This window comes from Aythya marila (assembly GCF_965140915.1).
Source record: "Aythya marila genome assembly, chromosome: 1".
NCBI classification, from domain to species: Eukaryota; Metazoa; Chordata; class Aves; order Anseriformes; family Anatidae; genus Aythya; species Aythya marila.
This window is the reverse complement of record NC_139042.1, coordinates 127,412,487-127,556,665: the sequence shown is the minus strand read 5'-3', so window position 1 is coordinate 127,556,665 and position 144,179 is coordinate 127,412,487. Positions and strand designations below refer to the sequence as shown.

Genomic DNA, 144,179 nt, shown 5'->3' with positions numbered 1-144,179 from the left:
GAGTACCAAGTTGACCACAGCAAAAAATTTTTATCTCATAGTTCTTTCTGGACAAGACTTTTGTTTATGGATTTTACTGTTAGAGGTGGGCTCAGGCACAGTATCTGGAGGGAAAAGATCCAGAATCAGTACAACCACAGTCTGAGACTGTTCAGATCTCAGACTACTACACAGTTTACCTCTTAATCACAGACTTTTACTAAGTTTCCTAAGAACTACAACTATTACAATTGCATATTTTATCAGTGTGTAGAGGTTCATACAGCTCCTCTGGTTTGGGATTGCTGGTCTTGGAGGAAACCTGACAATGGTAAAAAGCACAATTTAAAACAAAAATGAAAGAACTGACACTTGCTGGCCTACCCTGGCCTATAAGATCCTTGCACATTTACTATCCTTTCACTTCCTTGCATCCCCACTATTTAAAGGTGGTAGAAACAGAGAACATTCATGCAAAATATTTTCCAATCAGATTTGGTATCTCAGGCTGCCACAACAGATTTCATGATCAATAGCTCTGTTACTACCACTCCCTCCAAACCTGCCTGCTTTTATATCATAAATGAGGAGAGACCCAAGAACTCCCAAGCCCTGTAATACCAGGGCACGACACACATCTGAGAGAGGTTTCAGCATCATAATACCACCCCCTTTACAGACAATGGAGACATACCCCAAAGTCCCAGGGTCTGTAGCTAACTAAGGATGGAACAACAGCTGTCCACAGCCTGGCTGAGGGCTAAGTAAACCTGTCAAGGTGTTCCCAAGAACCATGACCATGATAGGCAAATATATTTGTTGTTCTTGTTGCTCTACAGGTCTAAGTGATCACAGTGGCTGCACATGGAAACAGCTTCCTGAGGTTCTGCTGCTGTCTTGCCTCTCCCTGCCCCCCAGATGACTTCTGTTTACTCAATAAAAAACAGCATTTTTAAATCAGTCATGAACCTCCCCACCAAGTCGCCAACTGACCATGCAAAACCTGGGAGCTGTAATCATCAAAGTGCTGCTGTTAAGGCAGGGTAGCACATGTTCAGTTTTTAATGACACCAACTACATGCAAAGAGCCATGGAAACCCTCCCGGGTTATCCACATGCCAACCATGACAGCAAGTGCCTGCTGTCCTTCAGCAGATGGGCAGTCCAGCAACCACTCTGCTGTGGTTCTGAACCTGGCCCTGGAAGTAATTTTCTGGATGTGAAGTACCAGACAGGCTTTGGTCTGTTTGTATTTTAGCACTGTTGTGGTGGCAGTTTGCTGCCTCCAGGAACCACAACACTATAGACAATTAATTCAGTCTTCAGCTTTGAGAGAGAGAGGCAGCCGAACACAAGCAGACCCAAGTGCTGCAGGCCTGCTTTGTGTTACCTCCTTGTCAAGTCTTGAATTGCCTACACTAACCCTGGGATATACAAATGACCAGTTGGTCAAACATTTCAGGATTTTCTGCAGAAGGCGCTGTTTACCCTGTGCCAACCCAAGCAATGATGAAGAACACAAGGAAAGCTCCTGCAAGCATGGAGCCAGGTAGGGGCCCAGGCAGGAGAAGTCCTCCAACATGCTACCTCCCCAACCCCACTGCCACTTAGCTGCTTTCAGCCTGTGGCTGGCTGCTGGTGGCAGGGAAGACACCTTGCCAGAAAGGATGGTAGCCTGACCACCCTGAGATGTTATAGCCCTCTGGTCTTCTCTGCCACAAGACTGGGGCCACTGCAGATAACCTCTTTGAGGCCATACTGAGGTGGTTAAAGGTTGTAGTTTCACAGCCCACAGAGACTTCTTATTTAAAAAAAAAAAAAAAAAAAAAAAAAAAAAAAAAAAAAAGTTAAAAAGTTCCTGTGTTACTCCACCTCAGGAAAACTGGCAGAAAAGTCTCACCTCAGAGGCAGAGGAAGCCCTTAATCACATCCAACCTGCCTGCCAAGGGCTGCTGTGCTTCAGAAACTTGCCGACTTAAGGATCTCTCTGTGCTTTTATCCCTGTTGTACTACTACAGTGGTGTTATTATTTGCATTACAGTGGTGTTTAGAGATCTCAGCTGAGGCATAATTCTCATAGCACTAGACACAACACACTCGCACTGTTCCAGACTGCCCCTTCTCAAACACATCATCATCTAAATGGACGCAGCAGACAAAAACAGGCAGAATAAAACACCCATGAATCCATTTTATATGTGGAAAACTGATTTCTATTTGTGTCAAGGCCACTCTACATTACTGATAGCATCACAGCAAATAAGGGTCATCCCTGCTTTTTACTGGAGTAAGCAGAGCATAAACAATAATATCCAGAGAAACTGAAGAATTTCTCTCAGGTCACACAAGAACTCTATTGCAGAGCCAGGACTTCAAGCATTCAGGATGTGTTTCTGAAAGCAGCATGTTGTTAAGTACCGATGCACTGTGCAAGGGAATATGAATATATATAAATATATATACACTCCTCTTTCTTTTGATTATCAGTGTCTATAACAGGAATACCCCAAATCAGATTGTAGTCATATTTTCTTGGGATACCGTACAAACACCAGGAAGCAACGTTCTAATTTCTTCTCTGCATAAGTCTTTCTGCAAAGAATGAATTGGTTTCTGCACTGGTACAAAATGTCATTGAATGTTTTGTTTTTATTTAAAAAAAGTATTTATATTGTATTTGTGGAACATGATTTATTGACACAACAAATAACTCATACCTTAGCTATGCTGAGGCAATTCATACATCACTTCATTAACAAAAGCAGTAAGCGAGATCAGAATCTATGCTAAATCATCAAATGTGCAGCAAGGGTCAAATTTTACCTTGTTTTACAGTTTAGTGTTTTATAGGCTTGATACACCAATCACATTTCTGTGAAGATGTCCTAGATTTATGTCGATGTGAAAGTTAAGAAGATAAATTCAGGATTCAGAGTGGAAGCACACGTTTTGGAGGACAGGAGATGGGAGGGCAAGGTTTATACTTAGTACTTCTTCAGATTAAAGAACAAGCTGAGCCAAGGCAATATGCCTTCCAAGTTTGATTTTTACTCATAACACCTTTTCTGAATGGAAGATCAATAATACATGAAGGTATGGTCTTCACTATAGAGGAAGTGAAGACCACACTTTCAAGTGTGATCCTTCCACGTAGAAACCTGCATTTTTGTGCAGGAAAATTAACAAAACACTGCTGTGAAGACTGAATCGCCAAAATACTTTTCTCCTTCTGCTATGTATGGGGTCCAGCCTTTAATTACATTCTATTTCTTGACCACTACAATAGAACGTAAAAATCCCTGTCCCCACTGAACTAAAATAGATTTGTCACCTTTCAACTGAGCTGCAATTTCAAAGATTTTCTTTCCTACTAGTGAGTAGTGATTCCTACTAGTTATTCACTCCTGAAAGATGCAGTATTACTCTTTAGGTATAGTATTTTTCCCATGGTGCCCATACTGATTTCATGACCACTTGTGACAGAGATGAGACAGTCTCCCTGCCCTCCTCGAGACCTGTGTGCCATGAGCTCTGGAGCTCAGCTGACCTCCTACTGAATGAACCTGGGTTGGGGCGAGGGAGGTGGTGGGAAACTAGTGCAGCTGAAACAGCTGAACAGCTTCTTTCTGGGTAAGGTCCCTGCACTGCCTTGGTGCCTGACAAGGGAAACTCCACAACTGGCACAAGAGAGTTGGCGAGGTGATGCAAGGGGGAGCAGGAGTGCTCTGTTAGGTAGCAGCCGGCTGTTTGATCAGCTCAAAGCATACCACACTCTCAGGTACACTAGCTTAGCCTTTTTTCCAGTGGGGATAGTGATTTTTAATATTTTTCCAGCTGTGGATTTCCCAGAGGAGTGGTGAACCTCATCCACAAATGCAAATCAATGTCAAGCAAGCATTAGCCTGCGCTGGTTCCCCGGTATTAATCTAGCAGTGCTGCAGGTTGATGTTGGTAGAGCAAAATGGCAAACAGTATCTATCATATGCCTTCAGATCAAAAACTGTCTCTTCTTCAGCATGAGAAGGTTGCCAGTAGGCAGAAAGCAAGCACATCCATGTCCTGTGACCTCCCAGAAACCCTATAAGAGACTGGATATGCACAGCAGCATAACACAGCCCTTGGACAGCGCTCCACTTAACTCAGGCAACTCTTCTTATTTCATCAAAGTAAACATTTCACCCCTGGGAGCTGTGAAATATCATTCAAACTTGGTGAGCGAGTTTAAGAGCACAGTTTCAGACTTCAATTTCCTCATCATTGGTTAGACCAGATGATCATGGAGGTTTTTTCCAACCCTTATGATTCTATCTCTGGACACAAAGCCTTATCTCAGCATACTTGAGTTTGCTATTGGAGAAACAACCAGACAGCAAGATCATCAAACCCAAGGCTCTCTGAAGTGCTTGAAATGCATTCAGCCAGGTGGAATTAGGTCATGTGGGAAACATCTTAGGCACATTAGGTCTGTATCTAGTCTGACTGTGCTGCACAGATACCTCAATTTACTAAAAAACAGCAGAAGTATAGAGAAAGTTTAGTATAAAATTTGCAAACTTATTTTCCACAGAAATCTGTGAGCATCCATGATTTTTTAAGGTGATTAAAGAGACAACTCCAAGAGAACAGGGAGAAGTACAGCTCTATTTATAGCACTACTACAGTCTCTCTCATGGAAAAGGTCTCATTTATGTATTATTTGACTGAAGGTCCATTGGTGGCATGGCACATGAAAGGCCAATGTATGCTACATTTTGTACCAGAATCTACAGAGTAATGAAACAGTGTATCAGCCTAGATATATTTGTGAGTGGTCTTGGAAAACAAAACAGTACAAAGCAATTGGCCACATTCTCAGGTACAATAAAATCACACTGCTGCCAGTTAGGTCTTGGCTGGTACAATCATCCAGCCACAGGAAGGCAGGGTAAAAGTTCCGTGTTTGGCTCTAACTCATTTCCCAGAGTTCAGCAATGCAGCCACAAGGTTGTATTTACATAGGCACCCATTTAATCAAATGTAACATTACCTGATAAAGGGCTAAAAACAAACAAACAAACAAACACACTAAGTAATGACTAAGTAATGACCCACTGTTCAAAGTCTTAAACAACTCTCTCTATGCTTAGAATAAATATTACAGATTTCTTCCAAGGTTTGGAGATGTCTTTGCAAACTCATGGTTTTGGAGAGAAGTGGAACTGTAGTTTGGCATTCAGAGAAAGCATATATGCAGAGATGCAAACATCTGCACGCCGGAAAAATGAAATAATTTAGAACTTGAAAAGAGCAGAGCTAGGGAATTCCAACATCAGAAAAATATCATAATTGTCCTCCTGCCTGCAGACAGATTCATCAAATGCAACAGTAAAAATATTGCACAAAAAGAAAACTTAATTTTGTCACTCTGTATCAAAACAAAACTAAAAAAAAAAATCAGTATCCCTTGATGGATATGTTTTGACTTGGTGTGTTGAGCTCATCTTTTGTGTTTCTTTTTAAGTTACATCAACATCTATCAGCACTTTTCAGTGGTGCTAGGGTGCTGCCTCTGGGTTCTCTTGCCACACAGGGTTGTGCAGTTCAATGTGGAGCCTCTGTTGATCAAAGTATCTGGAACCACTTTAAAAAATTAAACTATTCAAATTAAGGCTCACCTGAAACAGAGCACTGATGGAAAACTTCAGATCTTTGTGAAAATCTCAGTAAGATTTAATTTTTCCCTTGGAATAAAAGAAATACTTTGTGGTCACTGAATTGTTATCAATTATGCAATGCAAGGAGCTCCGCTGAAGCACCACCACACATGGAGAAAGCTCAGTACAAAATGCCAGACATACAATAATCTAGCTTTGTTTCTCACTTATCTCTACCAGATGGTTTTATATCACATCACTGACCATGATTTGCAAAACACTGAAAATTTAGCTTTTTTTAATTATTTTTTTAAATTATTATTAAGATTTTTTGCTGAACTAGATACCTGTTAAAGTTCATTCCCTCTTTCCATGCAGTCTTTCCTTTTCCTCATCATTTGCAGGCTGGCAGATTTTACAGTTCTAGTGGACCCTTTTGATTCAAGCATTTATGTCTCATCCTTCCTCACATTGCAGTGGCTTTTTTCCTAAGAAACCTTATTAAAGGAAGGGTCTTTCTTAGACTGTTTACAGTCTAAGTCTGAGGTACTGAGGGCTTTATCAAGATAGTTTTAGCTATAACAATGTAAATAACATACTATTAGCCTATCTTTCTCTGATCACTGGGTCATTTCAGACAGTGAGAGACAAAAATGTCCAAAAGTGACATGTAATTTTGTTCACACTCCTTTTGACTGCTCAGTGTTCATGCCTACCCTTCTGAAAGTGCCTTTTGAAAATCAGACCAAGGATGACAGTGTGTGAAAGCACTCCAAATCACTGGTTACTTGTCTGGGAAGTCTTTCCTCTGGTGATGCATCCAGTAACACACCCTTCCAGGCAGCAGTCCTTCCCAGAAGGGCTTATAGCCGTGTGCAGTGCAGGATGGCCACAAGAATCCTTCATCCTGTAAGTCTAGCTTTTATCCAAAATACAGTACAGAAACAACTGGGGGGTGGAAGAGGGAGGTGGGTGTGCATCATTAGACATCTCCAGGGTAACAGAATTGTGAGAAATAGGCAACAAGAGGTTTAAAATACTTTTGCCAGCCATATTTGATTAATTATTTGGATGTATAACATAATTAGTGTGTGAAGGGAATACAAGACATACGATGTGTTCAGATTTTATTAAAATATTTGACAATGTGTCCCATGAAACCATTAGTGGAGAAATTAGTCCAAATTGGCTTGGAAAAAAGTATTAACACGTGGGCTGCAAACTGGCTAGAAGACCGGAAGCAAGGGGTAATGATAAACAGCAGTGAATCAAACTGGAAGTAGTGTGAGTTTTCTTTACTTGGTGTTAGAAACAGTTGGTGGTAGGAACAGTTGGTGCTAGTACTAGTGTTATTAAACCCGTATTCATGATGTGATCAAGGATGAATGAATGATTTGTACTGAAATTAAGTTTGCAGGTAATCATAATTTGGAAAGAAATAAAGCAAGGTATTAAAAAAAAAAAGAGAGAGAGAGAGAGAGAGAATCAGAGGACTCAAGGAGTTTCTGCTGGAGCCTGGAATATAAGGGGGTAGGAGAATAATCAGTGGAGATCTGGACTAGGGTTGTGATATTGGGGAGCATAACAGTCTGAAACTAGCAAATTAAAAATGGACCTGATGCCAGGAATGCCTAGCTTTCATTCAGGCTTCATGCCAGCAGAATTCCTAAGCAGGTGCTCAACTTTAGGCATGTAAATAGTTATTGAGTCACTGAGAATGAAACTAAGCCAGCTAAAATCTTTGCTGAACTGAGACCAGACTGTCAGCACACTGAAGACTGAGCCTTCTTCCATTTTTTCCCCATGACACATCTTTCATCTGCTTGATACATGTTTAGGCTATGGGGCTCCATGGGTACTGGGGACTATTTCTTTCAGAGGTATAACCAGCAGCTGTGGACTGTGCTCTCACAAAAGGATTTTGAAAGTCCAAACTTCAGCTCAGCTTCAGGCAGAAAGAACAGTGGAAGTTCCACACCTCTCTGAGGATGAAAATTTCATCAGCAATGATAAATTGTTTCAGGACTACACATGGGATTTTGGTTTGTGCTCAACTTTCATTTGACAGCAAAATCACACACATTCAATATAAAGTCTAATTGAAAGAGTTGTTTCAAAGTAGAAAAAAAAAAAAAAGAAAAAGAAAAAGAAAAAAAAGACTATTTTATTTAAAACAAACAAAAAGGTTAAACTGCATCTTCCCAAATTTTCCTTTAAATTATTTCAGATAAACAGAAATCAGTTTATAAAATAACTCACATTTTACAGGAATGGTATTTTCTAATGAAAACTTTTATCCTTATATTCAATATTTGTATCTCTCATTGCATATACTGAAAGGTTATTACTGATTATCTGCATATCTTGTACAATACATTTTTTAATTATTTTTTAATTATTCTCACCAACACTTCACATGCTACCCAGTGCATACTATTCCTACTGCTGTCTAGTCCCTAGGACTGGCCAACAACCTTTCCCTTCCCACTTCACCAGAAACTTCACCTCAACTCTGCTTCGTTCTGAAAACTTTATAGCCTTTGTCATGTCACTTTCATCAAAACATTTCTGTTGGTCAACTCTTTTGAGGAAAATAAAATAAAATAAAATAAAATAAAATAAAATAAAATAAAATAAAATAAAATAAAAGAACCTTAGATTACAAAAGAATTTTCATCTTCAGAGAGAAACAGAATAAAACAAAAACTTGAAAGTAAGGCTTCAGTGTTCAAAATCAAGAGGAATTAAATGTACTACTGCTTTTAAGCTCATGCATTTTGAGGGACCTTTTCACATGGTACGTTAAGGTTGATTCTGGCAGCATAGTAACTATCACTCCAGGATGCCATCTAAAAACTTACTACATTGCTACGTTACTACTTTACCCTCAGTAACTAACACCGTATAGTGTTTTGGTATCTCCTGGGCTTTTTACTATAGGATGGTGGAGGAAATTCTGGGCTTTGCTTGTCTTCCTGAATCCATCCACACCATTTTGTCTTCACTAGAATTCTGCTATAGGATTTCTGAAGATCACAAGTGGTTAAGACACTGGCTACATCCAAAACAATGTGCCTTCAGGGGCACAGACACTATTTTTGTTACTAATGTTTTAGAACCAACCAGAAGGAAGACAATTTCCAAATCCCTAGCAAGGCTTCCTCAGATAACTGAAATTGTGTTTGTACATCTCCCATCCAAACAACAACCAAGACCTACCTTGCTGGACTCCCCAGCCGTGCAAGAAGGTACAGGTCAAAGGCATGAGGATGATCATTCAGTTACATTTTGAGAAAACTGCAAACTGTTAAAAGCTTCCTGGAAGGTTAAAAAGTACATGATGTGTCCAAGCTCCCAAGACAGCTTTGAAAATTTTCACTCATGGCCACTGCCCACATTCTAAGCATGCTGCAAGAGGACAAGCAAACATTGCAGAATAAGATGTGCCCTTCCTCGATTCCTTTTGTCCAGGAGCAATAAAGATTTAATAAATAAATAAATAAATAAAAATAGCTTTCCCCCCTTCTTCTCTAAGCCACAAGGAGTTTAAAACACTAAGAGGGAAAAAGAAACCAGCAGCTAGTTCAGGAAGGCACAGCAGCAACCTATGCAACAGAACCTCCCTGGGATCTTTGTTGGTAGCCACCTCTCCTTCCGAGAGAGTAAATAAGCAGGGCAATTCTCAGTTCAAGTTCAAGACCAGCTTAGTTTTCCCTTTCCACCCTGCCATACTGCATCTCCAGTTTGGTGACAGAAGATAGAACAAGCCCAGAACACTGGCTCATTACCTCTGGGCGGAGGTAGCCATGCTCACTGGGAGCACACAGCTGGGCCCTGGCCCAAGATAACCCAACCCCAGCCCAGAGCTGCGGGGTTCCCGGCCCTGAGACTGCCGGCTGGGAACGCACCCCCACCTGCTGCCTTTGCCCTCTCCTGTCCCCAGCAGAAGGCCTCATCTCCACCTGGTATCCTGAAGTCCCCACTGCAGCTCTGCACCAAACTCCAGCTGGAATGGTGCCACTGTTCAAAGAAACATCCCTCCACTGCTCAGAAGAGAACATGAGCAAAGAAGTCTAGACAACCTCTTGAAAGCTCTTTGTTCTCCACACCAAGGCAATTTTGTGTTGATGTTGATCCAAACTGTCATCAGAAGACTTCTGTGTAGACGGTTTATGCAAATGAAGCTCTACCACCAACTATCCCTCCCTCAGCCACCAACAGGTGGGAGCAGAGAGCTCCCTCCCCAAAGCCCCTGCCAGTCCCCCACTGCCTCACCACCTCCCCCTGGTTCCTGCCCACCTCCCAGATGGGTACCTTCATGTCAACTCAGGTACCAGCAGGTGCAGACTAGCTACTAAAAGGCTCACAATGGATCCAGATTGTGATCAGTAAGTGGGAAATTGGTGCCATGGCTCTACTAAGGCAAATATGGAAAAAGCTTTATCGGAAACATTACACAATTAAGCACCCCAGGAGTGGCTAAGCCTGAGCAGGATGGTATAGAGTCTTGAGGGGCCACATCAGGACACTTCTTCTTGTGCACTAAGCAAGTTTAAATGCAATCTACTCTTCCCATTTTCTTCTGTTTATTTCTCCCCAGTGAAGATGAAGCCTTAGAAACTTACGAAGAGGAGATGATGACTAACAGGAAGAACTCCCAGAGGGAGATAATTGTGCCTTCACAAGCGTAGTAGTTCATAGATGTTACCATCTCCATGAGAGTTTGCAAGAAAATTGAATCATCCTTTGTTTGCACCAGCTGATAAGCTCTGTGCTTCCATGAAAAATGTTTTTTTTTTTTCCTTTCCCTGATCAGCCACAGCTTGAACAAAGATATGGGTCACCATGCAGGGCTCTTCAGTGTACCAAAACCTCCAGCATTCCTGGGCTGTGGCTATACTGACATTCTCTGAACATAAGCAGTCTTCTGACTGTCAGAGCCTTTGGAAGTTGTTTGATGGAGACCCAATTTTCAGGATCATCAGGTAAATAAAATTATCTGTTGGTGCAGGAGCTGACCATCCTGGTAAAGTCCTTGATCTGTCCCCCTATTCTATAATACACTGTTCCCATGGCTTTGCTTTGGACTTTTCCTGCAGGTTTTTCTTATGGAGTATTGAACAACCTTCTGAGCTGCGGTGGGGTCATTGAGAACAAATAAATGATGATGTCTTTTGAGCTCAGCACTTCAGTTCAGTGGCTTGGGGTTTGCAGAGGACTTGCCCTGGTGATGCAGGTGATCCCTTCCAATCCTGTGCTACTTTAGAGTAATTTTCTTGCCTGCTTATGAAGTACTGTGCTCATTAATAAGGCTTTATATATTACAGTACTTTCTTGGTACAAATTATTTTCACAACAGTCACTCTGTAAGCAATCCCACACAACATATTTTGTTTTCTTTGAGTGTGTAGCTAAAAACATTTTATGATGTTTGGGTGGTCTCTAATACTGTGTTCCTTCACCTCAGCTTCTTGGTTTGCTCAGATTGCTGCCAGATTTCTTAATTCCCCCTCATGCCCACTGAGATGATGCAGAATCTCTGGGCCAGTACCATGCTGCAGCCTGTCAAAAATGTGATGGAAGATGGCCTTGAATCCTTTCTTGACTTAAACTGCAGCTGTCATTTTCCATCAGTGCCCACTGTTTTAGCTTAGCTCCTTTTGGCACAGTATCCTGTGCAGAGTTTAAGCTGTGCTTTTCACTGCACGTCTCCACTTTTTTTTTTTTTTTTTTTTTTTTTAAACAGAACTGACACTTTTAACTCTCTCCCACCTCCAGCCCCCCTAAAAACACATTCAGCTTCCTCTTGACTGTCCCTCTGACTTTTCTTCACGGGTTCTGTTCCCTTTCTACTTAAGTCTCCAGGCAATTGTCTACCATCATGCACATTGCCACATCCATGCTTTCATCACAATAGCCTCCTACATTAAGCCATCATTATTAGGAATAGAAAACAAAATGATACAGAAGAACATCTTCCTAGGCTTTCAGTGTCAGATGACCAGTATCTGCAATATGTTAGGGATAGCAGAAACTTTTCCCCAGCATGAGATACCACTCTTAGGATGACACTTCAGCACTGGCTAGGGAGCGCTGTCCCAAGTGGGGCTGGAAACCACAGCCCAGGCTCCCATTATGGTACTGGACACACATGCAGCATTACAATGAGAGGCAGCAGGTGGGTCTGAACTGAAGGGCAGTGAGCCCAGGGAAGAAATTAGATGGTACCATTCAGCATGCTGAGCAGCAATCACAGGACACCAGATGCATTGCCACTGCCAAGTTTCTGTAGGGGTTGAGGAAGAGAGAAGCAGCATGGAAAGGTCTGAAGTACAGTAAAAAGGTTCTGCTATGCTTCATAGGGAGCGCTTTCCTTGTATAAGGAACAAAGGAGGATAAAACATATACTGTTGGAAAATGTCCATGGTGGACTAGCTATGTCCCATATTCCACAAACCCCTTTACCCTTCTTTTCCTCATCCCTTTCAGTTATGTGTCTTCATCTCATCAATAAAAATAGGGGAAAAAACTCTTCCAGAGCAGAAATTGCCTCTCTGGGTTTTTATTGGTCTACATGAGAGCTAACTCAGTCACAGTATTTCAGGTTTTTGTTTTTTTTTTCAGTCAACCACAAGATAAATGTCTCTCAAGTCTGACTTTTCTCCACAAGGCCATAATGCTCACAAACCTATACCAACAGAGCAATGCGCCTTGGCAGGCTGACATCTGCCCAAGGCTGGCTTCACTGGCTTAAGCTGTTAAAATCATGTAATAACTTCACTCTGATCTTCTGTAATCACTTCGTATAACAGGCAAATGCCATGGACACCTTAACATTATTTTTTCCTTGCAGTTCTCCTGTTCCTACGGAAGCAGAATACATGTGTAAAATGACCAACCTTCTCTAACAGAAGGTATAGCAGAACCTGGGTCTTCTTGCTGGCATATGGACACGAGTACATGGGTGTCTGACTCACAGGAGTGCCCACTGCCTGAACTGCTGCACGAACACAAGTCAGTGGAATGATCTTTTCCCCAGCAACCTTGCAATATCACATATAAGAGACAGAAGAAGAAAGGTAGGACAACAATAGGGTATGGCTAAGCCAGTTCAGACCAAGGACATGCCGATCCCCATACCTTGTCTACAGCTATGCCCAGTTTTCTTTTTTTTTTTTTTTTTTCTTCCTTTTTCTCCTCCAGCATCAAGCCTGGGTTTGGCGCTCCCCCCCACCTCCCACCCACTATGCTCATCCCAGAGCCCACGCTGGCAGTGTCCCAAGCAGCTGTGACACGGGGCTGTCTCACTGAGGCTGAGCAGAGCCGGGCATAACCCTGCTACTCTCCCTTGTCCATCTGTCTGCATGTTCCTCCCCCCATCCTGAGCCCACACTGTGTCTCCCCTAAACACACAAATGTCCATGTTGGCAAAGCCCCTTGGCAGAGGGGGCAAAGGGTGGGCAGCTCTGTGCCAAACCTGTTGTTGTACACCCTGGCCTTCCCCTTTCCTCCACAGAAAATCCTCCTGCACTCCAGTCAGGGTGAGCACTCCACATGGTACCCCTTCCCAGGGCACCAGGATGTCTTTGTCCTTGCGTCCACTTGTATAGAAGTGGACAGTGGATGGTGCCAGCTGGATGAGTCAGTCACTACTGTGTTTTGCTTTGTTTTTCCCCATGTGTGGAAGAATTACTTCAAGAATGGAAAAAAGTTCAGGAAACGGGGTGGAGGGAGGCGGGGGGAGACACCAAAAAACAAATAACGCTGATGTCCCCAGGGTCCACAGGCAAAAGCCAAAGCCCGGTGGCTGTAAGGAAACACAAGAGAGATGCGAGAACAGGACAAGTGTACGTGATACTTCCCCATGTACACTCCTGTTACTATCCCACTCGGGACACAATGGCAGTCAGTGTGCCCGGCTGAGCCCGCTGTCCTACGCCTGCCAAACAGCTGGCAAATTTCACTGAATCGAGCCTCATAACATGCCTGAGATGGACATATCTAGAGATAGTTGTATCTGCTTTCCCTGCAGACAGAGGGAAGCTCTGTGATTTGCACATGTCAGAGCTGGAACCACCCGGGAAACCCTGACCCGCTCTTGAGCTCTGAATGCTGAGAACAGGGCTCCCATTAGAAGGGAACACGCAAGTTAAACGGCAGATAGAAATGTAAGCATCAGGCTGTGAGATAGCATTTCCCTTTCTGTCACATGAAAGATTAGTTCATTATAGAACATCCTCTCTCAGCCCTGTAGGGAAAAGCTTGGAGGTTCACAGATAAAACAGATTGAGTTATGTCTTCCTTTGCTTTAAGTGAAGTACAAGTACAAGGATTTTTATTGTCTGCAATGTTAGCAACATTGCATCGTCCAAAAGACCTTGTTCATTTATCAGCTTTTTTAAAATCTTTTGTTCACTAGCCTGATCGTGTGTGAACACAGAAAAAATTCAGTTCTATCTAGTATCAGCCTGCAGCTGTTCAGTGACAGAAGGATTCAAAAGCTACGGATATGAACATGGGAAAATCCACCCAAAGCAGAAGGAAGACACAGTAAGCAACAGCTGCATGACAAGAATATGCTGTTTCTGTAGTGTGAGAAAAAAAAAAAAAAAAAGTTACAGTTACAATAAGCATAAGAAAGTTGTCAGCAAACATTATAATTGTGATTCAGTTTAGAAGGGAAACAAAATTATTTCTCCTTCTAACTTTCTCTAGGTATCTGATGCTCCTCTGGACATATGTTCTGATTCCCAGCAGGGTTTGGAAAGTCTGCGCCAGGAGCTGGGTCCTTTGAACCATCTTCTAGGAACTGGAGTCAGCAGATTTCAATCTGTCCCTGACTTTCACAGGAAAAAGTACAAAATGAGCAAGAAATCCCACAGTCCCCCAAACCTGGTAAATCCTTTCAAAACCTGCTCTGTTTTTACTGTGAATATTTATAATACTACTGTGTTTGGGTCTCAGCACTTTGGACGTGTGTTTTTCATGCTTCCTTAAACCAAACTGAGTCACTGTTTTAAAGAGCAAACTTCTACGAATATTCTCAGAGTAGGTGCCTTACTTCAGGTACTTCATCCTGAGACCCCACAGCTAGAACTAGAGAATAACATGTTGGCCTTCCCAGCTCTCCAGGAGTTTCAGCTTATATTTCTGCATGCACTCCACATTTGTGGGGCCCTGCTGCTTTATAATTTACCACCTCAGAGATGCAAAAGAGAATATATAGAGCTAAAAAAAAGCAATGGAAAAATCCCATACATACTTCCCTGTCTCTGGTTCTTCACCATCCTTTGTCTCACTTGAGTTCCTTTCCAGGTCCTCTCAGGAAAGGCCTTCTCTCACACTTACACAATGTGTCTCTACATGAAATTGAAGTCCTTCTCTTGCAGCTCCTATTCTCAGGTTCTGGCTCATTAGAAAGGACACACTTTTTGCAGAAGTATGTTTCTCTTTTCCTTCCTTTTTTTTTTTTTTTTTTTTTTTTTCTCCTTCGTTTTCAATCTTTCTTTGTAAAAGGATTCTTAGCCCTGCTCCTAAGGGGATGCTTTTCCCTCAGTCCTTGCCTTTCAGAGGAGCTGGGTAGCACTGACTTTCTCCAGAGCAGAGCAATTCCTTTGTTCTCCGAAGGTAACGAGCCCATTCAGGTGCTAACAGTAAAAGAAGACAACAACATCGCCCCAGGAGCTAACTCCCTGTTCAAACTGCTACTGCCATGTCACCATGAAGTGAAAGCCCAGGTGAGGGTTTCCACACACAGAGAAGTGAGACAGTAGCACAGCAGGGGGTATATGTTTGCAAATGCAGGGGTGAGGAAAGCGTATATAGCACACAACCAGGAATAGAGTCAAGGGAGAAGACTGTGGAGGAGACCTGGAGGTTGCACTTTGCTCTCCTTCCTTGAAACGTGTGCTAGTGATTTTCTTAGTTAATAAGGCAGTTTAGTTACATTTACCAATAAAACCCACATTCTCTGCCCTACATCCTTACCTATGTATTATGGAGTTACGTCAATGGACAGCGAGCACTTATCATTGTTTCTTGCTGTTCTTTGAATACTCATGAAAATTTAAGGACAGAAGTTTCAGCCGGGCAAACAGTGACTGGAAAACAGGAAAAGGGTTTTCTTCCCTGAGAGTGGTGCAGCATTGGCGCAGGTTGCCTGAAGAGGCTGTGGGATCTCCATCTCTGGACATTTTCAAAACTTGGCTGCACAAGACCCAGAGCAACCTCATGTAGTTTGGAAGGTGGCCCTGCTGAGAGCAGTGGATTGAACTAGATGACTTCCATAGGTCCCTTCCAACTAAAGACATGTTAGTCTGTGTCTAATGTTTGTTTCTCTCAGAGTTGTATATATTTATGCACAGTTAGAGAGATGAAGTACAGATGAAGAGTATCAAATCATACATATGGAGTTGTGTCTGACCCTGAACATGAACTTCCAGGATCAGGGAAAACAACTCAGTGCAGAGAAGAGAGGAGATTCCTTCTGATGGCTGTTGGGAAGAGGTGGCCCACAAATAACCACTCGCCATTGCCTGGCTACTGCCAAAATATTTTGTCCTCGTGGAGCATTGGAGGTGCTTTGGGAGCCCTCCAGGAACAGCAGCAGTGGATTTCATGGAGACCTGTGAGACCTTGCTTTCCACTTCACCAGGAGGGCAGCAACCAGTTCAGGTGTTTTCTTGTCTCAGTCCCTGCCCAAGAGACCTTCCTACCCATATCAGCCATAGTTTTGCTCAGACTGAACAGGAACATCTTCAGACTTTGGCTGTATCTGACAAAGTAGGCATGACTTTGACCATATCTAGCAAGGCACCCTGGTCAGACAAAAACTACCTGCGTGAAAATGGCAGGGGCTTACACCTGAAAAGGTTGTGGGTAGAGCTTGAAAGATGTTCATTGTTTCATTGCACAAAGACAAGTGGCTAATCTTTGAAGTCTTCTGTCACTGTTAACTCGTGCAAAGCTTCAATAATGGCAACAGCTCCTCAGGAGCAGGGGTACCAAGTGATGTTAAGGAACTCACAGGTGATAAGGGTTTCATACCACCTAGAGATTCTCACTCCTTAAGAAAACTGTCTTCAGTAGCCATGCAGCACCTGGCAAGTGACTGAAGACTCCAGCTGTAATTGCTTCTGTGAAAAAAGGGCATAGCCTTTTAAAACACTTTCATGTCGTGGCTAATGTTAAAGTGTACATTTTTTCTTTTGTAGCACACTGGTGCCAAGGTACTCCATAAACTCCAGAAACAGTCATAAAATGTTGCATTCCCAAAAGAGGAGGTGAGGAAAAAGAAGCAAGTAATAGCATTGCATTCTGACAGTCATTAATATTATATGCAACATAATAGTTTAGGTTAGCATATTTTTAATGGACTAATTTTCTTAGGTGTGGAAGTAATTGACAAAGATCAGAGTGGTAAAATATCTGAACTATTTATCTGTGAGAATAGGTTTTAATTCAGGAGTTTTGCGATAGGAAATGACTAAGTAAAAATGTTTCCATCAGTAAATACTATTTATTTAAACTGTTTTATTTTGGTTTACTTTATTTTTTTTTCCTTTCTTTTAAATGTACCTGTCAGCCAAGTAAACTCTTCATTATATTCACACTTGACCATGGTCAGAAGACCAAAGTCAACAGTTCTAGTGAGTGTCTTCTTGTCCCTGGAACAATGCAAAGGGAATATCCAAAATACTGTATCAATGATTATTTAAACCAGAATAGTTGTGAAACTAGTACTTCCTTACAGATAATTGATGATGTTTTTACAGAGGATATAAGCCATGACCCGAGGAAAAAAAATAAAAAACACAACCTAGCTTTTCTTCCATTTAAAAAATCCACTTCTTTTGACAACTCAGATGTTCTCTGTATATCTGAACAAAATGAGATGCCCAATAACATTACCCCATAACAAGCTGTCCCTTAACACAGTCGTTCACGTGGTTTCTAAAACAAAATCTCATACTGATGTAGCTCGCTATAAAGTATCTTACTATTTGCCAGAAAATACATACCTTGTTCATTTCAAAAAAATATTCAACATGTAACAGGATGATTCTCTTACTGGAGATTAACAAAAACATTATATTTGCCTTTTAAATATAGCTGCTTGTGGAAATAACTTTCATGATTATTTACCAGCTCACGGCAACATGAGGACAACCAAGGCATGAAGTATCCTTCCCAACTCCCCATAAAAGCCACAGTTTTCTCTGAAGGTTTTCCTTCCTCTCTTGTTCCCAGTTTGTGATAACCTGGACATACTATACACTTAACATTAAATATAAAATCTTTGCTTCAGTGTAGACAGAAAGAGAACAAAAGGGAATTTAAACCCCATGTTTGTCTTGATAAGAGTAAAACCATATATATTGGATCAAGACTTTGAGACCACAGAGAGAAGTCAGATCATTACTTTTGAAGGAAGGTGTGTGACAGCAAGATGCTTCAATGTCAAAGATCAGCTGAAGGTTTGGGGACTGAGTCTTTTATTAATCTCTCATTATAGTCTGGGAAGAAAATAAGATTGAGCATTTAATGTTGAAATCATCTTTGAACTGAGAACAACCCAGAGGGCAGAGAAATCACACAATGGAATGCGAGAAGTTAATAACAGCAAAGTAAATTTCAAGTAGAATACTGCAAAATAATTCAAAAGCAGAGCAAAGAAAAAAAAAAAAAAGGATTCTGTTGCCATGAGTCCCCTTCGTACTACTGGTAATGACAAAAGAAATATCAATGGTCCATACCTGTAACTCATCAGAACAGTTCTTGCTCTTTCACATTTCTCCTTCAAAAGCCAACTTTTCCACTTAACAAAAAAAAAAAAAAAAAAAAGATTTTATGTAAGGTTCTGCATACCAGGGGCCCAATCTGTTAAAAATGTCAAGAGCTCTCTGTTCCAATTGATTTCCTGGCGTGTGGGAGGCACCTGTTATATGTTCCTTCTCCCTGTAAACGAATGGCAGCCTTATCACTGAGTTCACCAAGGAAAGGATCAAGTCTTCAGCACTCACTGGAAAGTACATGGCACCAGGAGAGTTAAGTAATGCAAAAATTTCCCCGTGTCCTGTATAGCAAGAAAAATCATAATCCTAGACCTCCAGCTGCAGCAAAAACTTCTCATCAGTTTCAGTTCCCTTGCTTCAGGAACAACTGCAAGATTTTGCCCTAATTCTGCATGTACCTGTGCTACTAGAGGTTATAGATTCTACATAGATTCACAGATCCAAGAAGTTTAAGGCCAGGACACATCATGGGGATTGCATATCAGATTTGTGCGTGTGCGTGACACTGGTCAGAGAACAGCATCACATAGTAACTCCTCCTTCCATTCTGGCTGCAATTTGTTGTAGTATATACTTTTCAGGCTTTAACCTCACCTAACCTGAAAGACGCAGCCCTAAATGAAATATAGATGGATTAATTAAACCTACAAAATTCATTTTGTTTTTAGCCTGAATGTATCCGTCACCTCTACTTTCTTAATTTGCTCTGCTTTTCTCTCAATTTCTCCAATTATGTTAATGTCAGACCTGGGAGTGTCTTTGGGCTACCTGTGGTGAACTTTCAAAGTCTTCAAGCCTAAAAAATGATTTCCAGGTACACGATCATTCTTGTAGCTCTCTTTTTTTTTTCTTTGAGTCCCTTCCAAACTCACCTAATGAAGAGATTTATAAGTGGAGTTGAGCACTCCTCAGTCTGTACACTGCACAAACACAGTTTATAGCTATGTCTCTCAAGAAGTTAAAACTAAGGAATGAGAAAGGATAATGAAGAAACTTTGCATAACAGCAAAAGGACTGAATAATCAAAAATACATTAAACAATCACCCAGAACTCATTAGTTAATGCTGTAACTGTTGTGCCTGCATAAAATGACCCTCTAAAGGCAAGTGTAGTTTTATTACAGGATATATTTCACCTGCTCAGTGATTGTGTTGTTTCAGAGGGGCAGTTAATGATAAAGCTTTGACTACACAGATATTTAGAGTTGAAAATTTGCCCTATATAATTAGAAATCTGCTTGAAAATACATGGAAAATGTGCAGCAGTTCCTTTGGTATCCAAATCCCTTTCTAACTTTCAATCAGAAACCAGAAGAAAGAAAATAATGATTTTTATCACTTTGTTCCTATTGTGCTCCACAGTATAAATTTTACCTATGAAAAGATAAAAATCAGATATGAAAAAAAAAAAAAAAAAAGGAAAGAAAAAAGAGGAGGGTAGGGGAAGAGAAATCACCAAGACTGGCTGTTTCCAGTGACTGCAGCTGGACTGATTTGCCTTTGCATCTAATACATATTTTATTATTTATGATGTTTATTTGCTTTTGGGGCTTTCCTCAGCTTGGACAGTAGAAATACATTCATCTGTTTCTTTTTTGGCTTCCAGTCGGTTTCACTTTCAGATTCTCGTGTTTCACGCTCCAGTCTTCAGGTTTCAAGCACTGCAAGGGAATACTTATTTCATTTAAACAAACAAAAAAACCTGCGCTCACCCGGCGCGCACACACTATTGCAATTGGTCTGTGCTTCAGATACAGAGCTTGATCCGACGCTGCCCCTGGAAGCATCTTCAAGATGGTTCTTTGGGATTTTCCAAAGAAAAAGAAATGAGCTAAGTAACAGTGATGAAGAAATGAGGATCTATCAAAAAAAAAAAAAAAAAAAAGAGAGAGAGAGAGAGAAAAGATGAAGAAGAAGAAGAAGGAGGAGGAGAAGAAGAGTCACCGCGTTTTGCATCACTCTGGGACTGACGCTAATAAAATGCCATTACACATCAGCGATATCATGATAGCTGCATGTTGAGCCGTGGCACCGACCCCATCATCTGAGGAACCCGCGTCACTCCAGATTCGCACGGTGCGGGAAAAGGAAGAAAAAAAAAAAAAAAAAGAAAAAAAAAAAAAAGAAAAAAAAATACCGGCGGCGCTGGATTTAATAATTTACGCTTTTAAATGGCAGAAACAGCGCGTCACAAGGAGGGGAGCGAGGGCGAAAAGTATTATTTTTTTTTTCCGGAGGGAGAGTGATATTTAACATATGGCACTCGGTGATCTCTCCACGGAGGCTGTTAAAACATCTGCTGCCTCCAGTCGCATGCGGCAGTGCCCGTGGGCACGGGGACAAGGCGAAGGGGCAGTGCGGGGGGGACCGAGTGCGTTTTCCTTTTGGGAAGCGTGACCCACCATGAAAGCCGTCGCACCGGGGAAAGGTGTGGGTTTCTTTACTTTTTTTTTTTTTTTTTTATCACGTCTCTGCAGATCAGCGGCACCTCCGCGTGTAAGCTGGCGTACTTCCATGGATTGATTGGGGGGCGGGGGGGGTATTCTTTTTAAGGGAACCCCCAAGCAAAGCGGCGGGGATGCGGCAGCCCTCGGGCGGGCGGATCCCATCGCGGGGTGCGGGGGCCTCGCGTCCCCGCCGGCGCCGTGCCCCAGACATCACCCAACTTCCCAAAGTCGCGGCTGGGCAATTAGGACTCCTGTGTCGCCCCCCCCCCCCACCCCCCGCCCCGAAACCCCATAAATCACAATCGCCGCATTGTCGGGCTACAAAGCCGGACGGGAGCGCTTATGAATTTAAGTTTGGAGAAGGAAAAACGTGCGCTGCCACAACACGCTCCCTGTTCGCAGGAGTAGCCAGGAAGGGGAAATGAATGGTGGAAGTTAAAGAGCCTTTCATTGCGGGGCACGCCGCTCTGCTGAGGGTCCCTGACCGACGTACGGCGGGGGGTACCCCCCAGACAGCCCCCCTCCGCCTTCCCAAAACGCGCCCCCATCCCCACTGAGCCTGGCCCGGCCCCAACGAGCCCTCGCCTCGAAGGGGTGGAGGGGGCGAGGGGCCACACGCAGCGCTTCAAGGACGGGATGGGACGGGACGAGGGGCGTGCGACCCTTCTTGTAGGGCAACGCCGGTACCAGCGCTTCGGAGAGCCGGCTCCAGGCGGTGTCACCCGCCCAAGGGTCGCGGGGCAGGGAGTCCCGGCAGCTTTTTGGTAGCTAAAAAGCCACGTTTGCCCCGACGGGCGGGGAGATGCACCCGGCGGGTGGTGGGGGGAGAGGCAGAGCCGGTCCCATCCCTCCCGTTGCGCTGCAGAGGGGCGACGGCCGGGCTGGGAGGGGGCAGCGCTGCCCCCCCTCGCCCGAGGAGGCCAGGTGAGGGGGCTGCTCTTCGCCCCCGTCCCCCCGGGGCCGCTCTGGATGCCGGGCGGCAGGCGTCCTTAAAATATAATCTGCCCGGTAACAATCAGCGCGCAGCGGCGAGAGCCCCAGAGCTATTGGCTATGCAAATAGAGGGAGGGGAAGCGGCGCCCCAAACTCCGTACTCACAGTTTTAAGGCGGTATTTCCCCCCCACACCCCCTCCCCTCCCCTTCAGTCCACCTCCGGGGGGGCGGCCGGCGGCCCCCGGCAGCGTGCTACCCGCATGCACGTCGGGGCCGCCCCCGAGCAGCTCCTTCCCCCTCGGGAGCCCCCAGCCCGGCGGGGGCTGCAGCAGAGACCTCACAAAGTTGACGCGTTTTTCCAGCCGGCTGCTTTGCCCGGAGGTAGGCGAGGGAGCAGAGCGAGCAGCCCCGGGCTGGGGCAGGGGGCTCCCACCGGGGGCAGCGGGGCTGCAGCCGCGGGCGCCGACAGCGGGGCCCGGGCAGCGCCTTGCCGGGGGGGGAGCCCTCGGTGCGGGGCTCCCGCTGCCCCCAGCCGGCCCCCGGACCCCCCCGCGCCGTTTCCTAGAAAGTTGCGGCCGCCGTGCGCTGCTGAAGCACTTCGCCTGCTCGCAAGGCGTGCAGACCGGAGGAAGTGGCGGAGGGATTGTTGCTAGATTGCACCCTGAAAGCGTTGCCGAGCGCTCACCCCTCCAGCACCCTCGGCATATCTTACTTTTTTTTTTTAATTTTTTTTTATTTAATATATATTTTTGCTTTTTTTTTTTTTTTTTTTTTTTTTTCTTCGGGTTTGCTCTTAGGCAGGAGCTATCAGGGAGCTCTGCACGCTCCCCCCCCGCTCAGATTAAAGGGGGGTACCGGAGGAGGGGGGGGGGGGGGGAGCGGGTCAAAGGCTCGAGGGGGGGGGACACGGGACGTGCATGTGGCGCGCCACCAAGCAGGGGCATTTCGTCCTTAGCCTTCGCAGCCCAGGTGGGTGCCGTAAGCCCCTTGCGGCCAGAAAAGGAGGGGAAATAGACGAAAGGCAGGCTCCCCGCGGGAGGAAAAGTGCGGAGCGGATTTCGTTCTGTCGCTGTAAGGGAGAAAAGAGAAGCTGTCATTTGTGTGTGTGTGTCCCTATACGAGGGCCTCCTGGTTCCTTGTTAGCTTATAGAGAGGAAAAAAAAAAAAAAAAGCGCGTTTGATGTTACGTCTGACCAGCTGCTGTTCTCCATAATAACAAGAGAGAGAACTGCCTGCCCTGGCGAGTTGCGTCACTTTGCTTCAACTTTAGGCTAGAAATCAAGAGAGGGAGAGACGAGTTTCAAGGGAGGCAGGATCGAGCTGGAAAGCCCTGCCGTCTTCCTCCCACCCACCTACCCCTCCTCCTTTACCCCTCTCCTTTCCCCACCCCCTTCCCCCCCCCCAAAAAAAAAAAAAAAAAAAAAAAAAAAACTTTTCCATCAGAGAAAGAGGGAGATCTCTTTGGAAACATGGAGCTGCTGTGCTGCGAGGTGGATCCCATGAGGAGAGCTCTGCCTGACCCAAACTTGCTCTACGACGACCGCGTTTTGCACAACTTACTAACCATCGAGGAGAGGTATCTGCCCCAGTGCTCCTACTTCAAGTGCGTCCAGAAGGACATCCAGCCCTTCATGAGGAGGATGGTGGCCACTTGGATGCTGGAGGTTCGTATTTGCTGGCCACCCCGGCCCCTCTGAGCCCCCTGCCCGCGGGGGGCTGGGGTGCAGCGCCCCTGCCTCGCTGCCCCTCTCCTCCTGCAGCCTCTCGCCCCCCGGTCACCGTGGGTTTGGGGTTGGTTTTTTTGTGTGTGTGTGTGGGTTTTCTTTTTCTTTTTTTTTTTTTTTTCTTCTTTCCTCGGTGCGGTGGGGGAAGGGGCGCGGGGAGCATCTCGCAGCCCGCCCTGGCAGTCGCCCTGCCGGGGGGCTGCCGCTTCTGCAAAGCGGGGTGCAGCGAGGGGAGGAAGTGGGGGGGAGCTGGGCAAGTCATTTGCAAGTAAAAAGAAAAGAAAAGCCGCCTCCGGCTGCAGGGCGGCTGGAGCGCGGCTGGAGCGCCTGAGATTGAGGCTTTTCTGGGAAAGGGAGCTGCGCCTGGGGCAGGGCGAGGGGCGGGGGGTGACCAGTGCCCCCCACGTTTTGCCCAGCGAGGATTTCATGCCCACGTATGCAGCGGTTAGGACGTGCCTTTTTTCGCCATGTTGAGCTGCGTGCAGCTGCTCGGAGGCGCTGAGCCCGTCTTCACCCTTCTTTCCAAGAAGGGGCTCCGGGGGGGCCCCCCGCCGCTGCACCCCCGCCCCCCCAAATGCAGCCAGGGGCTGCAGGGAAGCCCAAGCAGGCGGCGGACACCTCCTGCACCCCAATCCTTAGCGTGGGGCGGCAGCGGGCCCGCAGCCCCGCAGGCTTGACTGCCTTGCCCTAGCCCCTACCATCATCATTTGCCCACTTCGGATCTCTTTTGGGGGGGACTTTTCCCAGACAAACCCCCCCGGGTTGGAAAGAGCAGACCCTCCGCTTGATTTTCATGTGCGATTTGTGCGGTTTCTCCGCAGCGCTGATTTTTAGTAAATTTTTGAAATAATTTTCTCGCTCGCTCCTGCTCTAAGGATTCAGGCTGCTCGGGCTCTCCCCACCCCACCTCGCCCTCGCTGTGTCTCCCGTCCTTCCCCCCCGCACCAGATCAGGGGCGCAGAGCTGGGGGATGCCCCCCGGGGGAATTTTTGCAATTGTCGGAAACGATAGGGGACCGCCCCGGGATGCCACTGGCACCAAAACCGGGACCTCCAGAGGTGTTTTGATATTTTTATCGATTTTTTGAAAATATGACGAAATCAAAAAAAAAAAAAGAATTGGGTCGCAAAAAAAAAAGTCGGAGGCTGCTCATTGCTGCTGGATGGGGCTTTTCGGCTCTCCCACACAGTGTCTTGAATTCATTTCTTACTGAATGAACTAAAGGAATGTGAAAGCCGATTGACAGCCTTCCCAGCCTCTCCAGAGATCTCCCCCTCCCCCAAAATTTAGCTCCCCGGGAAACAAAAATAGCAGGAGCTGCAGCGCACAGGCAGTGGTGTGTTTTGTGGGGTCACTCGTTTATTCATTTTTTTATTTCTTGTCTCTTTCTCTGCCCCCCACCCTCCCATCCTCCCCTCCCCACGCTCCTTGCTTGCAGGTCTGTGAAGAGCAGAAGTGTGAAGAAGAAGTTTTCCCTCTGGCAATGAATTACTTGGACAGATTCTTAGCTGTGGTGCCCACTCGAAAGTGCCATCTGCAACTGCTGGGGGCAGTGTGCATGTTCCTGGCCTCCAAGCTGAAAGAGACAATCCCCCTCACAGCAGAGAAGCTGTGCATATATACGGACAATTCCATCAAACCCCAAGAGCTGCTGGTAAGCAGCCCCCTTCCACCTTCAGCACACCCATCCTCTGCATCAGCTCTTGCGCTGACAGCTGTCCCCTTGCCTCTCCCTCTCTTCCACAGCCAGCCACCACTTTTGCCACCCTCCCCCCACGCTCCCCCCTTTTTAAAATCATGCTTTCCACTTTTTTTTTTTTTTTTCCTTCACACGCTCTCCTGAATTGTCAAAAGTGCTTAGAGCCACCCGTGTGATGGAGCGGGGCCGCCCAGATCCTGCGGGCGCACTGCACCCCCGGGGCTGGGGGCCGCTGGCGGTGGCAGCGGTGGTGGGGGGTCCTGGGCTCCCCTCCTTGCAGCTTCTGCCCCCACCCTTGGCACCCCCCGTGCAGTTCCCTGGGGCTGCCCGGCTGCTGCTCCTGCTGCTCCCGCATTTCCCCGGGGGAGCCCCGGCCCCACGCGTGTGCTTGCCCCGCGGCGGGGGCGCTGCTGCGGGCGGCCCGGCGCGGCTCAGCTCGGCTCGGCGCGGCGCTGCGGCTCCACCTGGCGGCAGACACGCGGAGCCGGGCATGACTTCACCCCTTGAACCGCTGCCAGGCGGCCCCAGGGAGGGAGCGGGGAGGGAGAGCAAGGGGGGGGGCAGCCGGATTTGGGGCCCCGTGGCCGTCTTCGCCCGGTGGTGCAGTGGCGGGGCGCTGCGCCTAGCTGCGGGGCTTGCTTGGCTGCAAGTGGCGGGGTGCCGGTGGGCAAGGTTGGGGTGCCGGGTGCTGTGCGGCTGATGAACGGTGGGTTGGTTCGTGCAGGGGGTTCTCGGCAAGGCAGGTGATGGGGGGGTGGAGTTTGACCCACGAGGGAAAGGGGCTTGGCGTTGGGGGATTCAAACCAGACACTGGGAAAGCAGAAACAGAAAGAATCACGGTTATTCAGGGGAATGCTTAATATGTGCAGAGTGGCATAGAGCGGGAGTTTGGAGCAGATGATCTCGGAGGTCTTTTCCAAGTGTAACGACTCTGTTCAGCCTGTCAGAGGGATGCACGCTCGGCCCGGTAGCTTCATTTGCACAGACGCTGGTGGATGTGCATAGTTAGCTGAATCCCACGAGAATTTCTCCTATGAATCACTGGGTGAAGCCAGTGGGAATTCCCCCTGGGGAGGGGCCAGGAGCTCATGCTTCTGCAGAATAAAGAGCTCTGTGCTGCAAACCCTGCCATGGCTGTCACAGGCATTAGGTGTCCCACTGGTGACACTGGCTGTTGCAGGAAGCGCTGTGGACCCTGTGCAAGAAGAGGGAGCACAATGTACCTCCCTCTTCTTGTCACGTCCATTTAACCTTGCGTTCCCTCTACCCAGTCTTCCAGATCGCACCATTATGTGCTTTTCTGGATCAGAATCTATTGTGTTGGGAAGATCAGACCTTAGTTAACGTAATTGCCATTTTGTTAAAACACCTTATTTTTACTTTTTTTTTGGGGGGGGGGAGGGAGGGAAGAAAAGAAGCATCTGTTTTTTGGGCCCTGTAGGGGGTAGGTACGTGAATGTGAGATTTCCAAGCTATGGAGGGCTCTGTCATAATCCAGTAGGAATGTCTGTAGGAAAGTAACTTGCTGTTAGAGCAGATATCTATTCAGAGAAACAACTGCAGAAATGGCGTTGTGGGGTCCATGTTTATGGTTTCTCAGCAACACTGGTTGACGTTTCCTGGGCTGCAAAATTAAAGGACGTTTTTTTCGACTTGCCAGCTCTACAAACTTAGCTGGGGCTTCCCGCCACGCTGGGCTCCATCAGGCTAACGCATCATCAGGACTCAAGAATCAGTGCATGGAATTTAGTTAATAGCTAATGGTTGATGCATGAGACAGAAATGAGTCCAAGGCCTGAGTTTTGTCTGCTCTGCGGGGCACTGTAAGGTATTCAAAACTCATTTTAAATGTTTAAGTATGCAAACCTAGCCCCACAGTCAGATCTGTTGATGAGGTACCGTTCCTGTGTGTCGTCACATTGCAGGGAATGGCCAGTAGTTACATAGGTGCCCGAGTTTTCCTTTGATTTCACTGGGAGTTTTGGGCGTGCAAAGAATGTGGGACTGGATCCTACATGATTTATTGGCATATAATTTACACAGGCTACTTCTTGGCTGTGTTATGTGCATTTCCTTTCTGCAAAGCCTGTCTCAGAGTAGTTTAAGCACCATCAGATTTATCTGCAGGAGCTTTTGAATGCAGTTTTGGAGAGAGTGCCATCAAATGAACTTCCCCTGTTTTGAAAAAGAATGTATATCTAGGTTATTTTTGTGCGTGGTTATCTCGAGGGCTTTAAATGGCTATAAAGTAAGGACTACAGTCATTTAAAAGAAGTTACTAGGAAAGGACCACAATGACCTTGGCAATATCTAATTGCAGGCTAAACTTTCTGGGTGGGCATTCAACACTGGATACAAAAAAAGTAAAATCTTGGCAGGAGCTGCCAGGTCTCATTATTTTCAGCAGTGCTTGACATTTCCAGTGGTTTAAAAAAAAAAAAAAAAAGAATAAAAAGAAAAAAAGCCAACAACTTCAAAGCAGTAGGGGCATACTGAAAAAAAATTGTTTGATCAGAACCAATTTAGCAGTGATATAATTACAATCAGATAAATAAGTGAAGTGTTTTCTTCAGACTTGATTATGGCTTTTCTTCTCTTCTTCCCCCCACAAACTCTTGCAGGAATGGGAGCTCGTGGTGCTGGGGAAGTTGAAGTGGAACCTCGCAGCAGTCACCCCGCATGACTTCATTGAACACATTCTACGGAAGCTGCCTCTACCTAAAGACAAGTTGCTTTTGATCCGGAAGCATGCACAAACCTTCATTGCCCTTTGTGCCACAGGTACGCCAAGGTGCCCTGGATATGTCTGCGTGAGATGTGATGGGAAGATTAGTCGCTGGTGGCACGAAAGCTTTTCATCCCCTCCGTCCTTAGTATGGTGTGGGAAGAGCTGTTCAAGCCAGTGGGACTTTTGCAAAAGGTGTTGTGCATCAGGTCCTCATACTGTGTATCAACAGTATCTTGTAAGGCACTTGCAGTCCTGTTCCTACTAATACATGTGGTGCTTTTGCTGTAAGGCCAATAAGGCTGAACACAGTGATTTTCTACTTTGCCTCATTCAGTAATGTTTTTAAAGAGCCACAGGTCATTTGTACGGTCAAATATGGGATAGCCAAAATACTAGAAGCTGTAAAAGCACGTTGGCCCAAAATGAATGTTGTGTTCTGTAAAATGTTGTTAACAGGACACTGGTTAACCAGTGAGATAGAGATTTTATTTTAATATGTATGTGATCCTACTACATTACTGGAGCATAGGGAATAACAATTTTAAAAAGTAATTATTAAAAAAAAAAAAATTTGGATTCTTTCTCTTGACTCCAAGCAAGCAGTGAAACTGCTCCCTTTTGTAGGGAACCATTATGCTTCCCTTTTGTCATATTTTTGACTGAATACAGTTTCTGAAGGCTTAGATAAGAAAAATGGCTCTGAAGGAATAGAAGTTTTTGCTATGTATTTATATGTAAAATGCTATTGTTATTTTCTGGTGACTTTTAAAGGCTAAGTGTACTTTAATTTTCATTCCAAGAATTAACTGTTAGACCACTTTATAGGAGTTAGACCTAAAGCAGATGAGCAGCATGCCATGTTTTACAGGGGTATTTCGAAGTAGTATATGGCTTAACATTTTGACTCTCTATTGTTTGATATACCTAACTCTTTGTGATGGGATTTGTGCATTGTGAGAACTGTTGCCCCCTGTGTGTTTGCAGAGGCAAATGGGAAATCAAATGCAGCTTTTGGGTAATACAAGTGTATGACTGTTAACTGCTATTTCTGCTTCTCAATGTTTGAGACTGTTCTTACAATGTAGGCCAGTTTTTACTACCTCAGTAGATCTTTTAGAGAATGCTTATATGGATTTTCAGAGGGTAATTAACTTTTTGGTTACTGATTTGGTTACAAGATGCTGAAGCTTTTCCTTCTTTTTCCACTTCTGTGTGATCCTTTTAAGGCAAAAGGCCACAGAGATCAACAGAAATATTGCTCAGTGCCTGCAGGATCACTCTTGGTAATCCATCAGATATTTCTGGTCTAATTAGTAACTTATTTTGGTACATCACGTGTATATTGGCTTTGCATTTTCCCCCTACTTAGGGTTCATTAACACTGCTCTTTCCTTCTGCAAAAGGTGGTCTTTTCAGTGGTTAAAATTATTAGGATCATCATAATATCAGCCATCACTCTTCCAACATACTTGTATGTTGTCTTCTATACCAGCCCAGTTTTCCCTCTTCCATTGTTTTAATTTCCTAAAACAGTGTTTTATTTTGTTTTAAGAGGACATTGTCTTGAGTAACGTAGATTCCACTATGATTTACCTTTTCAAATTCTAGTCTGTAATCCTTTGCCCATGAAGTTTTCCAAGTAACCATACTATTGTAGGAGTGTGGGCCATGAAGGAGTTTTCCAAAGGCCTTGGCTTCTTTCCATTCTTTGTCCGTGAGTTCCTTGATGGTTGGTTCCATGTTTTACTAGTCCATTTACTGAGCTCCAGAACAGCATTCTCTTTCTGCCACTTGGTCCAGCTATGCGCTTGTCCTCTGTTTCCCCTGTGTGATCTGCTTCTTGTGGTATCAAATGCATGAACTGAAGTCCTCTAGAGTTTAACGAAGCAACGAGTCAAAGTTTCCTTTTTTTGCACGTTAAAGATGTAGGTATGGAGCTTCCCAGAAGAAAGGGCACAATGGCACTGGCTGCAGTTTTTCTTTTCTTTACGCCCCATTTTCCACAAATTGCTGTGGCGACATTTACGTCTGAGGTGGACCCACAACCCATCACAGCTTCAAAAGCAGATACCTTAACCAAGCCCCTTTTCCCAGTTGTCTACCTTATTCTCAGTTTACTAGCAAGCTGCAACACTGTTATTTGCATTATGGAAATAACGTGTTATTAATGCTTTATTTCCCTTTCACTACCACTCTTCTCAAAGCAATTCTTAACCTCCTCTGTGAAAAAATCCCCTTCTCATCAAACTTCCTTCCAGATCCAGTTGTCATTTCCTTTTCGTGTCTTATTTGTTGCAGAGTTCTCTTCATCAGCCGCTGCATTTCTTCTTTCCCTTTCTCCCTCAAAGCTTCTGCTCTTAGCCAGCTTGGGTTAAGCCTGTTGTTTCATTTCCCCATTTGCCTTCTTTCAGCTAGATGACCTTCTTTGACATGTGGATGCCTCTTCTTTGCTCCCTCCATGCATGTGTTTAGCCCAGTTTTGGCTCTTTAGTGTTACCAGACTTGACCTTGCTGGCTGGCTAATAGTTTTAGTCTTGTTTAATGTCTAAGAGACATTAGCACGCAATGTCTCTTCTTTTGCTTCCTGATTTATCTCAATGCTGCTTTACTCTGCTCTCAAGTAGTTCTTCTTTACTGTGTCATGTAAAGTCTGACATATTTTGATCTTTTCTCCTCTAGCTTGAGTTCTTCACCTACTGCTCCATTTTGGTTTCAGCAAAAGCTTTATACCAGAAATTCCCAAGTGTTCCTTGCCTTTGCAGAGCCAGCTGTGGTCTCAGTCCTGTGAGACTTCATGTCAGCAAACTGGGAAGGGGCACTGATGGGTTGCTGGGTTGCGTTGGATGTTTAGGATCATTTTAATATTGATTTCTAGTCTGATTTCTGTGTGAATAGTACACAAAAGGAGAAGACACTCCTTTTGTATTTTGTATAACTGAGAATACTTTTGTATTCTCAGTTATGTTTTATCATTTTGGTGCTCTGTCTTTATTTCAAGCCTGGTTTCTGAAACAAGCTGCATGAATATAAATCCACAGCCTCTCCCCCGTCATTGTAGTGAGTAATGATTCACATGAGCATGACTGAAACTGGAACATATCCCTCCTTGCTTTTGGTCCCATCTGAACTTATTACTTCTAAGCAAGACAGAAGCTTATTCCTTGAACAAGAAGTTTTCTCTTTTCCCTGCCCTGCACTTGTAACACTTTCTGAAGCCTCGTTCTCCACCAGAAGGATCTGAAAGTGGAGCCACCCTCAGCCCAGCTCTGCCTGTACTTGCAGAGCTGTGGCTGTGCACACAGGGTACTGGCAAGTGAGCAGAGCACAATCTGTTGACTGGGAATTGCCTGTGCATAGGACAGCTCTCTTCAAGCTGCCTCGCTAACTGCACAGTAACACCGTATAGACTGATACGTGCTGACATACTGTGTCTTTCACAGTGTCATTTGTTTTCTTACCCTGCTGGTGGCTACCCTATGTGAGCTAAACTCTACTTCAGGAGCCCTGTGAATTTCAAAGGCACTAAAAAGTTAGTGCAGCAAGACTCCCTGCCCTTACAATATGGCTTGGTAAAACAGATGTTTACCTCTTTTTCAGCTTGAGAGGATCCTGTTTATCTGCTTGCCCCCCAAAGAGACCATTCTTCTTTTGCTCTCTTAAGTCACTGTCATTTGCTGTTCTTATCCTACCTCCCGTCTGTTTGTTGCTTTTCACTCTTCATTTGTCCTGCAATGGGCTTACCTCTGTCTCTTCCCATAGCACTCCACAGTTTGGAAATTTTTCTAGGGGGTCATCCATTTGCTTGTTTGTGTTGCTCTCCAAGCCATGGAGTCACTCCTGGAGGAGCAGGAAAATGCCCTGGCTGCAGAGCTGCATGCAGAGCATGCCACACTGCAGATGGAAGGAGGACTATTCAATATTTCCTTGACTTCAGCTTGCCCTCCATTTCTTCTTCCAGGTTGTTCAGAGTTGCAGATGCTTGACTGCTTCCTTAAGTTATGCTCTCTCGTTGGAGGCTGTATGTGACACTGTTTTGGCACAGGGTATATATGTATATTTTTGTCTCAGGATCTACAAAAGAATGGGTTTTGAGGGTGGAGAGGATGTGCAGACCAGGACTCAGCAAGAGGAGCTGTGCTTCTCTGGGCAGAAGCAGTAATGGAGAGACTAATCACAGGAGGTTCTTGGTGTTTTATTTAAGTGGCATGCAAAACTTGGAAGCAGAAAGCTTTGTGGACTTGCAGAGACAGAAAGCAACTGTGTAGATCCCTAGACTCAGTTGTTTGCACATTCTCTTTTGTGCTTCAGCTGAGTCCTCTGGCAGGTGAGATGTTACCATAACAAATACAATGGAGCATCTCATGACTGGTGGCTTTCAAAATCTGTGTCTAGAATGAGCCTAAGAAACAGGAGGAAAATTTCAGCTTTAAGTCAGTTTTGTACTGTGTGCCAAACCTCTGCCCACTGTTTCTGGGACATTAATCATCTACATTTGAAAGCTGAGAAAGCTTTTTTTTTTTTTTTTTTTTTTTTTTTTTAACTTCTGGGCCAAATCCGGGATCCTTACTCAGACAGAAGTTCTGTGGAAGTCAATGGGAGTGTTGTATGAGCAAAGACTGCACAGTGAGGCCTATAGCCATGCCGACCTGGAGGGTAACTACACAGAATGCTGTGTAACACCAAGAGGCATGTTTGGTCCTCAGGAGTCCTGCTGGGCAATGTGCTATGTGTCCTTATGCTTTTAGCCAAAGTAAGACTTACTTGGCTATGTCTGTGCAGAAGGCAAAGGTGTGCTATGCATCTTAGCCAGGACCTGTTCTTCACAGAGGGGAAAAAAAGTCCAGAGAGGCTTTGTTAGATGCATTAATCTCATAGAAGGAAAATACGCATTGTAAAGTGATGGTGGTTGCACAAATGCTTCTTGCATTACACGTGTCAGAAGAAAAAATAACCCATGTGATTTTATTGCTAGACAAAAGAAGGCTTTTGCTTGTTCCTGGGAGAGGCAGCTCATATCAGTATAACAAACCTCCAGCAGAATGAGGCCACAAGAGCCATCACAGCTCCATTAGCAAGTAGGCAGGGCCTGGGGACTATTTCATATGAGCAGGCTCTCTCCTTAAGTTGTAGGACCCAACAAATCTGGAAAGATGATGTGGAATGAAATTGAGGAAGAGAGCCTTTGCTGATACAAGCTAGTATATTTCCTGAGCTGGAAGATAAGTTGTCCTTCCTACCAGCTGCACATTTGACCTTTTGATGGTTCAAGTGTTAATGTAATCCTGATCTTGGTTAAGCTACCTTATTGAAATTGCAGATCAAATGGCAATAATAATCAGTACAAATAGTTATTCAGAAATAGAGCTTATGATTTAATCTGCAGCTAATCAGTATGCTGCATTGAGTGCCTGTATACTTTTCTATGTAGAGTGTTCAACAAGTTTTCCTGTCTATACTTCACTCAGAAGGTTGTGCGATAGCATTAGCATTTAGGATACTTCAAAGTATAAAGTCCAATCTTTTTAGCCTTACTGTAGCCCAGGAACAGAATTAGGTGTCTTCCCTGCCACCTACTCAATGGATAGAAGCACTTACATCTGCATCCTATTTTACTTGATAGTTTTTTCTTTTGTCATTCTTGGCACTGGTATACCTTTTTTTTTTTTTTTTTAAGTGCTAAGGAGTCAGTTGGTTTTGCTTTTAAAAGCAGAAATTGTTAACATTGGGAAAAATTGTTGTATCTCGCAGAATTACAGGAGTAAGAGATAAAATGGCCAGTGCAGTTAAAGCCAACTGGATTATTAACACATGAACACAGGAAATGCATTTGGATCAAAACAGGCAAGAATTAAATGCGTGACTTATATTGTTTCTCTTACAGCTTTATTTTAAACTTACCTTCTAAAATAAAGATCCATGCTTATCCTCATAGTAAAATCATTGGCTATGTGAAGTTCGATGCTGAATGAAATCAGGCTGATAAATGTTGATAAGAATTATATAGCAATTTATAAACTGATGTTGTTGAGGATCATCGTTGTGTTCTCCTGATGGAGATAACATTTCTTTTTTTCCTCCCCCTGTGATGTGCCCCCTGAGAAGCATTGCTTTCCTCTAGGTAGCGCTTTCCAATTCTGCATCTGCAGCTCTGCAAACAAACCTCTATTAAATCCTATAGATGAAAACTGGCTGTTAAAATAGCAACCTGCAACCAGAACAGCAACAGGGATCATTGTGAGAAGGTGGAGTTCCCACCTGGCTTTGGCACACAGAGCACGTCCAGCCTGGGTATTTGTCAGTGCTCTTTTCCTTCCGGCAGTTTTCCTTTATTGGCTGTGAGTTAGGGCTTCCCCTTGCAGGACCTCTCTGGGTTCCTGCCTCTGGTTCTCTCCTGCTTTAGTCTGACTGTCAACCGTTCATTTTCCTGGCTCAGAGGTAGTGAAGTCCACTGGATCTGCCTGCAGGAGTGAGCTAGCAAAATAGCTCAGCTGTGGTGTGCAGGGTCCTAGCACCTGACCGTCGGTCACATTTGCTGCACGTGCAGAAAAATGATCTTGGCATGTGCATACATTCCTGTCCTGGCTGTCAGTTCTAGCTTGAGTGCAGAAGAGTGCTGATTGTCCTTGGTACCCTGAATTTGCTCTGGTTGTCTGGTCCAGAGGTGGCTGTGTTTCAAATGGCACTTTCTTGTATTTGCTTTTTTTTTTTTTTTTTTTCCTCCAGTACTGAAGTTACCTGTAGGAGTCAGTGGGGTTGTGCAGGGTTGGTCCCAAGTTTTTAAGATCCTTTAGGAAAAAAGGTGGCATGGAAATGGTGATGGGATGGTTCATGGCATTTATTGCCTGGGAATAGAAGGCAAAACAAGTCCTGCTTTCTAACAACCCATTTCTTTCCTTAAAGTGTTTGCATGTTCTTATTCTCTTAGACTACATGTTGTTGTGCTACCCCTCTGACTTTCGAAACTCTTTCGTATTTTGCTGTGGAGTTGCATAAATCGCAGCAAAGTTAAGAGTCAGAGCCATGCCTTGAGTACATACTCTGGGTTCCCATTAACCAGGGTTGCATATAGGTCCATAGCCATAGCCTTGCTTCAGGTGTCCAGTGCTTTTTATAAGATTGCCTTTGTAATTCAGGGTTCATGGTCTCCGGCAAGAATTTAAAGTAAAAGTATATGTCTCAAATGTTTTAAGTTCTCTCTCTTCCCCCTTTTATTTTGATTTTTTTTTCTTAAATGTCAAGGCAAGCTTTTGACTTAAATCTGGAGGAAGTTTTGCCTGTGAGTAAGAATGGCGAGTTTTGGCTGTTATCATGTGGGAAGTGGGACAAGAGCTTATAATCAAGAAATCATATATAGATATCTTGTTTCAAATTTCTTGATGGAATGTAAGAGACTCGGAGGGGGGTTCTGCATCCCCTCAGATACGGTGTTTAATATTTATGCTTTCATTGCACCTTGACAAACACTTCACGTAGTTATTGCTTTGCTTGAATATGGAAATATGTTAATTACGGCCTTTATTCCGCTGCCTGCTCTTTTCCTCAGCCTTTTCTATTCAACCCTCTAGGTGGCCCAGCACAATGTGGCTTCTTTTCTTTCAATGAGCTCTTTCCACACTAATAGGGTCCAGGGTGATGTGGAGAACCATGTGCACAAAATTGGTGCACCACCCCCCATCCCTTTGTGGGCATGTCAGGTTAAATTCATATCAGCAGGAGGGTCACTGCCATGATTTTCAATAGCGTGAGATGAGGTGATGACTTCAGACAATGGCGCCACACTCTCCAGTTGGAGACACTTGCCTCACCAGTTGCAGTAGTTAATTAATATGCTAAAAATAGGAGCCAGTGATACAAATCGCTGCCTGTTGTACAACAAAGACTGGGCATGTGTAGCTTTGATAGCCAAGTTTATGGTGCTTGTTATGGAGGGAAGTTAGTTTAGAGCTAGAGGCAATGTAAGACTTTCTGGATGCTGAGCTTTAGTCACTCTGGGCCTCTGGCCATTCGCTCGCTGTCTCATTTGCATTATGAATGACATTAAGGGAACTAACAAGGTTATTGGGCATAGAAACGTTCTCATGTGACCCCACGTGGAAGCAGACCTACAGCAGTGCTAGTTGGCAGGGGCACTGTGGCTCTTTATTCAGCTTCCTAGGAAGACGGTTTCTGGAAGTACATAACTTGTAGGTATAAAATCAACCACGAGAAGACCGGCATTTGAATAATGTGGAGGTCCTGATGTAAGCCCCTAGGAGGCGAGGAAGTTCAGAGGGGAGGCTGAATGCGTGTTGTTCGCTCATCTCATTGAGCCTGGGCTGTGATGAGTGTTGGGAGAGAGACACAGGAGCTCCCTGTTGATGAGATCTCCTCTGCTAGCCGCTGGCAACTGGGGGAAGCTACGCTATGAGGACACTTGTGAGGCATGGGTCCACCTGGGCCTCCAAGGGGATCTGTTTCTCCCAGCTGCAGATGCAATGGGTGGGAGTGGAGGCATGTTGTTCTTACCCACTGCATTGTAGCTTCTATATGGACTGTCCAGACTTTGTTGGAGTTATCTTTTCCAAAAGATAACTGCATCTTCCCAAAAATTGTGGCAAGGAGGAGTAGATTATGGAAGATCCATGGCCACTGGCAGGTCTCTAGTTCCCATGCATAATTAGGACACAGTTTGGTAAGTCCAAAAAACAAATGCTGGAGTTGCGTCCCAGCTTATGGCCATGTTAGTCAATTGCAGCCTCATTCATGCCCCCATAAGCACACGGGGTTTGCACTCGCCGTTTTTCTCGTCTCCTTCATTTTATGCTCACATGTACTTCAGCAGGCATTGTGCCACAGCCTGCTTTGTCCCCTGTGGTATCAGCCAGGAGCACTGTTAGTTCCCGTGTCTTTGTGCTGTATGTGGAGGTGAAACATGCTGAAGTCAAAGGGCTTGAATGCCTTGTTCCCAGTTGAGGAGAGTTCCCAGCAGAGCTAAACCCAAGCAGTTGCAGTGTGTACAAGGGTAGAAACAGATCAATGGAGATGCATCCTTCTTTAATTCATCCATTTCTACAGAAATTAGTGGGGTTACTCATGCTCTGTAGGAACAGATTTTTGGGATGCTAAGTCTGTTCTATAAATGTTGTTTGAATATTTTAAAATGTTATAAACATTTGTTACTTGCTCCATGGACTGGGAGAAGACTCTGGACAGTAATTAAAGCACATAAACATTTACGAGCTTTACAGAAACGCCTCTTTATTAGTCCTGGAACTGTTCCTGGTTTTCATGTTGGACTTTGTAAACTGGTGGCCCGTGCTTCTTCCGTGGAGCCGCTAGCTACCAGATCAGTCGACAGGAATGAGCTACAGCAAGGCACCCAGAGCTGAGTCCCAGGGCTCCCAGTAGGTAGCCGTGAGTAGGAAAAGAGGCAGCATGGCACAAAACAAGGGCCATTTTGAACATCCGTTTTCAAGCAGGATGAAAGAAGAAATGGTGAGTTCTGCTTAAAATCCCACTATGTTTATGGCCTGCTCTCAAGGTCTAGCCCAGTAATAACCACAACAGCAGGCAGAGGCACTGAGCAGAGCACAGGCTCCTGCTGAGAGTGCATGTGCTCTGTATCAGGTAGCACTATTTGTTCTCCCTGGTCTCCCACTTACAGGCTGGGGGATGCTGTCCTATGCTGCATAAATTCACATGAGGTAAATGTGAAAGATTGATTTTGATGGTGGAAGTGTAATTCCTTTTACATTGGTGGCGTCATTTGTGATGCATGCTGAGATCAGCATTCGCCAGGCAATGTCCAACACTGACAAGAAGGGGGGTCAAGACTTTCCTGATGACTTAGTTGTTAATTTGGGCACTATTATGATTTCCAAGGCTATTGGCTTTCTTATATATATAGTGAGTTACTACTACAGAAGTGTATAATTGTTATTTTTGTAATAATAGCAGTCCATACTAGTTGTTTCTGTCAGTGGGAATTTGATCATTCAGAAGTGTTTGTCTGTGTGTGATGTCTGCTGAGCTTTCCTGGGAGGAAGGACAGTGGTGGGCATGCAAGTGGTCATCTCCCAGTGGCTCCATGAGACAGATAAGTCTGTGTGAGCATTTCAGCTCCTCTCTTTTCTCTCCCACTTTTAGCTCCCCTTTTAGCCCCCCTCCAGTCCATATGGTTCAATAATATCACCAGAGTTCCTGTCTTTGGTGAATTCTGCATTCCTTTTGGATCCCAGGTACATATTACAGCCTGGAGAAGAACATGCCATCTTCAGAGCTATTCCTGTGCCTGCTGTCTCAGTACCTGGGAGACTGAGAAAGAAACCTCTGTTTGTTTGAAACTTCTTTGGTTACACAAAAATCAGCAGGATTACAGAATTTGTGCTAGCTGTCTTCAGACTTGGGATGTGCCCTTAATGGAAGGACAGTTTTCTGTGAAGTGTCTGTATAAATAGACTAAATATGTTGATAGCATTTCTTTTATATTTTTACTAGGATTATTATTTTTAATCTGGGGAAATACTTGGATTTCCTCTTCTTTCTCCTCCAGTCCTTACAATCGAAAAGTGGTAGAGAAGGGTTTAATAATGAGTTACTGTTGAACAAACAACTTGCAAATCAAATTTAAATTTAGGAAGATATTTTTAACCTAGAAAATCTGGGAATGGTGTTTAGTAAAGGAAATACAAGTTACCAAGCGCCTATGCAGTATGGAAAAGCATAAAGTGGCCTTAGAAAGGTCACAAGAGCATTCAGTTTTATTTTCATTTCTCTCTTGATCTCCGCAGATGTGTGAGAAGTTTTGAAATGCATTTTCAACCTGATTGTTAAAAAGTAGTAGTAATGAGAAATGTGATCTTTGTTTTTTCTTTGATCACATAGCTATGGGCTGTAAGTGTTCTCACTTACTAATTGCAAAGGTGTTGAACATAGAGCAGTAAAGATGAATTGTTAATTAAAATCTCTTTCCCAGACAGTTTGTTAAATGCTGGAATTAATTAAGTCTTTAAAAACTGACGTGAATAAAAAAATCTCAGTTCAGTCCTTTGTGATACCTTATTCCAGTTAGTTTTCTGATTGTACATAGAGCTCTAGTGTGACCAAGACCCAAATTTCTGACATAAATTACAGAAAGCCTCCCTCTTCTTTTTCCTTTTTTTTTGTAAACTAAGAAAAGACTATTAAAAATTGTCCAGGTTTATTTTATGCATCAGTGAGAATAAAAGACCAAGCTGCATTTCCATCTTAATTTGTAGATCTGTTACACCTCCTTTGACTACTTGTGATGAGTAGTGTGACTAATGAGCTCAGTCAGACCAAAAAGAGTGGCACTTTTCCCTTTCTTCTACTTCCCCGTTTTTTTATTCTTGGGTGTGGTTTTTATGTTGATTGCCTGTGATGTTTTGTAGCTTTTCTGGTCCAGGCTTGGACTAATTCCCAGATCTGTTCTTGCAGATTTTAACTTTGCCATGTACCCACCATCAATGATAGCAACTGGAAGTGTGGGAGCAGCCATCTGTGGCCTTCAGCTTGATGATGGGGACAGTTCACTCTCCGGTGACAGCCTAACAGACTTCCTGGCCAAGATCACAAGCACAGATGTGGTGAGTGTCCTGGATTCCTGTTCTTGTTTCACTTCTGAGAGCTCTGAGGAAAACTGGGCCATCCATCAAATGGGTTCTGATCCTGAAAGCCTGCCAGAGTGAAGGGAGGGAATAGTTCCTGGGGAGAGCAGGTTGTAGGTGTGGGCCCAGTGCCTTGGTGGAAGTGATCTGGATGTCCGGAGTTCCTTGGCCTCATGGGAATCACTCTTCATTCATGTTTTGTTCAGCAGCTATGAGGGAAGAGCCTGCTCTGCCTTGGCTGGTCCGAGTGCTTGGACCCACTCTTCCTACTGTGAATAGGCTTGCTATAGTGGGGAAGCCACCCTTAGTGCCCTTCAAGTGATGGCACTGGAAGGCAGACGGCATCCCTCGTGGCATAAGGTAAACACAGGGGCAGTGGTCCTGTGTTTCCAACCTTGAAACTGCTGTTCTGTCCCTCACTGAGAAATCTCCTAAAAATCCTTGACTTAAAGGAAGTGAATTCTGAGTTTACCTAATCCTCCAGCACTGGCAAAATATGAGGCAGGTGCAACCCAGACCATGTGGGTTTCCGTATATAACCTTGCTAAGCTCTCCCCATGAAGGGAATTTCTTGTATTGTCAGAAAATTAGGTTATCAGTAGGAGAGGTGAATCTGCTGGCAGTTCAGTGGTTCCTGACAATTAAGTTTAACTTCTGGTGGGTACCTACGAAAAACCCAAACAGGCAGCTCTGCTCAGCAGTCTGAGCAGAAAGCTGAGAGGACTGAAGGGAGTGTTCAGGGTACCTTTCCCCTAGGGGTTTTTCAGGGCACCTTTCCCACCAGTTGTACAGCTGTGTTGGTAGGTGGCTGCAGGTAGACTGTAAACTGCACTACGGGATAAACAGGAGCTTCACCTCCTGCTAAGGTGACAAGTTTTGCCATGGAGAAATACACAGAAAAGGAAAGAAATTGAGCGAGACTTTATGAAATGCAGGCTACTAATAATGCATTCTTACCATAAAAGTATCAATTTCCAATCTGTCAGCCTTAACATGTGTTAACCATAAATTGTTTTACTGCTTTTGCTTTGCAGAGTAAATACCCTGTGCAATTAGTAGATCTGTGATACAATTGTCAAAAGAAGTGTGTTTTTTTTTTTTTTTCCAACAAATGTTCTGAATTTTGGTTAAAAAGGAATAGTCCAGTTTGAGAAAAAGGGAATTTCACAATTTCTTTTTTTTTTTTTTTCCTTTCAATCACTCTGAGCCTAATTTTAAAGTGCATTTTTGGATCTGCTCATTTCTTTTGATTGGAAATGAGTTCTGCAAAGAAAAAGGAACATTTACAATTCTGAATGCTTATAATGAAATTTAATGAACAGAAATTTAATGAACACTCATTTCATTGTAAGTGAAAATTTCACACAGGTGATTTGCCATTTTGTGCCTGTTTCATACGGGCGCAGAAACAGCACTGGTATATTGCAATAAGCAGCGGGAACATACAAGAAAAAATGTATATGACAATTAAGACTGAATGGCTTGATGCAAGTAATTGCACAGTGCTCATTTGTACAGTTGTTCTATTTTAGCTTGAGTAAATCTATTGCATTTACTTACTATATGTGGAAAACAAGAATTACCAGTTATTGATATTGGCAGTTATTGGCTGACTGAAATTTTCTCTTTGGATGTTTTTTGATTGGATGAAACACAGTAAGTTTTGGTGTTGCATCCAACAAATGTCAGGCAGGACTCCTCTAGACATCAAGTGGATAGATATAAGCAGGACATTAGAAACTGGGCAGAGGAAGACCAGAACTTACAGAGAGACTAAGATCTCGTTAACACAGGTGCTGCTTCTGGCCATACTTGTGAGTGTCCACATAATAAGGAATATAGTTGGTGTTAGCCATTGAGAGCTTCTTGTATAATTATCAGTGGTTGTAATGCCATGGGATGTCCATGGACTGATACTCCACAGCCATGATTTTGCTTGCTGCACAGCAAAGCCATATGAATTTTGTTTCTTGGCTGAAGCTTCTGTTGAAGCTCCTTGGCTGCTGCTTATTTTCCTGCTTGCTTTTGCTGATGGATGCCCACACAACTGTTTATGTCCCTACTTCAAAATCCATCCTGGAACTGATTGAGCATAAAGAGGGAAGGATCATTTGTTGTTTTGGAGTTGGTGGGGGGAGTTGCTCAGTTTCTAAGAACAGCCTGTGCTATCAGAGTCGGAGAGCTTTACAGATGCAGTCTTTCCATCACTAGACCACGTTCCCCATACTGGTAAGAGCTGAGAAACTCCCCATACTGGTCCAGATAAACTTCTACTACTATCTCCGCTTGTTGGAGTGGAGATGGCAGGGTAGCACTGCTGATGTGTTTCTCTCAGATGCATGTGGTGAGGTTTTGATCAACCATTGAGTAACTAGGCTCTGTCTTTCTGGAAATGGCAGGGAGCTGTTCAAGGTCATTCTTCGTGTCTTCTGAGAGCTTCTGTTTGCAACCACAAGGATCTTTGTCCTTGCTCTTTTTTAGCATGGACAGGAGGTTTGGTTTGCAGAGACAACAGGCAGCTGACAATACTCAGGTGAGGGCAGGCAAACTCAGCATGTGGGCCACAAAAGTTGCGTCACTGGGATCTGGCAAAGTACTTGGATGTACCTAGATTCCACAATAACAGGGAAGAGAATTACCACCCTCAACTGCTTTTTTTGCCAGCAAAGAGGTTTGAGCATCACTTTATGATGCAGCCCTTGCCACAATAATCTGTTCCTCACTCACCTTTAGATTGGGTAATTTGCAGTTCATGCTGCATGGGGTGTATTTGGATAATGTTTAGAAACTCCAGTGAGGCTAGATGCAGCTGCTCGCTTGCACAGTCAATTGTCATGGTAGGGATTCAAATCACAGGTTTTCCTACTGCACCTCTCCATGTGTTTTTTTCTGGTTACTGGCTGGTGTAACCAGCCAGTAACCAGTAACCTCCTTGAATCAGGATCCCAGCTGTTGTAGAAGTTGGCTCTTCCCATGCGCTGTTTGTGTACCGGGGATGTCTGCAAAGGCTTGTAAAGACAAATGAAAAGTCACAGTAGGGTGTCCTGCTGGTGGAATTTTCTTTCTCCTTGGTTTGGTGGAGCCCCTGTTAATTAACTTCCAGAGAATGTTGCAAGGATATTACACAAGACCATGTTGGAAGGGGAATATATGGCTTTTTTTTTTTTTTTTTTGCTGTCTTGGGAGTTTTTTTCTGGATTCCCTTCATTTGATATTTATGGATATACATTTAAAGCTCATTTTCTTTCTTATAGGAGATATATGAAGCTTTCTCAGGCTTCCCAATACTTCTTAATGTAATGCCCTTTTGCAACATCTTGCAGATTGGGCAAACTTTATCTCTCATGCTGAATTTTTCTATCCTGATTGTTTCATTCTGAAAGAAAATACCTGCCAGAACAGTTTAGTAGTTCTTAAGTGTTTAGAAGAAAAAAGATGTTGTCTCATTGAAAAATTCATCATGCTTTTTCTTTGAAATTTAGCAGATGGCTTTTTGTCAGAAATGTGCTTTTTGCCATCCTGCTGAAAATCTTCCCAAATTTGGCTAAGCTTATATGCCTTTGGGAAAAAAAAAAATCACTCTCCCCAAATAACAAAGAACTCTTAACATTTTACTAGTCACATCCTCTCCAAGAGTCTGTCGGCACTGGGTAGAGACAAGCTTTCTTCTTTTTGCTCCTGGTCTCAGCCCACAGCAGCACAGACTTCTATGGAGACTCTCACTCAGCCTCCAAGTCAAAGCTCCAAGTCAAAGCACACTCAGTACAAAAGGAGCTTCTGGATAATTTAGTCACTGAAAAAAATCAAGTCTTTAAAGAACTTAGATGTGCGCTAATTTTTCAAGATACTTCCATGTGGCTAAACTTGGAGGATTCTCACTGTGGCAGAGCTGGCCCTAACTCAGAGTCTGTCTCCTCCAAAAATTTGAAGTTGCAGATCAACCAAAGTGAGCAAGAATTGTTAACTTGGGCAAAAATAGTGTATATTTCATTAGCCAGGTATTTGGAAATATTTTGGTAGATATTTTCCCCGTGACATTTTTGTTGGAATCAGGCCATGAGCTGGAAAGTTTCACCCCACCTGTTAAAGCTTAAGGGAGCGATAAACAGCTGAAAATAGCTGAAAACAGGGTCTCAAAGAAGTATCAGGCAGTCTTAATAATAGGTAGTTATATCAGCCACATCTGTAAAATGTATTGTTGGTAAAAATGTACTGGCTGGATTGTGTAAGAGTCACCCAAGGCTGTGTTAATGAAGAGTAAAGACTATTGTACTATATTTTATGCTGGCACTTAATTAAAGTTGAATGAAAAGCTTCAGTTCTCTCACTTCCTAATTTCTGATGCCTGAAAGCTGTTTCTGCAGCAACACAATTAATTCATCGTCACTGTATGAATGATCTTGTTTTCAAGGGGAGATTAGAGAAGAGCAAGAATCTATAGCTCAGAGGTTTTAGGAGCATCATGCAGTGGAAAAGTGAGGTAACTTGCAGAGGTTACAGCTCTGCAGGGGAAAAATCTGTGCCTTTATGCCCCTTGTGCCTCCTCGTAGCCCACAGAATGCTGCACAGGGCTGGAGGAGAATCTTCCCGACGAGCAGGTCCTGAGGGCAAAGTGTTACAGAGTTCTGCTGCCCAACAAGGGGTGCCATGGTGTTTCCTATGGGGTCCCCTGTGTTGCAGTTGACCTCCTAGCTCAGCTTGTAAATAAAATGAACTTTCCTGCTGCTCAGCCGAGGAACTCTGAGGAATGCAGGGACATTTCCTGAACCAGCCACCTTGGATGCTTCCGATATTTGAAACTAGTTCTCAGTTGTTCAGGAGCAAAGAGGTGTCTTAAAAACCCACATCAGCAAATGGGGGTGGGGGAAGTGTTGAGAGAGAGATTGCTTAGCGTGGAAACATAATGGGAAATTTTCATGAACTTAAAGAGAAATGTCGCTATCTGAGGTAAAGCATATGAAAAATTTCAGCTTCAAAGTTGCAAGCGTATGAAAACATACTCTTGAGAATGATAATGAAATCCTGCTGTAACTAAGCTGCACTGAGCTTTTCTAAACTTTTACTGTTCTACAGAGATAATTTGAGGGTGCTATCTGTTTGCTAGGAAATAGCAGCATAAACCAAGAAGCTGAAATCAATGGAGTTATTTTAGATTTACACTGGTGTAACTGAGAGTGGAGTTTGGCATATAGTGCTGTAATGTTTTTAATGGGTGTTTCATTAAGAATTAGACCAAAAATATGCTACTAATAAACACCATTTAATTTAGAACCCTGCTGCTGGGTAAGCAAAGAACCAACACGCTAGTGTTTCTTTCAAAAACACATGGATGATGATTACCCTCGTATGAATGCAAAGCAGTGCTCTGGGCTTCAGACAAGATAGTACAAGGCATCATGCCAGTATCGTTTTAATGATAACAGTGATTTATGATAAATAGCTGCCCCAAGCTATTTGTTGAAGGTTGAATCACAGTTTTGAAGAGGCAGTGACAATTAGCCCATGTAAACCTCAGTTTCATTACTCCTTTCACCTACCAAAATAATCATTAGGGAGTAACTCTTGGAGGAGTTTGAGAATGCTCATCGGTGTTACGGGTAGCAAAAATAGGCTCTGTATGGCATATCTGAATGGCCTTATCTGATAACTGTTTTCCCAAAGAGTTGATAAGATCGAGTCCAACACAGCTTGATGCAGTTTTGCAGGATGGGGATTGCACAGTGTGATCTGTTTTCCTGCCAGAGGGTGGGAACATTTCCTTTGCTGTTTCTTGAAGAGGAGAGGCTGGTAGGCAAAGAGTTAACAGAACTACTCACAGGAAGCACACAAGCTCCCTGTGCATCTCTTGGAGGATCATTGCAATGGAAAAATAAACAACTCAGGAAGTCACGAATTTCCAAAGCATCCCAGACGAGCACTCCAGTGTGCACAGTATCCTGTTCCCAGTGGAGCCAGCTGCTTCAGAGGAGGATACGAGCATTCCTGCTGTGTACAATTACGGGATATGAGGAAGGATAGCTGAATGGGTAGGGCATAAACCTGGCATTTTGAGACTTTGAGGTTAATACTCCGCCTTGTGACAGACCTGCCTTGGTTAAATCTCTCTTCACCTCCTTGGAAGAGCAGCCATCAGTTCAGTGTGTCAGCTTCCTAGCCACATGTCTGGAAACTGCCTCTCTGACCTTGCTTGAGAGCATTCTCATAAAGCATGGCACACGTAGACATGATTTAACCTGGTTATTGCTTGCATTTCCCTTGAGTCTGTCCAGAGACTGCCTTGCCTGCATTTTCTGTTGTGCCGCAGACCTCCTCATGGAGAAGTATACTGAGGATTCCAAGGTGCTTTAGAAACTACAGTAGTGGTAGGTAGATGAGCTCTTTCCTGTAACCTTGGAAAAGAATTTTATAGGCAGAAATTAGTGAGAATTAGGGTTATCTTTAAAACATAGTTATGTACTTTGAGCATAGTTATGTGCTTTGAGCAAAGGGTTATTTTAAATGATCTCCACAGTTCCTTTCCAACCTCTTAAGTGCACTGAAACACAGAAATGATTATCTCATGTTAAAAATGTGTTCAGATTATATCATTGATAAAAACCGGCAAGGTTAGATCTAAAATTAAGCTGGTTAGTAATTGCTTGTGGAAGAAACTCTGTAAAATGATAGCAGCCAGAAGCATTGGTCAGGTTCAGTCTGTGTGATAATGAGGTTTATGTGCACACATCTTCCTTCTAGAGCCCAGCTTTCAGGGTTGCAGCCCTGAAATGACAAAAGTTGTTGTCCTCCCCTGCATCAGCAGTAGGGGAAGGGTTTTCAGGCAGAGCCAAATGTAGGCTTTTATGCAGGCACAAGTCCCTTTAAAAAGTCTGTTCCCTGATGGGAACTGGTGTGTTCTGAGTGGTTTTGAAAATCCAAAGCATATTTAAGGGCCTGAGGTAGAAAGAAAAAGGAACCAAGCTTTTCTTAAAGTCTTGTCAAAACAGCTGGCCATGAGCCCTTGAAAATGTGGAGTCAGGCTGTTTTGAAGACTGGATCCATAATAAATTACATTTAAAATATCTCCACTTACATGTGCTACATATGTTAGTGCTGGGATTTTTTTTTTCCAAGGTCTGAAAAGTTCCTTCATAAATATCCTTGCAAATTTTTGCACGGAAATGGCATTCAGAACCACCATACTCACTCAAGAATTCATTTTCTGTTGAGCTGCAGTATAAAATCATGGAAATCTATCTTGAATGGATAGCATTTGAACATTGTCCCTAAAGCACATACACTATTTATTCTCTCCTTTGTAGTGTTCAGGGCCTGTGGTTTTGGAACCAAGTAACAGGACTTGCTGTATCTTATCCTGCCTTATTTGTTGCAGACCACATTTTGTATGCAAGGAAACAACAGACAAAATAGCCTCCAAAGAAAGGAAGAATGAGATAGTTTCCTAAGTTGTCTTTGCCTGAGTTGGCAGCTGCTCTGGTTCATTCAGCTTTTTGTTCCCCAGTGAGTGCTGTGCGTGTGTAGTAACAATGGGGTGATGCAGTTACACTGTAGGCTAATAGCGGAGTTCCGTCAAATCCATTCATAAATGCAGAGGAGGGTGCAGTGCTGTGAGAGCCAGCCAGCGCGCAGAGGAAGTGAGGCCCCCGAATAATGAGCTCCACATCACAAACATAGCTGTCAGAGCTCAAGGGTTGGTGATAGACTGCGATCATCTGGTTGGAGCCTTGCCCCAACCTACGCTGCTGCAGATGTGTGACCTGCTCAAGTTGACAGGGGAAGCTGATAGCAGCCGGCAGATTCCTTTCTGTATATCCTCTGCTCTGATGCGGCTTTCTGTAAGGCAGGCAGGTTATTACAGCTTTCTCCAGAAATTCCATTTTTTTTAATAAGTGATCACAACATTTAGTGCAGCAGTGTAAAAACTAAATTCACAGCTCTCATCTGACAGTTGCAGAGTATTCTTCTGCATGTTGGAGAGAGATTATCAACTAGAAATCGCAAGTCACATTAAGCAAGGAGTATAAATTCAAGCATGGCATCTGCCCCTGGATCACCCTGCCAGTGTTTTGGCTTTACTCTCACTTTTTCCAGTTCTGAAAACATTGTTCTCTTCTGTTGCTATGAGAAATACCACAGGAGCAACAGGAAACCAGCAAACTGGCTGTTTAAGCAAACAGTGGAACTGAATCTAGAAAGTATACTGTTGAAAGTGCTGAAAAGACTGAAAAATTGCAGAGAAAAGTGTGCCATCTTTCAGATGCTTAATGCTAGCTATGCTATATATTACATTATTACAATAATGTAACAATAGTGAGTGAAGAAATTCTGGCATGGATATGAATTTTTTTTTCAAGTGAGATGTCCTCATTAGTCTGCATGAAATGCTCTTTGGAACAGCAAATTACTATTCTCTGTACTTTGTAGATGGAAAAACAGAGACATAGAAGCTTATCTGTAATTGATGCTATTTGTTACAGTAGCAAAAATAGGCACATTTAGGAGGGAAAATATGTCTGTTTTTAAACTGCATCCATTAGATGTGAGATCACTGAGATACAATAAATGTAGTAAATGGGCATAATATTCCTGCAGCTGCTTTTCAGGCTCTTGTTTGGGAGAATGTCAGAGAGCTAAAGGACAGTGTTCTGCAAACGAAGGCTCTAGTTTGGGAAGGAATCCCTGTTTATGTCAACAATGAAGCATGTGCTTTGGAGAAGTTTGAATTGAGGCCTAAATGTGAACCAGCAGAGGAATCCAGCCCTCTTTTGTATCTAGGAATACGGATGACATGTTTCATGCTGGAATTAATGTAAATCCCAACTTTTCAATGCATGTCTAACTGCTGCTTTCTTAAGTTATCCAAGCAATGATTTCATGACAAGCAAACAGTGTTGTCACTTAAAACATCTCCAGCATCCTTGCCATTTATCATACCAAGTCTTGCACCTAAAAACAGTCCTTTTCTGGTTTCCTTTTTGCAATTAGTTTTAAGAAAGAGGAAGAGATCTTTAAAGCAGTCATCAGGGGTGTTAACAGTTATTTGTGAAGTTGTTAAGTTGTTAATCTATATGTAGAAAGCTTTAACACAAAAAAAAAAAAAAAAAAAAAAAGGGCCAGAAGAATTTTGCAGTGTTCTCAGCTTTGGCAATTTCAGCACACAGCAAAGCATTCAGGGTTTGTATCCAGGCTTCTAAATCTTGTCAGGAGATGCAAGAGGATAAAGAAGTACCCGGTGCAGCTACAGCTCAGTATTTTGGATTATTTGTGTGCATATGTTACATATATATTTATATATAACAACAGCCCTACTGTTACTCTTCTGCTGTTGGTTTTAAGAGAGTAGGGCTGCTGTTCGGTTTTCTGAAGTCCTTGAGAAATGACGTGCGCCATGATTTAGTGTGATTGCCCTCAGCCTTGTCATTGCAAAGGATTTAATGAATCTCCCTTGCCATTGACCTAAGCTCGGCACAACTTGGACTGTAGTAGCAATGGCTGGCGTGTTGGTCACTGTCAATTGGAACTGTGTTTTCACTGGAGCTGCCAAGCTGTGCTTTTGACAGCTAGATGTCCATACTTCCCTGGTAGGAATCTGAGATAGGGTATCGCTTCTCCTCAGTCATTTCCCACTCGTCTATCAAAGCTATTTAACTGAATTGGGCTTCTGTTGGTGCTGGCCTTACTCTTGGACTTCTTGGTAAAGCTAAGATCTTGTCAAGAGTTAGGTAATATTTAAATTTAGCAGAATTAAAATGGAATGTTGTTAGAATAATAATTTTGCAGTCTGGGTTCTTCTTAAAATGATGTTGTAACACATCTTCTCTGTACATTGGTATTTCCATATGAATGCCATCTTGGATAAGCAAAACAGTGCAAGGTTCAAACGAGTTTATGCACACCCAAGTGTTTCCCAAAATTTCATTGATAAAACAATTAAACCAACATTAGGAGTCTTGCCAGGGTAAGGCTAAAACTGCAGTGCAAAAGGGAAATCTGAGAATCACAATATACAATATATTGTGTCTTAAAGCACTGTGGAAAAGACAGGAGATAAGTTCATCACCAGAGCTTACTTTTGCAAGGCATGCCTTCCTGCCTGCCGCAGTCAATGAAGAGCAAGTCTGAGAGAAACTCTGATGTCTGCTGACACAGGGAGCTCAAGTCTTGGCAAAACTGGGTGTTACATGACCAGAATGAATCCAGGGATGCATTATCATTTCTCAGCCCTGCCTGGCTGCAAAATGAGTCTAGTGGTTTAAATATGTTTTAGAGTGGTCGTTATCATTGGAGTAAGTGCAGTGATAGACAACCACAGTTGCCTTACAGTCACAGAAGCTCTGGATTGATTCAACATGGAGAAAAGGTAGAAAAGATGTATGAATAAAATAAATTACCTTATTATGCTAATGGTCCACTATTGGCATTTGAAAGAGTGGTGTTTTCCTTTGTGGAGAAGGTGGTAGACTGCTACACTGAGGGATCTGGTGCAGAGACCACTATCATCCAAAAAGTACAATCTATCAACTTCAGTTTGGACATGGTGCCATGGTGCCATGGACAGTTTGAAAATGTCTATATAATGTCTATGGCAGAAATCCAAGTTAAGGTACTAGAACAAGTACAAAGCCCTTCAAAGTCCCCTGTTCTCTTCCCCCCCCCTTATTAAAAAAAAATATATATCAGTCTGGTCATGGTCTTGCAAGATGGAAAAGATGCCTTGCGCCTCTTTAACTCAGTGAAGTTAGATGGAATGGGTACCCCATGTGAACAGGTTGCTTGGGTCATGATGTCATGATTCTGGAGATTGGAGCAGTCAGGACTGAGAATCCCACTGATTATGAGTGTAAAGTGAGAGGGAGCCTGTTTGCTGGGTCAACTTGAGTGGGATTCCTCAATGACAGCTTGCTAATTGCAATCATTTTCATAATAACATTATAAACATTAGTTTAAAACTGGAAGCTGGGGGGCAATTTAGGTCACATAAATTAATGATGTGTTGAAAAGTTCAAGAAAATGAATTGTGTATAATATTCTGCATGATCTTTCCTACTGCTTATGCTTTCTTTCAAGACTGTCATGCATGGAAATGGAAATTTTCAGTTATTCGTTTGAATAACTAGATCCTGCCATAGTGCTGATGACCCTTCCTTCCAATCATTTTCACTACTAGCGTTTCTATCAGAGCCATGAAGTTACTCTTCATCACACACAGGAAAGCATTTATGTTCTTTCAAATGCTTCTCAGGTGTGCTTGTAAAATCAGCTAGAGTTCAAAAATTCTCCACCCCACTCTACAAAAACAATAACAACAAATACAAAAAGCAAGTACAAAAGTTAATTGCTTTTTTAGTTCTGCACATGCTGAAGTAAAAATAAAACTATGGAGTGGAAAGTACCTGAACTATTTTCATCATTAAAACTACTAGACCATAAAGAAGAATGAGGAAGTTGATCCATGTGACACACTTAAAAAACAAAAACAGTCCTACAGTATTCTGAAGGATTGGCCCAATCCCTATGTTGCAAAATCTAGGGCCATTACTTCTGTCATTATGCTGTCTTTCAAGGAAGATCTGCTGAAAATAGTGAATTTCATACTTTTTTTCTTTGATAGATTTTTAAAGTTTGAATTTTCTCTTATCAGTACTGTCTAGAGTTTGCAAAATGAAAGTCCTCTAGTAAAATGTGTACACGTGCAGCAAATTCACATGAAACTTCAAGGGGTTAATAACACTGGGAAGGCCCAGTTGTTTTCCAGGATAGTTTTTTTTTTTTTTTCCTTTTTTTGTATTGTATCACTTATCTTTGAATTGCCAGAAAGTTCCACTGAGGCAAGCAGACGCAGTAGCCCCATCTATAAAATAAGCCACTTTCTATAACACGCTCCAGTAATTGGGTGATAAGATACTCATAATAAACCCATCTTTTCCTCTCACCTGTAACATTACCATCCATCAGGTATACTTCATGGTGGTTACAGCTAGTTGCACATTGAGGCTGTGGTTCAAGTGCAAAATGTGGTTTTAGGATTTGCTGTGTAAGAATTCAAGCAGTTTGCTCACATCATTGGCCATGTGTAAACTTTGTCTGCTAACTCCAGTTTATTAAAAAAAAAAAACAAAAAACATTGACAGGTTTAGTTAGTAACTCATCTGATCAAAAGCATGTAGCTCAAATGTGTCCACGCCGCTCTGACCGTGTTGTGTCAGGTTTCATCTATTGTCCTGCAGATAGCACGTTGAAAAGACATCATGTGGTCTGAATACCTTGGCAGAAGTGGTCTTAGGAGCCTGTGCATGATGTTCACAGAATCATTGCGATTGGCAGATGAAATAGTATGCAGATCCAGGACTAATGGTTGCACAGCCACAGTCTCAGGTGGATGATTTGGTTGTATCTCAGTCATCAGTACTGAAGAATCTGGACTAAATCTACTGGTATGTTCCAGCTCATTTTGCTGCATGACTGAGATTCACTCATGAATCTGGTATTGAGGTTTTTCTTCTTACTAGATTTTGATTGTAGATCTTGACAACCTGCAAAATAAGGTGACACCATTTTAAGTTAATGCTGGCCAGCCAATTTCGGCTTATGGATGGATGCTTTATAGGTGAGACTAAAAAGAATGTTTAACTCAGATTAATAAAAACAGAGTTCTAGCATGCAAATAGCAACCTTTATATCTATATAGATATAGATATATTTGGAAGCTATTTCACACTAAATGCAACATGCTGGTCATCTTTCCATAGTTTTCTTTGTTTTAAGGACTCCTGTGGTACATTATTTTATATTCAAAACATGAGTGTAGACCCGAGCTAACATGTGACAATAAATACATCAGTGGCTTGTGGATCCCTGTGTAAGGTAAAATTCATGTAAACTGTGGCAATTTCAGTCTGGACTGCTTTATTGGTTTTATGTACAAAATGAAGACATCAGAAATGGCCATTTTTTTGTATAAAATTACTAAGAGATTTTAGCTTCTTCATGAATTAAATGAAGCACTATGTTGACCATTACAAGTTTTTACAATTACAGTGTAAATTATCATGTGTAAGGAGCATATATATATATATATATATATATATATGTATATATAAACAGGCAAAGCAGGCTCCAAATGCTCAGGCCTTATGTTCCATGTGTCACCACCCTTCCTTCCCCAAGCCTGGCTGTAAGGAAATTGCCTCATTAAGCTCTCTAGTCAGTAGCTGCTTGTAAAAAATCTGGCTTATTTTCAAAAGGCTGTGTTATTTTGAAATTTTGCACCACTGTGCTTTAAGAGATTCTTATACAAAAAGAGCATTATGACTATAATCTGTTACAATAGTCTACAAATTGGTGGCTCTGCTCTTTTTTCCATTTACGGCTCTGATCCTGCTCAATTTGGCCATCAACTTAAATGGGAACAGGTTCTGGATCTCCTCCAGGGAGACTTGCTGCAGCTGGAAGTGGCAGCCCATGGGCTGTAACACTCCAGGACTCCCCCACCAAGGGGACTCGTCTGTACCAGCTGGGATCGGGTTGTGCTATCTCTGTGGCTGAACCTCTGCTTTCTGAGAAGGGTAGCTCCCAAACCAGGGTCACAGAGTGAGAATCACTATCAAGTGGAGCTGCACAAAACCATGTCTGATCATGTGCAAGGTGCCTTTGGCAAGTACGTTGCAGAAAAAAAAGCAGTGTAGGTAGGGGTGCTTCGCTGAACAGAGCAGAGCCGCTCTGAAAACATTGATTAGGTCTCTTGCATTTTCTCAGAATCTGTTCAGGAAATCTCAGCACCTGTTCCTACAAGCAAGAAGCAGTTTCTACAAGCAAGCGGCAGTTTCAGTCACACACACATAACTGCCTGCTAGTGTAACTGCATCAGCTTTGTACCCTTGAAATGACTTGCTGCTATTGCCATCTCACAAAGAAGTGAATGATTGCAATGGAGCTGAATCCCACCCAAGCTAATAGTGGGGGATTTTCTTTATCGGAGTTTCTGATAGCTTTTGGCAGTCAGGTATTTCGGAAGAAAGGACAAGGAATTTGTCCAACTCCCATCATTAAACAATCAGTTCCAGTACTAGGAAATCACTAAGTCCCCAATAATAAAAGAGCAATACCCAGCTATAAACAACATTTACCTGATTAAATAAAAGTACACATTCTTACCTTAAAACAACTAGATAGATTTGCCAGCAGCAGGAAAGTGGAAACAGAGGGAAGCCTTTCTCCTTACCTTCTGTTAAAGTGACAGGAAAGGAAGAACCCTATGAGGTGAGGCATGCTAAAATCTTGCTTGTTTGTTATGAATCTTATTCATCACCAGAAAAATCCACTGTGCTCACATTTTATTGCATCTTCAAACACATTTGTCTTGTCCTCTCACTTCTGAGGCTTCCTGCTCAGCTCCAAGCAAGCTAGATATTAAAGCTTCCCTTCTCTCCAGGAGTGGGAGTCCAGCAGACTGCAGTTCCCTGCCTTCTGGTGGGAGCCAAGCACAGATGTGAGTGCGAGCAGAGACAGGCTGCCTAGTGTCCTGCCTGCCAGACAGCTTTGGGAGGTCGGATTTTAGGCGTACCCTCCTCAGTCCTACTCAGTCTGTAATTAAGCAGATTCATGAAACATGTGTTTGGTAACTGCGTGTTTTTTTGATTAACCTCCTGCTGAAACGGTTGCCACATGAGGAGTTTTGTAACGTGGAGTGCTGGGAAAGGCAGCAGGCGCTGGTGTGGGACAGAGACAGTGTACAGCGGGAACCCATACGGCAAGCCCAAATCCAGTCCACCCAGGGCTGGCACTGGAACAAGCTGATGTCCTGTCTGCAGAAAGTGGGAAGCAGTGATCAGGAGACTGCCAGTGTGGTGAAGGCACACAGAGACTAGCATTTTTTAATATAGCTTTCTAGCCTGGGTGCTGCTGTTTCTCTTGAGTTCTCATTTCCATAGTACCCTGAAAACCCCTGCGTCTCTCTGAATTTACTTGGCATTTCAGGTGCTCCATGATTCTCAGTCCCACAGTTATCTACTGGGTGGCAATGACACTAATTATGCATTGGCTGTGGTAGGCAGTGGTTGTGCCCATGTGATACCTGTGATAACTCTTCCAGCTGCATCACTCTTGCCCAGAGCGTTGGGATGAACTGCAGGAGTAACAAAAATCAGGGCATGACCCTGAGCAAACTCTGCTCTCTCCAGAACAGGAGAGAGGCATAACTTCTGCCTTCTTCCAAAGCATAGACCTTCTCAATCTTAAGGTCTCCAAATGAAGTTCATCATACTTGCCAACATCTGTATTAGAGTAGCAAGACTTTTGAGACTTTGCTCCCAGCTTCCTTCTTGTGCTGTCCAGAGCTAAAATTAAGCAGGTGCTGTGAGAAGGGGGCTCCCATCTGCTTACAGAGGGAAACTGCACTTTCATTAACTGGCAGATGAAATTGCTGAGCCACAGTCCATCATATTTGAGAAGTCATGGCAGTCCAGTGAAGTTCCCACTGACTGGAAAAGGGGAACCATAAACCCCATTTTTAAAAAGGATAAAAAAGGAAGACCTGATGAATTACAGGCCAGTCAGTCTCACCTCTGTGCCTGGCAAGATCATGGAGCAGGACCTCTTGGAAACTATGCTAAGGCATATAGAAAATAAGGAGGTAATTGGTGACAGCCACCATGGTTTCACTAAGGGCAGATTGTGCCTGACAAATCTGGTGGCCTCCTACAATGTGGTTACAGCACCGGTGGAAGACCAGCTGAGATCAGCTACCTGGACTTGTGCAAAGCATTTGACACTGTCCCACAGGCATCCTTGTCTCTAAATTGGAGAGATGGGTTTGATGGATGGACCATGTGGTGGGTAAGGAATTGGATGGGTACTCACACTCAGAGAGTTGCGGTCAACGTCTCAGTGTCCAAATGGAGATCAGTGATGAGTGGCATTCCACAGGGGTTAGAACTGGGACCAGCACTGCTTAACAGCTTGTTTGGTGACGTGGTATTGAGTGCACCCTCAGTAAGGTTGCCGATGACACCAAGCTGTGTGGCGCAGTCAACACACTGGAGGGAAGGGATGCTATCCAGAGGGACCTAACAGGCTTGAGAGGTGGGCCTGTGCAAACCTCATGAGGTTCAACAAAGCCAAGTACAAGATCCTACAGCTGATTCGGGGAGATCCCAAGCACAAATACAGGCTGGATACAGAATGGATTGAGAGCAGCTCTGAGGAGAAGGACCTGAGGTGATGGTTGACAGGAAGCTCAGCATGAGCTGGAAAGGTAAGCTGGCAGCCCAGAAAGCCAATCGTATCCTGGGCTGCATCAGAAGAAGTGTAGCTGGCAGGCTGAGGGAGGTGATTCTCCCCTCTGCACTGCTCTTATGATACCCCACCTGGAGAACTGCGTTCAGCTCTGGGGCCCCCAGCACAAGAAGGACGTGGACCTATTAGAGTGAGTCCAGTTATTGTGGAGTTTTTTTTGTTTGTTTGTTTGTTTTTGCCTTTTTTTTTTTTTTTTTTTGGGGGGGGGGGGGGCATAGATACAGTACAGCTGCAAACCAGTGAATTTGACTACTAGTCAAGTTTTTCTTGAGCAGCCTTATAGTTCCCTGCTTTCAAACCCAAAGACAAGGGTGGGGAAGACACAGTCTGCCCCCACGCATACACTGTGGTAGCAGAATTTTTTAGTATCATGCTGTTTCACCATGGTGTTACTCACTGTGATAATTCTTGCTGAGGGAACAAATTTTGGGGTCTGACTGCACACAGGTAATTCAGATACTTACATTTCAATGACATCTCTTTCTAGTTGGGCAGTGTTGGTTTTAGCTCATGTGGTCCGCATCATTGAATAATTCTGTCGTTAATACAGCCAGCGTCCCATCCAACCCCTTTTTCCTGTTCAGTTTGCAAAAGCCATCTTTCACAGCCTGTCTTTGGCAGATGCATCTTCAGACAAAGGTTGTGATACTCCATTACAGAATGGCTTCATGACAAAGAGAGGACATGACTTTACAGCTAGCAATTGCTGACCAGTAGGCAAGAAAATGGGTGTTTATGACACCCATTTACACCAGAGCTAATTGCGTGCACTATGAATGTGAATATCAGAGGAACAGATACTCTGCATTTGACATGTTTTCCCAGTCTGACCAGGATGACAAATTGAACCTATGTACATGAATATTTCAAACGCTCCTTGAATAACCTGATACTGTGTGGAGAAAGTGAGTGCTGTTGCTTGTCAGAGCCCTGCTCTCCAGAGGTGCACTCATGCTCTGTATTCAGTTCCTGGGCTGACACAAGTGCCTGTGTGACCTGTGGAGGTCAATGCCTATCTGTTTTTCAGCATCCCTTGCTAAAAATAGCAACGTCTCTGGTCAGAATACTTAGAAAATCCATACTAGCCAAAACTGCATTTCTCTACTGCATGAAGTCTTTGGGAGAGACCCAGTTCTTAACGTGTCAGAGCTCTATCACATTCACATAAGGCTTCAGTGAGTTCATAGTATTGGTACCTTTTTGAGTATTTTAGAAGGACTCTTCAAGACTGCTTTTTGAAAAAAAACGCCTTTATAGTAGCACCACCTGCCCACATATGCAGTGTGGTGTTGATATTCAATCCCAGCATGCTACACATAAGTGGCATTGTGTTCATACAGTTATGGCTTTAGTTTTATTTTTTAGTTTCTGCTAAAACTAGGAGGTTGTCAATCTTTTCTAAAATTTCTCTCTCTTTTTTTCACCCCCAGCAACCCCAATATTTGGCCTTCCAACATACTATCAATGTGGAACATCCTGTAATACTTCAACAGTCTTGTTCTTTGTCATTGTGTCTGGTATTAGTGTGGTGAATTCTTCCCATTTCTTTATTCATATCTCCGTGAATGTTGCAGGACTGATAATGTACAAGTCTCCCAGATCTGTGTTGTTGTACTATATCCTTTTTTCCCCAAGTGTTGTGTGCTGTAATTTGGAATGTAGTCATACCTGAGGCTTGGTTATGCACTTCTAACTTGCATCTTTTTATTGTATCTGTCTTTGCTTCAATGTCTTCTGTGAATGATTACCAATGACTATTCCTAAGGATGTTAAAATAGCCCAATTCCAAGAGTAAAGGTATGGGAGGGTACACTATACCTCATCCTCCTGTGATGCTGAAATCACCTTTTTTCTCTGGAATGTGTTCAGAGGATAATAATGCTGGCGAATTTGTGGATATATGTTTGGGGCTGGATTGTTAGTTCCCTCACCATGAACAAAGCCTTATTTCCCTTCAGAGTGCCCAGTTACTATGCAGTGTGATTTGCTCTGGGATTAATGTTCAATTGCCTTTTTCAGAGACTTAGCACAGAGATGGTTCTTTCTTGCTTCTTCAACAAAGACTCTTTAAAGGAAAATAGCAAAATGGCATGAGTTGATGACCTGTGCTGCGCCATGTTGGGATATATTTGGAAGCAGTACAATTTAACTCTGTGATGTTTCTGTTATTCTGGACCTTTTCTTCATGCTTAAATTTTCACAGATACACAGACCTTTCTTTTGCTTTTGGCTTCGGATACATGACTGATACAGACACTGTGACAAGGAACTGCACTTTTGGGGGGACCTCAAAACTCCTGCTTGACTTTAATGTGTTAAACTTGCTTGATGGTAGAAGTGATGTGCCTCTGTCTGCATTACATTTGTATAGTGCATGTGGTTATTTCAGAAGAAAAACACTTTTCTTTTTCAGTGAAGACCCAGCCAAGTCATTTAACCTTGCATAGAAGAATGCACAAATTCATTTACCCTGCCCTTTGTTTTTCACAAGAGTGCTGAGGAGTGCTTTGAGTTCTTGCTCAAGACAGCACAAATGAGCAAGGACAGGTAAAATATTTAAATTTTGAAATTATAATAAATGTGGAATTATTATTTAACCCAAGAGTTTGTAAACACTGATCATTTTTGAGAATTCAGGGTTATTTTCTGTCACAGCGGATGTTCCTTAGCAAGACCCATTTGCTGATTTTCAAACTTTTACTAGCTCAATAAGAAAAAAAGTAACTAACAGATCAATTTGCTTTTTATCCTTTAGGACTGCCTTAAAGCTTGTCAAGAACAGATTGAGTCGGTGCTAGTAAGCAACCTTAGGCAAGTCCGGCAGCAGCAACAGCAAAGCAATCCTTCTAAGACGGTGGATGAACTGGACCAGGCCAGCACTCCCACAGATGTGAGAGATATCAACCTGTGAGGACATCAGCACAGAAAGTCATGCTTGCTCCCCCAGCCCTTTTATTTTTGTTATTATTTTTAGAGTGAAATCTTTTTTTTTTTTTTTTTAATCTGCTCCCGTATAGAACGTATTTAAAGTTCTTTTAGGTAAAAAAAAATAATACAAAAACTGAATAATGAAAAAAAAACCACAACATTTGGCGCCCATGACGTTCTACAGAAGGGAATCCCACAATATATTTGGTAATTGCTATTTGATTATGTATAAGTGATATTAAATGCTTATAAAAGCATACAAGTAGCTAGATAAATGTAAGCCTGCATTTGTGGGAAGAACGTAGAGTATACTTGTCTGTGTATTATGACCTAGTGCATACACCCCTTTTTTAGATTTAAGAAAGGAATTGTGTGTGCGATTTTATGGCTTGACTAGATTGCAAAGCAATAGAAGAAGGGGCTAGGGCAAAGTGGGAAAAGGTCCCTGAAGCAATTGAACCATTTTGAATGCAGAAGAGATTTGCTGATCTGTCACCTCTGTTATTAGTCAGAAGTGTTTGTTGGATCTCTGTATGTTAGTTTTGTTTACTCTTGCTGTCTGTGGTAGCTGCTACCTAAGAAAGAAGATGCTTTATTTTGCCAGCCGGAAGAGCAGGTGTTTTTTTGTTTTGTTTTGTTTTAAATTCCCCTCTCCCGTCTGACTTTTTCTACTTTTCCTTCAGAAATGGTTCATTCTAAACACAGCAGCATCTTTGGCATAATGGCAATCCTCTTTACCCAACTGTGGGCCAAGCCAAAGTTATCGAGTGCTCACGTTAGATGGGGGAAATGAACCGATTAATTTCGACCAGTCGGCTAATCAGACCACCTCCGACCTTTGGATTGCAAGATGCAGTGGATCATCTGTCAAAAGCATTATATTCCTTTACAGTGCTAATGCTTCACATCAATGTTAACTTTTGGCAGCTCCTTAGCTTGGTGTAAAGACAATTAAATGATGCTCTGTCCATCTTCCTTTTTAACATATCCTCACTGTGTTAAAGAAGATGAGGTTTGGTATGATCCCTCTTCTGTCTACACAGCTTCCCCCACCGCCCCATCACACCTTTTCAGCATTTCAATAACTTTATTGATCCACAGTGAGCGTTATTATAAACCATTTCATTCGAAAAGCACTTTGAAAATTGTTCCTAAGGGATTAAATGAAATGGTTTATGACGATTTTGCCAAGGAAAAAAAAAAAGGAAGAAAAAAAAAAGAAAAAAAAAAAAAAAGAAAAAGTCACAAAAGCAAAGCATTATAGCTTTTTATAGTCAATATTTTCCAGTATCTGGTGTACTTTGTTAGTTGTGGTGTTGCTGGAAATACCAACACCTGCTTCAGATGACATTCCTGTCATGACATTCCGGATAAAAGCCTGACGATTTGTATTGTTCAGTGTCACAGAAGGATCTTAATACCACCTGCATGCTTATCCATGGACAATGAAAGAAAATTGCTGGTGCACAAGACACAAGTGGTAAACATCAAGGTGTGTGACTTGGAGTTTTATTACAAAGGTGTATTCAGTGTACTTGAATTTATTTTTCTGCTCCATCTATAAAGAAGAGGCATTTAGATGGCAAAGGAGTTGGAGCAAATTTTTTTTTTTTTTTTTGCACAATTGTATTAACAGTTTGCAAATATACAGAATGAAGCTGTTGGTTGAAATGTTAAATGTTTGCATTTTCAGACAAAAATCCAGAACGAACATGCTACTTCGAAGAATATTATATGAATGGACTCAGCTGTATTTGGCTAGATGAGGGTAGAAAATGGAGTAAGATTCTAAGGTTTTGTTGGTTTTTTGTTGTTGTTTTTTTTTTTTTGTTTTTGTTTTTTTTTTTGCGCTGCTAAGAAGCTATGATTTGTTTCATTCTTATTCACATTAACAGTACTTAGCTGTATTGTTTCACTGAGTGTGCTGCTATTTTATAAACATTTTTATAATATATTATTTTACTGCTTAAATTTCAAATCCTGAAGTAGATGGTTAAGTGGAGATATGATGAGTTCTTTGATTTACTGGAAATGCCCTGTACAGTTTTTTTTTTTTTTTCCTAATAGCGTGTTCATGATTTTTTTTTTTATTTTATTTTATTTTCCTTTTATTTTCTTTCTTTCCTTCTTTTTTTTTTCCTTCCTGATCACATTCTGCAAAGATGGTATACTTACCTCAGGTTTACTGGACAAGACAAAAATGGTTCCCATTTTCACAATACCTCACAACGTGACAGTTATTTTCTCCCCGCCGGGAGCCTCAGCGGAGCGGTCGGTGCAAGCGGCAGCTCTTGGGGCCTGCACTTTGGCCAGCGGAGCATGGTCGCGCCGGCTGCGTCGGGGAGAAATTGCAGCAAGCAGGGGCATTGGCTCCCTTTTGGTCTTAGGTGTCCTTTTCATAGTGGAAAAAATGCATTGGTCCAAGCGCCTGTCCAGGAGCATGCCCTGTGCCTCCAGGCCCTAATCCTGGACACATGGATGACATGCCTGTAGTGGCTGTGCACCTCCCTCCCAGCGCCCCTCCAAGCTGTCATTGCAGCATGGTGGCCCAGCCCCTGGTGGTGTCTGCACAAGACAGGGTCCAGCACGGTGCTGCCCAGCCCCTGCAGGTTGTTAGGTGGGCAGCAGGGCAGCCACCGGGGTGGATGCTCTCAGAATCCTGCTGTTCAAAATGGCCATTGCCTTGTGGAGGACCAGGCCCAGCTGCACCACTGCGCCCCAGTGGCCAGGTGCCAGCCCTCTGCCTGTCCCCTCAGAGCTCTTGGCTGTACTGCCCTGCAGCTCTTGGGTGCACTGCAGCACGCTGTGTGGAGCAGAAGTCTCCCCCTTGTTAGGTGACAGTAACTGATGGTAACTGCTCTTAGCAAAGCGCGAGGGCCGAAGTGCTCTTCCCACTGGTGGCTTCAGGGGCTGCAACAGCTTTGGGGGCAAGAGTGGTACCCTGCAGTTCGCTAGAGCAGGTTTCAAAAGGGACAAGCAGCAGTGTTGCTGGAAAATGGTAGGTGGATGGCTTTGTTCTGACAGTGGTGGCTTTTCACACTGAGAACATGTGAAATTCAGCAACTACATCACTCTTAGGTGATAGTTTTGTGGAAGCACCATGATAAGCAAGATTTCAGAACTATGTGCAGCGCACATATGAGGTAATGTTCCCTGACAGATCAGGTAATTCCTAGACAGTGTTTGCATGCACGAGTTTTTGCGCTAATCAATGTTGTTTCTTGGGGAAGTGCACCAGAGGAGTCTGTGAATCCTGAGAGAAATGCTACATACACATGCTTGGTGTTAGCAGAGCTGCATGTAGAAAGTGTGAGCACTGCATGCATCGCACTCAGGTGCTTTGCTCCCCTTTGTTCTGCCAGTCAGCGTGGCTGAGTATAGGCAGGAGTAGTAGCTATGGTTCCTGCCCCTACCCTTGAAAATTATGGAAAGTTTTGTGGCATCTTTAAGACAGCCATCAGAACATTGGCTTCTTGGCCTGATGAAAACACAGGCAAGTCAGTGGACTGAAGTTTAGCGTTTTGCCCCATTGGGGTTTATGTGGTTGCAGGGGGGTGATAGCCCACCCCATGCCCTGCGGTGTCCTTGTCCCCTGTGGGGCTCCCCACCAAGGCTTCTCTTTGCTGTGTAACCTCTTATGTGGGTCCGTGTCCACTCACAGTTTCATAGGTTTCACTGGAAATCAGTGTAAGTGTTAACGTCCACTCACCTCACCATGGCGCAAGAAGTGGGCACGGGAGTTGGGTTGGAAGTGGCGGCACCAAGTGGCAGCCCCTCATGTGGCAGGGAGACCCACAAGCTCACCACGAGTGCTGGGAGTGTTGTCCTCTGCAGTGATGTTCTTAAAAATTATGTGACATACTTGAACATGAACATTTTCACAGCAGCACCCAAACAAAAATACTGCATAGTACCCCTTTTAACAGATGTTAATACACTGTTATTGCAAATGAGGTGTAAGATTTCTCCCCTGAATTGCAGATATAAAAACTTCCTATGGATCAGAAATATATATATATTATATATATATATATATATATATATTCTGATTATACTTTAAAAGTGCTAAATGACTGGCACAACTGCTAAAACCATTTATGTCAGCTTTCTATTGATGGTACCTTGATCTTCCCCTCCAACCCATTACTGTAGTGTAGGAGCACCTTGTAATTGGTTTATTTGTACAACATGCTTGTGGAAGAGAAAAATACTGAGTCCCATTTTGATGTCAGTGATTTATGCTTGAGTAATTGGACATCCCTGTACTCAGCAAACCACCTGGCCACTGGATTTTTTCCACTATGTTTATTACCATGTTCTCATGTACCTCAGAAATCACTCTCAGTTGCACAGTTCCTGTTCTCAAACTTTTTTTTTTTTTTTTGCTTTAACGAGTGTGATGCCATATCAAGTCAGCTATTCTCTCACAATGTGCTCTTTAAGAGGTGTGGATGTTTATATGGTCAGGGGATGCTAGAAAGTGTGGTAGTAGACATGATCAATGTAAACAAAAGTATTTAGAAAGTATGTGAGATTGTTTTTGATGGATAAGACTCTGATACAGTGTAGTCTTGATTACCTTTTAAAAGGTCTTCTCTGTTCAGTGTTGTCATTTTTATTAATAACCCGTTGTTTTGACTAGTTTAAAGATGGTTTTAAGAAAAGTGTTTTGGCAGGATTAGGTATGCTGTATGGACAATAAACTCACCTTGACCTAAATTTACCTGTCTTGTTTTTATTCATTCATTCATTCATTGTGCAAAAGATGATGTGATTTTGGAGGTTTTTATCTGGATAGATCATGTTAGCAGGCATATAAAATGGGAACTGTTTAATGTTGCAGTCACAGAAGTTTTCCTCTAAAAAAAAAAAAAAGCATTATATGATTGCCTACTGTTCAAGGCAAATTCTGTCTGTTTCTTCCATGAAAAGGTCCAGGTGGATTTAAGGAGAAAAAAGTCCTAAAGATGGTAAATTGCTAGATTAAAACATTTTGTGGAAATTAAGTTGAGGTTGTGGAAGAGTGTTTGTAAGTACATGGAGTGCACATTTTTGCAACTAATTTAAATCTTATTTAAACATCCAGTTATTTGATGTATTTTAAAGGCTACTGCAACATTCTGTAGTTTTTTGTTGTTTTTTTTTTTTTTTTGTATAAGCTTTGGGTAAAAAACGTGGGAAAGAATTTTTTTTGTGGTGAAACCAGTGGGAAGAAACAAGCCTCCATAAACTAAGTCTTCTTTAGCCTTTAACCAGGTGGCAAGACAAACCCTCTCTGTCTCTCCCATTTTCATCACAGCTCATGCTGGTGAGGTCAACCTTACTGTAGGTTGACCAACTTAATGCGTAACATGTTTGGCCTAACCTAAGTCTCTCTTGCTCCACAACACTGTAAACAGGCACTGCCAAGACTCCCCAGTCTCTGTTGTAGGTGAAATTCTCCACTGCCATCAAGTAGTAGTGTGCTCCTTTTTAATGAATTTCAGGCTTTTGGGTGCCCTTCAGGAGAGCAAAGAGGCACTGAAGAATGAAGAAGTATTTGGGCAGACACTGGAGAAAAAGTAACACCATCATGAAATGAATAATGCTACAGACAAAAATAGAGAAGTGAAATGAAAGAAAAGTGAAGAGGAAAATGAAAGCAAGATGTATTGAACCGGGAGAAGGAGAATACTCAGAGGGAAAACACATGTTGCTAAAATGAAGAAACGTATGACATATATATATGGGGGGAAGGGGGTCATATGTTTCTTCAGATATATATATTCATATATATGAACAAATAGAAGAAAAAATCATGGATGGGATAGGAAATATGATGGAAAGTGTGAGGTATGAGTCAGGAGATAGAGCTCCTTCTAGTCATAATCACACAAATGAGAGCTGTGGTTTACAGCAAGGTCTTTTAAATCTTCCCTGGAAATTGACCTGTGAGTCACAGGTTATCTGCACCAAAGATTTTAACGCATAATGAGTCCTTGTGTCCCTCTGGTACCACCAACAATTGACCAACAATCTGTAGCATTTCTTGGGCCTAACTAAGGGCCAAAGAACTTGAACATGTGAGAGTTGTTCTTACACCTTCCATTTGTGTTTTGAAACTCAAAGAGCCTATCGTAATTACAGGTCTTGTCAGATTAATTTTTTTTTTCTCTCTGTAGTGTCAACAGTAGTCCCCCTGAAACTTAAGGGATGTGCTGTGCAGCTTTGTGTTTTAAAGGTCTTACTAAAATTAGATTTAGCAAAGAAGAGATTTTCTGTTGTAGATTAAATAAATGTATGTTTTCAAAATTAGTGGATGTACTGTGCAGAAGCTAAACTGAAAATAATTGGAAAAAAGCCTGTTCCCGTTCTTTAAAGAAAGCGGTCTGAATGCTGAGAAGCCACATACAATAGGGTTAAGTTCCATTATGTGGCCTGTGAAACTATTTTGTATTGTCATCTTCCTACCATCTGCAAACAATATCTGCCCATCATGATCCTATACGTTATATAAGGACAGCCTGAGGATTTTAAGGAGGGACCACAAAGCAAAATCCTGCTTTAAAGCAACTGCATGCTGGACTGACTTTTATATTTAATAAATAAATAAATAAAAAAAAATTAATTTGTCCACGAACTATGGAGCCACTTTTCATTCTGTGCTGCTCCAAAGAAGCAAAAAGCCCTACAAATCTAATGCAACCAGTACAAACAGAATGAAATTATATCCCTGCTGAAGACAGTGAGAACTCCACTGTTGACTTCTAAAAAGTTCAATAATTTTCCCACTAACCTCAGTTCATTCTGAGTTATCATGAGTCCATCTTTTTCAATACAGAGTTAACCCCTGGGCATTTCAATGGTGCTTTATCCTATTAAAATAAACATACATGACTGTCTAGGTCACTGAACCTCACTGCCAGTGGTCAGAGGCCATCAGCCACTATACTTTGTCTAGAAGGATGCACAGAATGTCTCCACACTGTATAAATTACAGTAATTTTCAAACCTACTGCAAATCAAATGTTTTGTGGGTAAAGAGCAGGAGAGATGAAGAGCAGGAAACGCTGTATCAAGCTCATGGACTGCTTAATAACAATCTAGATAACAAGATAGAAAATGTGTATTTTAATCTTATGTTTCACAGGGAAGAAACAGGCCAGGCAAGAGTATGCCCCTGCTCATGCAGGTGACTATTGCTGATACAGGTTTGCAACAGTCTACAATTACTTGCAGCCATAAACATAAAGCAGTTGCATTCAGTTTTTAGAGAAATTATATTAGAGCATTCTCTGCACTGCTTTGCAAATTACAGCCAGCCAGCTGGCACTAAGAGAAAGAGGCTATGCTCTAGTTTTTTGTCCCCACAGCACACTGAATCATTTCTCCCAATTAAGGGAAAGTTTATTTTAAAAAGACTGGGGATCCCTTTAGATCTTCTGAGAAAGTTGGCTACACCACACCTTGTACCTCATTGAAATATTTAAAACAACAACAACAAACAAGCAAACTTCATTTTTCTTAATGTCATGTTATATTTAAAAGGATTCCCAAAGGTGGTTTGCATTTCAGCTGTGTGTTGTTGCAGGGGCACAGGTACCACAGTATTTTTACACTAAAACCAGGGGAAAACAGGGAAAATTGTGGGTATCTTATTACAGACACGTGCAGGGGAAAACATCAGGGCACTGTTCAGCATGGGCTTCAGGTGCACTCTGTGGCTTCTGACTGTTCAGAGCTGAGTGGGGAATAGTAGTTCTCGGTAGCAGACACATTAAACCTAGACCTGTTAACTTAAAACATGAAGATGAGTAAAGCTGAGGTATTTATAATGAGGTAAGAGCTTTACATGCCATATGCTTGGCAAGAGGGGCTGTTCTGTGTTCTGCTGCAACCTGCTAGAGAACGAGAAAGAAGTTGATGGGCAGTACAGTAAAAGGGAAAAATGTCTGTCTGCTTAAATGTCTGTCCTTCTGTAGAAATGATGTGGTGATAGCTCCATATTAATATTGATTCTTCTCTAAAAATAAAGTGGGATGTTATTTGAGCTTTTCCAAAACATAACATGCAGAAACTACGAGAAGCATTAGGACAGAGCAGTGAAGGAGAGAGAGAAAGATCAACACACTGGCCACGTTTGGAGCTACAGTTGCTCAGATTATTCAGTAATTCTTCTTAGAGCAAGACCTCTGTTTTGTCTAGCTGGAAAGTAACAAACATCCATCTCTGAAGAGCAACGGATTGACCTTTTTGATGATTAGGGTTTTTCAGCACTCGAACAAAACTGTGAGCGGGAGGGACATAACCAGCTGGAGGATAAGGAATGAATCAGGACTATTACTCAACACTCCCAAACAAAAGTAGTTTCCCTCAGTTTTTCCAGCTTCAAGTTTCTTTGGATTTGCTTCTTACATATGGCAAAGTATTGATCTTTCTGGAGTGCCCTGAGAGCATAATGCGTTTCCCCAATTTTAGGTATTAAGGTTTGGGCCTCTCGTCATAGAAACTTGAAACAGTAATTTGTAAAATCTGGATGTGATTCTCCTTGATGGCTAGCAGCACTGGAGCAAACGATTAAATATGTAATCTGAGTGACATGCAGAACTCGAATGGGAAGGAACCTGGCTTGCGCAGTAAAATCGAAAGGTGCATATTTCGCGGGGGCCGCGAGATGGCAGTAACGTAACTCTCACCACTGCAGCTGCTTGGAGCTCCTGGAGGAGATGCCGGGCGCTTCGCAGCCTCCCAGGAACCAAAATGTTTCACTGAAACTTCGCACTCACCTGACAGCTCGCCTGAACGTCCTCATCACTCAGAAGGCGTGCAAGCGTGCCCTGAACTTTCACACTTCGGGGTTGGTGCAAATTGGCCTGGAGCACTGGCTGTTTTCCGTTCAGCGGGACAGCCACATGGGCTGGCTCTGCTCCCTGTTTGCAGCTGGTATATATCACTGAAAGCCATCTGAAAAATAATTAAACACTTTCCTGAAGTTACTTTGCCATGAAAGCAATTAAGGTAGTTGCAGCAAAGGTACTACACAACCATATTCTCCAGCCTGACAAATTTAAGAACTGGTGAGAGCACAATCTCTGTGCTAGGATTCAACCAAGTCATGAATTTCTTCACGCCAGCATGTCCTTGAGAATTGTATTATGAAGCGAGAGGGGTGGGGGAGGAAAGAATTCTGCAGAAGTTCAGTCTTGGTTTCTCCTGGGCTGGTGAATTTGCCAGAGCAGGAAGGAAGATCATCTCCTGAAATGATAAGTGGTCTGCAGAGAATACCACCCAGATAATGACTTCAATTTTGCATATTTTAATTGCTAGCTCTTCTTCCGAGGAGACAAGTTTTCCTGGCCTGTTGATATTGTCTGGTGTTAGTGATGTGCAATCCATGTGATAATGACTTTACTACACAGTCAACATTTTTCAAAACCGATTATTTTTTTTTATTAGAATATTTCCTGTTTGAAAATTTTCAATTTCCAGCACCATAAAATATTATTCTTCCTAAGAAGAGTTCCTCGAAATACTGTTCCTCATTTGAAGAGTTTCTTTGTTTGTGCTAGCAGTTATGTTTTATAGACACTTTGCTTCAGTGGGTCAATTTAAAACATAAACATGGGGTCATGATCACAGGCTGACATGATATGCTACAGCAGAAAAATTACTGAAGAGGAAGAAAAGAAAAATAAGTTTAAAATGCTCAGGAAAAAAATATATATGAGTGTGCATGCTGAGAAGATGAAGAAGACGAGCAAAGATAAGAGTATTAAACAATGATAAAAAGAAACATTATCTAGTAGCTAAGCCATGAGTCTGTAAGTCAGAAGCCTCATGCTTTTCGAGCTGTTTTCTCACAAGCCCAGGCTATGGAACTTCAGACAAAGTCTCTTAAAACTTTGCCTGAAGAGCTGTCACTTTTGCCAAGGGACCCGTACCAAAATATGCATTTATAAGATGATAGACGATAACAGTGTTGACTCACATTTGTTTCTTGTACTTTTAAAACATGCTTGAAACACAGCTGGGGGCTTACCATCATAGCAAAACGCAATTGTTCTGTAATGGTGTTACAATAGAAATAGGTCAGAGCTGAGTCATTTGGCACTGGATCATGTAAAGGCTAGACATGTCACTAATTTCACCCATTTAAAATGTCAGTTCTGAGGCACTACAGAAAAACAAGGTTATGCCACAGTACCAAAGGAAGATAAAAGGGGAATGAAATAGACCCAGTGCTGTATTAAACATTTAATTTATCATGTGGTTTTAAAATGCTAGAAAATGAAAGAATTATGTTTTAGTCTTCATTTATTTATTTATTTATTTGGGTGGGGGGTTAAGACATAAATTGGTTTCAAAGTTAGGTCAAATGTCTAGGCAACCCAGAAAAATTTCTCCAGTAACTGATTTTTAGATAACATTTATTTCTTTCTGTTGTGAAATCCTAAAGCAAATACACTCAGCTCTCTGACCAACTAATATTTTGGTTAATTAGATCATCTGTAAACCATAAAACTTCAGCTTTCTGAGGTGAAAAAGATGATCTGTGGTTGGTTCTTTTGTAACTTTGTCCATTTTACCAGCAGTTAGGTCATTGCTCATTGCTTGTTACAAATCATCCTCAGCAAAGAGATTAAAATATTAATGTTAAATGCTGTTTTCTCAGTCCTTTTGTGTTATTATAATTTCTTGGGTGTTTGTGTTCACCCTTAGGTGACGTCTCCATTTCTTTCCGTGCTTTTGGAAACCATAAAATACATATTACCTGTTATCCTACCCTATATCTATAACAGAGACATGATTTGACCAAATTTTTATGGTTAATTTCCCCAAATGACAGCAATTTTAAATCCTTACTATTTCTGGCTAGTAGGACCTTTCCTGGGGCGAATATCTTATTTCTGTGTTAATAAAAACACCTTCTATGTAGTGTTGTTGCAGTTTGCCAAAATGGAAGTGTATTTTTTTCATATATATATATATTTTTTTTCAAAAACAGGAGGTAAGGAAGGAACAGCAAAACAAACTTCTATTTTTCTAAAACTTCTTTTCTTTTGTTTTGCTCATCCATACTAGGAAAAGTGAAAGTCAGAATGGCAAACCCTAGCAACAGAAGAAAGAATCCCTTTACTCACACAGGGAGCAATGCATAAGCAACAAGAATGTCAACTACAAAATGAAGATGCATCTTCCCACTAATGTTGTCAATTGGCCCAGAAAGAATACCACTAGGCAACAGAGCTGATTTATTTTATCTAGATCAGATGTCAGTTTTACTCTTAAGTCTGCAAACACCACTGTAATACAGGGCATGGGTAAGAAGTTGGTAGGTAGGTGGGTGGCAATGTTCAGTTTAGTTTTGCTCTTCTCTCTGCTCCTCTTCCCAGTTCCTCTTCTCTGCTATTTCTTAAGAATGATGGTGGCTGTGGAGCAAAAGTGGTTTCCATCCAACAAATCAATCTGCAACAGTCTTAATATGAAATTCATCCAAGATTCTGGATGCCAAAATTTTATTCCACCTATCTCCCATCTAGATCACAGGCACTGAAATGATTTGGGTAAATAGGGCCTGAAGAAGATCACAATCTGTCTCATTTTTCAGAAAATATAGGGAGGCTTTGGACTGCATGAAAAGAAGCATGGACAGCAGTTTGAGGAAGGTGATTCTCCTCCTCTTCTCTGCTCTTATGAACCCTCACCTGGAGTACTGTGTCCAGCTCTGGGACCCCCAGCACAAGAAGGACATGGACATGTTGGAGTGAGTCCAGAGGAAGGCTGTGAGGATGATCAAAGGGTTGGAGCACCTCTCCTGTGAAGACAAGAGGGCTGGAGATGTTCATCCTGGAGAAAGCTCCAGAGAGACCTTATAATGGTGTTCTGGTACCTAAAGGGGGCCTGTATGAAAGATGGATAGGGACTCTGTAGCAGGAAGTGTAGTGATAGGACAACAGGTAGCAGTTTTAAACTAAAAGAGGATAGATTTAGATTAAATATTTGGGAGCAAATTCTTCACTCAGAGGGTGGTGAGGCACTGGAAGAGGTTGCCCAGAGAAGTTGTAGATGTCCCTGCCTATGGCAGGGGGGTTGGAACTGGATGATCTTTAGGGTCTCTTCCAACCCAAACTATTCTACGAGTTGTATCACACAAGACCAGCTTGGCTCCAGTTGTTGTGGAAGTCTACAAATGTGCCTATATCACCCACTTCTTTGCCTTGTGATCTGCCGGACTGGAACAGTTGCTTTGAAACCAGCCCTCTCTCTGCTGCAGATCACTGAGAAAATACGATTTGGCTTCCAAGACTTTTAACCAAAACTTGTACTAAAGCATAATTTACCCACTACTGATACTATGAGCAAAGTCCTGTTGTTGATTAGTGTTCTTATTTTAGTTGATAGAACAAGTCTGAACATCAGCAAATATTGTGTCTTTTGAAACCTAATAAACTTAGTCAAGCTTCTTGTCCTAGAATCATAAGATTACGTGAAAATCAGTGTTTAAGATGAAAGCCACCTGATTATAATTGTAAAGTAAGAATATGTGCATTGAGACCTTAAAAGATGTTTCAGACTGTATATGTCTTTGATTTAATTGTTAAGGGGATTTGTTAAGAAGAAATATTCTACATCCGTAGCATTTTAAGGCCTGGTTGGCACAGCCCATGCCTCCGCTAGATGATGCACCTGCTGCCTGTAGAGCAGCCGTTCCCCCCAAGCACACTTTCTCCTGCCAAACACAGGTTGAGCCTGCGTCTATCCCCACAGTCCCTGACAAACAGCAAGGTGATGAACGCGCTGGGGCTCCCAACATATTCCAACAGGTGGAAAAAGCTCATGGCTGAGGCACAAAACTGTGCCTCGGTGGCGCTTCTGCTTGCGGCGGGTTGTTGGAATGGAGGCAGAGGAGGTTTTGGAGGCAGAGAAGTTTCTGAGGAAAAAAAAGTTCGTATAGAAAGTGCATTTTTTAGAAAGTGTCTTTTTTTTGGGGGGGGGGGGAGGGGGCAGGGGGGAGGTTTTTGTTTATTGATTGATTGTTATATTTATTGATTGATTGATAGATTTAGTGAAACGAGCCGAAGGCTTCCCTCAGGAGCGACCTTCCCGTTCCGCGCACCTCAGCGGGGCGAGGCCAGGCGCTCACGGCCGCCAACCGCCGCCGGTGCCAGGAGGAGGAGGAGGAGCAATGGCGGCTGCCGCCCCGTGACGTCACCGCCGGGCGCCGCAGTGCGGGCCCCGGCAGCCGGCGTGGTGGTGGCGGTCCGTCATGGTTCGCTTCGGGCTGACCGTCGTCCGGCAGTGAGTACCGCCGCCTCCTCCTCCTCCTCCTCCCTCAGGGAAACAAAGCCTTCGTCTCTGCCGCCAGCCCTTCTCCGGGCGGGAGCTCCGTCAGCCTCACGGCCCTCACCCGCAGCCGGGGGGTGGGGGGGGGGGGTGTCGGGGGTGCGCTCTGCTTAAGGCAGGCTGTGATCGACCGAGGTCCGGTGTTAGACGTAAATTTAGTAAGGGCTATTTATGAGCTCCTGGGTCTTGTGACCGTCCTCCTGCCAGAAGCTCTCTGGTGGGGTGACGGGTTCGCTCCAGAAGGGTAGGCTAACCTTTCTGCTGCGAAATGTTACGGAACTGGCATTTGTGGCTTCTTCAAAAGCACTGAGGCGAGCTGCACTTCCAGGCTGTAGTGGATATTGACCGAGACCAGTGGTTAATGGGAGTAAGCAGCTCCAGCTCCCTCCAGATGAAAGTCAACTTAAGTTAGCAGTTAGCAAGCTAGCTCCAGCTCCCTCCAACTGGCAGTAGTTTGCTGCTTAACTTTATGAAAACCAAACTTTCATTTCATCTTCAGCATAATATGGCTTAATACTTGATTAGTGCAATTGGAACAACAATTTCCTTTTTCTAATTTTCCTCTTAAACAGAGTTATTCTTCCCTTCCAGACCTATCTCCCATGACTCGGTGCTCTAGTTGCAGCATTACTTTTACGTCATTTAGAAAGCACCAAAGCCTGAAACAGTTTGTTAAACTATCTTCAGGTGGGAATGTAGGAGGCACTTTGGAAAGATACAAGTCATCCATCAGGAAATGGGTTGGTGTTAACTTAGGCTGTGCTTGTGTGCGCTGCACTAAGTCAGTGCTACTTGGAAATCTGGGGATGCTGCTGTTTCCCCACCCCCAAGCTGATGACCAGCAGGATGGACTCCATCCACCCTGATGTGTTTTCCTCAGGAGGCTGAAAACAGCTGTCAGGGTGTGGATAGAGTGTGAAGGATTAAATTGTTGCCCTGTGTGCAGGGATGTTTAAAGTGTGCTGTAAAATAGTGTTCTCTCTTAAAATACTTGCTTTCTGTCATTGGTTATCTATTTGGGGCTCATCTTAAGGACTTTTGCCCAGCAGTGTTGACAGCTATTTAAAAAGCAAGCAGCATGTTTGGTCCTCAGTACTGCAAAAAGTTAAACATGTGATATTTCAGTCAGGTGAGGCGTCTCAACAAACCATGCTTAAATTTGTTCATACTAAGTTTTTCCTCCAAAATATATCTTCTCATGGTTTTAGTTGTTCTTTTCTTGCAATACACCCAGTTATGATTTTCAAGATTAAATATTCTAATTTCGAAAGCAGGTTATGTTAATTCTAGTAGTTTTTCTACAGCTCTGGCATCTTATACTGTGCTTCTTCAAGGTGTGCAAGCAGCTCTGCTGTCAATGTTGATAATTGCTTGAGTTGGCTTCACTCTAAAGCACAGGGGTCCAGATGAGTAGTAAATACCTCTCTTAAGAGGACTACAGAGTCTTCCTACTTCTCTCTCTCCGATACAACACTGTAATAGATAAATTATGCTGCATTTATGATGAATTTAAGAGATCGCTTTCCTTCTCTTTGTTTCAGGTAGGTTTGTCTTAGTAAATATTGATGATGTGATTGAGGCTGATTACTTGAAAATGGTTTTGTTCTATAGTAAAATCTTCAAATACATCTGTTTTTGAAAGTAAGTTGTGCTGTACGTTGCTTTTGATATTCAGACTCTTCTTCTCCGTTTTGTTTATAATATAATAATGTTATTGAACTTTGACTAAATTATTGAGTCACTTTTTTGTCTAATGTCTTTCAGTGGAGAAACAAGATACAACAAAGACAAGATACTGCAAGGTTAGTGTCAGTTATTCTACTAGCTTCTTGGAGATTGAGAACTACTTTTCCCTACAAAATGAAAAATCCCAGAATCAACTGCTAAATACTACTACGGAATAATATTGAATACCTTAGGCTATTAAAATATTTTTATTTGTAGATGGGAATGTTAGCTTGATAACTGTAGAAAACTACAAGGATTCTAAGTCAGTCTCTGCAGAATGCCACCAAATAGTGGTACTTTTCTGGTATTGACAGAAGTGTTACATTTCCTTTTGCTAAACAAGAAAAAAAAAAAGATACCTGTAATTGAATAAAGTGATAGCAGCACCTGTTAAGGATGCCAGAATGTCACAGACCACTGTCTTAAGTCTCAGGAGTTAGTATCAAGACTGAGAAAAGGGCTTATGGGACTTGCATGCGTAGTGAGAGCAGCAGCTCTGATGAAGAAGCAGCTAGGTACACCTTCATGCAATGTCTGGAGTTAGTAAGGAACCACAGAGGCAGGAATAAGGGTTATGTTGTAAAAGATGTTGTTGCCTTCAGGTGGCAATCTGTCACCTGCAAGGAAAAAAGAAAAGTGAAGATTGCTTAAAAGTGCTTGAATTGTTCAATCCCAGCTCTTTCTATGACGACAGTTTTTAGAAAAAGCATTTAATTAGTGCTGGCTGACTCATGCACCCAGAACTGAAAACTGTGAGCTGTTTAGATGCCAGTTGTAGGAAAACTGAGGCTTACAGCTACAAAGAACCTTGGAGGCTTTTACTCTGAGTAAATATATTTTTTTCAGTGCTATGTGTTGTGAAGAAGAATCGTGCTTCTGGATTTTCCTAACTCAATTTTGACATTGCAACTTAAAGTAGGCAATACAAGCACGGACACAACAATTTCTTACAGGTTGGTCCCTCTGCCACAGTTTTGGGTGTATGAGTCAGCCAGCACAAAGGAGCACACCTTTGTCATTAATGTTGGGTCACCAAAGTGCTTGTTCTCTCAGCACTGTCCTAGTGCTCTGTGGCCAGTTAGCTTCACAGACTATTCTATCTGAAAACCATTTTTGTAAGGGTTACTTTTCAGCTAGATTTGTTGCTGTGCACACACTTGCTGTGCAGCTGTATGAGTGTTAGTGTCAATATGCGAGGTGGAGCAGGGGAGAGAAATAGACCACAACAGATTGTGTTTACATCAACTCTAAAATTCTTGTGAAACTGTGTCTTTGGCAAAGAGTGTGTGCTGCTTTCCACATTACACAAAATCCCATCCTGTTGCATCATTTCTTCAGGGCATTGTCGATATTAGGGAATGGGCAGGAACCACCATTTCATATTTGTTAGGACTTGCCTCTCCTGATGTGCATGTTTTTCCATGTGTGTATTTTAGTATCAACAGCTGTATCTCAATTGTATTGTCTGTTTTTTCTTATTTAAAATGAAGAAACATTTTCAATTTTAATTTCACTTGAGACTGACTCCTCTAGCAAGGAGCCTACCAGAGCCTACTCTAAAAAGGATAAGTGAGTTGAAATTAGTACTCATGTTTAGAAAATGTAGGCTTCTGTCTTATGTTTAAAAGCTTTTAAAAAAATTTCTTATGTGAATACCTTAATTTCAATATCATCAGTAAATGATCCTTCTGCCTTTCTAGTGTGTGCTCCCTTTCTTTATACTGTGTGACTAAGTTTAAGAAAGACCAGAGGAAAAGTCACTTTCACAAATAGTTGGCTTTGCTGCAGGAGAGGCATTTTATAATGACTGAGCAGGTTCTGTCTGCCATTCATCTGCTAAGCTGATGAATGATTTTAAATTTACTTGTCTTAATGCTGATGGGTTTTTGTTTTGTAGGTCAAGGAGTAGATGAGCCACTCTCTGCAACTGGTTTCAAACAAGCAGATGCTGCTGGTTTATTTCTAAGCAATGTAAAGTTTACTCATGTCTTTTCAAGTGACCTCCTTCGAGCAAAGCAGGTAAATGCTTCTTGAGGCTGAGTGTAAATATGAGCTTCAGATTTTGGTGTTTATTTGTTATTGATGATACAAAAATAATACAGTGAAGGAAGGCCAAAGGCTATTTTAATGGATTTAAAACTGAAGTTTGAGTTGTGTAGAATTCCAGAAGGCCTCTGTGAATATGGGAATTTCAGTGCAAACAGCACACTGATGAAGGCCAGCTTGCAAGATGACATGTAGTGTTTTTCTTATGGATTTTCCATTATTTTGTGTGTGCATAGGTTCTTGTTAAAAGAGCGATTGGGATTCAGAGGTAACACAGACCAAAGTTGTTTTTTTCTTTGAAGAAACAAAGCAAATTGCTGTATGCACTGTCTTATGCATTGTAACTACTTGCCTTTTTTTGAGAAAGGCAGACCAATAATGGCAAGGTCAAGTTTTGCTGTCAAGTCAGTACGGGAACCATTAAATGTATAGAGCTGTTGGATTTTGGCAGGAATGTGATACCATACATCTCACCTTATGTACTGTTTTAAAAGATTATTTAAAGACAAAAAATAGATTATTTAAAGAGGAAACAATGTTAGTTACTGAGTGGGTTTACATGTGGCTTTGTATACAAGATTACAAAATGTTCAAAAAAGTTAGGGAAACAGAACTTTTACACATGTATGTAGAGGTGTCGAGCTGCTAGCAGTTCTAGGAAGGCCACATCTCCTATGGGAGTCCTACCCTTAATTCTGTTTCCTGTTACTGATTCTGTGATTTCAGGAGACATAAGACTTCACATGGTTGAAACTAAGAAATTTATGATAGCCCTAGTTTCTTGCTTTTTCCTTAGTTGTACTGCTACAAAAATCTTTAAAGCCTTGTAAACCAGATCAACAAAATCTAGGTTACAATTTCTTCATTTTAACACAGATAATCTTGCTCATCTGTTTTTGCAGCACATAAACTTGTGAGACCAGTGACTCATAGGCTTGTAGCAGCATAACTTAAGCAGAAAGCAAACTAGAGAGGTAGGGAGTATGCAATAATTAAATATTTATAAAATGCATAATAGTGGCATCTTTTATTAGAGAAAGACTTTTCCATGGGAAGCATTTGTGCAGTTCTAAAGTAGAAAGGAGACCTGAATTTGTCCTTTGCATAAGGGCAACATGTTTTACCATTCTTTTGAAAAGCTATCTAGACTTTGTGGAAGCTTTTCCAAAGACGTGAAGAGAGCTTCAATTTCTATTTGTTTGTAACTCCCTTTTTTGGCAGCTGCAGATCTATGAAGGGTGCCCTTTACTACACTGTCACTTCACTGCTCAAGTATGAGAGGAATGTACAAGTTCCTTTGAAAAAGGGGTGGGGGTGGGGGAACACTCAAGCCTGAACAGGGTAGGAGAAATTGGGTATGTATGCAAAGAGAATTGTACTAGCTGAGCAGGAATCTTGAGCACTAGAAGAGATGCACAGTGAACAGGTATAGGACAGGCAGAGAGAGAGAGAGAGGCTTTGCAGAGGAGCATGTTTGACAGTTAGCCTAGTAGGGAGGGGTCAAAGACTAGCTCCAGAAATTAGCAGTGTGGAAGAGAGCAGACAGACCTGGAATGTGAAAATATAAAACTCAAGACATTGTTAAAAAGCAAACTGAGCCCTTTGGGTTTTCTCTCTCTCTCTTTTTGGCCATGCTGTCAAAAAGCAGGTGAGTATCATCTGTTTTTTTTTCCAAGTGTATAATCCAGTGTGCGTCTCCTTCCTGAGCATCAAGACTGACACTTCTGTTTATTGCCAGCAAACACCCTTCTTCCTCTTAAGTGCTTCAAGAGTATTTGATTTCCGAGGTGTATTAAGTAGCTATTTGCCAGAAAGTTGCTTCATTCAATAGATGTTATATTGTTGGCAGTTGGAGTAACTGATCAGTTTTTAGGAATGCACTGCTTGCAAGCATGACCCACATACTACAAGTATGTGTTGGCATGATCGCTTTGTGAATGGCAGTATACTCAAGAGGAGATGTGGTTTTTTATCCCAATAAATTGTGCTGCTGATGTGCATCTAGCTGCCCACCTTTCATGGGTGCTAAGTGTATCTAGTTGTTATGGACTTTGAATTGGGAAAAAAAAAAATCTGCCTTTTATGGCATGACACAGGCCATATATGCAATTCTGACAGACGCTATTAGCTGGAAAATTCTTAATCTTGTGTACTTGGGTTTTTGGGTACTATTAATGCAATTCACTTAGACTGTGGTTTTGTAAGATCGTTTAGATATTGATGTGACTGTATATTCACTTTTTAGACTGCTGCCACAATTATAGGAAAAAATAAGTTTTGCAAAGATTTGGAAATCAAGTATGATGCAAGACTTCGAGAGAGAGTAAGTGCCAAAAGAGTTTGTTTTAATATTGAACAATTTGAAAGTGCAACTTACTGCTGATCTTAACTTTATTTAATAGATTTAACAGCGAAGAGCACTATGCGATGTATATTTAATAATTAAGAATTGATTTTTTTTTTTTTTTTTTTTTTACATTGGGTACTATAAATAGTTTGCCTGATTGCAGAATTCTGAAGCAAAGCCAAAAGCTAGTGATAGGGCTGTAACTGGTGTTCTGGTGATTTCAGTACTGAATGACTTGCATGTGGAGGGAGTTATCTTAAATGTAATAAAAAGCTTAGCTATGCATTCTAGCCCCATTTATAAAACATTAAAGGTGCTCCCTTTGCTTCCCTTCTGTATTCTGGTGGCACAATCTGATGTTGTTTTTTAACCTGTTTATACCTTCTCATTTGCATGAAGACTATTGGAGAACTTTCTGCTGGTCATGGAACAATCTGCTCTCCTGATTAGCCCCTTTATCTAATTACAGGCGTAATAGTACCTCCTGTCTGTTTTTAACTATGTCTTGATCAGAATAAGCTCAGATGCTGGCTGTTTCTGCTAGTATGAGTCACCCTTCAGATGCTACACTGACTGTGTCAGCTGAATTTTAAATACTGAAATGCTACAAAACCAAAAGTGGGACTGCATATTGCCTGCAGGCAAGTAAGTGTTTAAAGAGCAGAACTTGACTGTAGCATTTCCCATTTTGATCTCTTTCTCTGACAGAAACTCTGGTTCACCCCCTGAAATCAGCAAGTTACATGCCTCTCAGTCTTCTTTAATTGCTTAACCACCTGGTGTTTTCAAAAATATTGTGGGTTGTGATACAGTTTTTACAAAGAATAATCTTAATTGTACTTTTTCTTTTCACGGTGTTTGTATTACAGTATAAAACTGCCAATATGGTTTCTGCAAGCCACAAGTTGTAAGGCATTGCTCTGGATAACTGAAATTTAAGTTTGAATAGTATGAGAAGAAACTTAAGCTTAAAGGAACATATGTCATCGATCCTATTAAGAAAGCTTTATTATCTTGTGCCTTGCTTTCATGGGAGAAGTCTGGAAAAATCTTTTAAGATTAGGATTTCCTTTTTAGTAGTTTCAGAGCTTTTATTTCTTCATATCTCAATGTTCTTAAATTGCAAGGTTCCCTTTAGAGAAGGGAACTGACAGTAGACTTGTTTCAGTACACATAAATTCCTAAGACTATGATAAATTATTATGGCTGCAAATTCCATGTCCACAGCATAGAAATCAAAATATCAGTGATAAGCATGTATCTGTTTTCCAGTTGTCAGTGTCTGGATCTATGGAACACAGGTAACTGAGAGTTTAACAGTACAGCACAAGTCCTTTCTCAAAATACACATAACTGTACTGTTTTCACTGTCTTCAGTCCTTCTAAGAAAGGACCAAACCTTTCTGTTTGAATGTATTTTTCATCTGTTAGTGGTAGTGAGGTATTAATCTTCAGTGGGAGAAGTATTAATCTGTTTTGCCACTGTTAAGAGATGTACTTTGGAAATATTTTCAAGGTAAAAAATGGTGGTAGACATCCACATGTATATCTTTTAAAATATATTATAGATGATAAATATTAATTTATAATGTGACCACTAGTGGTCCAGAATGACTAGTTGATATATACATGTATATGGGTTCTTTTTTCTGTTTCTCATATGGGCCTTGCCTTTGGAGGTCTCAGGAATAAGTGTGTCATTGAATATCATTAATTGCATGTTCTGAGTCCATTGTCATATGTTAAGATCATTTTCTTCTTCCTTGTTTTCTAAAAACTCTGTCCACAGCAATAATGTGTGCCCTGAAAATACAGGGGTGGCCCTTGGGTTATTTTTAATAGATGTAATACTTGTGGTGTTTTAGTTTACTCTTTGTCCTTTTCAAAAACTTTGTTTTAAATGGATTAATTCTGTCTTGTGACAGTTACAGAATTCTGTAGATTAAATATTTTTTTGCTTGTGAAAAATAATTCCTTGTAGTATTTCTGCAAATGAAAAGTAAATGGAGTTTATCCTCCTATGAACAGGTATGTACAGAGGTATTTGCAATGCAACCTCAGTTATGAAGACATGAATTTTGTATACTAAGAATGAGTGTCAAGAATATAAGAAAAAAATCTCTAGTCAAAGATCAGGCGGAAAGTAGTGTTTTGAATGCTAGCCCTTTAAATGAGATGCTACTTTTAATGTATTTCTCTACCCAATGTATATATACTTCTAACCTAAATAGCAGATACATTTAATTCCGATGTTGGGGGGAAAAGGTAAAAAGTAGTTAAATCTGCACATTACACTTGAGAATCTAGAAAACAAAGCTGGTGGGAGATGTTTGCATTGGACATGATAGTGAAGATTTATCTTGCTAAACCTAGTCTTTGTAACTTGCCTCTCATAGAAATACGGAGTTGCAGAAGGAAGGCCATTGACTGACCTCAAAGCTATGGCAAAGGCTGCTGGAGAACAATGTCCTGCATTCACACCTTCTGGAGGAGAAACGCTAGATGAAGTATGGTATTTATGTATTTGTGCCCTGGTTTCTAGGCAATTTCACTAGTACAGATACTGCTTACTTAGGAACATCTTACTGAAAGTTTAGTCCAACCAAAGGACTTTTTCCAACCATTTTTCCAAGCTAAAAACACCACTTGACCTAATGGTTGTCCATTAGGGAGTCTCTTTAGAAGTAAAATATTCATTCTGAGATTGACTCTTCATTAAGCTCTCATATGCAGAAGGATGGTGGCAATTGCTCTCAACCTTGGCTTTGAAGGGCAGAGCAGTTTTCACAGCATTCACTAACCAGTGCTTTCAGAGTCTTGTCTGTGATAAATGTTTATATTTTATCTGAAGTAGTTGTATCTGTTTTCTGAAAGCTAAAATCTCTTGCATTCTTCACAATGTACTCTTCTGAGCTTTATTTTCTTTTTAGGTAAGAGAACGTGCAAAGGATTTTTTTGAATTTCTATGTCAGCTAGCTGTTGAAGTGGAACAGAAGGAGCAAGAGGTGCATGGTGCAGCAAGCAGAAGCTCAGGAACATCTGAAGAACAGTCTGTTTTCCCTTGGACAAATCACTGCAGTCAACCTGGACTTAGCTCTGATAACAGTGGAACTTCTAAAATATTAGATGCCAATATCTTAGTGGTGAGTCATGGAGCCTACATGAGGAACTGGATTGGTTATTTTGTTTCAGATCTCAAGTGTACTTTGCCAGCAAATTTAACAAAGTCTCAGTTGTCTTCTGTCAGTCCCAATACAGGAGTTAGTCACTTCATTATAGAACTTCAAAGTGGAAGTAGATTAGAACCTGAAATCAGGTGTGTTTGTCTTAATCAAGACTCTCACTTGGTGGATGTGGGAGCTGAATGTGTAGCTCAGAAAGTGTTTTAAGAGTTTTTATAGTGGGGAGTGGTTTTCAGTCACCATTATACTAAGCTTGGGAAAGGTATTTATACTGACTGGAGTTATTGGCACTAAACTGCAAGGTTGAAGACACACAACTGCCTGCCATCTTAAAATAACGTTCAGTTTGCATGCTCCTAGTACATGTATAAGTTGGTGCTGGAGAAACAACACGTGTTCTTTATGAACAGTAACATCCAACCACTTGCATGCCTGCTCCTACAATGAATATTTTTAAAAACTGCTTTTTGTTAGTCCATAAATATTTTAGTTATCTTCAGGTAAAGCAGTTGGGGTAGGGGAGAGTAACGGTACATAAAAAAAAGAACTATACTGTATTCTTGTTTTATTACAAAATGCTATACTGTAGTATTAACATGTTTTGAAATAATTTTTTTGAATGCAATAGATTAACTTAAAAAGGGGTATTGCCTAGTCGAAAAGGTTGGTACAGAGTCAAATGACGTGTTCCTGGTTCTGATACTAAATAACTGTGAGACTCTGGGCAAACCTCTTTTCCATTTTCCCAATGGGGATGATGATATACCTACCTCGCAGGAGTGTTTTGTAAGAAATTGTTAGTGTGGTTGAGACCTCTGTTGCAGAGCACTGTACACAAACATAAAGTACTTATTTTTTAACTGTAAGCAGAATGAGAAACCTTACGTGCACATAATTGAAACAATGGCTTCTATTCCAAAAAACAACCTTATCAATATGGTAAATTGTACCTGACTGGAATCCTGTTATCCATTGCAGTCATACACTTAATGGATGAATATTTTTGCCTAGAATTAGGCAAGTTTGATTGCTTGATTGTTGATGACTGATTGCATATAGCTGCTGTTAGTGCTGCATACCTTCCCCACTGGGGTGTTTGTAGCGTTACTGTGTAAGCTTATCTGATTTATGTTATTTATAATCTCAACATACCTTTTCTTCATTTGCATATTTAAGCCTGTAAAAATGAATTAAAGGCTCCTGAACAGAACTCAATTTCTTTTGTATTTCCTTTGAAATAAAAGTTCTTGTTAATAATACTCTATGAAGCCTTGCTCAGATAATATAGCTTCTGTTTTTTTCTGAAAAACTCCAGGCTACTTTTTTAATAATTAAATAGAGCACTTGTTTACTCATGAAGGGCTGATGGATTAGTGCTAACCTAACTCTTCACAAGAAAAAAAACACTAATGTTAAAATGGTAAGGATACACCTAAACTACTTCCAAGTGTATGAAATTAACTGTTTGACTGCAGTTTTAATTTTTTATATTTTTTTTTAATGTGCTGTCGTGTACTTTAACCAATTTGGCGCCTTTGTCTTGAAGCAGACACTTGAATTTTAAGGAGCAAAGAGAGGTTGCCATTGTTTGGTTGAACAGGTCAGTACGTATACTAAAATGGTGTCCTGCTGAAAACCAACAACGGAATTGTTTAATCTGACTCTCATGACTGTATTTTGCTTCTTAAATTCCTGTGATTGTGGTTCAGTAGGTATGTTGTCTTGATTCCTATGTAAACACTGATTAGGGGTATGCTTCTGTGGTATTGTTTGTCCAATGCTAATACTACTGAAATATGGAGGATAAAATGTGAAGTGTTCTGCCTTGTGATAATCAGTTAGCATTGTATGGCAGAGTTCTCCAAAACAACCAAACCTAAGGCTTTTACTTGCAATGGGATTCATTTATCTAGTAAATGATGATGGAACCAGCTAGCTGCTGCTGTGTCTGACAGCTTAAACCACAGAGAGGAAAGGCAGTGTGCCTGATGTGTGAAAATGGGTACTAGTAACATGTGTCAGCAGGGATTAGCCTTTTGTCCTGTAAGGCATTACATAAGAAGAACTGGACTCTTAAAGTTGGGATTACAAATTTAAATCAGAGGTGCGTATTGAATTTACGCATTGGTAAACCTTGTTACTGATTGATCAACTGCTTTCCTTTATTTATAGATAGAGAAGAAAACCTCTTCCTTATGGCTCTTGTTTTCCAATTTGAGGCAGTTCATAATTGTACAAGTATATCTGGTCACAGTTTTATGAGTAAGGTTGTTCCAGCAAAAATGAAGCTTTCATAATATATGATCATGGAAAACTTAAGATTTCTCAATAACACAAAAACAAGCTGTAGTCAAAATGACTTTTATATAAGCAGTCTTTGTTCAAAAGAAAGGTGTTCTTAAGTGTTTGGTTTCATGGTTTCAGTGTTATTCAGAAGTAAAATTTTTTGAATTCAGATTGTCACAGTAAAATGTTTAGAAAAAAAAAAATATATATATATATTTTTCAGAAAGCCAGCCAACTGGAAAAACACTTGATTAGCTAGCCATTATTGACATTTTACACGAATACCACTTGAATGGTAAATTTGTATTTGTGAAATTATAAAGGGCCTGTTTCAAATTAAAAAACAAACAAACAAAAAAAAACATGCCAGTGGTAGCTTGAGGAACTGTTCAAGACTCTTATTAAGTGTCCAAAGATTTTAAAAGAAATAGTTCCTGATTTCTTGACATACTAAATAAAATATGCGATGTACATATGATGGAAAAATGGGAATGTGGGCTTCTACACAAAAGCTTTTTGTGAAATGCATCTTACTAGATAGGTCCTGAATACTAGGTCATCGCAACTGAAGAAGATGGGCAAGTTTTAATTATGTCTACTAAGAGAGTTTATGGAAGAGGGTAGAAGGAGAGTTCATTCTTAATTTGCTGGTCTCTGATAGTTCATGTTTATTTCAGGGAAGTTAGTTACATAGTGAGAGGCTATCCTATTGGTACTTTAAATAGCTTGAACTTTTCTGTAATTGCCACGTCCTGAATTTTGTCAGCCGTTTCCATTAATACTTCTTTGAACCAAAGTAACCAAGTTAAAAGTGCACATCCTTCCACATCTAGGAAGTGACTGGGGACCCAATACGCTTTCCTCCTAAAGTCAGTATGTTTTGTTGGATGTTTTAAAATATGCTGATGAGATGTGCTTTCCTTAGCCTAGAAAGTCTTCTTTTACTTTCTTCCTACCCCAAAACTTAATTACATTTTGCTTTTGTTGATGAGGTCGATATCGGAAAATCTATTTACCGGTCAAATCCTTTACTACTTCTTGTGAAATACTTTTCCCTTAGAGATTTTTGTCTGTATCTCTACAATATGTTTTACCATATTGAATGTATTTGCAGGTGTTTAAAATGTAGTCCCATGCTGTTGTTGGAGACAGGATACTGGCCTATGTGATCCTATAGCCTGTCCTAATTGTGGAATCGTAGAATCATAGAATGGTTTGCCTTGGAAGGGACCTTAAGGACCATACAGTTCCAACCCCTCTGCCGTGGGCAGGGACACCTCCCACTAGATCAGGTTGCCCAAAGCCCCATCCAGCTGGGCTTTGAACACCACCAGGGATGGAGCATCCACAGCTTCTCTGAGCAACCTGTTTCAGTGCTTCACCACCCTCTGAGTAAAGAGTTTCCTCCTAACATCTAATCTAAACATACCACCTCTTAGTTTAAAGCCATTGTTCCTTGTCCTGTCACTACACCCCCCTGACAAAGAGTCCCTCCTCAGCTTTCCTGTAGGTCGCCCTTAGGTGTTGTAAGGCTGCTATAAGGTCTCCCAGGAGCCTTCTCTTCTCCAGGCTGGAAAACCCCAACTCCCTCAGAATCTCTTCCCAGGAGAGGTGCTCCAGACTTTTGATCATCTTCATGGCTCTACTCTGGACTAGTTCCAACAGCTCTTTCTCGTGCTAGGGGCCCCAGAGCTGAATGCAGTGCTCCAGGTGGGTTCTCACAGGAGCAGAGTAGAAGGGGAGAATCACCTCCCTCAACCTGCTGGCCATGCTTCTTTTGATGCAGCCAAGAATACAGTTGGCTTTCTGGGGTGCAAGTACACGTTACTGGCTTGTGTTGAACTTATCATCAACCAGCACCCTCAGGTCCTTCTCATCAGGGCAGCTTTCAATCCTTTCTCTTTCTCTGTCCAGTCTGTATCTGTGTATGTAATACCACAATACTTTTTCTTTCACTGTTGTTACATTGAATGCATGCATTAAAAAGTAAATCAGTAATTTTGATAGCTTCTGAAGTAAATTCTAAACCTTTTATCTTTACATCTGTGTATAGTATTGGTCTTTTAAGTCTTGAAATTGATGCGAAGATTAAATCTTGTTTTTGTAAGAAAATCATTATCTTGTACATTTGTACAGTTACTGTACAGTTTATTAGGATAATGGGAAAGGAGAGTTGAAGTTATAGATAGTTCCATTAGGAATAGTAGCAGAACGTAAATATTTGAGGGATTACTCAGTAGTGGAAAATGAATGTTTTGTCTTTGTGAAATGCCAGTCTCTAATTAGCAGTGGGAGACGATGTCTTAACTGCAGGTTGGATTTTCAGTAGTAGCTGCCAAGATGTAAGAGAGGCTATGAAAACAGATTGAGCTGTTAAGAGGTTACTAGGATGATGAGAATTTCAAGTGATAAGAAAAAGTCACATTTTTCCTACTTCTGTAGGAAAACAGAACTGAAATAAATGTCAGAAGTATCTCAGCTTGCCCATTTAATGGCCTTTAGTGAGCTCTGAGAGAACTGATGCTTATTTAAAATTTATCTTTTAAACTGGTGAAGATTAAAATAAAAGCTGTCATGGCAGCCTTTCCCAGTTGAACAGGAGAAGGAAAGGGTGACTATGGCAGTTGCCAAGATCAAGAAACTTAGTCCCCTCCTTAAGCTAATGTTTTATTTTGCTCTTTATTTGTTCAATGATACTCTACTCCCAAGAAAGTTATGCTTCAAAATGTAGGGAGTCCCTTGTTCATGCTTAAGCATTGCTTTATGAGGCCAAGCTTGATTTGGAAAAGGTGACAGGAGAGACAAAGGTGAGTTCAAAGTTCCCTTATGAGTTCAAAGTTCCACTTATTCCTTAGTTTGGGCTCCAGCAACACAGTCTCCTAGCAGGTATGCTTAATGTCTAGCAGTCATCAGGCATGCACTTTAGCAGAGTGTGCTGATAGTATCACGGTTTCCTTCATCTAAAGTAAAGGCCTTTTTTCCAGACACTTGCTTTATTCCCACAGTTCTCTGTTAGTGTTGTTTTCCAGACATAGCCCTGTCCTTGCAATAGTTTGGTTCTCTCTCTCTCTCTCTCTCTCTCTTTTTATTACAGAATTTAGATCAGATGCATTCTTCATCCAGGCTTTTGGTATTTCATGAGACTGCCTCGGATGCACAGCCCACATGCCTGGGCTTGAAATATGTCAAGTTTTCCCTAGATGTGTCCCTCTTGTGAGCGCATTGGCCATAAGCCTGAGGTTTTTGGATATATAGTAATCCCAAGCAAATAACAGCTGCATGAGCACAAATCAACTGTGCAGTATGTGAACTGATTCCCTGACATCTGTGGATATGACAAACCTGTGTGGATGATCTGTATGTGCGTGGTAAATCTAGCACTGTTCAGGCAGGTCTTATGCACTGAGATAGCTCTAATGTCACTTGTAAACATCTCTGGGATTCCCTAGCATGTAGAAGGCCATGTGTGAGTCTTAATATGTCCTACCTGAACACCAGAAGCTTGTAGTGGGACCCCTGAGAGCACAATCAGAGGTTAATAGCACAGGCCTTGAGAATACAGGCAGAGAGGGTGATACCAGGAGCCCCAAGGATAAAAAGCATGCATTTGGAATAGGTAATTACTTTCACTGAAGTAGCGTGTTGGAGTCCAAGCAGAACCCATGTGGGAGCATGATGGGACATAGTAGTCTTTTACTGTGGCACCAAGTTGCTTTATCAAGCCATAACTAAACAGCAGTGTGATGTGTTAGACTTAGCACGGTTAAGTCATGTATGTAGCCTTGGAGAACTAACTGAATTCACTTAGAACCTTCCTTACCTCATCTTTTAATTTATTTCAAAAAGGGAGACGTCACAAAATTATAGTGAGGTCAGCTTAATACTTAAGAGCCTTAAATGAACATAATATAAAAGAAATGGGGGAAAGTTCTGTTTAAATAAACTGAATGTAAAAATTACCTAGACCTTCTGTCCCAATTAGCAACAATTATGAGGAAGGTCCTCAGGCCCAATTAGATGAATAATCATTTCAGAAAGAGTTACTAGTAGTGGGAAGAGACCCTATAAAGTGTAGGAAGAAAGCTGTATTGTGCAAAAAGATGCATCTTAGATATGAAATTATGAGAATTGGCATAATGCAACAAGTAGCAAAAAGAGCTTGAAATACATATATATCTAAATATAGAACAAGGGAAGGAGTTTCAGAACCGTTGCCATGTGTGGAATAGAGATTAGGTATTTTTGAATTGTATCTCCAGAATGCATTGCTTCACTTGCAGTAGTGTTGAACACTAGGATAAAAAAAAAAAAAAAAAAAAAAAAGGATAATGGGATTGAGGATAGGGAAAATACCACATTTAAAGCCAAAAACTAAAGAATTTTGCATGCTTCTGTCAGGGGAAATGACTAATCTTTATTCCAGAATTCTGAAAACACATCTAAAATTACATGTCTGAAAGCAAGAATTTTAAATAGATCTGTCAAGCTGGGTGTGGAACTGTATGACTAGAGAATAGGAAATAAAATATTTTTTATTAGAGAACAGAGGACAAAGTAATCCTACAGAACAGTTAGTTTGACCTTAACATCCAAAGCTTTAGAACAAATTCTGAAGGTGAATGTAATTACAAGCAGAGTGGTAAATGAAACCTGGGATATACTTAAATAAGGTTTTGCTATAGGTAATTGACGTTAAACTGATAGTTCTTTGAAATAACTGATGTCTAGGCAAGGGAACAGTGATAGAATGTGATTCAGGTGAATTTTAATTGATCACTTGATACAACGCAATGGCATGAACCCTCAGCTCAACTGGAAAAAAATAAGTGTTACTAGGGAAAGAAAGTGAAATAGGTATCCAAGCAGTTTCCAGACATATGATTAAGTAATAGCATTCGAGTTTGAGCACTGAGAGTAGGTTCCTCATGGGGCTTTTTTTTTAACGACTTTGAGTAAAAATACTGAGGAATGTGGAAGTGTGGGGAGGCATTATCAATAAGTAAGTGGATCAGAATATCATGTAGGGAAAGAAACGATGAAATTGAGGCATGGGGTTAAATTGCTGAGACCAACAGAGGAGAATAATTTGTGTAATATAAATCTCTTACTTACTATGGGTAGTTGGTGTTGTTGTATTTAGAAAGATAAGCCTAATCCTGAAAGATGACTCCTTACCTTGACCAGAGACATTAATGCCATTGTATGAGCAGTGATGAGATTGCACCTGCAATACTAATTTTTGTCACCTTTGAGGAGGAGCTGAGAAATGTAACTCTACCTTGAAAATGCAAGCCAATGGCACAAGTTAAATCAAAGCCCTTCATTACTTAAATAAACACCAACAGCATTTTGTAAAAGTTTGCCTTTTATCAATAGGTCCAGGAGTTGGTGTTTAATGCATGTTTAGTTTTGGGAGGAGGCAGACAATATTTTGCTCAATCAGATAATGACAGCACAAGGGGAATGGTTTTAAATTAAATGAGGGAAGATTTAGATGCAATGTTGGGAGGAAATTCTTCACTCGGAGGACAGTGAGGCACTGGAACAGGTTGTCCATAGATGTTTTGGATACCCCATCCCTGGAGGTGTTCAAGACCAGGATGAGTCCCTGGGCAAACTGATCTAGTGGGTGGCATCCCTACCTATGGCAGTGGGGTGGAATTAGATAATTTTTAAGGGCCCTTCCAACCCAAGCCATTCTATGATTTCATATAAGAAAGCTCCTCTTTCTAAACTGTACCTTCCTAGGTAAGTTGCTTACCCTGAAAGCTAAGACAAGAATGAAGTTCACTGATGTGCAGATGAATATTACAAGTCTTGCATCTTGTTTACATGCTCAGCGTAAGGTTGGAGGAGAGGCTTACTCTGCAGAAGAATTTCCAACAGCAAAGCATCAAAAATCATAGAAATTGAGGTTACCTTTAGTTATATTGCTGGTCTTACTACTTCTTAGGTCTTAAAATCAGTTCTGAAAACATTTGTGCCGTGTCTAGGATTGTTCCTTTGCCTCAGCAAGCAGTCTCCTGGCTTATGCACCAGAGGTTGTTCAAATGAAGTGAAGAACTGTTGGGGATGAAGTTTTGCCCAGAGTTCTGGAACAGGTTCATGCTTACTCAGTCTGCTGCTTGCAGTGTGGAGTTTTCCCTTGCTTCAGCAAAATCACATTTTCCTCAATTAAGTTAATAATAAAGTTTTCAGATTTCTGTAAGTTATTACCCAGATCAAGCATTTATCAATGCAAATTAGAATGGGATCTGGTAGGTTAGAGAAGACTTGGAGAATTAAAAGAATAAAGGAAACACAAAAGTTCTGGTTGGGCTGTGAATCATCATGCTTTAGGATCTAAAACAAATGTCATCAGGGACAGGAGTCTGAACCAGGTGTGAACTTTCATGCTTCATCTTCCTCTGCTGGAAGGACAGCAACTCCAAGTAAAAAACTTCAGGGTTCTCGTATTTGTTTGAGTAGCCTCATTACCTTCATTGGTATTGAATGAAGCCTGTGACTAGCAGGCTTTTTTATTTATGCTGCTCTTGTTTTTGAATAGTAAAAATAAAACTTCATTCATGCCTGTGAAAATCACATGTGCTTATGTGATAAGGCTACAGAAATGTTTTTTGTCTTCCAACTTCAGCATAAATCCTCCCGGAAGCCTCTTCCTCCCTTCCTGACTGTGGACTTTCTCAGAGGGTCTGTGATCTTCTGAAAAGCACAGAATCAGGCAAGTAATCAAAAAAGAGTGAATCCCTGTTAAATCAAGGTAAGGGTGAAGACAAGGGTAGGGAAGACAAAAAAAAAAATGGTGGGTGATGAAGAGAACTCAACCACAATTAAGGGAATGTGGCATCTCCTTTATGAGGAAAGGCAGAGGGAGCTGGGTCTCTTTAGCTTGGAGAAGAGGAGACTGAGGGGTGACCTCATTAATGTTTATAAATATGTAAAGGGTGAGTGTCAGGAGTAAGGAACCAGGCTCTTCTTGGTGACAGCCAATGATAGGACAAGGGTCAATGGGTGCAAGCTGAAACATAGGAGGTTCCACTTAATTATGGGACAAAACTTTATAATGCTGAGGGTGACAGAACACTGGAACAGGCTGCCCAGGGTGGTTGTGGAGTTTCCTTCTCTGGACACTTTGAAATCCCATCTGAATGTGTTCCTGTGTGACATGATTTAAGTGTTCCTGCTCTGGCAGGGGGATTGGACTAGATGATCTTTCAAGGTCCCTTCCAATCCCTAACATTCTGTGATTATACCTAAAGCACTAACAGCCTTTGATCTCGTGCTGGCAAGTCCACCGGCAGCCTAGCCCATACCAAAAGGAAACCGAGGGGCTTATCAATGTTTTGCAAAAACTTTTGTTCTGGGCTTTATGCTGTCTGTTATTATTATTAAAGAATGAAGGAAAAATTTGTTGGAAGTCTTACAAGCTTGTTGCTGTATACATTTTGAAAGTTTGGGAAGAGGAAAGGATTACAGGATTATTACAGAAGAGTAGTTTGTAAAATTGCACAATTTGCAATGAGGTGAAATACAGCAATAGGCAGAATAGCTGGGGGCTGTGTAAGTGTCTAGCTTAATCCCTTCTGCTCCTTGTCCTTGCATCTGCATCTGCTCTGGAGAAGAGAGCACTGGCCAAAGGCAGTATGAGGACCTCTAGAGAGAAGGTAGAAGAAGGTTACATCAAGCTACTATAATTCCAAAACCCCACCCAGCCAAATGAAGTAGGCCACTTTATTTTTTCCTCCATAAAAGGGTACTTTAATGCAATACCAAATGTGAGATTCTGCGTGCTTTTTTCTGGTATATCCATCTACTGGAAGCAGAGCCTGTACTGCAGACATTAATTTCATAACCCAATGCTGAGGTCACAACATGGATATTTGTGCATTTGTATTTCACTTTAAGTGGGTCCAGATTCATCCCAAACTCTATGGAACAGCTCAGAACATCATTATTTATTTTTTTTAACCAGCAGGTAATTATTTTTCCCTCTGATGTATCAACTTAATTTTTCTCTGTGTTTTAATGGCTTAGAAGAATTTTGCACCATACAGCACATCCACAACTATCCTGTGATTTCCACCTAAATATTGGTCATTTATACTAAAAGGAGTCAAACCACAGAGAACAGTATGGACTTCAGCATGACTTGTATTTCATGCATTGTTCTCAACTGTGGTGATCTTTGATTGCAATAGATATTCCTGTCCATGTGCTCCTTATACCACAGTGCCTAACTACTGTACCCTTCTTGAACCTCTACAGCATGCTGGTACTGATGCTATGTGTTCCCTTCCTTGGATTTCCATGCTATTTCTCTAATTTCTGCTTTCCTGTCACACACTTACTTCATTCCTTCCTCCTCCTCTGCAAGGTTCCGTGCTCTGAAGGCAAATCCAGCTTGAAATTGTCATGCTGCGACAAACTGCCAAGCTCTGGGTAATACCATGTAATCAGATAGTCACCTGCCATTTGTCAGCCACTCCCTTTCCTTCTCCTTTTTCTCCTTGTCTTTCACCATCATGTCAGGTCTGTAAAGAAGCAAGAGGTAACTTCACACCAGGGTGATCACGCCCTGTGGTCAATATGGGGTCAGGCTCCTTGATCTCCTACTAAGCTGACAGTGTTTTTGCTGCAGGTGATAGTCTGTGCAGCAGTGGTACGTGGGGTCTTGTCCTACCAATATGCCCTGAAAGCACACAGAGTACTGTCAAACCTATGAAAATACAATAAAATATTTCAAGCCTGTAACAAAACTGTTTTAACCGATTCGTACATGAGGAATAAAAACAGATGTAAACCACAGCCATAGGACATAGTCCTGAAGGAGCTGTTGACAAGAAACAGTATAAGCAACTGATGTCATCTATCTGGACTTGTGCAAAGGACTATCTGGACCACTCAGTAGAAAAGGAATGTGCTGAATAGCTGCACACAGGGAATTGCAGTCAACAGCTTTATGTCCAGGTAGAGATGAGAGATGAGTGGAATCCCTCAGGGGTTTCTGTTGGGATTGGTATTAATTAACATCTTTGTTGGCAACTAGGACAGTGGGATTGAGTGCACCTTCAGCAAGTATGCGGACCATAGAATCATAGAATAGCTTGGGTTGGAAAGGACCATAAAGATCATCTAGTTCCAACCCTCCTCCCACTAGAATAGGTTGCTCAAAGCCCCATCCAGCTTGGGCTTGAACACCTCTAGGAATGGGGCAACCACCACCTCTCGGCAACCTGTTCCAGTGCCTCCCCACTCTCTGAGTGAAGAATTTCCTCCTGACATCAAATTTAAAATGGGGACTCACGAGGGCCGAGCAGAGGATGACAACCACCTCCCTTGACCTGCTGACCACTCCTCTCTTGATGCAGCCCAGGATGCAGTTGGCTTTCTGGGCTGCAAGCATACACTGCTGGCTCACATTGAGCTTTTTGTCCACCAGAGCCCCCAAGTCCTTCTCTGCAGGGCTGCTCTTGAGGAGCTCTTCACCCAGTTTGTACTCCTGTTGGGATTACCCCAGTTGCAGCACCTTGCACTTAGACTCATTGAACCTCATTAAGTTCACGTGGTCCCACTTCTCAAGCTTGTCCAGGTCCCTTTTGATGGAATCCCTTCCTTCTGTTGCATTGACTGCACCACTCAGCTTGGTGTCATCTGCAAACTTGCTGAGGGTGCACTCAATCCCATTGTCTATGTCGTTGATAAAGATTTCAAGTGTACCAGTCCCAAGACAGGCCCCTGAGGGACACTACTTATCACTGGCCCCCTCCTGGACATAGAATCATTGACCACCACTCTCTGGGTGCAGCCTTCGAGCCTATCCTTATCCACTGAATGGTCCAACCATCAAATACATATCCCTCCAATCTGGAGATCAGGATGTCATGTGGGACTGTGTCAAAGGCCTTACAGAAGTCCATGTAGGTGATATAAATTGCTCTTCCCTTGTTATCTTATGCAGTCACTTCATCATAGAAGGCCACCAAACTAGTCAGGTTCTGCCTAGGATATGAAGATCTGAAAAACTATGTTTCTTATACACTGGCGCACTCCTGTCTAGAACATTTTAGTGCTCCCCAGAGTGGGCTGCTGGGATCCAGCCTAGATCCTGGGGGCTCTGTATCAGCAGCAATGGTGTTCACAGGGGGGTTGTGTCTTGCTGTAGGACAACCCCATAATGAGAGGCAGGGAGGGTAAGCAGCAGGGCTCCGTCCTTCCCCATGTTCTCACTGCCTTTATCATCTCTTTGCATCACCCCAGAGCCTAGGGGTCCTGTTCTGTGAACACTGTGTATTATATTTGATTTGAAGCTACTTGGGACAACATGATAATCCATAGCAAGCATGTGGCACATTGACTCATATGACCCAACATGAGGCATGTTCTCTATGCACATCTGTGTGACAGATGGGAGAGTCAGAAGAAATATAATTTAGATTAAAGCCACATTGGGTTAGATTTCCTTTCATCCTTACAGAAGTAAATAGATGCTCCATTCAATTCACAGTTGTATAGAAGAAGATAAATCCACAGCTGAATTTATGTGGGAGCTGTTGTTCTATGTGGGCTTGTGAGTAAGCAATAATGAACAGTGAGAAAAATGCTGTAAGACTAATTAGGTGATTATTGTGCCACATTATCCTTCTCTGACACATCAAGGCTGAATTCTGCTCAGATGCAGAAATAACCCAGGGGGAACAAAAGACTGGGAAGTGACAGATGCCATAAACTACACAATAGACCAGTGAGATGGTAAGCCTGAGGTGGGATGGGTTTCCTTCTCTGTGTCTGGTTTTAGAAAGAAAGTATGCATGGTGCTGCAAAAGGAAGGAAGGAACCTCTCCCCATGATGCGGGAGATGGTGTGAAAGAGAATCCTTTGAGAGCTGAAACAGTCACTGGTGGGTGCCTGTGGGCATAGAATCACAGAATCCCTAGTCCTCTGCCATGCTATTTCTGATACACACCAAGATGCCATTGGCCTTTGTGGCCACCTGAGCACACTGCTGGCTCATGTTCAGCTGGCTATCGACCAGGGCAACTTTCCTGCCACTCTGTCCCAAGCCTATACCACTGTATTGGGTTGTTATGACCCAAGTGCAGGATCTGGCACTTAGCCTTGTTGCATGCCATACAGTTGGACACAGCTTATTGATCTAGCCTATCCAGAGCCCTCTGCAAAGTCTTCCTACCCTCAAGAGGACTGTCAGTCCCACCTCACTTGTCCCCAAGACTGAGCCCTGGGGAACACCACTCATCCTCCAACTGGATATAACTCCATTCACAATGACCCTTTGGGCCCAGCCATCCTGCCAATTTTTTACCTAGCAAACAGTACATCCCTCCACGCTGTGAGCAGCCAGTTCCTCCATGAGAATGCTATGGGAAATAGTATCACATGCTTTGCTAAAGTCTGAGTAAACACCAACCACACCTTTTCCCCTGTCCTGTAAGCATGTCATCTTATAGAAGAAGATCAGGTTCCTCAGATTTCCTCTTGGATTATAAGGGCTTCATTCTTCTCCCTGTCTCTGTCTTCCAGCTGAGTGGGCTGTGTACCCCAAGAACAATTAGTCCTACTAATAAAGACTGAGGCATAGAAGGCATTAAGCACTACAGCCTTTTCCTCATCTCTCATCACTATATTGCTTCCCACAAACAATAAAGGATCTTTGTAGTCCTCCCATGTTTTCTTCAACCTTCTTCCAACTTTCTTTTTCTTTCTGAGTTCCAAAAGAACTGCAAGGATGCTCTTCTTCCTCACCAGCTTGTCTTTTGGCACACAGGGACAGCCTGCTCCTGTGCCTTCAAGATTTCATTCTTGAAGAATGTTCAGCCTTCCTGGATTCCTTTACCCTTTAGAACTGCCTCCAAAAGTGACTCTGTCAACAAGGTCCCTAAATAGGCCAAAAGCAGTCCTCCAAAAATGCAGAGCTCTGCTGATCACCCTCCTTGGTTTCCCAAGGATTGTGAATTTTTTTCATCTCAAGATCACTGTGCCCAAGATCACTTCCAGTCAACAAGCCCCACAAGACCTTCCCTGTTAACAAACAAGTCAACCTTCCCTGGTTGGCTTCCTCATCACCTGTGTGAAGAAGTTATCCTCCATACATTCCAGAAATCTCCTAGTCCATTTCTTCTTCATGGTATGGTTGCTCTGCAGCATGCTTCTTTTTATTTCTCTGTGCACACCTTACTGTGAATGAGCTCAAAAGGTCCCAAGGCAGTATGGAGATTTCAAATGTGTGTAAAACTAAATGATACAAGCTGATTTTTTAATGAAGTTTCTATAAAGTTTTTCATGTGCTTCAATGTTTATTGAATATTTCTGCTGTGTTTCTTCCTCCTTCAAGTACACAGGTTTAAACTTACAGCAATGGGAGGAGAAAGGGGTCTTGGAGGAGAGAGGAGAGACCCCCACCTACCTGATATCTCTCTCCCACTGAAGACCACTCTCTTCCTGGTCACAAAGTGCAACAGTACTGTGGTACAATATAATATATATATATTATAATATTATATATATATATAATATATATATATTTTATATGTAATATAATATATATAACTAAGAGTGAGTGTACAGTACAGAGATCCACAGAGTGTCTGTGGTGAGGGAGCACTACAAAGAGAAAATTTATCAGACCCATGGGCCCTTTGCCATTTTGAGGGTGTCTGTTAGGTCTTTGTGGGCCTGGATACCATTGCAGAAAGGGAGTATCTGCAATTTTTTTCAATCTGTGACCTGTTTGCTGCAAAACAGCCTGATCATGGCCTTAGGAATGGAGAAAGAATACTTTGTATGAGCAGCAATAAGATAGAAGTAACAGTAATTTACCTAATGCCTTTTATTATAAGATTGAGTCAGGATCACAAGCATTTCCCAGTAGGACCGAACTGTTAGACCAGCAGTTTTCCATTACTTCTGTGTTGCACAAGCAGTTTCCCTGTAAAGGTGACAATCTCTTCACAGTCAGTTTAGACCCACTAAGGCTTTGTTTTTCTCATCATCTTTCGCACAACTTTCGCAGGTTTGGTACATGAAAAACCCAGGAACCTGCAATCTATGAAGCTGAGAATCACAGAGGACAGTAGGACTCACTTATCAGACACAGGTAGTACCATTTGTCCATTCAAGTTTTTTCTGAAATGGGGGGCTTGAACAAACAATGCAAAATCCACCACTCTGAGAGAAAGAAAAGTTTATTGGTATTTTATAAAAGGAAATGGTCACTATAATACATTGATATAAATATTTATAAATATTATATGGGACTTCAGACCCACTCCAATAAATAAATAAATATTGCAATATTAAAATATAAAGTAATGCTTTCTTACTAGCTGGTGATGGCCAGCATCTCCTTTGAACAACTAATTCTTTTGACACATTCACTACATTTCTTTGTAATTACAAATATGTTTTTGATGCAAAAATTACCGTGCATTCACTCTTAGCATAGGGACTAAATCTCCTGGCTACTCATGGAGTGAGCAACCCTTCTTACTTTGTTATGATGCATAAATATAGAGATGGCATAGAGATATAACCCCACAGGATTTTGTCATCAAAGCTTGATATGGATTGAGACAGAATTTTTCACGATTAAAACTGTTATAAATATATTGACTCATAGACCTGGAGCGCTCTCTGAAGCTTAGAACAATTTATGCAAAATTAAACTTTTGCTTGTGTGATTGCAGTCCAGAGGTGTCAAGGAGAAAAAGCCAAGAAGAATGGTAAAGAAATAAGTAAAAATATTAAACTGAAACACAAATAAAATGATACCTGTTCACCACATAAACAACAAGGTAAAGAGTCTTGTGGTATTTTGAATAAGCAAGAAAATACACAACCCCTGCTCTTCAATTCTCCCAGTCCATTATAATCACTTATTTTCCTTAGAAGATAATTATAAACATGATGAATTTAGAGGATGAAAAATAATAAATTGTGAGACCCAATTCTTGATCTAATCCTAATCATTTGGATTGTCCTGTGCTCCTGGGTACTTGTATGAATTGAGAATCATGCCAAGTGGCAAAACTATTGTAGCAGCAGAATCAGGCCTTATGATTATCCTAACATAACTACCTGGAGGTTGTAAATAAATAAATATTTTGTATGTGTATCACTATATATGCATATATAAATATGTTTTAAATGCTGTCAGCAGGACAGACCCTGTGCTAAATCCAGAATTTCCATGAAAAAAAAAGAACTTAGTGGGTCTTACTTTGATCTTGTTACAGTGATGCAGTTCCAGTCACTTCAGTGAATTACTTCACCAGACAGTAGGAAGAACAGAACCAGAATCTAGCCTGACATATTTTGTGTTATTGCCAATAAAACTGGCCAAATGTACTATTTTCAGAATGGTGTCAGACTGTTAAATATACTAAGTAAACAAAACAGAAGGGTCTGCATCTTGACAGAAAGCACATGCACACCAAGATGTAAAACCCTTCTCATATATCCACCACACTGGATTTTTCTCCAGTTGTTGATTTCTGATGCTATTGATTTCTGCTGGAGTACATCAAGAATAGCTTTTTCAGAATTACTCAAATTTACTCCAAGGAAGATAGGATTAAAAGTAAAAGAAATAAAGGAGAAAAATAACTAAATATGTGTACAATTTTGAGTCCTGAATATAGCTTCATTAAAACCAGTGAAGCTATACTGAATTCTACCAGTTAACAGTTTGACACCTAAATTACAATGAAAAGCTCTGCTCTGCACATATCTCATCTTAACTAAAGATTTGTAAATGTCAAATGTATATATTGAGGTTATATTTTGACAAATAAACTTACCATAGCATTTTCCAATCTAGATGTCTAAATTTTGTCAACATTTAGAGATTTGATCACATTAAGGTCATTTCATTCTTACAGACATAAATTATCTGATACCTGCTCAGAATTAGATAAAAACATTGATGCCAAACTTAGATTCTCCTTTTCTAAATACACAACTCATTTTCACTTATTAGATGAGAGTCTGCATTAACTGTTAATATTTTAATGTCTATGAGGCGTAATTTGCGGGGACTTTTTTCCCCAAGCACTGTGCAGAGTTAAACACTGTACAAAACAAACAAACAAACAAAACAACCTATTTGACACATTATTGGTTATTAATATTTCTGTTACTTATGTCTCTGTTGGAAATATGCAAAATTAATGAATGTTTCTACATTATGTTTCACATCATTACAACTAAGTGAATAGAGAGGTGTGACAGAAAAGGACTTAAGAAAATGGTGAAATCAGCTCCTCTGTTTCTAAACCTCATCTTGGAATCAAGATGTGTCAGAAATGACTCTTCCTAAACAAAATTATTTGATCCTTGTTCTCCTGTCAGTTGTTACATTTTCCATGTGTGCTGTTTTTTGTTTGTTTGTTTGTTTGTTTGTTTGTTTGTTTTTAACAGCAGAGTGGTCACTTTTCAACTCTTATAGGCATGAAAAGAGACAAAGTTCCAATCTTAACAGCTAAAAACATATATAATAAATTTTATATAATAATATAACACACCATTGGTTAGTTAGTCTGCTGTGCTTGCAAGTGAGCTGGTAAGAGGATTCTCTGCCTCTGCTGGAATATCAATTGCTCCAGGGCCCAAGTATCTTCCAAGCTACATCAGTTTCCCATTCATTCCAGTGAATTTTGTTTCTCACTGATGCATACCAAGGGTAATTCAGACCCTAGAATATTTGGTTTGTATTATTCTTTTTGAAAATTTCTTCTTTCCAGTAAAGCAGAGTGCAACTCTATTTTTTTTTCTTTTCTTTTTTTTCAGTAAGCTGTCATCTGTAAGGACAGAATTTGAAATACAGTATTTTTTCCCAGTATCTTTCAGTTTTCTAATAGCCATCTTAAGAGTCAGAAATTGAGTGTGCTAGGCACCTCCTTTTGTCTATTATATTCACTCACGCATGTCATCAATTTGCAGGTGGCCCCAGTTATCTTGTAATATAAAAGCGAGGACTCGCATACCTCCTGGCATCCATCATGGCATGTGGGTCATCTGGGTTCACCACATCATTCTGATTGATTCTCATGGGTTCCCTGGGCATGTGGGAAAAGTCTGTTTGTAGCTGCAGCTGAGATCCTAATGCAGAGACCTTTCTCTGTGGGACCAGGATCTGGTGAGGATCCATTGGATCAATATCTGCACTTCTAGTATTTCTGTGGGGTTCAGGTGTGTTGAATCGAAACAAAGGGATTTCATTTCTTCTGGACAAAAACTGGGAGTACGGTGGTGGATTCATACCAGGGAAGAAAGCTTGTTTAACTCTGCCTAAACTAACCAGAAAGTTGTGCTTGGGAGATTGGTACACATCATATCCATTTTCCAGTGTCCTATGGTTGAACACACAGTCCTCTTGACTGAAGTAATGCTTAAAAAAAAAAAAAAAAGACAACTGTGACAACTGTGATCAAAGGCAATTGGTAAAAGACAAGTACCAATTAAAGATGGAAAGAGGAATGAGCTCTTTCAGCAGGGTGTTTTCAAGCTCAGTTAAACGCAAATCTATTATGGGTGCCTACATTTTCAACTTAGGTATTATTCAGATAGCACTGTTTTCTTTCAGAGGTCTGCATTGTTTGAGCTACTCCCAACCTGTGGATCTACACTACAGCAAGACTGTAAGATCTCATTGGATCTCATTCTGCTCTCATTTATCCCAGCAGGAATTCAGCTCTACAATTTAACACAAACAAAAAAGAGAGGAAAGTTTAATTTAAATGGCAGGTTGTCAGCTTGCTTAAGCCTGAATCCTCCTGCTGTAGCTATACAGATTTGCCCTAAATGAGTCTTAGTAAAGGTGGCTCACCGATCCAAAGATGTTTCCTTTCATGTCCATGCATAGGTAGCGTCCACTCTTCACACCTGTGATTATTACACAGCCAGCACCCTCAGACTTGATCATTAAGGCACCTGTTTAAGAAAACAAAGATGTCAAATCCAGGACCCAGTTTGACATTGCGCCTTTGCCTTACTGGTCCACAGAAATGGTGACTGGAAGTGTCCTCTGAGGAGTCTGAACCCACTTACCATGTGAATTGAGACTATTGTGCACCCTAGATCTAGCTGTGGCTTTGTCTGAGCTTTGGACAGCTCCCAGGGTGGAAATGCTACCAACTCTCTGGGTGCCCTGTTCCAGTACGGTAGTAGAATCTCAAAGACAATTTTATTCTAACATCCTAATTGAAGTCCCAAACCCCAATTTGGGGCTATTACCCTTTCTTCTGTCACTAGCAATGACAACGAGGAGTTTGGATCCCTCATCTTTATGACTGCCCTATAGCCACTGCTACGTGGTATTAGATTATCTTTAACCTCCTTTTTGTTGTGTTAAAAAGATCACCTCCTTAAATCTTTTTCAAAAGTTTGTGCTCAAGGTGCCTGGGCAATCTGCAAACCCTCTGCTAGACCATTTCCAGTTTCTCCACATGCATCTTGAACTGGGGTTGCTATAGTACTCCAAGTGCAGTTTCCCTCATGACAACTAAAGGGGGAAAACTAACTTCCCCTGATCCACTGATCACAGTAGATGGCTTGTCATCTTCTCAAACTGAGTGTGCTGTATTTGATTTGGTGTCCTCTGTAACCCTTAGGTCCTACCCAGGAGAGGTGTATACACCCAGCCTCTGCCCAGTCTGTGCAGCACTTTGGACTTCTTATTTACCTGGTGTCTGAGTGGCACTGTGGCGACCTGGCAGAGATTCAGTCACCTTCCCTTTCATGACCCCTTTGTCTGATTTCCACTATTCTACCATTCCAAATATAGGTGGTTTTGTTTCAAGGCAGACATTGGCAAAACGTGATATTTTGCTGGCTGTTATTGTCGACAATTTCTCCCTGGTTCTTGACCAACATACTTAAAAGTGAATTTTATAAAACCTATAAATATGCAGGAAGAATAGCAGCAAGACAGCACAGGCATTCCTAAAAGTGTTTCATCAGCAATTCCTTAAAAGAAAAAATAGTGAAACTTGATCCCTTTTTCTCCTTAACAAATTACAACTTTTCAAAATATCTTTTTTTTTTTTTTTTCCTTATATACTTCTACACAAATATCACAAGATGTGTTTACATTTTGCATTGTGTGGGTGAAGAACATGCTATGTGGTAATGAAATAAATGACTTTATAGTGCATAGCTACTTGTGATTTGAGTGATGCTAGAAGAGAAGTAATTTTGGAATCCTATGAAATAACCCCATGTCTTAAAAAAATAAAATGTAACAAACAAATAAACAACAAGAGCAACAACATTTTTTTAACTAGTTATGCTGTTTGGGCAGGCATTCAGCCAAGGATACCTGAATTTTCCATGAAAATAAACTATGATAGAAGATTTTAGTTACAAAAGGGGATGTTTACTTCTTATGAACTCCAAAGGCGTAGCTCTTCATTTATGACAGTCTGGCCTTCTGCAGTTTCCCCCCATTTAATCAAACATGTCATGCTTATTTACCCATGTTCTATACATTGCTGAATTAGTGCCACGCACCTTCTTCAGACATAAGAATTCGAAGGTTGCCTTACAAACCAATTTTAAATAAAGAGAGCTACAGTTATATTTGAAAGGACATAACCTAGTTTTAGTATTTAGCAGCTCTCTACCCCAGAATAAAGATTCTGTGGACACAATCAGTTCCCCAACCGGTACTGCGATGACTTTCTTCAGTACAATGCTGTCACTGCAACATGAAGTAGCTCTTTGGGACATATCACCAAATTCTAATAGGAACTTCCACAAGAAACTGTAGGTAAAATCATGCAGTGAAGGATAATTCAGGTAGTTTTTGCTTGAAGAGGATTACAACAACCATAGAAATGTAGTGCTCTGAGACAATGAAAGAAATTTCCCACCTGCTATATTTCTTTGAAGCAATTTTATTTGTTAATCAAAAGAAGCATTATAATTGTGTATGTTTTCCAACCCATAGCTATACTCCTCTGTCCCAATGCCTAACAAGAGGATGGAATTTTCTACAGGTAGCAAGAAAACAAAAGTCTTGTCTTCCCTCCCCTGTTCCCATAAAGACTGAGGGTCCGTAGTAAGCTACTTACTGTATATGGTTTGATGAGGAACACCATCAATGTAGCCATCAGCATTGATTTGGAGATGGAAGCTGTTCCTCTCTGAAGATGTATACAGGTGCATCAGGCGATCTCCATTCCCCCAGCTGGGATTCAGCAGTGGAGAGGAGTTGGGAAAGGCGACTGTAGCCTTCAGGCTACAGAGTACAAGCAGCATGTGCTCCAGGCAGCAGTAGGGACTAGTCTGTTGCATGGCTCTCTGTTCGTCGTGGCTGGTTGGTATCTGAAACTTGATACTCCTCTGTGCTTCTTGCTTTCCCTTGTTTGCATGTGCCTGGAGTGAGAATTCTCGGATAGGTTCCCTTCTTCTTTGCAGAGGCTTATAAAGGGCAGCAAAATGACATCACACAGGAAAAACTTCTCCACATCCTTGATTTTTGTCAAAGCAACATTTTAAGTGTCCCAAAACCTCAAGGGAAGGAAAGCACGTAGGATCTCTGGGTAAGGTGCGGGGGGGAAAAATGTAAGGTTTCTAAAGACAGCTCACAAAAGCTAATCATATGTTCAAATGTTATCTACAACCCTGTGACATCTGAGAGCTTCCCACGCCCCTACTGTTAAATCCAGGAAGAGCACTCCACCGTCCTTTCTGTGAAGAGAAGGGAATGACCCTTTAAACTTCAGTTATCTTTTTTTTTTTTTTTTTCCTCATAGATGTTTATTTAGATTCCCACCTCCCTCTCAGTTTCCAAATGACATTCTGATTTGGTGAAAATACCAAATGCTACTAAAAATTTCCACAGCTGTATCAAAAGCTGACATTAGGTTGGTCTGGGCCTGATTCCCTCTTCATTATAGTATAAGTTTAACAGTGACCTTGTTGGACTGATACTTGTGCTACCCCGTTTAAGCAAGTGAAACTTGAAGCAAGTGCAGCCCATTTCAAATAAACTCTCCCTTTTCTTTCTCCTCTTTGAGTCACTAATTAATTTGAAGTTGGCCAAACATTAACTGCAAAACTAATTAAAATTAGAGGCAAAACACTTAGAATCTTCAAGAACCTGCAATGCAGATCTATCTGACAGTCTTTTATAGAGTCATATTGGTTAGCATGGCCAGAAGATCTCAGATCTGAATCAAGACTAAAACATTCATATTGTCACATTTTTATTACTTCAGGTACAGCAAGAAAGCTTGGAAGAACTACTTAGAGACATGACCAAACTGAAAAAGTAATAAATGTAAAGCAATGTTAAAAAAACACTCCAAGAAATGAAACTTGCTTTTCAGTTGTCCTGCCAGTGTCCTGTGGTTTTACAAAAAAAAAAAAAAAAAAAAAAAAAAAAGATTAAAAAAAATATGGTTCTGTTTATTGTAAGAAAATGCTGTACTAATGGGAAATTGGGTATACAGGTAAAACACTGATGATAGGAATAACAGGTCACAAACTAGGCAGTGTTTAGATTTCTTTTTAAAATGAATATAGAACTGAAAAGAATACTAAACAATAAATTGGTCACTTTTTAAAAGGAAACACGAGGATATTAAGTGTAGCAGTCTTAAGTTCACCAATTCCAAGCACAGATATCAGTGAGTTAGTCTTTAGTTAGACACAGTGTGCAAAATTTTTAGTTCTATGAAGAACCTGTGGAGCAGTGCCATCATCACAGAATATGTTATAGCTTGACACAACTGTAAAAGTTGATGTGATTCTTTTTTTTTTTTAAATCAGCAAAATATTTCTGCCAAATACTTCTGTCACACCTGTGTAAATCTAGAGGCTTGCGTCATTGTATATACACCTGTGTAAATGACAGCATTTTTTAGCCAAAGTGTATAAGGGTCATATCTTAAGCTGAGTAGATTGACAAAACTGTCTTCACTGAGAGACATTCTAGGGTACAAATCTTTCACTGGTTATAATATCTGAAATGCTTTGCCATCTTAATTGAAAAAATAGCTTATAAATAAAGGAGTTCTTGTTTTGTTTTGTTTTAAGTGATGCATCTATTTACTGTTGAAACTATCTACTGAAGCTTTTTGGTTCAGCATTCAAACAAAAGTATTTTTTGTTTGTTCATTCGCCTTTTGCTCCCTTTCATTAGACTACCATGGAAATGTGGATATGGATACTTCAGAAGTAGTTGCAAAATTTTCCACAAGAGGCACGTATAGGGTACTGAGTCCTCTTGGAAATTTTTGTGATTTTTTTGTTAACGCACTTTTTCTGGTTTGATATTTCATATTCATCACGAAGTCTTCCTATGCTTACCATTATGCACTCATTTGATCTCTCTTTGGTGTCTTAGCTACAGAGAAATGGTTCTCAGGTGTTTAAAAAATGCATTCAAGCCCTGTGGTAGCACACAGCAGTTGTGAGAACCTGATTTTTATTTATTTTTTTTTAATGTCTCAAAGAAGCAAAGAGTTCTTTCATACGCTTAAATTGTTAGGCTTTTCAGAAGCTTCTCAGAGAGTCAGCAAAACCCCTGACTTTGCTGAGTTGTGTATTAGCAACTGGGCTAAACTCTCTACTTTTGAGGGTGATAATGTAGGTTTTGCCTTTTCATTTACATTTCTGTTTTAAACCTATCAATGTACACTGTCGGTGGTTTGTTTGTGTGTGTTTTTTTTTTTTTTTTTTTTAACAATACATTTCTTTTTTATTCCTGGTTGATCCATTTATTTTCTCTTTTGGTATGCCACTTTCCTACCCATTCAACTCTTTGCTTGATTTTTCAGCTGCATCAGTTAGAAGTAGTAACCACCCTTATTTCTCTTTTATCATTATGCTGTTATATCAGTAGTAACAATATTTTTGCAACTTCTACCACATATATTGATATTGCTTTTTTAGCTCTCTGTATTGTTCTAAGATGTTTGACCAACCAAGACAGCTTTTGTCAGTGCTGGGCTTGGCTTGCAGGTGCTTGAGAAAATTTTTGATGCTCAGCACCTTACTGGATCCCATTCTCCTCCTCCCCTCTTCCATGCCTTGCTCCCAGGCCTACTCCTGCTGCCTCCTTCCTGCTGAGGCAGCACAGGTTTGACTGTGCTAGGTGCCTCAGCTGTAATGCCTGAGTACCTCACCAGTACAAAGTGTGCTCTAAGTGTGACAACAGCACATGCAGCAAACAGTGGACAGAAAACACTGGATATCTGTAAATTAACAAGATAACTTTCTGTCCTGAGTAAAGTAAATGTATGGTGGAAAGTTCTGTAATTTAAGTAAATTATACACAAGACTGTAGACAAAGGGAAGTGTGTTAGGTTCATGGGAGCATCCTAAACTCTGACTTCCCCCTAGCTTAATGATGTCATGTTTCAGCCTTAGTTTTCTTTTTCTTTTTTTTTTTTCTTTTCTTTTTTTTTTAATCAAAATTTATATGTTCAACTCTATAAAACCCTGATCTCAGCAGCTATGTGTCATCTCTTCTTCAGCTGCTAGCAAAGTAACTCCTTTCCTCTATTGTTTATCACTTCAGTCAACTGCAGAGGACTTTCAGGGGAAAGGCAAGCTTTTTATTACAAATTTAAGTTACTACAAATTATTTGCTCTCAGTTACCTTTTACAGACACCTTGGAAGTGCTTTATGCACCATCAAAAAAAATCACATTAAAGAGAAGCTATTTAAAAAAATCAACATAATGTGGTTGCCTTCCAGGACTCTCCCATAAGTAAAGAGGCATGTTCCCTCACAGTGTTAGACCACCTTGATCACGTAGGAGCACCTGTAGCACTGTTGCTTAATAAAGCATATTGACCCTTATTTAAACAGGTGTGTAGCTTGTCCCTTTGCGGAACTCTGGCTATCTAGGGACAGAGAGATGTTCACCATCCCTGTTCAGTCAGCCTGTCCCCCTGGCTAGGAGCCACGTGGTAAGTGTGTGAGGCTGGGCAGGAATTGCCCCTGCAGTTCCCAGGTATCTCAGATGGCCTCAGAAAGCCTCGTGCTCTCTACTGTTTCAAAGATTGCAAGGGAGTTTGAGTTGACAGATTTGAAACTAACTCTGCTTTTAACACTTTTATTTGCATTGTGTCACTTCAAAAACATAAGAGAAACTGGGGTCTTTTTTCCCTCCCTCCTCTTCCTAAAATCACTGTAATAACTGGCTCTGGGACAATCACATCTTCAGCATTGAAAGTACAAGGGTGGAGTGCCTCTCTAGTAGTTATTCTAGGAATAATGACGCACCAAGTCGACAGTATGTACAGTGGATGCTCTGTAAGTATGTTTATGCATGAGCCTTCACCACAGACTTTACCCAGCATTGTTAAACACATCCTGAGGGACCTTATTTGGGCATCCCATTCTTGTCACACTGCCCACGACTAAAGCAAACATCCTGGCCATCCTCACCTACGTGAAACAAATGAAGTAAGAACAGCCCACTGGGTTTGGGACCGCAGCGTGTACTAGCAGTTTCTGCCATGTACTTCCAAATATATTGTCTTGGCTCTTCTATTTTTTCCCCTCAACCTTTTCTCTACATAACAGACATTTTGGAAATCTGTTTCCAGTTGTAGAAGTGCTAAATCACATGTGTCTGAAGCTCTGGAGCAGCTTCTTTGATGCCTGTGTTCACATGATGCAGGATATATGGTCTTCATGAGGAGTGCCTGTCTTTTCTTCTAGGCTCTTTTCTGTCCAGTCAGACAGAAGGCCGGCATAAGCTTTTAGCTCTCATTCACAATTCCCAAAGGGAGGTAGATTTTTACCAGTGGCTTTAGAGATTATGGGTTTTTAAAATGCAATGCTACAAAGATGGTCAGAAGCAGAAAGCCCCAGTACTTCACTATATTCTGAGGAGGAGGTTAATAAGAAATCAGACTTCCTGGTCTGTAAACATCCCAGATGGGCATTTGTGATGCTGTTTGTGCTGTTTTACTCTAACTGACTGAAATGAAGGGCCTCATTCCTCCCCCAGCTGAAATCTTTGGCAGAGCTCCCAGTCAAAGCAGAACGAGTCCCTAAAAGGTTGTGTTTTCTGAACAGAGACTGTTTCTGTCATTTTAAAGGGTCTGAATTTTCTTAGGTATTGTGGAATAGAGAGTGGTCCCAGTCTGAAATGACAGCTGCTGATACTCTCCATTTCCAAAGAGATGCTTCCAGTTCCTGAAATGGAGTTTCTCAGGCTGTGGTATCTGTTCCTTTGGGGGTGGGAAAACCCTTCCATATGCAGGGACCTGCTTCTGAACCTCAGGTCAGCACCTGGGCACAACCAACCCAGCTAATATTCTTGGTGGTAGGTAGATGAGAGGATGGACTTCGCCTAGGGTGAGAGAAATGAGAAAATTTGGTAGGGATTTGAGGGTGAGCCCCAGAACGGGAGTATGTGGGAGGCAAGTGTTCAAAGTGAGCAGTAGAAGTGTGAGGGGTACACCAAGAAGGAGAAGGCAGAGAGCACAAAGACAGACCTCTTTTCATATTTGGCTGCAGGACCTGCTGCTCTTTGTCCATGAGCAAACTCTGAGGTAATCTGCTTGAAGGACACAGGTGGCCAAACTAGGTCTAGGTGTCCTTTCCCAGTGTCTTCTGGTAGTAACTTCTCCTGATAGTCTGTGGCTTGAAATACATATATATATATATATATATATAAAATATATGTATTTACTAAAGATATATATTTTGACTCCTCAGTCTGCACCTTGTAATTTCATATAAAGTACCACAGCAGTGAAAGTCTTTCAAGTTAATGCTGTTCTGACACACATACTCGTAGTAGCTCTTGGGTGTTTTTTCTCCTCAAAACTAGACAGCTGAGTCAATTTGAGCTCTCATGTGGAGATCTCGGCATGCTTCCACTGAGTGTCCTTGGATGGTTGCTCTTACTCACTTCCTAGTCTGAATACTTATCTTCAGTTCAGACCACCCTCTATAAAACAAAATGCTTGTGACCAGCAGTAAGAAAATGAAACATCTGTCCATCCCTTGTTTCACTTCACTTTCATTTCTTCCCAGGATACGTCTCTGTTATTTCCTGTATTCTCTACTTGTCCAACGTAACTAAATACATGCTCTTGAGTAGCTGATTACTCCAGGCAGTAATGCTCAGCCAGGAAAGCCTGAGCAGTCCAGAAGTCCCAAGCAAAGCCGGAGCAGAGCTTTGTACATGTGAGATGAGACAGCAGGGTGCTGCGGCCTGTAGGACCTGCACAAGTGGCCAAAAGAGCTCACCTGTGGGTGCAGACTGGACTGGCTGTCGCTGGCAAGGAGGCTGCGAGGAGCTGAGGTGTGAGAGGTGGCTGGAGGAGTAACAAAGCTCTCTTTGTGATACGCAGTTTTTAAGCTTAATTATAATTCCCCCTTCGCCCCCCACCTCGCCTCTCATAGGTAAGTACAATAGCCTCCCCTTCATCTACAGGGCTGGGGAGCAAAAAGATACACTGCAGCCTCTAAAGGGCTCCTTTTGGACACACAATAGTTTAAAGGCTGGCGCTGAGCTCTTTGTGAAATGTTTTGCCCCCAAAGGCTGTTGGCTTTCACTTCCATTCTTCTTAGTACTGGAAACAAAATCAGTATAAATAGAAATGCGCCCATAGAAAATCCTCCTTTTCCTGTGCCATTTTCCATACTTGATACAAAAGCATTTGGGTGCTCAGGGCTAAAGGGAATGTTCGTTGCTTGATGCAGTTATCACATTTAGTGTTTGATTATGGGTGCTAAATTGAATTCAGATCCTCATAGCCAAATGCTACTGAAATAGTGTTGTTATTAAACTAGTCAAGGATTATTATTATTGTTATTGTTACTATTTTTTCCTCCTGCATATCAGCACACATGAAGTAGATAACTCAGTTTTCTGGATACTTTCTTTGAGGTGTGAACTCGTCTCTCTTGTAAAAACCTATTGGGGTTGTTGGCACTTAAGATGGAGTCCAATGTTGTAAAATGCAGTTTGCTAGCATGGCAAATTTTTGCTGTCTTTGAAGAGCATTTCAGTTCTCAGCTGTAATACAAGTTTGCACTTGAGAAATGAATACTCTTGCACATGGGGCTAGGAAGGATGGAGATAGCAGCCTTATAAGCAGAAGCAAAAGGTTTAAAAGAGTTTGCTTTTTATTTTTTTAAATGATAATTTCTTATTTTGTTTCCAAACCTGTTTTGGAGAGGAAAAAAATTGGTACAGTATTCACAAGCCTTAAGATTTCAGCTTTACAGCAATGATATTTGATCTAGACATAGCTGAAGGTAGTATCTGGGCAGCCCAAACTCACCACTTTATCTCTACAGATTTGCACCTGAGTTTTAGTGATTATGAAGGTTCTTATTTATTTATTTTTTTTTCCTGAAGAACAGCTAACATTTTTTAAATGGACCTATCTAGCATCAGCTTGGTTTCGGGTGTCAAGAAGCAAACAAGATCCTCTCAAAATTTTGAAGAAAAACTGATATTACAAAAGATTTTTGAAATGCAACTATAAAGCATTTCTGAGTAGTGTTTGTGTTATAAATGAGGTCTCAAGTCAATCTGAATTTTGTAATATTTATAAAACAAATATTTCTAAAAGGTATAAAAGGCAAGTAAACAGCACTGGGTGTGCGGGGAGTCTATGCTCCACCAACATGCACACACAAACATCAAACATTCTAAATACACAGAACATTGCTTTACATACTAAACCCGAGTATGCCTATACATACGTACAATCAGGAAAGGCAACAAACAATAACTTACTAAAATCAAGTACGCCTATACATACGTAAAATCAGAAAAAGTAACAAACAATCCTTTAAGTTCCATGACTTAACAAGTCTCCATTTTCCATTCCTTCTGAACAATATGTCTCGCTTTAAGTTGTCAAGCAACTTGGTCTTCAGGCCTTATGTATCCCGTTCTTCCCAGATCAAAGAAAAACATATCCACCTCCTTTTCAAGGCCAATAGGCCTGGGTCAAAAGGCATGTCCAGGTCAGCAGGGGGTGTAACAGCAAAAGCCTTCGATGGCTGTAGCAGCAGAGGGGCCGATGGCATAGTAGTCGGATCAGTAAAGGAGCCCGCAGGTCCCTCACTATCTGGCAAGCCACACATTTCTGACGTGGCCCCACATGGCTCTTTAAGGCCTCAGAAACTGCTTGCCAGGTGGCGAGCAATCCCACTGCAACCTCGCCATTTTTAGTTGCAGAGTCCCACACCTTGACCTCAGTTTGGTCCCATATTTCAGGGTCATAAACTGTCCAATTGTTAATAAGGAGAATAAGCTGTAAGGTTACCAGGACAGTCTTTGTTCCTAAGGACGTATGATTCCCCATAATGCGCAACTGCTTACCAGCGAGGGGCAGTTGTGTGCGCGGCTCCGCTTCTCTCAGCTTGAGCTTCTCTCCAGCTCCAGTGCGCCTGTTTCCAGCGACTTTCAGTACAAGCTTCTCTGAGCAGTTTGCTGAGTCTGGCCGAACCTATCTTCATGAGGCAATCAAAAAGTCTGTTCCCATCCTGGTCTCCATTCTGCCAGCCTGTTCCTCTTCACTTCTTTTTCATCATGCTGCCTTTTTTTTTTCTTTTTTTTTTTTTTTTTTTTTTTTTTTTTTGAGGCCAGGCTTCCCTCTTATACCCTTCTCTCCACAGCAGTTCTTTTCAAAACAACTTTTCATTGGTCAAACAACTTTGAATGTAACAACAACAGCAAACACCCAGAAACATCCATGCCTTAATGGCTGGAGAACAAGAGAACCATCTGGAGAACAAGAAACCGGAGACTGCATGGAGTCTCCTGAATCACCCTTCTTTGTTCCCTCTAAACTCTTTTATATTCCTGATGGCCTCGTCATTAAGAGTCTAATGTTATCTCAACCACGGGGCTTTCCAACCCCCATGGCCACATTACCAAATCTCCCCCTTCTTTATTAATATCAACCATTTTCTCGACACGAATTACCACTCCATATATAACAGTTTGCAAACCAAACTAAGTAGCATTAGGTACTGAAAAGAGGAGGTATCAAAACTAAATAAACCAGGAACAGAACACACAATGTAATTTTTAATTTGGTCTGGAAAAAAAAAAAAAAAAAAGAAAAAAAAAGTTAATGAATTAATCCCAATGACCTCCATGGATAATGCTTTTTTTTTTTTTTTTTTTTTTTTTTTTTCCCAAATGGTCTTCTCTAACAATCTTCTCTAACAGTCCTTTGTAATGGACAATTTCTGTACTAAAACTGCACATTAAAATCCATTAAGTTTCGGTCTATTACGGTAAAATATACTACACAAATTGCAAAAATGGAAAATTCCCTTGGAGAAAAATTCAAAATTCTTCCCATAAGAGTGATGCAGCACTGGAGTAGATGCCCAGAGGGGCTGTAGCCCACAACCCTGGAGATATTCAAAAGCAGACGGGGCAAGGTCCTAAGTGACCTGATTCAGCTTGGCAACTTACCCTACTGTGATCTTGGGCTGGACTAGAAAGCTCCAGTGTCCCCTTCCCACCTAAATCTTTTTGTGATTCTGTGACATTGGGTATGGTAATGTATGCCATGACATTTACTGGCAGCTTCAAATAATAGGATCATTTTCCCTTGTTAGTAAGAAGACTAGAATAGACAATAAATTGTGTTCTAACCTAGTTCTAAACTTACTTCAGTCTCTTTGGTTGAGACGTTTTACTCCATTGATTCTGCATTCTGGAAGAAGAGATGGAAAGGCTTAGGTCAAAGAAATGACTGGAAAATGCAAAGAGGGAGGGGGGAGACCCTGAAACTGTCAAAAGACAAAATATGCAGACAACCTCATCATCAGCCAAGGGCCCTTCTGCTGTGTGACAGTGACGACATGGCATGCGACTGATTTGGTTAGAATTGCTTCAACACAGTTCCATGTGTTGTTCTTCAGCTCTGAGACATATTTTTAGTGGGGCCCCTTTGAAACTAAATGCTGGTTTAAGAAACTTTATATATTTATATATATATATATATATATATACATATATATATATATAAGTTTTAAGAGTTATTTCTGAATCTGAAAACCTGAGCACTAACTGATGAAGGTCATGACTGAGCAAATCATTACTCTTGTAACCAGTATTTCTAATGCAGGGAAAATAGAAAAGCTTCGCAAGCTACTGCAAGACTAATATACAGTTCTGAACTCCTCTAAAGCAATATGAAGATCCAACTTCATGAATGGCATGGAAAGATGTATAATAGTGACTTCATCTTTCCACCGGGAAAGTGCACATCAGTAGCACATAGGCAAGGACTGATTAGGTTGAATGGAAATCTGTCAAAGATGTGTCTTGAATGCTGTCCTTATTTAGGCTTTAAATCATAGAATGACTTTACAGGTAGATTTACACATCTCTGCAACCACAATATTTCTTCATGTTGCCTTCTCATCATGCTGCTGGTGGGGAGGAACTTGGTGTCCTGGATGCAGAGGTTCATCAATTGCTGGGACACTGATCCTGCACCTGCCCCCTGCTGATCTTTAGCCATTTTTACAGCTGGCACAGTCTGGTGTCATGCCAGGACTGGTTGGGAAATGCATTCTGTTTCAAAGAATAAAAGCAAGCTGGTTTTTATCATCTTTATTGAAATTTTGGCCTCTCACCAAACTGCTCAGTTTTCCAAAAACAAAGAATTGCTGGCTGATATGTTTTTTAAACTTAGAAACATAATATGTATTTTTTATTATTTATTTTATTTGTTTATTATTATTACTATTTTTTATCTATTCCTTTGCCCCAGTGAACCTTTTTACATGTCAGAGGGTGAGTAGCCCACTTGCCTAGCCCAAACATGATTGTGTATCTGACACAGTGGTCCCTTCAAGACCCTTTGCTCCATGGTTCATTCACCTCTCTGACTTCACTTCTGGGGAAAGTGATGAAAATGAGCTTAAAGGATGGAAATTTAAAAAAGAATGGAAGTTAACTCAAGTTAGCACTTTGATGTCTGCTGATATCCAGCTCAACAAAAAATTGAAGTTGTGCAGAATACAAATATACATAAGAAATTTCAAACAAAAGAAATTTCACAATAACACAAGGGGCTTTTAGACCTGCATGTTGACTGTTACAGGGTTGTGAAAAATAAATTTTGTTCAATATTACTATTGTCTTCTTTTGAAATCTGCAAGTTTTTCATTAAAATCCACAATACAGAACATCTATAGATTTGGTCAATATTTAAAGAATGTGACACCCATACATGTCCCATACATGTCATTTTCTTTGCAAAGTGTTGTTTTTTGGTGAGTTGCCATGGAAAGGCTGCAGTTTCTCTCTCTGAATTCTCTGATTCTGAAATTTGCCCTATAATACAGTTTCTTTAACTGGCACATCCAGTATTGTTGACCTGCCTATCTAGGTAGTGTGTCTCATTTACAGAAGTATATTCATTCTTCTTGTGTGCTTGCTTCTATGTCCTCAGGAATACTGAAGATCCAGATATGCAGTCTCAACAAGAAAATCAGTTCAGGCATTCATCCCCTAATGTACTGTGCTGCATATAAGCTAAAGATAGGCTGACAAATTGTTTTGTTTTGGGAAAAAAAAATAAAAATCTTTGGTTTGCTTTAAGTTTCCTAACATTTCTGTTCATTTAGCTCTAGGATTTAACACTTTTGCATAGGGTTAGCTACATGGTTATATTAAAGTGCAGGAGTACTTAACATTTCACAGTAAGGGTCTCTGGATCAAGCCAGGCAAGATCATGAGGTTAGAGTCAAATAATGTACTTGTTATTCCCATCACCTCAGCCTGAGGTCTGAAGGCCTGGCTGCATGGAAACATTGCCAAGAGCCAAGGTAGTGTAAGGATTTGTCAAGTGCCCTGCTTGTATTTTGACCCTGGCGTAAATGTAAACTAACTTGTTCCTCACTGGATAACTGAGATACTTAAAGTGCTTTCGAAAAAGGTGATGATCTCACTGAATGACACCTATGCTCGTTATCATAACTACCTTCTATATATTTTAGAGGCAGATCTATTGTCCATTGAATAAACCGGAGGATTTTTATTGGCCTGGTAAGCTCTGGTTCAGGTCACAGATGGAATAACCCCAGAAAAAAGTAGGCTCTGATCACCTGGAATAACTCAGAATATATCAGTTCTCCTAAGAAATATTTAAGAGAAAGTTAGGTGCTTTTATCCCAGCAACCCTGCAAAAACATAACTGCAAACAACTTCATTGTTTTATACATTATCCCTAATGATTTCTCATCTGACGTAAGTTGGTATGGTTGTATTGTCCTTGGAGGAGCTATTCTAGTGCTATGAGTTGGGCCCATGAAATCACAAACACACAGTAAAATTGAGGACTGTAAACAGTTGAGTTAGGGGACAGAAATTTAGTCCCAATCAAGGCATTTTACTCTACACCTTGTAACAAAAAATAACTAATGATATGCATGCATGCAATAAAGGACTGAATTATATGTTCTTCTCATGATCCAAGGGCACAGCTTGTTCAGCTCATCTGGACTTATTCGCCCCTTGGATTTTGGCCAAACTCTTTTCAGCAGACTATGGCTTCCAAAACAAACATGCTTTTGGGTTGAGCTGGATGCAGAGGTTGGCTGCAGAGAAAAAAAGAACTCTCTGCTTGTGGCTGCATACTTAGTTGTTTGTTTTTAGGATTTTTTTTTTTTCCAGTGACAGCTATTTCATCAGTCAGGATTGGTCACTGCAATTAAATGTACATCCAGTTTACATTATGTGTAATAAACCTAGAGATTCCCACACTGTTTGTCTTATCCTCAGTCTCTTCCTCAGTTACCCAACAACTAGAAGAGATTCTTGTTTCTTCCTTCAGTCTTGCATTATGGCAAGGAAACCAAATATCCTCTTTGCTTCTGCTGAGTCATTTGTGACTCTAAACCTGAGGCACAAGAGTTCGCACTTGGGTCATTTTCCCAAAGAACAAAGTCCTTCTTAGTTAAATACCTGGGACATAATTCTGTCCTTCTTTGATTAAACTGATGCAGAACATTCAGCAAATGACATAAGAAAAAGTAGGGGTGGGGGTGTGTAGAGAATATATATATATATATATACATGTATATATATATATATAAAAAAAAGGAAATGCAAAAGAGATTTGAGGCTGTTTTTTTATTTTTTATTTTTTCCTTTTATGAGCATAGCTTGTTACATGGTCATTACTGACCAGCATTCTTGAGTCACTGAAAGATTATGGCCTGCAAATTTCTGTCAAAGATCCTCTGCTTTCCTTAGCAACGGTGGGAGCAGAGCAGAGCATTGCTAACCCTCATGGGGACTGGATTGTTTCACAACAGTTTAATTTCTCTTTGCAAATTGGCTTATGAAATCCAGACACTAACCTCATCCCATTGTCATGCTCCTGCACTGAACTGTATTAAATGAAGGTCTGGTGATTCCCTTGAGAGGCTGGAGGGGGAATCCCCAGTTTATAGACTCTCTGCCTTTACCAGCCCATACCCTCTGAGACTCCTTAGTTTAAGCAAGACTATCAACCCAACGATTAAAAAAAAACAATGGCATATTGGGTTGCATTCGAAAAAGCATAACCAACAGATTGAAGGAAGTGTTTATTTCCCTTTTGTAAGGCCACATCTGAAACAGTGTCTGATTTGGGGCTCCACATTGCAAGAGAGATGTTAACAGATGGGAGCACATACAGTAAAGATCCACTAAAATTTATGTGGACTGGAGAATGATACACAAGGACAGGCTGTTAGAGCTGGATTAGTTTGGCCTGGAGAAGGCAAAGGGTAAAATCTAGTTGGAGTTTCAGTACTTGAGTGGCAATATACAGAAGACAGAAATAATATTGTTGTTATGTGAAAAATAGATGGCTGAGGTAGTTGTCACACAACATTTAGATCTCCCAAAGGCTAGTCCAGAATCCTATAAACCTTTCCCTGCTGCCTCTTCAACTACACATCTCCATGTCAGACCTTTTCCCAGAGTTGTCTTTCTCCTCCATTTTTGGAACCAGAAATGCAATTTGTACAGAGTTGCGAAAATTCATGGTAATCTCTCTAATACTGCTAATTTACAGAGAAACATTGTTCTTTAGAATGATGGTGATGTATCTCAGTCCAGCTTTTACATTTGTGTCTCATATGTCTGTGCATGTGTGTGGAACAGAATATCTGGAAAATGCTTTTTCTGTTGTGTGAAACACTGGATACTTTGCCAAATGCATCATCAGAAGATACTAAGAAATTTATTTTCTCTGAAGCATCTGGCATAGAATCCTGCTAGGACACAACCACCAGTTTAAAAGAACAAAGCTCATCTCTTTCAGTGGATCACTCACTAGAAGTCACTGTGGTAAACAAGTGTCAGGGACCAGTGTGGGCTGGGTCTGCTCTCTAGGGGAAGAGGATCTGAGAGCTGAGAGGAAAAAATAAATAAAATAAAATAAAATAAAATAAAATAAAATAAAATAAAATAAAATAAAATAAAATAAAATAAAATAATCAGAGGCATAGCAAATCAATCACCTCACCAGCCAGCAGCTGTCCCACAATACCCAAACTGGGGCATAGAGCAGACCCAGAGATAGTGGCCAGGCCCAGACAAGAGCCCGGATCACAAGACAACATCATGGTGACAAGAAAGGTCTAGGACCTAGACCTGATCTTCCCATCAGAATCAGGTCCAGTGAAAGCCAGGCAGGTCCATGTGGTGACAGAGCTGTGTTAAAGCCAGGTTGGGAAATCAGACTGGGGTAAAGATCAGTGGGTTCCACGACAGAGCCGAACATGAGCACTCTGCTGAGGCAGCTCAGACATGCAGTGTGTTGATGCTTGTCTCTCATCCTGAGCTCTGCTGTTGTGACTAGGTAGGAGATGAAGACTGATTCTGCTGACCTCACCAGGCAGCAGGACCATTGAGTGGGCAGTCCTAACCTAGTTCTGACAAGATAGGCCCAGAATCATAGAACCATTCAGGTTGGAAAGCACCTCTGTCATGTAGTGCAACTTTTAATCTAGTAGTGAAAAGTCCACCACTAAATCATGTTACTAAGTTCTACATCTACATATTTTTTGAAGATCTCCAGGGGTGGTGACTCAGTCATTTCCCTGGGCAGCATGTTCCAATGCCGCACAACCCTTTCAGTGAAGACATTTCTCCTAATATCCAACCTAAACCTCCCCTGGCACAATGGGAGGCCATTTTGTCTTGTCCTATCACTTACTGCTTGGGAGAAGAGCCTGATCCCCACCTTGCTACACTCTTCTTTAAGATAATTATAAAGTGCAATAAGTCTCCCCTGAGCCTCTATCATTTATTCTAGATCATTGCTAAAGATATTGAAGAGGACTGGCCCCAGTACTGAGCCCAGGGGGACACCACTAGTGACCAGCCTCCAACTGGATTTAACTCCATTCACCAAGACTCTTTGGGCCTGGCTACCCAGCCAGTTTTTAACCCAACAAAGCGTACACACACCCAAGCCTTGACCTGCCAGCTTCTTTAGGAGAATGCTATGGGAAATGATGTCAAAAGCCTTACTGAAGTCTAAGTAGACCACAGCAATAGTTTTTCCCTCATCCTGGCACCCTGTGTGTGTTCTGTTGTCAGGAACATTTGCAAGGCTGAGTTTAGCTGACCTACAGCAGACTCGAGGAATCCTGCTGCCTGTGCAGGACTTTCTTGATCTGTGAGAAACGGTCTAGCTCTCACCTTTGGTTTGGTTTCTCATTGTGGTTCCTAAAAGACAGGCTCTTCTGAACAGCTAGAGACTCTGAGACTCCCTTGATTTGAGTCTCCCGACTTGCACCAAGATTAAGTGAGAAGGAAAAGAGGACCAGGAAGCAACTAGGCAGGTCCCATGGGATTTCAAGATTGCATTCCAACCTCTTATCCTGCTCCTAGGATGAGTGCTGGGATCCTGTGCAGAAACTCACAGAGGCTGTACTGTAGGCTTAGATTAAGTACACCAGGCAAGCCTGAACCTGCTTCCTACCTTGATTATAGCAGCATAGATAAGCTCAGGTAAGAGAGTTCATCCTGGCCCTTTCCTCTCAGACTGTCACAGACTCACAGAATCACACAATGGCTGAGGTTGGCAGGGACCCCTGAAGTTCAGCTGGGCCAACTCCTGCTCAAGTAGTCAGCTAGAGCAGGGTGCACAGGACCATGTCCTGGTAGCTTTTGAAAATCTCCAAGGGGAGAAATTCCACAACCTCTCTGAGGAAGTTGCAATAGCCTTTCACTTCCTATTGGATTCACTTTTAAAACAGGAACAGCCAAAACAAAACAAAAAGTGTAAGCACTAAAATATCTCACGTATCTATGGTTTAAACTTGGTGGGATATTTTTATTTTTGGACAACAGAGAAAAATATAAAACTATTAAATGAACTTTTTTTTTTTTTCTTTTTTCTTTTTTTTTCTGCCATTAACTTTCTTAATCTGAAAAAGAAATACCTGTAAATTTTTGAAAATGTTTTCAGGTATCATCTTTCCACTCATGTGTTCTAAGGAAAGTAAATATCTTATTGGAAAGTTTAAATTAAAAGTCTATTTTTATTCCTTGAGCAAAAGATCTGGTTACACATTTTTGTGAAACTCTACAGTATGAAACTATAGTATGAAACTCTACTGGACTCTATAGTGTGAAACTACAGTACCTGCCACTATTCTAGGAAAAAAAAAACTGGGCTGGCTCAGTAGTTGGTAGAGAAGTGGCTAACTTGTCAATGATATTAGATATTTTACTGGCAAGCTAAATCTCTGCTTGGTATATTTCTTAACAGCATACTTCAAAATAATTGTTTCTAAGTGTGTGAGTGACCCCTCCGTTTTTTTTTTTTTTTTTTTGTTTTTTGTTTTTTGTTTGTTTGTTTGTTTGTTTTTTTCTCCTCAAGTTGTCGTTTCTGCAGGTGGCACACTGCCCCCTGGCAGTCAGAGCACCAACATCTTCCCTGGGGTTCCTCGTGATGCAAAGAGTATCTCTGGTAGCAGATGGACATTGTATCAACTGTGAACACTTATGGCCCCACAGCACTATGTAAAATAATGTGCTCAGTGAGATAATGTAAGGAAATGTTTTCTTAATATGCTTTCAAATTTCTGCTTTCAATATAATTTGGGAAACGATGATATATTATTGTGCTTTTGTCCTGAAGGTTCTCCATGCTGCTAAACGGTATTTCCTGTCACAGGTGTCTTCTGGGACAGCAGGGGTGTACAATCAACCTTGTCATTTTGTCTTTTAAACTGTACCTTCTGGCATTGCTTTTGATGTGTAAGATCAGGTTTCACATTTGCAAAAACCTTGGTAAATCATCATGTTAGAAAAAAATGAGGAAAAGTAGTTTTCATGACAAATTTACATGTCTTGTGTTATGAAAAGTCATTAATCAATAAGATACCTGAATCCCAAATACCGTGTTTAGTTGCATCCCAGTTAAAATTTTGACTTTCCTGTACATGGGTGCAACTGATGTTGATACGCTGAAGGCCAGTCCAGGAGGTCTTAGCTTCCTTTTCTCCTTGTGTCCAGGCTTGTGTCCAGGCTTGTGTCCAGAACCTACATGTATGTCTAGTCTTTGACATCTCACTGCTAAATAACAGAATAGCCACCAGAGGGCAATAATAATAACCGCCAATAAAAAAAATGCAGTAATCAGCCTCAGGAGGTCAGACTTTCTGCCTGTCTCCATAGGTGTTACATGACACACATATATTACAACAGCACTGCTGCTGCTATTTTCGCTGAAAGTGATTTGGAGGTGTGCTGAAGCCAGGCAGTTGATGTACCTGTGTCCTCCTCTAAATCTTGTGTACCTACAACTGAGGTAACTTTGCATCCCTGAATTTTTTTATCTTCAGGGGACTGAAGCCTTCAGACGATTTCTGCAGCAAAGTGTGTTGGTAAGAATGAGTTCCACTAGGAAACTAGAAACAGTTCTTGATGCACAGGCCAGATGTGGCTTGTGGCAAGAACTGATAGGGAGATGCTGCTAGCCCTGAGTGTGGCTTCCAGCAAAGCGTGAGCAGCACTGATGACCCCTTTGAGACATTTCTCTATGATTGAACCCTGTAGATGTGCTATCCAGAGGCTAATGAATAATGAGGCTATCACACAGGCTGTTGGAGGTGGTGGATGGAGGGGACTCTTCCTGATGAACCCTCCTCTAGCTTTGAAGTTGGTCTTGCTTTGAGCTAGAGGTTGAGTGGAGTCCTCTAGCAGTTCCTTCCAGTTTAAATATCTCTGATTCAATGACCAGGATGTTTCCAGGGCAACACCTATATAAACCTTAACTTTCATAGAGTAGGAAATATTTCCTGCTCTTTCATATATATTTACATCTATCTGTTTACTTTTAGATATCGCTACCATGGTTGAGCAAATTTTGCTGGCTTCAGGAAGGTGCAGTGCTCTCTGTTCTCACCTGTGCTGCTCAGTTTGAACTTCTGTCAGTCAGGAACTACTGACAACACAGGGTCATGAAGCTAATGAAAACAGCACCTGTTGCCTCATATAGAGGGTGGGACATCAGAGAAGACAAAGTCCAAATAAATGAACAGATTATGGGCCTCTACCAGTGGCTTCAGGCCAGGGGACACTGAAGGCAGTGTGACTTGACAGAAAGGGAGAGAGAAAAGACACTGGGAAACTGTTCTGCCTGCAGAAAAAGACATTTCAGATAAGCAGTCATATTTTCAGTGAGAGGTCAAAGAAAAAGAATTGGAGGGAAGAAGAGGCTGGTGGGCCAGGATTAGCGCAAGAAGCTCAGAGAGGCACCCTTTATAAGCCATTTGATTAATTTTTCTGTTTAAATTACATTTGTCCTTCTCTGTTAAAACGTCTTCTTCCCTGACAAACATTCAGTGTCATAGGTGTACCCATAGGAACAGATACACAAAGACATTTCAAATTATCTGGAGAAGGAAGAAAATTATGTAAGTGGAGTAAAAAGCAGCTTTTTTTTCTGCAAAAAAATTCCCTGTGGATTTTTTGGCACCTGAGCTGACAGCACACAAGGATATGGGACCACCAAACCCATCTCTGCCTCCCAGGGCACCAAGCCACTCATCTAGGTGTTTCTAACCAGCTTCACATTTCAAAAGGTAAACTGTGATACAGGAGTGGAAACTAGCCTATTTATGAGGTGCTGTCTCATGAGCTGGCCGTATGTAGCTCTTTCCTAGCCTCTGCAGGTGAACTCCTTACCAGGTCATTGAAGTTTTTGTTTTGCTGGGGCTAGGTTGGTTTGTCCTTTTGTTTTCAGTCACTTCATGTCAGCTTTGTAGATTTTTCTGTTCCAAATTCTGCCTACAGCAACTGGCATTCAGAGCTGTTAACAAGGCACTACTGTAGCAGACAGAAGTGTTGCTTAATCCACCTGTGAAATGTAGTCCTCCCACAGGTGAAATTCAGCACATGCACTAAGCAACAATATGCAAGAAATTTATGACTATTTGTATGCAAAGGGATCTATTGCAGGGGAGTTTATGCAGCCAAAATACAAATGCAGGAATACCATTTAGTGAGAGTGTTGGTGCTGAACCTTGAAGACTTGGCCACTGTGTGATACCTTCAGTGGTCTTCTGTGATGGAGTGACTGCCTCAGATAACAAGGGAAGACCAACTGATGTCATCTACATGGACTTCTGTAAGGCCTTTGACATGGTCCCACATAACATCCTCATCTCTAAATTGAAGAGAGATGGATTTGATGGGGGGACCATTCAGTGGATAAGGAATTGGTTGAAGGCTATACCCAGAGAGTGGTTGTCAATGGCTCTATGTCCAGGTGGAATTTGGTGATGAGCAGTATTCCGTCAGGGGTCTGTCCTGGGACCAGTACTGTTTAATATCTTCATCAGTGACACAGATGAAGGGATTGAGCGCACCCTCAGCAAGTTTGTAGACAACACCAAGCTGAGCGGTGTAGTTGATACAACAGAAGGAAGGGATGCCATCCAAAGGGACCTGGACAAGCTTGAGAAGTGGGACCACGTGAACATTCAACAAGTGCAAGGTGCTGCACATGGATTGGGGCAATCCCAACAAGAGTACAAACTGGGAGAAGATCTCATTGTGGGCAGCCCTGCAGAGAAGGACTTGGTGGTTCTGGTGGACAAAAAGCTCAACATGAGCCAGCAGTGTGCACTTGCAGCCCAGAAAGCCAACTGTATCCTGGGTTGCATCAAGAGAGGAGTGGTCAGCAAGTCAAAGGAGGTGATTGTCATCCTCTGCTCTGCACTTGTGAGGCCCAACTTGGGAGTGCTGCATCCAGGGGGTCCCAGCACAAGAAGGATGTAGAGCTGCTAGAATGGGTCCAGAGGAGGGACACAAAGATGGTCAGAAAGCTGGGGCACCTCTGCTGTGAAGAAAGGTTGAGAGAGCTGGAGCTGTTCTGCCTGGAGAAGAGAAGGCTCCAGGATGACCACATTGCAGCATTTCGGTACTCAAAGAGGGCTTATAAAGAAGGTGGAGAGCAAAATTTTTTGATTGAACATTGACAGGACAAGGGAGAGTGGTTTTAAACTAAAAGAGGGAAGATTTATATTTGATGTTCAGAGGAAATTTTTCACTCAGAGAGTGGTGAGGCACTGAAACAGGTTGCCCAGAGAGGTTGTGTATGTCCCATCCCTGGAGGTGTTCAAGGCCAGGCCGGATGGGGCTTTGAGCAACCTGGTCTAGTGGGAGGTGTCCTTGCCCATAGCAGTGGGGTTGGAACTAGATGATCTTTAAGGTCCTTCCAACCCAAACCATTCTGTGATCCTATGATTCTATACCATGCAGGTTGAGGACTAAACAGTGCATTTGAACTAAAAAGTAGGCAGCAGATTCACAGCTATTGATTTCTAATATCTTAGTGCCAGTTCCCAGATTGGGAAATGTATGCAGTCATTTAACCAACTGAAAAGCTGATTAAATGACAACATGGGAAGGTAGGGAGGGAGAGTAATCTTAGCAAATAATTGAAATTTACCAAATCACTGAAACATGCCCCCAGTTTTGAGGGATACTGAGGCAAAAACCTTCAGAGGTGGCTACAGGAAGTTGCCCTCCCAAGTTAGTTCCAAGCAAGAAGTAAAAATAAATAAATAAATAAATAAATAAAAATTCTTTTTTATTTAATGAAGTAAAGGATATACTGAAGAGCTTTAACAACAAGAGAGTAACACTAGACCCTCCCTAGGAAAAAAAGCATAGGAATTTAGACAGGTGAATATGATAGCTCATCTTTAGACAGATTAGAGTTTTATTTTCCTTCTCTTCTGTGAAACTTCTCAACAAGAATTATTTTCTTATGCCTTTCCAGGGAAGAAGTCTGAGGAATACAAAATTTTAACACAATTTTAAGTATACAGATATGTTCTCTGGCTCTAGAGGTGAATTAAAACTGTGTGTTTTGTTTCTCTGTTTGAATATGGCAGCTCTGAAGCAAGGGGGAAAAAAAGAAACACACACACACAAACAGAAAAACAAAACAAAGCAAATAAATAAAAGTGACAACAACAACAAAACCCACAAATGATAAGAGGGATTTGGAGTCAAAACACTTCCAAAAATGTATAAAACTTTATTTTATGAATACATTAAACTATTGTGCACAGCACATACATATAAAAATAGAAGCAATTTCACAAACAATTGATTGAAAAAGTTTTGTGTTCTTTTGCAAATTTACAGTCTCAATTATGAGTCCATATTGAGTCAGAATATGAGGTATATTTTTGTGACAAAAAATAATCTGAGAACTTTGGCACCATTTTACTGTGCAAATAAAATTTTGGAATTGCAATAGGTAGTGAGGTATACATAAATTACTCTGCTTTTCCACTGTGTATGAATGTCCATATTTCTGCCTGTTTATGGAAAAATGGATTATTTAAGAACATGATGCAGTGGCAGTAAAGGCTATTTTCTAACAGAGGTGGATTAAGTCTTAAATTATCATGGACTTTGCCTATGGAGGAAGAAACTTCAAAAATAGGTTTCAGGTCATTGGGAGAATATCATTTGCAAAATCTAAGCCACAAAGGCCCATGCGGTGAATTCATAGCAATACTTTCAAAGTTTGCAGCTCATTTCATGGCTTTGTGCTAATGCAGAATGAGATGACATATGCTTTGAAAGGGACCACCAAAAAAAAATGTCAAAAATTGGTTTCTTAGCTCTGACTTGGGAAATTGTTTTACTTTCATGCGTTTGTCTTTACATAGTCACATATCCATGGAACTGTTCTTTTCAAGATGGCCTTGCTTGAGAGTTTGCCAGATCATGCCCATATTCTCTCTATAACTTCCATATGATGCAAATTCAGCTTATGATTTTTTTTCTTCTGTACCAGCTCAATAAACTTATCCTGAAGTGTCTAAAGTGAGTGGTGGTCTTTCTAAGCCCTCCTTCTTCCATGAAAATGACAACAGAGGAAGGAGGTGGAATTTAGCTAATCGAGCAAGAGGAAGAACAGGGTCCGGCTTTTTTCGAGTCTGTGTAACTTCTTGAATTCTACCACAGTGAATTCTACTATTGTGGCCTGCCCCTAGACTGCTTGCACATGCACAGCAATGTGTCAGCACACACCTTAACTCCTCTAGTGAAAGTAGACAAGCATTCACTGAAGAAGAACCTCTGTCAAAGTTGCATTCAACCAACCTAAAACTGCACAATGCTGCGGTACTGCACTAGTTGTGCTGGAGGGGCTTCCTGACAGTTACCACACCTGACAATGTCATTGTTCATTTTTGTATTAATCATGGCTCCTGGCACTGCAGAAATTTTTATGTTTTCAGTGTTGACTTCAGTGTTGATCTGGCTGGCATTGATATGTAATATGGACAAAGCAGTGGTGTAAAGAGTAACTCAGCAGAGTGAATGGTGGGAATTTCCAAATGCCGACCAAAACTGCATCCATGGGGGTCTGCAGTTCTTAAGAACAAGTTCAGCTCAGCTTGCTGCATCGAAACAGACTTCTTGTGACCTGGTCTATGGTTTTCTTGTTGTTGACCAGTATGCGTAAAATGGAGTAAGTGAGTCTGATTCTCATCTTTTTATACCAGTTATCCCATTACTTATCAGTACCGCCAACAACAAATTAATTTAATCTATGTTGGTTTAAGAGGGAACAGACTTCATCCTAACCTAATGACACTGGTGTAAGCTGTAATCAGAAACAAACGTGTCAGCATTCAAACTATGATTTCTTCTATGTCCATGCACTCTTCCACCCTTCTTCAAATTTCATTTCAAAAGACAATTAGGAATATAACACAAGAATACAGATTGTCAGCTAATGTATTTCAACACAGCTGTGGTCTGCCTATCAGCACTATTAGGGACTCTATGTCAATGTAACTGTCTGATATCAACCGAACTTTGCTTTGGGGCAATCTCCCCACTCAAAACATCCTACTTTTTCTCTTAAAATGCATTTTTTTCCCAAAGTAAACTGCTGCACACGTTGTAGATGAACAACGGGTGCCAACTTGGCTTCTTTCTACATACTGCAAGACCAGAAAATTAAGAGTAACTCCTATCCTTTGCCATATCCAAAATGTCCCCTTAGTGTAATGTAAGCAATGTTCCATTCTTTTTACTCTTCCTTTACATTGTGATCACCACTTACATTTAAGAAAAATAAATTCAAGTATAAATTACACAAAAGTAGTGGAAAACTGTATTATGTCCAGAAAACAATTGTCTTGACAATAAGTCAGAAAGTATGGCTGCAGATGCACCCTTGTAGGCACACTCTTTGGGCCAAATCTTCTGCAGCTATAAACTGATAGTCCAGTTTGGCTGCTTTACTCCATCTGAGGATCTGGCCCTGAACAGTGTTTTTCTTACATGTCAGAAGGCTCAAATTCATTATGAATAGACACCCCCTGCAAATAGAATGGCATGTCAAGGCTGGACATAGTCACATTTTGGCTGCACATGGGAGATTATCTTGCACTCAGATGTTCACTTCTGCAGCAGCACAGTCCATCTATGCTGAAAATGCTCATGCTCTGACATTGCATTGAATCTAGTTTCAAATTTAGGAGCACGCCATCAATGCAGGAATCCCAAGGCTTCTGGTAACTGACATTTATAGTGACTATTGACTTTGGACCTCTTAAAATACTCTTTCAAAGGCACAGAGAATTGTGATATGGAAAAAAGATTGTCAAAATAGTAAGGCAAGGTTATGCACCATTTGTATGGTTTCTAGGAGAGATCTGGAGAATATTTCATATAGCTTGCCATGATGTCTTTGAATGTGATGCTTTGCAATTGACAGAAATTCTAATTATAGTTAAAATTCCTCTGCACCAACCCGGGAAGGTGTGCTTACATAAATTCCTTCTTCCTCTGTACATGGTACCTCAGTGAGGTGTCATAGAAAAGAACCAAATATACTTAAAGCAGTAAATAGAATTGAATTCAAAACAGAGACATTTTCTACAATAACCATTAGATGGAAGCTTTCATGAATTCCATACATCTTATATTATATAATTAAATAATGCATCCGACAGACCAGTTTCAGTTCTTAGAGGTAAATATGCTTCAGCTAAAACTGAATACGTTGCTGTTAAATATTTATAATTGTATGTGTGTATGCATATCAGAGCACCTGGGCATCTAGAGACTGGGATGACTGATGCATTAAAAGTATGTAACTACTTAGATGCACAAACACACATACCATGTCTTTCTATATATTTATATTAAAGATATACATTTCTATATTAGAGGTAGGTCTAAACTTAAGTAGCTCACAAAATGCCACGTGGGTGGCATTCAACATCCTAATCTCACAATGCATTTTGTATTTGGGACCCATCTCTGATACACCCCATGGCCCTTCCTGAGGGAAATTGATTGTAGGTCTTAATTTTGCCAAAAAACCCATGTGAAGAGGACCTGCAGAATCCCTTCAGAGAAAGAGGGACTCTGGGGGTAGGCAATTTGCTTGTGTGGAAACAGTTGCGGAATGGGCACCATCATGGTCAAAATAGTCTGAGGACTTCACAAGACAAGACACAAGTGTGCATGTGTAGGAGGAGAGGTGCAGACAGATATTCAGATGGAGTAAACTGCTCAAAGTTCTGGTGAAGCAAAGTCATCTGATGATTTGGCCCATGATATGTAAACAGCTCACCATGTAGGGTTTTTATCTGAGGTAATTAATATTAACTAGTAAATAATAAATGGTTGATTAGATATTTATCACAGCCATTCTACATCTTCCTAATATTTTTTATCTTTGCACTTCAACTTGCATTTTTCTCTGTTCAGCACCAAAGGAGGCACACAGCCATGTAAAATTTGTACAGAGTAGAAGAGAAGCAGCATAATATTGCATATGCTATATGATGAACCTAGTACAAATAATTTTATCCAAATATACACATATAGATTACTTTTTTCAATGAACAGTATAAATACTTTACCTGGGAGATTATTCCCATGTGCAAAATGAAAGAGTTTTTCCTGGGATTAAGTCTTCTGCTTTGTTCATGTTCATATTCTTGGTAAAAAGTGGGTCACTGTCATAGCTGGAGAAACTTTATTTCCTCTCTTCACTCTCCCGTGTTTGCTGAGTGCTATGTAAGCCCCGTGGTAAGCATTTGATTCATATGCATTGTAGTTATTGGGCAGCAAGGTTTCTTTGAATTTGCATTCGTCTTGGAAAACAGCCTATAGAATAGGAAGGGCCGGGGGGGTGGAGGGGAGAGAGAGCAAAGCACTTGCAATAAGTATTTCAGGAAGACCCAAGTCACTTTTATTACTAGCATTTTTACTGAAGAAGAGCATGTTATAGTGTGCAACAGGTGGTGCCGTAGTGTCTGCATCCAACAATAAATCTCCCTCTGCAGTGCTAATTTGGTGTCAGATGAACTTAGATACCACCTGTCCAGATAATGAACTGTGGACTTCCTGTGACAGATCAAGTTAATTCATCATAAATCATGGATGTCACCATTTTCTTTGTAAGCAATAATTTGTCATCATCATGCCCTTTTGCCCAATTGATGTAGCTTTATTTCATACCTCCCCTCTGCAAGAGGTCCTGTCATTCATGAAATAATTATATGCTGCCTGTCAAAACATTCAGTTCTCTCACAAACAGCAGTGTTCAGGGAGAACAGGTTATTTGAATAAGGCATTTGAATAAAACCTTTGATTAGCACCAAACCTTCTTTTTTGTTACATCATTAGTGATGCTATATTTTGTTACATCATTACTCATGTTATATTTATCTGTTAGTGAGATATGATGTTCCAGCTTCTAAGCCAGGAAAACAGTTTTGGTTATCTTCATATGGTGTCACTTCAGTCCAAGGAAATAGAGTTATCTGGGAGAGAAGGTGACAGGATAAGCAGGATACAAATGCAGAGCACCACGGAAATCAAAAAAGAAAGCTGAATAATTCTCTGACATCAAATGTCTGGCATATGAGACACCACCAGTGCAATTCTACTGGAGCATCTTTGTAATAAAACAATTCAAAGTTTATAAGAGTTTAACTCAGAGCATTGCATTGTGCAAGGGAGAATGCACGTCTATTTCAGCATATTAAAATGTCTTTGAAAATAAGCAAGATTGAATAGACACTGTAAAAAATAATCAAAAGGAGCCCTGGATTTCTTTAGAAAGAAATTTCTTTAGAAAGAAATCCAGGCTGAGCAAAACATTTGGGCTTCTGGCAATTCTAGGTACTTGAAATCAGACATGAGTGAACTAATATTCCAAGAGTGGAACCTTAAGATGCCCCATTACTATTATCTGTGTGAGCAGGAAACAGCCAGATTAGTAATGGCTACCAGTCCTTCACAACATTTGGTATTTTATTAAGCAGTGAAATGCTTTGTTTAAAAAAAAAAAAAAAAAAAAAGGTGAGTTCTGTCAGTACAATTCATTATTGTGAGATGAGCTGGTTTGCTTATTGCCCAGAGTCAGACTCTTTCAAATGAGCTTCCTGACAGGTGCCTTTTCTACTCCGTGTTGAGACTGAGGACGCCTTGCTCAGGTCTCAGAGATTAAATTGCATTTAAAAAGCATAGCTAGCACTTTCTGGAGGAAGATGATTGTGATGATGTTTCAGTATGACTTGCATACCATTATTACTAGCTATTACTGTTTCTTCGTTCTTTGGGATTGATCCCACAAAACCGATCCTTAAAATAGCCCCAGTCACATATGTGGGCATTGTAGGGTAGACTTCCTATTTATTCTCCATGCTGTGTTTGTTTTTAGTAGGGAGAGGCATGTTGTCATGATTTTACTAACAGCAGCTAGCACTGATATAGCTCTAATTCTCTCTCTCTTACATGCTTATGTATGCACATGATCACATACACACACTTTAGGTTCTAGCAGTTTTTCCAAAGCACACCCTTTCATTTTAAGTGTAATGAAGTGTTGGCATCAGTAGGATTCACTCTTACTACAACGTTTGCAGTGCTGAGCCCTTAGAAGAAGGTATCTAATTAATCTGTACTATTTGCAAAATGCATTAATTTTCCTGGGGTGCTTTCTGTACAGTGTTATTGGAAAGCTTTAAAATAACAGTCCACCAACAGACACAACACTTGTTGCACTGAATAACGCTGATGACTTCAGGCCGGGTACATTCCCTGTAATTGAAAGTCTGTTTTCTCTGCTTGAAAGTAGAGATTTTCAAGACGAAAAAATAAAACAAACAAAAAAACAAAACAGCAAAACTCAGGACCTTTTAAGTTTTTTTTTAAGTCTTGAATTATTTAATTTATTTTAATTATTAAAATTATTTGCACTTGTACTCACTGTTCCATACAGCTTCCCCTTGTTGTTCATTGCAATGAAGAGAGCACTTTTCACACCAAACAGGCTAACAACACCTCTCTCTACAGTGGATATTTCAAAGAGACCTAAAAAATAAGAAGTTAATAGAAACATTATCACAGAAGTTGTAGCTAATCAAAGGCAAATCAGATATGACTACTTTAAAACCTTAATGAACATACCTTAATTTTTATTAGAACTATGTCCCTAGTTGGGCATAATAAAAGTACACAGAGAAAATGATGTTTTTTCTATATGCCAAAGGATCTTATAATAATTCTTCCAGAATCATATTCACATCATATAGAATCCTTTTGCTCTTGCATCTGTCAAATTCTCTTAGACTTTTTAATATGCAACTTATTTTTACATTACTGTTACTGTCTTCTATGAAAAAAATCAAGTCCAAAGGACTAAAGCTTTTCCTTTAATCTTATAGTTAAAGAACAACAGCCATAAGAGCAACTACACCAGGAACAGCAAGCCCCTTCCAGTACTGAGTGTCCCAAATGTAGGATTCCAAAATCATTCTTTGGCTCTGTGAGCTTGGTGACAACCTCCCAGATTCAAAAGGTAAATGAGAAGGTGAGGAGTGAGCAAATGCAGCAGAGAGAAAGTTTTCAACCTGTTTTGTCTTTTCTCATCTGTGCGGTAAAGCAAAGTAAAAATAAATTGTATCTAAATTTGTCTAAGCATTTGTGACATGTTTCAGCCTGTAGGTTTCTAATGTTTATTGATCCCAGAGACTTTTAAAAGGCAACAGATGTAGCACAGATTAACAATAACAAGTAATAACATTTGCATTCTATGAAGGGTAATTACTAGAGTTCACAGCAATTAAGTGACATCTATTTCATTTCTGGATGCAACTCACTGTATTGGTTTTCATTGTGAACTCCGCTTATCCTTCCGTCTGGGAGGATTTGAAGGTGAAACCCGATGCCCACGTTGCAATAAAGCCTCCGCTGCCTCTTGATTCCTAGCAAATAGTCACTCTCCCAGTTCACATCTGACTTCTCCCCTGACATCCCAGCAATGGACCTGGACAACAGAGATTGCCATCCTCTTTCCAGCAATGTGCCATTAGTTCTGCTTACAACTGGATATGTTGAAGCAATCCCAGCTAAAAAAAACAGGAGAATGAAAGCAGACAACGTCCGATGAATGCTGGCTTTGGAGAACATAGTGATGAGAAGTCTTTGTGCAGTGGTCATCCGGTTCACCTCCTGGGCACGTGGTCAGAATTAATGGCCCTAAAAATACCGCCCTTCTTGTTTTTCTCCCTTCAGCATGGTGGCAGAAGCTTATTTTTGGAAAGCAAATAGAGATTGCTGACATGAAACTAAAGCCTGAGAGCAGTTGAGTTGGAAGCAGAGACAGGCCAACAGGACTCAAACTGGTGGGGACCATGTTTTGGAGGTCCTGCTCTCTGGTGGGCAGCCTCGGTTGTATTTGATTGACCCATCTTTATAGTGCAGAGGCTGTCCCTCCCCACATCATCACTCTGACATCAACAGCTTGCCAGAGGTAAGCTTGCCATGGCTGTAACACTAACCTGCCGTCCTCCCAGGCTGGCTGGGGTTTGATGAGTGCTGTCATCCAAGACCAGAGGCAGGAGTGAGGTTTCATTGGCTGCGCAAAGCAAAGGAATCAAATTGGTTGGGCAGTCAGAGGCCTCGCAGGCAGCTTCCTTATTTAGAGAAGAAGGTGTAAAAACAGTCATGGACCTCATCAGAGAGCAATGAAAACTGTGCAGTCACTTCCTTAGCTGCATGATCGCTGGGTGTATATCAGGGTAGCTCAGCATTTGGGGAGAATTGGCTTGAAGTGGCTGTTTCTCTTTTAGTGCATGCCCAGCAAATCCAGGGCACCTCTTACGATAGCGGCCCATGCGCTAACAGCTTTTCTGTGCCTCTAAAAGGAGTGTTCCTGGTCTGTTAACACAGAGGTAAGCCATGTGAAAGGTGGGGCTTGTTCCTACCGTTTATACTCAAACATGCTTCTGCTGTTTGCAGTTGCAGTTCTGCTAAGCTAGGCATGCAGGCACAAGCATTGAGCTTGCTGTTGCTGGTACCAAGGGGACATTGCTAATGTTCTTAAGTGTTTGTGGTTTTCACTGAGGTGACTGCCAAGTGATCCCATTTATATGGGAAGGACATGTCTTAATACAGTGAACAAACCTGGGATCTGTGCTGCTCTAGAATACATTTGCAGGTGTGCAATTGTATTTGCAAGACAAAGGCTTTGGCAATGCATTAAAGAGAGAGGGAAATGGCCACTCCTCCCTACCTTTTCACTGTCTCTTTTCCTCAAGCCCAAGTGCTCCTTTACTTTTATTATTTACTTTTGTAAATGACAAGCATCTTCATTTTCCTCTTCTTCCTCAGACTGCCTTCCTTATTTCCCCTCATTTTGCACTATTGTTGTTTTCTTCTTTTCTTTCTTCTTTCAAGTCTAGCACATCAGTTTTTTATCTTAATTAGTTTCATGGAGCTTATTAATACACCAGGTGGTGGAAAATGGCTGAGATATCTGCAAATATTTTTGCCAATATGCCTGGCAGCTTTTCACAGCACAGAACTTGTGTTGTCCGTGTCATTTGAGATGCCTGCACGCTAGTAAGGAGAGTACCTGGAAGCGCAGTGGAACTGAGCACATCAGGCATGACATACAGTTTCACATTCACAGGGCTGTAATATGAGGCCATGGACACAGCAAACACTCAAGCAGAGGCACTGTGAGCGATGGGGAGGAGATGGTAGCCTTGAAGCAGGTGAGCAGATAGATTCAGTGACGTGTGAAATACTGATTACTCTCTTGAGAGGAGCTCAGCTATAAAAAGACTGGGAATCACTGGACTAGTACCCCAGCTTGTGCCAGGTGGCATTTCAGAAGCTCTATGTCTTGGTCAAAGCAACATTCAGGGTATCTTCTGCCTTTTGTTCATGATGAATTTTTTTTTTTTATCAATTTCTCTGCTGCTGTCTACTTTATCTCATGATTTTCCGCAGTGTGAACTGCATATATAATTTTTAACAATTACCTGCATTTTTCACCCTCTCGGCACAGCTGCAGTGTCTCTGTGGGAGGCCAGTGCTGACAGGAAAAAAGGCTCATAGTTATAGGGATGTTACAGGGATGAAGCACCGACTTCCTAGGTTGTTTTGTAGTGCAGTCTGAAGTCCTGCTCATTCCCAATGCATGTGACTCCAAGAGAAAAGCTGAATCTCTCAGAACCATCCCTGTCTCTAAAATAAGCATTGTAATATTCACTTCCCAAGTGTAGTTTTCTTCTCCCTAATAAATGTTTGAAGTGTAATTTTGCAGTTTGCTTGTGATCAGTGTCCTAAGAGGAAAAGCAGAATACAGCTGTCAATCATCAGGCAAAACAGCAGTTGGTGGTTTCACGGGTTGAGGGAGAAGGATGCAGAGCTGGCTTTCCATCGCCAGCTTTCAGTCACTTTTGACTTATTTGTCAGTTTTCTCACAGCAGGGCCAAGGCATGGGCTAAAACAGCTTCTCTAATTTTTCCTGGCGTATCTGCTACTGCCACTTTTGCTTGATCTGGAAACTAAAACAATAGCTAAAAATTGACACTTCACTGGGATGTCTGACAGTCCTCAGAGACAGAGTTTTGGTACCCAGCCTAAGACCAAATAGTGAATGGTGTGCAGCTGAGAGATGAGGTGTATACTATAGTCTTGTAGTACTTGGCAGTTCTGCATCAGAGCTGAAATGAGTCTTGAACCACCTCTCAGTCTGATCATAGCCAGCAGGTTGCTGAGTTTTGGTGTATTGGGAAAGGTGTCTGAAGACAAACTTTTGTGTAAGTTCTAGAGTTTCTGATTCAAATAATCCTTTTCTCCTTTACAATGTATTTTGTTGGGTTAAACTTTTCTTGGCCTGTGAATTAACTGTCTCCAGAAAATTGACTGAAATCTTTTTGATTTTTCAGATAGCACGTTGTTCTGGCATCATGTGTCCTGCAGAATTTTCAAGGTGTCAAGGGAGGTAGCAGTAAAAAAATATAAAATAGAAATTTACAGTAAAATAAATCCCATGAACTCCATAATGGTAAAAATTTATCTCAGCAATCAACCTCTTCTTACTCAAAGTCGTAAGACCCAGGATGATGGGGGTTACCACCTAATTAAAGTAACAGGTTTTCATTGTCAGTATTTCAGTGCAATATTAAAATAAGGCCCCTCTGGAACACAGCAGTACAGATCCACTTTCAGATAGTCTAGGAAAAGCCAGGCAGCTGAGCAGTAACGTGATACAGATTCAGAGCAAGTCTTTCAAAAATGCACGATGACCTAGGCTCCAGGGTTCCATTTTCAAATCTCTTAAAAGTCTCTCCCTATTTTAAGGCACGGAAGGAGTCGTCCCTCGTTCGGAAGCAGAGTCAGACTAAAATTGTTCACCTTGCCTGTGCTGAAGATCCAGGCTGGTGGTGGAACAGAGGAGGAAGGAGATTGCTGGGTCACAGATCGGACTGCTATGGCAGGGTATTGCAGGCTCTGGATATCTCACACAGGACTGTTAGCCCCAGTATGAACATAGAGCCCCATCAGACCATCTTCAGGCACAGGGGGTTTGCTGAAATGAGTTGGCCAGCATGGAGAGAATTGTAACAGAAATGCTATTATGAATGAAAGACATAAATCACAGAATGTGTGTATGAAAGCAAAACCAAAAGAAAATATAGCAAGGGTTATGAAAATGACTTTTATTGATACCCAAGGACCCAGCTAACAAAAATAAAACTGGTAAACACTGGGTGTGTTGCTGACATTAAGATCAGACAGCCCACATTGGATAGGGCTACAGCACATGTGACTAATCAATAGAAGACCAGAATGCTGGTGGCAAGACAATGACAAAGAGGGCTATAGCACGCTGCATTTCTTCCCGTTATCCCACTGGGAAGGCAGATGTGTAGCCATTTATACCCAGAGTGAGTAAGCAAGAAAATAGACAGCAGCCTTGCATAAGACACTTAGAGGCTGAAGCAAACAAGCTTCTGAAACAAAAGTATCACCTTGTTACAGCTACTGACTTCTGAAGCATGTAAAAGGCATATTCAAAAACCAGTTTATCATCACCAGTCAAAGTGAAACCAAGACATAGACTGAGGATGTAACAGCTAGCCTCCCTCATCTTCCATGTCACAAGCAGTGATCCTGGCCAGGACACTTGGACACATATGTCTTGGTGCATGTGAACATGTGGGTAGGAGAAAACTTAGAGATTTGTTTATAATAAATATCACCTTCCCATTCCACCACAAGGCCTCTCATTGAGGTTTTACATGCTACTTTCCTACAGACAGGTACAAATGACAGAACACCTTCCTGGCATTTTTTTCCGAGAAAGTAGAGGAAAAGATCCACTCCCAAAGGAAGCCATAGAAGAGTCAGGAATATATAAGTATTATAACTTACTGGGAAAATTTTGGTTTACAGATCATTCAAGATAAATTCATATTCATAATCCAAAGAGGGCATGTCAAACATAGATATGCCAAGCTGATTAGTCTTTTTCTCCCAAGGCATTAGCACAGAAGTTAGTTCATAGGGACACAGAGTAACTTTGCTGTGTTTGCACACAGACAGAATTATGGGCAAATCTTGCTCTTTATGACATGAACACAAATTCCTTCTTGCAACAGAGTTGTTCTTCATGTACCATGATGTAACTTGCACCTTACCTTTATAGTTTTCCACACAAGAGCTGTCCTAGGCTTATCCTAGTTTAAAGCTTGGCATGGAAACCCAGAGCCTGGAAGACTTCTGAGAAAAGAAATTGTATTTCAACTTCTCCTCTGTTCTAGGGGCTGTGAGGAGAAGGTAGCCCACATAGGCTGCAGATGTGGTTGGTGTTGAGTAGGAAATGGAGTGGCCAAAGCAGCTGGTGATTGCACTGGCTCCCCAGTAGAGCTCTTGCTGGTACAGCTTGGAGGACACTTGAAGATTTGTGACTGCTCTCTGGAAGCACAGGAAAAGACTTCTGTGATGCAGAGTTGTCAGTAAGAGATGTATTTTTGTGCAGCTGGCCTGGTTCTTCTCTACATTCCTGGGCACAATAAAATCCCACCAACAACAGCTTTGAGGTGGCTAAATCTGCCTCGCCATATCTTATAGAGATTGAAATGTCTTTCAGAAGACAGACCAGTGAATCTATGGTGAACCTTTTGCTTCCCAAGCCAGTGCTCTGCACACCAACCCACTGCCTCTCTCATCACCTCCTCAGCTGTTCCCACTCTGCAAGTACAGGCAGTCCGAGGGCAAAATGCTGAGCTTAAAAAAGTGACAGCCACCAGCCCCCACAGAGATCTCTTCAGTGTTATTTATTAGAAGAGCAGAATGATGTGGGACATGTTTAATTTGGTTTTAGTTTATTACACCCAGGGTTTTATCATTACAGCAGGAACAAGGACAGTGCAGGGATAGGGACACTAAATGGACCATTCAGGTAGCATCATCAATAGGAAAGCAAAAATAACAATTTTTTATTGGTGGTAGTGTTGATGTTTTGTACAAGAGGCCAAGTGACAAAGTCTTTGGGCTATTCCTGACTGTGGAAGCCATTCAGATGATTTGAAGTAATCCAGTTTTGAAGGTTGAAGGCAATTTCTTCCACGTGCCAGGTAAATGTGTCTTCCTTGTTTTGTGTTCCATTAGTTCAGGTGAGGGCTTTCTCTTGCATGTCAATTCTGTATCTCTTGGTCTTGATCCCTCATGTTTTGGGGAAGAAATATGAATCATGGGGCCTTTGTGGGGCCATCTGAACTCTTTCCTGGTTTCTTGCAAGCTGGGCAACACTGAAGGTCTAAAGCTTGGAACCCAACTTTGATAATAGTTACAATTTGTTGCTGAATTTCACCAGGAAAGGAACCTGCCTTTGAGTTCTCCTCCTGCTTTCTTCCCTTTTTTTCCATTGTCATTGCAGTGTTGTTGGGGGGAGAAAAGGTACTCACCACATCTGAGGATTTCAAAATCCTGTAAGAAATACAGGTGTGTAACCCTTGTCATGTTGCTCATTCACAGGGGAAGGCTGAATTAATTAGAGTGAGTCCTGGAAGGGGTCAAAATCCAGGGCCTTGAAGTGCAAGAGGAGGGCAGAAGAGAAACCCATTCTGGCAAGAGTTCCTGGGCCATTTTGGGTGAGCAACTGCTCTGTGTTCATATGTGGGTGTAAAGGTACCTACACTACAGTGAATCCATGTGCTCCAAGGGTCTAAGCTTGCAGTACATTCTGGGGGTGTCTAGTTAACACAGTCAAGGAGTGCAGAAACAGCTCACCAGCCAGGAGGTGTCTTCTCCAGGGTGAGCTGAAGCCTTCTCAGGACTCCACTACCTTCATTGACAAGGTCTTCATGTAACAGGAGCTGAGGCATGCACACATTGACACTTAAATGGAAGTTTTTTAATGTGGAGATGAATCCCCTCCCTGGTGCCCAGCAACCAGCCCAGGAACAGAGCAGCAGACAGACTGCAAGTAAATGTGTGTGAGCTGGTCACAACCAGGATATGTTGTGTTTGATCCAGCAGCATTTGCAGTGATGGTGTCTGCTTGGAAATCTTTTGCACTTTTCTCCCAACAGCACAGACATGTTTCTTCACTGAGCTCTGAAAAGCTATCTCAAGCCTATTATCTGAAGTCCTACAGAGTCTTCACACATACTTGTGTCAGGAGTGTGTCTCAGCCACAGGCTGCAGTGTACAGGATGCTCTGGGTATATTCAAAGACCACAGGACTTTGTTTTGTGCTACAGTATTTGCACATTCCCAGCTACATAAGAGTGGGTGGAGAGTTGCTGCACAGAGTGTCCCTTTAACATCCCTCTTTCTTCCAGATCTACACTTGGGTGAAATTTTCTAAGGACATCAAAACTCCAGACTGATCTAAGTGACTCAGGCAGGGTTTCAGAAACCCCTGGCTTCTGGTGTCAGCTGCATGTGCTTTCCACATGATTAGGCCTCCTAGAGCTACCTAGCTATAAGGAGGTCAAGGACACAAGTCTCACCAGCCAACTCACAAATGCTGGCTCATGCTCTGAATATGTTGTGGAATAAGAGCAAGAAAAACAGATTCTCCAAATTCTTTATGCTTCTGAAATTAAATCACAGCAGCCATGGGATGCCAGTTCCCTTTAACTGCCCCTCTTATGCCCTTGGCAGACTTTTCAGACTAAGCCTTACCTCACCCATGGAAGAAACTCCTTGTTTCTTCCTTAGGTGTTTCTTTTATTTGATCTCAGTGTTGTTCCACAGTGTTCCTATCATGTTATTGCATGTACAAAAAGAGCAATAATTTAATACCTCACATAAGGAGGAAATCTGGTGTGCCAGTGATATTACTAAGATCTTAACAAGTTTTCTCCTGCCCTTTCTCACTAAACTTTTCTCTGTTTCTCTGACCCCCTGAGTGAGTCACAGAGTCATTGAAACATGTATATTAGAAGGGACCTAGGGAGTCCGAGTTCAGCTTCCTGCTCTAAGTAGTACTAACTCCAGTGCAAGAGCAGCCTGACCAGTCAAATACTTAACATTATTAGGCAGCAGCAAGAAGGGAAAGGAAGGCAGCAGCTGAGGAAGGCTGCAGCATGGGCTTGGTCTGTGCCTTCAGTGTTGTGCCAACGATAAATAATTTTTCCTTATGACACACTGTCCTCAAAAATGTCCAAAAGATAGTAGATAGAATGCTCCGCCTTCAAGCTCTGGGAATATAAATCAGACAGCTGTCAGCTTGAACTATTTGATTGCTTGAAAATGTCATTTGTGCTGAAAGATGGAGCTAGTATTTTCCTTTCATGTTGTTCTTTATGTGAAGCTCTGAGAAATAAGAAAATGAAGGTAAGAGATCAAGGGATTTGTCCTTCTTTTTATTTCTTTGTTATTTAATATAAATTAATCAGTTCCTGGGACTAATTGAAAGGGGCCTGCACTTGAACTAGATCTATAGGAGTAACTGAAGATTTTTCATTCACTCTTTAAAAATGTGCATCTAAAACTATTTCTTGCTCTCCTCATCAGGGGTCTAGTAAAGCTCAAGGCTGCATTCTTAGACAGCTATCTAGATGGGTAGCCAAAATTCAGCCACCAGAAATTCATCCAAACAGAAAGTTCATCAGCTAAATTGGGACATTTTGGAAGTGATCTATGCTCTATCTGGTCAGATTTGCAGACTAAAACAAGCCAAATGAATTTTTCATGCACAATTGCAATAATTCAGTTTTTGTTCCTATAGCTCCTTTTCTGAACAGGAGATAGTGAACAGGATATCCTTTGGCTTCTCAACACAGGACAAATGGTACAGAAAAGAGGGTTCAAACTATGTCAGAGTCTGCTGAGAAGCTCAAAATTTGTATAGAACTTGAAAGGGATCGGGAATGCACAATGGGAGAGTTGGTACGAGCCCTCACTGAGTTCAACTATGCAGATCAATATGATTGTAACACAGATGCTTTCATTGCCAAGGGTGAAGAAAGAAAAAGATTGATTTCATTGACGGGTGAAGAAAGAAAAAGACGAATCATCCTATGGTTTTGTAGAGAGAAGAGTGCTTTTGGTTGGCACTGCATGGGAAGTGCTCTGTGATAAGTAGGCCACTGTTTCTGTGAGATTTTCATTTTAGCTTCTTCCCAAGGCTCAAGCCAGTTGTTTGTTATAGAGTTGCTAGCTATTCATTTAGGCCTATGACTAGATTCTAACTTGAACAATAAATTAGTCTGGTAAAGGTAAAGCTTTATTCTAGGCAGAAGCATGAGTGCTTGCACACAAAAAGCAAGGAGCAGGGAAAGTAAGCAAGGTCTCACTACTCATCCATTTGGTTAGCATGTGGCAGAACATTTGTTTATCTCATCTGAACTATTGTCCAGCAGAGCTCTTTATCCAGAGAACAGCTAAATGAAATGATGTTACTGAACTTTAAACAGGACTTACAAAAGAAGGAGTGGAAGACACTGAATTAGAATACAAGAATAGATTAAAAAATGAGCTACTATAACACAGATTTTTTTGTACATTTTGCATCATTAATAAAGAGTCAGATATACAGAACTTGCTATTATAGTCTTTGTAGGAATGGGATAATCAATTTTTACTCTGAATAAATCCTTACCCAATTATTACAGAGAATACCCAAGTTGGAAGGAACCCACAAGGATCATCAAGTCCAACATTTTTTTCAGAAGATTGATCTCTGAGAACAGGATCCATACAGCTCTCAGTGAAGGAAAAAAAAAAAAAGAGAGAAAGAGAGAGAGGGAGTATTAAAATTGTTGACTAGTAAGGAACAGGTAAAAGTTGTTATAATTTTGGAGATACAATGATGTAATCTCCAGGGACTTCCTTTCTACTGTTTAAGGCCCTGTAAATGGTAAGATTTAGTTCTACAAGGACACTTTGGTAGGAAAGATGAGAAGGTGGAAATAATTCTCCCTGGGAAGTGGAGAAGAAAGGAAAAGAGCAAAATCACATCCGTTTGAAACAGAAAGGTGATGAAGTGGTATTTACATATACCAACATATCTGGAATGAATTTTGTGTGTATATGTGGATATTTGTTTTAGAAATAGTGGGAAGCATATCAGATCTGCAGGGGCATACAGGAAAAAAATATAAAAGAATGGAAGGTGGAGCAAACACTAATAAAACATTAGGCTGAACAGGTAGCTAATAGGTGTTGTGGCTTACATCATTAAGGACCAAAGACATGCAGCAGGTGGCTGGTATCAACCAGTAGATAACTCTGAGCAAGTTTCAATTCTTAAGTCTGTGGTCTTTGTTTCCTGTAGACCCTTGGACTGTTCATGCACCCAAAACTAGGCATATGCTACTGCAGATGGCTGAACTGGCCTGATTTACAGTAGTAAATGTAGGTACATGTAGAAGTAGTTTGAAGATCAGAGCATTAATGAGCAGAGGGTGCAAAATAAGCAGAGTCAGTGAACATTTCTTCAGTGTTAGATAAGACGTGATAGATATGGAGTGGCCTGTACCTCCACGGTATAAGAGGTTATAAAAGAAACATGGAAAAAAAAATGGAATTCAAAAAAGTAGAATTGGACCAGAATTTGAGCTCTGGTCATTCTCTGAGACCTATACTTCTCCTGTGGAGAGCTACTAGAATTGGATTCCATTGGTTTCTTCTTTGCTTGAAACAAACATTTATTACACACACGCAGCATTCAAATTTTGTGAATTCTCCATAGGATGACAGAATGATTTCATGGATAATATCCAGGACCCTATTCAAAAAGCATCTGTCTGAGAAAAATGGAAACGTTTTTACTTTGCTAGAAGGCTAAAGCTCAAAAAAGCTACAGATAGCTGAGCAGTTACCTTGATCCTTGGTATGTTGCCGACAACACCCTCAGCCTCTCCTTGAACATCAAGCGCTTCAGCCCCCTGCGAATCCTAGTGGTTTCCCATTGTACTCTCTCTAATCTGTTGACCTCTCTTTTGTGCTCAGACGCCCCAAACTGGATTTAGCACACCAGATGTGCCCTCACCAGTGCCAGTTACAGGGAAATAATTGTTTCCCTTGAACTCTAGGGTACATTCTTGCTAATGCAGTGGGGTATAGCTGTCCTTCCTCACCACAACTGCTGCCTCAGATTCGTCTTGCTCTCTACCAGGATCCCCAGCCCCTTCTAAAAGTGAAGCTGCACCCCCATCAGTCAGTGCCCAGACTATACTGTTGTGAGAAATTAGGTCTTGCCAGGGGGCAGGTCTTTTCATTTGTTAATGTTGAACTGCATGAGAGACCTGTCAATCCACTCCTCCACCTTTTCAGGATCCTATCCTATTTGTATCAACTCTTACCTTGCTTTGTTGTCAACTGCAAACATCTGAGTCAGTGAAAAGAAACTAACGTGGTGCTAGTGGTGGATTCTTCTATTGATGTGTCATGTTGTTTATTTTCTCCAAATTAATGCATTGTGATTGAACACTATGTAGTACCCACAGGAAAGGAAAGGAAAGGAAAGGAAAGGAAAGGAAAGGAAAGGAAAGGAAAGGAAAGGAAAGGAAAGGAAAGGAAAGGAAAGGAAAGGAAAGGAAAGGAAAGGAAAGGAAAGGAAAGGAAAGGAAAGGAAAGGAAAGGAAAGGAAAGGAAAGGAAAGGAAAAAAAGTTTTTTTCTTTTTTTTTTTTTTTCTCTTACTTTTAACATGTTATTTTTAATGTGCATTATTCTAGATGTATTGCTACTAAACCATGATTGTACTATACAGTTAGACTGACTGAAGCACAACCCAATGACAAGCTGAGATTAGTAAACCCAGAGTTTTAATCTGGTTGATTACCATAATCATCATGTAATATTCTTAAAGTCTACAAGTCCCATTTTTCAGAAAGGAAACCATTTATTTTTGTCAAAATATCCTCTGCTCCCAGTGCATTGAGGGTCCTAAATACAAGTACCATTTTTCACAGTGAAGCCTCAGAGTTTTTGAAGAGCTGGCTGTGAGTAATGGGAACATTGGTGCCCTCTCTCCAAACAACATGCAGGTTTTCAAGGTTATCTGGCTCAAGACTGCCTCCTTGCTTACCTTGAAACGATCATTTCTGATACCTACTCTGATAAGAGTAGCAAATCTGAACATAAAATAAACGCTTTGTATTTCAGGCTGCAGCCACCTTGTTATATCTTTCTCAGGAGCCACAATGCAAGGTATTTGTTGTGATGGTTTTTAACATATGGAAGATCAAGATCAGATTCCTAAAATATTCTGAAAACCAGTTATAGCTTTAACACTGACTGTGGTTAAATATAAAACCCAAGCAATTTGTTCTATTAAAAAGCCGGAGTCTTATTTTTATCAAGCGATGTTATGAGGGCATGTTCTAAATCAGCCAGAAGCTCTTGAAGTTATAAGAGCTTCACTTTTGAAATTTTTAACAGCCCAGTTAAGTTGGTGTAGGTTCTTAGTGCATTTTGTCAGCACAGGATTCTTCCTCTGACACTGACCAGATCAGAGTAACTCCAGAAGATTAAACATTTAAAGACATAGACAAGGGAAATACAAGAACTGAATTTAATTTTCCTCTGCAAAGATGATTCTCATTTGGACAGGGTCAGGTTATGGTGGGAACACAGGACTAAGAAATAAAAACACACATTTAATGCATTCATACAACACCTCTCCTCATGACATCCCTCTTCCTGCTATCATGCACTTTTCCATATGCATGAGCCCAGTTTAAGATTGCTCTACTAATGATGATATGCAACTATTCCAAGCATCTTTTAACAGAATGTGTATTCCATGCAGGATTAGAGAACAGTTTGTCTGATGCACACTAGACAGGCGGTATGGAGCAGGGTCAAGGCAAGCATGTAGCAGAGCTCTGAAATTTCCTTTTTGATCAAGCAAGTAGTCAGCATATGTTCGCAGCTGGAATGTGTGCTCAACTTACTTTAGTGAAGTTTCAGCACTGACCTTTTGCTGCATTCCTCCAGCAGCAGTAAAATGGTTCTGCTTAAGTAAACTGACATATACCAAGTGCAAGTCCAGCTGTCTCCTCCAGCCCACCATTTCTCCTACTGTTACAAAAAGCTTGAAGGCATGGGAATGCTGTCAATTAATGTGTAATAACTAATCGTGAAAATAGTGTTGTGTAAAATAATTGTGTTTATGGCACAATGAAAGCCTCTTATACATCTCCTGCTGAATCATGTTGCTGTGTCCAGCTTGACTGATCCCTAACTCTCTTTGGTTGTGTTTGCC

General features: G+C 41.4%; 4 protein-coding genes across 5 annotated transcripts; 2 read left to right on the top strand and 2 right to left on the bottom strand.

Annotated features, from left to right (window-relative positions):
* The first annotated feature begins 21,999 nt into the window (after window positions 1-21,999).
* CCND2 (cyclin D2) lies at window positions 22,000-63,500 on the top strand. Of its 2 annotated transcripts, XR_014317941.1 has the most exons (7): window positions 22,000-22,168; window positions 23,231-23,451; window positions 24,950-25,165; window positions 27,832-27,991; window positions 39,375-39,523; window positions 58,590-58,969; window positions 59,446-63,500. XR_014317941.1 is itself a non-coding variant. In XM_082765164.1 (6 exons), the coding sequence occupies exons 1-6, from the start codon at window positions 22,048-22,050 to the stop codon at window positions 58,743-58,745; spliced, it is 1,023 nt and encodes a 340-aa protein (XP_082621290.1). In that variant the 5' UTR covers window positions 22,000-22,047; the 3' UTR covers window positions 58,746-63,500. The 2 variants fall into 2 exon arrangements, 1 of the variants encoding a protein (XP_082621290.1); XM_082765164.1 differs by having other exon boundaries at window positions 58,590-63,500.
* Window positions 63,501-71,949: 8,449 nt separating this feature from the next.
* TIGAR (TP53 induced glycolysis regulatory phosphatase) lies at window positions 71,950-82,636 on the top strand. The gene is made up of 6 exons (XM_082751667.1): window positions 71,950-72,040; window positions 73,850-73,887; window positions 75,711-75,832; window positions 78,105-78,182; window positions 80,603-80,713; window positions 81,137-82,636. The coding sequence occupies exons 1-6, from the start codon at window positions 72,009-72,011 to the stop codon at window positions 81,593-81,595; spliced, it is 840 nt and encodes a 279-aa protein (XP_082607793.1). The 5' UTR covers window positions 71,950-72,008; the 3' UTR covers window positions 81,596-82,636.
* A 16,474-nt stretch (window positions 82,637-99,110) lies between these two features.
* On the bottom strand, window positions 99,111-103,016 carry FGF23 (fibroblast growth factor 23). The gene is made up of 3 exons (XM_082756980.1): window positions 102,760-103,016; window positions 100,515-100,618; window positions 99,111-100,076 (listed from the first exon to the last, which is right to left on the bottom strand). Exons 1-3 carry the CDS (start codon window positions 102,980-102,982, stop codon window positions 99,639-99,641), a joined length of 765 nt encoding a protein of 254 aa, XP_082613106.1. The 5' UTR covers window positions 102,983-103,016; the 3' UTR covers window positions 99,111-99,638.
* Window positions 103,017-128,139: 25,123 nt separating this feature from the next.
* Window positions 128,140-131,803, bottom strand: FGF6 (fibroblast growth factor 6; the record flags this gene model as incomplete). Its single annotated transcript, XM_082752073.1, has 3 exons — window positions 131,319-131,803; window positions 130,427-130,530; window positions 128,140-128,316 (listed from the first exon to the last, which is right to left on the bottom strand). Exons 1-3 carry the CDS (start codon window positions 131,656-131,658, stop codon window positions 128,140-128,142), a joined length of 621 nt encoding a protein of 206 aa, XP_082608199.1. The 5' UTR covers window positions 131,659-131,803.
* Between the last annotated feature and the right edge of the window lie 12,376 nt (window positions 131,804-144,179).

Excerpts from the sequence above, each read along its gene's own strand:
- CCND2 (XM_082765164.1), top strand. The coding sequence starts at position 22,048 with ATGCACGTCGGGGCCGCCCCCGAGCAGCTCCTTCCCCCTCGGGAGCCC. Across the intron at positions 27,992-39,374 it reads CATTGCCCTTTGTGCCACAG|ATTTTAACTTTGCCATGTAC; the intron begins GTACGCCAAGGT and ends CTGTTCTTGCAG. Across the intron at positions 39,524-58,589 it reads AGATCACAAGCACAGATGTG|GACTGCCTTAAAGCTTGTCA; the intron begins GTGAGTGTCCTG and ends TTTATCCTTTAG.
- FGF23 (XM_082756980.1), bottom strand. The coding sequence starts at position 102,982 with ATGCAACAGACTAGTCCCTACTGCTGCCTGGAGCACATGCTGCTTGTA. Across the intron at positions 100,619-102,759 it reads TCCTCATCAAACCATATACA|GTGCCTTAATGATCAAGTCT; the intron begins GTAAGTAGCTTA and ends TTTCTTAAACAG. Across the intron at positions 100,077-100,514 it reads AAGGAAACATCTTTGGATCG|CATTACTTCAGTCAAGAGGA; the intron begins GTGAGCCACCTT and ends TTTTTTTTTAAG.
- TIGAR (XM_082751667.1), top strand. The coding sequence starts at position 72,009 with ATGGTTCGCTTCGGGCTGACCGTCGTCCGGCA. Across the intron at positions 73,888-75,710 it reads CAAAGACAAGATACTGCAAG|GTCAAGGAGTAGATGAGCCA; the intron begins GTTAGTGTCAGT and ends TTTGTTTTGTAG. Across the intron at positions 75,833-78,104 it reads ACCTCCTTCGAGCAAAGCAG|ACTGCTGCCACAATTATAGG; the intron begins GTAAATGCTTCT and ends TTCACTTTTTAG.